The sequence below is a fragment of the Chiloscyllium plagiosum genome, unplaced genomic scaffold, assembly GCF_037043375.1.
Source record: "Chiloscyllium plagiosum isolate Xiang-an unplaced genomic scaffold, Cpla_swu_hap1 HiC_scaffold_6, whole genome shotgun sequence".
Classification (NCBI taxonomy): Eukaryota; Metazoa; Chordata; class Chondrichthyes; order Orectolobiformes; family Hemiscylliidae; genus Chiloscyllium; species Chiloscyllium plagiosum.
Window position 1 is genome coordinate 124,551,136 of NW_028270144.1, and position 144,179 is coordinate 124,695,314.

General features: G+C 43.2%; 1 protein-coding gene, 1 long non-coding RNA gene and 1 other non-coding gene across 11 annotated transcripts; 2 read left to right on the plus strand and 1 right to left on the minus strand.

The window, feature by feature from the left end:
* Nucleotides 1-4,321: 4,321 nt before the first annotated feature.
* On the plus strand, nt 4,322-49,555 carry LOC122550945 (52 kDa repressor of the inhibitor of the protein kinase-like). 9 transcript variants are annotated; one of them, XR_015757498.1, is made up of 7 exons: nt 4,322-4,668; nt 28,955-29,075; nt 31,368-31,481; nt 31,590-31,626; nt 37,932-41,233; nt 43,403-43,542; nt 45,305-49,555. XR_015757498.1 is itself a non-coding variant. In XM_087988428.1 (6 exons), exons 1-6 carry the CDS (start codon nt 4,337-4,339, stop codon nt 45,362-45,364), a joined length of 3,966 nt encoding a protein of 1,321 aa, XP_087844554.1. In that variant the 5' UTR covers nt 4,322-4,336; the 3' UTR covers nt 45,365-49,555. The 9 variants fall into 9 exon arrangements, 6 of the variants coding, with proteins under 6 accessions (XP_087844554.1, XP_087844556.1, XP_043548402.2 ...); XR_015757497.1 differs by having other exon boundaries at nt 45,336-49,555; XR_015757496.1 differs by lacking the exon at nt 43,403-43,542 and having other exon boundaries at nt 45,305-45,508; nt 48,656-49,555.
* Nucleotides 49,556-49,993: 438 nt separating this feature from the next.
* Nucleotides 49,994-64,023, plus strand: LOC148149851 (uncharacterized). Its single transcript, XR_015757375.1, has 3 exons — nt 49,994-50,149; nt 57,375-57,462; nt 62,874-64,023. It is a non-coding gene; the product is annotated as an uncharacterized LOC148149851 (long non-coding RNA).
* A 75,146-nt stretch (nt 64,024-139,169) lies between these two features.
* Nucleotides 139,170-139,241, minus strand: trnap-agg (transfer RNA proline (anticodon AGG)). Its single transcript has one exon. It is a non-coding gene; the product is annotated as a tRNA-Pro (tRNA).
* Nucleotides 139,242-144,179: the final 4,938 nt, after the last annotated feature.

The window sequence follows — 144,179 nt, forward strand, 5'->3', positions numbered from 1 at the left end:
CCAATCTCCATGTTCAGCGCATCATCCACCGTCATTTCTGCCACCTCCAAACGGACCCCACCACCAAGGATATATTTCCCTCCCCTCCCCTATCAGCATTCCGTAAAGACCACTCCCTCCGTGATTCCCTCGTCAGGTCCACACCCCCCATCAACCCAACCTCCACTCCCGGCACCTTCCCCTGCAACCGCAGGAGGTGCAAGACTTGCGCCCACACCTCCCCCCTCACCTCCCTCCAAGGCCCCAAAGGAAACTTCCATATCCACCACAGATTCACCTGCACCTCCACACACATCATCTATTGCATCCTCTGCACCCGATGTGGCCTCCTCTATAATGGGGAGACAGGCCGGCTACTTGCGGAGCGTTTTAGAGAACACCTCTGGGACACCCGGACCAACCAACCCAACCACCCTGCGGCTCAACATTTCAACTCCCCCTCCCACTCCACCAAGGATATGCAGGTCTTTGGACTCCTCCGTCGCCAGACCACAACAAAATGACGGTTGGAGGAAGAACGCCTCATCTTCCGCCTAGGAACCCTCCAACCACAAGGGATGAACTCGGATTTCACCAGTTTCCTCATTTCCCCTCCCCCCACCTTGTCTCAGTCTAATCCATCGAATTCAGCACCGCCTTCCTAACCTGCAATCTTCTTCCCGACCTCTCCGCCCCCACCCCAGTCTGACCTATCACCCTCACCTTGACCTCTTTCCACCTATCACATTTCCGACGCCCCTCCCCCAAGTCCCTCCTCCCTACCTTTTATCTTAGCCTGCTGGACAAACTTTCCTCATTCCTGGAGAAGGGCTTATGCCCGAAACGTCGATTCTCCTGTTCCCTGGATGCTGCCTGACCTGCTGCGCTTTTCCAGCAACATTTTCAGCTCACATATAGATAGGGTGATTAAGAAGGCATTTAGTATCCTTGCCGTCATTGCTCAGACCACTGAGTAAAGGAGTTGGAACATTATGTTGAGAATGTGCGGGATGGTCTTCTACAGTACTGTATCCAGTTCTGGTCTGCCTGTTATAGGAAGTTATTATTAAGCTGGAGAGGGTTCAGAAGAGATTTAGAGTCATTGAAATGTACTGCATGGAAACAGACCCTTCATTCCAACCTGTCCATGCCGACCAGATATCCCAACCCAATCTAGTCCCACCTGCCAGCACCCGGCCCATATCCCTCCAAACCCTTCCTATTCATATACCCATCTAAATGCCTTTTAAATGTTGCAATTATACCAGCCTCCACCACATCCTCTGGCAGCTAATTCCATACACGTACCACCCTCTGTGTGAAAACGTTGCCCCTTGGGTCTCTTTTATATCTTTCTCCTCTCACCCTAAACCTATGCCCTCTAGTTCTGGACTCCCCAACCCCAGGGAAAAGACTTAGAATATTTACCCTATCCATGCCCCTCATAATTTTGTAAACCTCTATAAGGTCACCCCTCAGACTCCGACACTCCAGGGAAAGCAGCCCCAGCCCGTTCAGCCTCCCCCTATAGCTCAAATCCTCCGACCCTGACAACATCCTTGTAAATCTTTTCTGAACCCTTTCAAGTTTCACAACAGCAGGAAGGAGACCAGAATTGCATGCAATATTTCAACAGTGGCCTAACCAATGTCCTGTACAGCTGCAACATGACCTCCCAAATCCTGTACTCAATACTCTGACCAATAAAGGAAAGCATACCAAACGCCTTCTTACTATCCTATCTACCTGCGACTCCACTTTCAAGGAGCTATGAATTTGCACTCCAAGGTCTCTTTGTTCAGCAACATTCCCTAGAACCTTACCATTCAGTGTATAAGTCCTGCGAGGATTTGCTTTCCCAAAATGCAGCACCTCGCATTTATCTGAATTAAACTCCATCTGCCACTTCTCAGCCCATTGGCCCATCTGGTCAAGATCCTGTTGTAATCTGGGGTAACCCTCTCCGCTGTCCACTACACCTCCAATTTTGGTATCATCTGCAAACTTACTAACTGTACCTCTTATGCTCGCATCCAAATCATTTATGTAAATAACAAAAAGTAGAGGACCCAGCACTGATCCTTGTCACAGGCCTCCAGTCTGAAAAACAACTCTCCGCCACCACCCTCTGTCTTCTCCCTTTGAGCCAGTTCTGTATCCAAATGGCTAGTTCTCCCTGTATTCCATGAGATCTAACCTTGCTAATCAGTCTCCCATGGGGAACCTTGTGAAACGCCTTACTGAAGTCCATATAGATCCCATCTACTGCTCTGCCCTCATCAATCTTCTTTGTTACTTCTTCAAAAAACTCAATCAAGTTTGTGAGACATGATTTCCCATGCACAAAGCCATGTTGACTATCCCTAATCAGTCCTTGCCTTTCCAAGTACATGTACATCCTGTCCCTCAGGATTCCCTCCAACAACTTGCCCACCACTGAGGCCAGGCTCACCGGTCTATAGTTCCCCGGCTTGTCTTTACCCCCCTTCTTAAACAGTGGCACCACATTTACGAACCTACAGTCTGCCGGCACCTCACCTGAGACTATCGATGATACAAATATCTCAGCAAAAGGCCCAACAATCACTTCTCTAGCTTCCCACAGAGTTCTCAGGTACACCTGATCAGGTCCTGGGGATTTATCCACCTTTAACCGTTTCAAGACATCCAGCACTTCCTCCTCTGTAAGCTGGACATTTTGCAAGATGTCACCATCTATTTCCCTATAGTCTATATCTTCCATATCCTTTTCCACAGTAAATTTACTGGGATATTGCCAGATTTGACTGACAAGGAGAGGCTGGCTAGGCTGGGAGTTTTTTCACTGGAGCAAAGGAGGTTGAGAGCTGACCTCATATTGGTTTATAAAATCATGAGGGGTACAGATAACGTGAATGGCAGGTGTCTTTTCCCGAAGGTGGGGCTTTCAAGACTCGGGGGCATATCCTTCAGGCGAGAGGAGAAAGATTTAAAGACACAAGTGACAATATTTTTGCACAGAGGGTGGTTTGTGTGTGGAATGAACTTCCAGAGGAAGTGGTGGATGTGGGTACAGGATATGTTAGGAAGATAAGTCTGGGTGGGTTTGCTTGGACTTGTTGGGCTGAATGGCCTGTTTCCACAATGTAAGGACTCTATGGAGGAAGTGATGGATGCAGGTATACAGATACAATGTTTAAAAGACATTTAGCTAAGTACACAAATGAGAAATTGTTCAGGAGAATATGGACCAAGTGTAGGCAGGTGGGACTGCTTTAGTTTGGCGTTATGGTCAGCATGGACTGGTTGGACTAAAGGGTTTGTTTCAATGCTGTATGATTCCATAAGTACCTTGTGTAGCTTTAGTTAAAAATCACACAGGAGAAAGTGAGGTCTGCAGATGCTGGAGATCAGAGATGGAAATGTGTTGCTGGAAAAGCGCAGCAGGTCAGGCAGCATCTAGGGAACAGGAGAATCGACGTTTCGGGCATTAGCCCTTCTTCAGGAAAGATTCCTGAAGGGCTAATGCCTGAAACGTCGATTCTCCTGTTCCCTAGATGCTGCCTGACCTGCTGCGCTTTTCCAGCAACACATTTCCATCTCTTAAAAATCACACACCATGTTATAGCCCAACAGGTTTATTTGGAAGTTGAAGCGTTCAGAGCGCTGCTCCTTTGTCAGGTAGCTCATGGGACAGGATCACAGAACACAGAATTTAAAGTTAAAGATCAAAGTGTCACTTTTTTATATAACCTTAAGTTATCTTGGGACTGTGACTTGAAAGAAGTTCTGGAACTTACATATTAATCAATCCCCATTCTAAGTGATTAATACTTAATAGCAATCTCGGTTTATTAAAATATCACATCAGTTGTATGACACTTTGATCTTTTATTATAAATTCTGTGTCCTATAATCCTGTCCCACTAGCTGCCTGATGAAGGAGCAGCGCTCCGAAAGCTTGTACTTTCAAATAAACCTGTTGGACTATGACCTAGTGTTGTATGATTTTTAACTTGGTCCAAACCTAGCACCTCCACATCCTATGTAGGTTTGATGAGGAGGTGCTAGTGTTAAACTGAGTTTGGACAAAGTCAAAAATCACACAACCCCAGGTTATAGTCCAACAGGTTTATTTGTAAGTACAAGCTTTCGGAGCTTTCCTTCGTCAGTTGGCTAAAGGAGTAGGATCATAGGATTTACAGCCTACTCCACTAGCTACCTCACAAAGGAGCAGCGCTTCAAAAGCTTATACTTACAAATAAACCCGTTGAACTATAACCTGGTGGTGTGATTTTTAACTTTGTCGATACCCAGTCCAACACCAAAATGTCCACATCCGGTCGATCCTTCGTTGCGGTTGCTGACACCGAGGAACATGCGCAGTACAGCCCCCGGAAGGGAGGAGGTGTACCGTGACGTCGCCGGGCATTGTGGGATACTGGAGGACCAGCGGCACTCTGCCAGGCTGCGTGCGTGCTGGCGTCACGGCAAGGCGCGTCAAAGCCCTCGGAGCTCTGGCGATTTTCAATCGTTCGGCGGCGGCCGAGCCTGTCGTCTTCCGCCGGAGGGAGAGAAACAAGCGTGCGAGAGGAGGAAAACAACTGATTTCGAGACGATGCCGAACTTCTGCGCGGCACCCAACTGCAGCAGGAAAAGCACCAACTGCCCAGACATCCCTTTCTTCAGGTTCCCCAAAGACCCCGAGAGGTGAGGCAGCCCCGTTACTGGAATGTTCTACCGATTGCACACAGTTAGGGAGCACAGGCATCATCTCCTTACTTCGGTTTGTACTCTTAATCACCCCCGTGTTGCTGTACTAATCGATGTGTCCCTTTGTTTGTTGTCTCCCTTCTGGGCCCACCCCCGCCAGCACCAACAGCAAACATGTCGGATGGTGACCAGTGCGCATGCTCCTGCTCCCCCCCCCCCCCCCCCCCCTTAAAGGGACGCCCTCACTTTCCAGTTCTCATCATAGAGAGTCTCCACAGTGTGGAAACAGGCCATTCGGCCCAACAAGTCCACACTAACCCTCAGTAGAGCATCCCACCCAGACCCATCCCTCCACCCTATCTCTTCTCTCCCCTACCCCACTCAAGATTTCTCTCAATTCCCTTACTGTACACAAGCGCTGCCAACTCACTTGCCAGAGTGAGTCTTCTTGCTTTGTGATGATCTGCGTAAACCCATGCTTTACCCCTCACTGAGTCAACATCATAAGATGATTTTAGGGGACTCTTGTGGCACAGCAGTAGTGTTCTTTTCCCTGGCCCAGAAGGGCACGGATTCAAGTACCATCTGACCTGGAGGTGTGTCGCAGCATATCAGAACAGGTTGATTAGATTGAATGGTTAACAAGAAACTGTCATTCTTTCTTAGTCCCTTGTGTACCTTCAAGGTAGAGCTTGGAGTCATCAGTGTGGCCCAAATGGGGTTTCACAGTGTGTGATCTGAATTCTGATCATTGTCGTGATGTTGGCAGTTGTGATCATCACCGACTTAGTGCATACTACAAAGTCCCAGAGGGATTTTGGCTGAAAAGATTGGAATTGTGGTTCCTGTTGTTTTGTATGAAATTACCAATTTTACACACACAACAAAGTACCACAAATGCCAAACAGTGGCCAGATCATCTGTTTCAGTGGATTTTTAAAAAAAAAATTACTTCATTGCTCTTTACATACAGTGCTCTTGCATCCTTCTGTTTGGAGCCTTTAGTTTAACAATTCCTCTGAAATATGACAAATCTGACAATGCCACAGTAAAATATGCCAGATTAAACTGGACTGATGCTGAAGTTGCTGAAGTGGAGCTAGATCTGAGCGCCTTCTGATTCAGAAATGAAAGTGTGACCAGTGGGCTAGTAAACAAAAGAATTTTAGCATTGAGGAGTTGTCAGATTGGGAACTGATATAAATTAGCCATCAACAGGGTGATGAGTCAATCAAACATGGCACTAATTAAATATAAGTTGCAAAGTTTTGGCTCAGGGCAAAATCTGCTGCAGGACTGTTCATAAAATGTTAGTTAAGCTTCTGCCTCCCTTTTGACCAGAGTTGGAAGAAAAAGGCAAATGATTATGACTCTATGAAGAAAATAAAGCACAAATTGGTAACAATAAATCTCCTCTGATAATGGTCTGAGGAGATTGCAAGTGAGATGTGTGAAATATGGCCAAAAATATGAGATCTTTTAAGAAATGTACCTGAGGCATCACCTGTCACTGCACAGTGCACTAGTACTTCAGAGGTGCAGGCCTTGGAGATTGAGCTCAAATCCCACCACAGCAGCTGGTCTGATTGAACTCAATAACTCTGGGATATAAAGCTAGTCTCCGAAATGGTGAACGTAATACTATTATCATAAAATGAGTTGTCATAAAAGCACATCTGGTTCACTACTGTGGGAAGGAAATTTGCAGTTTTTGTCTTATATAACTACATATGACTCTGTACACACAGCAATATGGTTGACTGTTAAATGCCCTGTGAAATGGGCAAGGCACTCTGATCAAAAACGATTAAGGTTGGGCAACAAATGCCAACCTTGTCAGTGACACGCATGTTTCATGGTAAAGAAAATATCTTGTAGAATGTTAACATAAAACTGTACACAAGCCATTTGCCATATTACAAGAAAGGCATAGTCATAAATTACTTAAGTGACTGAAAGATTTTTCCTCCTTGTTGTTCTTCACCCTTTGAGACTGCAGAAGAATGGTATCATCAACAATATCTATTCAGCTGGCTAGGTCTATTCTTGCGTAGCTCCATTCCTATCTAACTAAACCATAGCTAGAGAATTATTTGCAATGGTTTCACTTGCTACTGTGCCACCATTAACACTGTTTTCTTATGTATGCTAATGACACCAGCTGTACGTACAAAACACCTTCTTAAATCCTCCACTGTTACTAAATTATCAGATTGCTTATTTGAAATCCACTGATAGATGGCCAAAAATTTCTAAAATGCTCATTTTTGTTTTTAAATCTTTCCATGGTGCTATCCACCCCCTCACTGTATCTCACCCAATCCCATGACCTTCTGAGGAAGCTACATTCCTTTTAATCCTGACTTCCTGTGCATTCCAATTACAACCTCTCTTCCATTTTGGCTGTGCCTTCAAGTAACTCAATCCTGAACTATAGAATTCCCTCCCTACAGCTATGCCTCTCAATCTCATTTTCTTCCTATAAGATACACCTTGTCAGAATCTCCTTGTCAGGCATGTTTGTTATAGTGTGGCTTCCATTAAGCAAAAGCCTCTGAATTGGGTCTCTTTCATTTCTTGTTAAAAGAGAAAGCTGATGGGTGACCAAACATGATGAAGGATTTTAAGAGACTAACAGAAATAATATTCCCAGATGTAGGGAAAATAAAAACTAGAGGTCATTGACAGTCACCAAGAAATCCAGTTGGCAATTCAGAAGAAGCTTCTTTATCCAAAGTATGGTGAGAATGTAGCGCTCTCTATTAGATGGTGTGATGAAAGTGCATGGTATAAATGTAAGTAAGGGAGAAGGAAATGCAAGGTTATGTAATGACACGGCAATGAACCCTAATGCTAATTAAATCAAACATGTAGAAAAGCTTAGGTAAAAACAAGGTTTCCAGCATCTGCAGTCTTTGTTTTTACCACATAGAAAAGCTTACCTCGCCTTGTAATCTTTTAAAGTATGAGTGACAGAGAACTTCCCAAATTCCACTATTTAAAGAAAAATATCAAGTTTATTCTTTAACTCTAAAAGTGAACATTAAACAACAACTATTTACAACTCTAAGCCTCCTTTCTCTTAAAGATCTGTTACCTACCTCCAACTCTATAACACTATACTGATCCCATTAAAATTGCATCAACTTAATTTTCAAAACCACCCAGCGATTTGGTGTCAGTGTCTGTCGTCTTTCAGCTGGAGATCTCCCTGGGTCATCTTTGATCTTTTGCTGCAAGATGTTTCCTATGAAAAATGTACCATTTGATAGTCAATGTTTTGAATAGCAGTCTCTCTCTAGAGGCAGATTGTCGCACTGTCCGGCTAACTCTCCAAAATGCCAGCTCCTTTTATACCCCGAACATCGGATCGTCTCATTGGTTCAATGTTGTTAAAACAGTAAAATACAAATATGATTGGGTTTTAGTATCCTGGGGTATAATTTAAACTGATTGGTTAAATTCAAATTGTTGTGAACATAGCAGCCAAATGTTACATATTTTCAATTTTCCAGTACACTCTGAGCCTGCTAGTCAGTCACATAACGGGTGCCTGCAAACTGTCACTGCCAAAACTACCTTTCACTCTCTCTTAAAGGTACAATACAGGCCTTCAACTTCATAACAGTTATGATGATGGAATTGGATGAGGAAAGACAAGAGGATACTGTGATGGCAAATAAATGGTGACATAAATTGATTAAGCCAAATTATTCGTTATTATGCTGTATTGCTATGTCAGAAATGTATGGGGTAGAATCAGGCTATTCAGCCCAACTAGTTTATACTCTATGGGAAAAACCATTCAGCAGCCTTCATCAAACTTCATCAACAAGATAATTTTCTTGCTTCCCTTAAACACCTTTATGCTGTTTGCCTTGAATGCTCCTTCTGGCAGTCGAATGATTGTCAATACAAAAACTAGCTTTCGATATAAACTCAATGGCTGAAAGTAAGATATTAGAATTTTTTCAGTCATTTAGGATGAAGCTTATGATTGAGGATTAGGATTGTAAAAATTAAGCGCTGTCAGGAGCTGAAGAAGGGATCTAGCTAAGTGATGTTACAGAGGTGGCAATAGGAACTCTTTAATGATCTTGAGGGCATTTGGTCAGAACTGAAACCAAGTTTGCGAACAGTCTGGTTCAGGCTCAGACAGTTGCCAGCGAGAGGGCTGAAGGTGATATTTAGGAAATGGCATTTGCAACAGGATCAAAAATGATGCCTTCTTTCTTCCCAAATTATTTGTTTGAAGGACGTTTCTGCTCATCAGGACAGGTACAATAGTGCCAACTATTCCTCAGTGTGGAAAATTATCCATGTATGTCCTGTACACAAAAACACCAAATTCAAACCTGGAATGTGTCATCACCAAGTCGCACCTGCACAGTGATAACCTCTTCACTGACATCCAGTTTGAATTCCACCAGGATCACTAAACTCTTGACCTTATTACAGCCTTAGTTCAAGCATAGATAAAAGAACTGAATTCCAGAGGTGAGATTAGAGTGGCTAACCTTGACATCAAGGTCTCATTAGATTGTGTGTGGCAATAAAGAACCCTGGCAAAACTATTGTCAATAGGAATTGGAGGGGTCGGGGGATCTCTGCTGATTGGTGTCATATCAGGTAAATAGGAAAGTAGTTGTACTTAAAGTCATAGAGATGTATGGCGTGGAAACAGACCCTTTGGTTGAACTTGCCGACCAGTCTACTCCCATTTGCCAGCACTTGGCCCATATCCCTCTAAACTCTTCCTATTCATGTACCCATCCAGACGTCTTTTAAATGTTGTAATTGTACCAGTCTCCTCCATTGCCTCTGGCAGCTTGTTCCATATATACACCACTCTTTGAGTGCAAAAGTTGCCCCTTAGGTCCCTTTAAACTCTTTCCCCTCTCTCCATAAACCTTATGCACTCTAGTTCTGGACTCCCCCACCCAGGGAAAAGACCTTGTCTATTTACCCTGTCCATGCCCCTCAGGATCTTATAAACCTCTATAAGGCCATCCCTCAGCCTCCGATGCTCCAGGGAAAAACTGTTTGTTGGAAGTCAGTTATCTCCGATGCAGGACTTTTTTGCACAAATTCCTCAGTCCACCTACTTGGAGAAGTTACACACCTCCTGGACCAGAGGTAGAAACACTACCATTGTGCCACAAGAGCCCTTAGTTCCTCAGGGTAGAGTCCTAGGCCCAATCGTCTTCAGCTGCTTCATCAATGACCTTCCCTCCATCATAAGGCCAGAAGTAGGGATGTTCACTAATGATTGCATAATGTTCAGCACCATTCATAACTCCTCAGGAACTGAAGCTGCACTTGAAAATTGAATGCAAGACTTGGGCTCAAATGTGGTAAGTAACATTTGTGCCACAGAAACGCCAGGCAATGACCATCTCAAATAAGAGACAATCTAACCATCTCTACTTGACATTCAATGGCATTACCATCACTGAATTGCACACTACCAACATCCTGGAAGTTACCATTGACCAGAAACTCAAATAGATTAGCCATATAAATACAAGGGCAAATCAGAGGCTAGGAATACTGCAGGGAGTAACTCATCTCCTGACTCCAAAATCCTCCTCACTGTATACAAGGCACAAGTAAGTTGTGTGATAGGAGACTCCCCACTTATCTGGATGAGTGCAACTCTAACAACACTCAAGAAACTTGAAACTATCAGGAGAAACAGCCTGTTTGATTGACACTGCATTGACAAGCAGCCACTGTCTCTGCCATTGACACTTAGCTACAGTTTGTATGCTGCAGAAATTCACTGAAGATACTTCGGAAGCATCTTGGAAGCCCACAAACATTTCCATCTGGAAGGACAATGGCGGCAGATATATTCGAACACCATCTCCTGCAGGTTCCCCTCCAAAACATTCACAATCCTAAGTTAGAAATATATCACTGCTCCTTCAGTGTTGCCAGGTCAAAATCCTGGAATTCCCTCCCTAGCTGCTGTTTTTTTTTAATGTAACATCCTCCATGACTTCCAAATCCACCAAAAGCATTTTACAGTAATTTTGAAATTAGCCAATGCTGAAATGTCAGGAAATGAGTGGCTAATCTGTACACACTGACTTTTCACAAAAAATAATTAAATGTATAACCAGATAATCTTTAGTTCATGTTGGTAAAGGAATAATTATTACCGAGGAACCCAGGAAGAGTTCCTCTGTTCTCCTTCAAATGGTGGCTGTTCTTACACCCTGCTTCCGCGACATCCTAGTACACTGCCCAAAGACTCCTCACACTTCTTAACACCCTGTAATGACAGAGGATGTAACACTTGCCCTTTCACCTCCTGCATCTTCACTGTCTAAAGCCCCAAACATTCCTTGTATATTTTGTGCCTTTGTAACCAGTGTGGCCTTGTGAGTTCAAGGTTTGGGAAGCAATGGCTGCCCAGGGTTGCAATGTCCATGCACCACAAGTTGTTGATTAAAAAGCAAACCCCTCTACCCTTTGTTTTACCCGAGGACACTGTGTGGTCCATACAATGGATAGAAAAAGCATCAGCCTGAAGTGCGCAGTTGGGAATGGATGGGTTGACCAGGTTTCTGTGTGCAGCAATCCCGCAGTTCACCCTGGAAGCTGATCTGTGATCTGAGTTCGTTCATCTTGTTCTCCAGAGATTGTACATTTGCCAGGAGTAAGGTAGGAAGGGAGGTGTTGAAACAGCGTAGTCTCAGTCTTACTAGCAGGCCAGCCCACGTACCCAGCTTTCTTGCAGGTTTCTTACATTTGGGTGGTCTGGTGGAGTGGATTCTGACTCCTTCCAGTTAAGTGATCCACCCTAAGAGCCTGTGGACCAGGTAGGTTGCAGTTTGGTGTATTTTTGCAGAGGGTCTGCTTAGGACCCAGTGTAGCAAATAATTTCCTGTGTTTTTTTTTACTGGAGCGAATGTGCTTAGGACCCAGTGGAGAAGGTAAGTTTCTGCTTCTGTTCTGATTTATCCAGTTAGTTCCTGGTTTTAGTTGCTGCCAACTTGTTGCTTCAGCTCCAGCCACGTTTTTAGCAGAGGTGTTTGGGCTGCTCTCCAGGTAAGTTCTGATAGATTTCATGAGGAGAAAGTGAGGTCTGCAGATGCTGGAGATCAGAGCTGAAAATGTGTTGCTGGAAAAGCACAGCAGGTCAGGCAGCATCCAGGGAACAGGAGAATCGACGTTTCGGGCATAAGCCCTTCTTCAGGATTCTTGAAGAAGGGCTTATGCTCGAAACGTCGATTCTCCTGTTCCCTGGATGCTGCCTGACCTGCTGCGCTTTTCCAGCAACACATTTTCAGCTCTGATAGATTTCATGTTAAGTAGGTGTCTTATGGGGCCAGGAACATTTTGTGTTGGTTCTGCTGCCCGAGGCGGTCTCTCGGATCCCTCAGTTTTCCGGCAGGCTGCCCCAGGGTGGTCAAATGGGTCGTGGGTACCACATGGTCTGCTGCCTTCATCCAGTAAGCTGGTTTTGAGGATCGGAGGAGCTTCAACCTGTGAATATAGATAAAACAGAGGTATAAGTAATTTTTAAAAGGATGCTATTAAGTTTAGAGTGTAGAACAATTGTAGGAAATAGGAAACTTAGATCTGCATGCAGGAGCTCGCAAGGAGTCTACCATATCCAGCGCCGTCTTGCTTCAGTGCCTGTGTATCTTAGAGAGAACAGCAGTGCCTTTGTATTTTAGAGAGAACAGCAGTGCCTGGTACAAAGATTTATTTGGAAGTACTAGTTTCCAAATAAACCTGTTGGACTATAACTGGTGTTGTTTGGACCCAGTCCAATATTGGCACCTCCACATAATGTACACAAGACCTCATTGTGAGCAGTGAGTTCAAGGTACATTCCTTGTAGAAGGACGCACTGGTTACAAAGGCCCGACAACATCTCCTCTTCCTCAGGCAGCTGAGGAAATTTGACATAACAGCGAATACCCTTGTCAACTTTTATAGGTGTACCATTGAGAGCATTCTGTTTCACTACCTGTTATGGCAACTGTACCATTCAAGATCGGAGATGGTTACAGAGAGTGGTGAACTCGGCCTGGACAATCACAAAGGCCAACCTCTCATCTATAGTATCTATCTACCAGGCTCACTGTCAAGGAAAGGCTGCCAGCATTCTTAAAGATCCATCTCACCCTGGCAATGTTTTTCTACAACCTCCACCATCAGGGAGAAGGTATAGAAGCCTGAACACACACACACCAGCTGGTTTTGTAACAGTTTCTACCCTACTATTGTTAGAATACTGAATGGACTCACACTCTTAACATTCGCCTGTACCTGTGTTTTTGCTTTTGTCGTTGTTTACCTATTATTTACTATCTATCCTACTTAACTCTGTGATCTGCCTGTATTGCTTGCAAGACAAAGCTTTTCACTGCCTCAGTACGCATGACAATAAATTCAATGCAAATTCAAATTCAATTCAAATGACATCTTTCAATTTAGTCTTTTCCTTTCAGTGCTCACAATGAGGTCTTGTGTACATTATGTGGGGGTGCCGATATTGGGCTGGGGTGGGCAAAGTTAAAAATCGAGCCACACCAGGTTATAGTCCAATAGGTTTATTTGGAAGCTAGTACTTCCAAATAAATCTGTTTGATTATAACCTGGTATTGTGTGATTTTTAACTTTGTCCTGTATATTAGTGAGACCAAATGCAGACTGGATGACTACTTTGACGAAACAACTCAAATTTGACTATAAAAATTGCCCCAACCTTCCAGTTGTTTGCGATTTCAATAAATCATCTTATTCCCATATTGACACTTTTGTCTTGGGCTTGCTACAATGCTTCAGTTAAGCTCAATATAAGTTGGAGGAACATCATCTCATTTTCTATTTAGGAACTTTACAGTGTTCAGTAGTCAATTTCAAGTTCAGCATCTGTAGTTCATTACAATAACCATTTCCCCCCCCCCCCCCCCACCCTGTTGCTCCTCTATCACCATTAGCACTCCCTTTGTCTTTTGATCAGAGTACCCTCACTTTCTGATCCACCCATTCCTCTGCTTCCCCTCTGTCAACAGCATAAAAACCACCACTGTCCAGCCCCTTCCAGTTCTGAAGAAGAGTCATATTAGACTTCAAACATTAACGTTCTTTACAGATGTGCCAAACTTGCTGATTTTTCACATATCAGAATCTGCAGTATTTTCCTTTTCTCTATGCAAGTCTCTAATTAGAGTCATGCAGCATAGAGACTGACCCTTTGGTCAAACTCGTCCATGCTGACCAAGTTTCCCAAATTAAACTAGTCCCATTTGTCTGTGTTTGGCCCATATTCCTCTAAACCTTTTCTATTCTTGTATTATCCAAATATCTTTTAATTGTTGTAATTGTATCTGCAGGTAATTGTACCTTCAGGTGAATTGGCCATGCTAAATTGTCCATAGGATAGGTGCGTTAGTCAGAGGGAAATTACTCTGGGTGGGTTACTCTTTGGAGGGTTGGTGTGGACTTGTTGGGCCAAAGGGCCTGTTTCCACACTGTAGGGAATCTAATCTAATCTACCACTTCCTCTGGCAGATCATTCCATGTACGCAGCACACTCTGTATGGAAAAAGTTGTCCCTTGGATCCTTTTTAAATCTTGCCTTAAAAATATGTCCCCTCGTTTTGAGCTCCCCTACCCAAGGAGTTATTCACCTCATCTATACTCCTCATGATTTTATAAAGTCTTATAAGGTCACCCCTTAAGCTCCTAGATTCCAGCCTCTCCTTATAACTAAAACCCTCCAGTCCCAGTTACATTCTTATAAATCTTTTCTGAACCCTCTCCAATTTAATGATGCCCTTCCTATAGCAGGGTGACCAGAACTGTAAACAGTATTCCAAAAGCGGCTGACCAAAGTCTTTTACAATTGCAGTATGACGTCCAAACTCTTGCCTCATTGATCAGACCATTGAGTACAAACATGCCAAATGCCTTCTTCACTACCCTGTCTACCTAATTTCTGATGAAGGCTTTTGCTCGAAACATTGATTTTCCTGCTTCTCGGATACTGCCTGACCAGCTGTGCTGTTCCAGTAAAGTACTCACTTTAGTCTTCTCTGAAAGTTGTGTCACAGGTAGACAGGATAGTAAAGAATACGTACCTGAATTCTAGGTCTCTCTGTTTGACAATACTCATGGCCCTACTATACAAGATCTGCCCCTTGTTTTGTTGCTACCAAAATGCAAGACTGCATATTTATCCAAATATGCCATCTCGCATTCCTCAGCCCATTGGCCTTTGTTGTTCTTACCAATGTGTAAAACAATCTCTGTCAAAAGGGCGAGCGAGAGGACAATGTGCTGCAACCAATCTGAGCCATCCTTGATCTTGGCATCAGAGAGGCACACACATCCTGAATTCTTACTCACGGCCACATCTGTGCCCCTGACTGGAGAGTTCCCTATAACAATTATTCTTTTAAACCTTGACAAACCCTGCTTAACAGAAGATTCATTCTTGGTAACCAAGATCTGGCTGCCACTGCTATTTTTCTCTGAGAGGCTATCCCTGCCAACAGTACTCAAAACTGTATCTGTTCGAGAGGGATAGCCACAGGAGACTCCTGCACTACCTTCCTTACAGTCACCCAACCATCTGACTGAACCTGCAGTGTGATTATCTCTCTAAAGTTAATCATCATCATACTGTATGCTTTCTGCATGTTCCTCGGTGACTCCAACTGCCTCTCCAGCCGAGTCTGATATGAGACACATCCAGGAACAGTCAACTATTCCCTAATCACCCATATCTGAAGAGGAGCATATTACTCCACTAATTGCTATAATTGCCCCTTAAAATTTAGCTTATGTAGACTTTGCCTAATAAAATTCTCACTTTGCTCAATGTTGCAGACTTACTGCTGACTCTGTCTGCTGGGAGAACTTAAACCCATTTGACCTAAACAAAGTCATCGTAAATATAATTTTTGTTAAAAAGTCTCCCCTTCCCTTACCTGCAGGTTTTAAGTACGAAAATAGAAAAAAAATTAAGATTAAAATCCAACACTTAGCTTAACTCCCAAAACTGAAAATGGCCTCTTTCTCAGATCCTCTATAAGGTGGCGGCATGCCAATTCCTCTGAATCCTTGATTCAGCCTCAAAATATAACGGATCCAGAAACCCTCCTTCCCTTCGTGATTGCACCACTACTAACAAATCCTTGACAGACCAGTGAAAAAGGTCACTCTCCCGTTCTCTTCCGTCACTAGAAAGATCTCTCTCCAGAGCCCTTGAGTTTGAAAGGAATCAAAATCCATTGCAGTGTTTGAAGCAAAACAACCCAAAAAAGAACGTGTTAGAAATCAAAATTTAGAAAGAAAATTCAACGGTATAAGACATGGGAGTGGAAGCAAGGCCATTCGGCCCATCAAGTCCACTTCGCCATTCAATCATGGCTGATGGGAGTTTCAATTCCGCTTACCTGCACTCTTCCCGTAGCCCTTAATTCCTTGCGAGATCAAGAATTTATCAGTCGCTGCTTTGAAAACCCCCAACGTCCCGGCCTCCACTACGCTGCGTGGCAATGAATTCCACAGGCCCACCACTCTCTGGCTAAATTGACCCCTTTATGTAAAGAGTTGGTTTCAAGGTGACTGAAAAAGGCAGTCAGCTTGTACCAATTTTCGATCTTTAGATTGTTACACCAGTTACTGACGAAAGATCATCAGTCTGAAATATTAACTCTCTTTCTCTCACTCTCAGCTGCTGCCTAATGTGTTTTTCCCCAACATTTTCTTTTTAATTCCAGTCTGATTTAGTTATATCATGGGTCTTTACTTTTACATCATTCTGATACTATACTACAAATTCCCTTTCCTTTATTAGTTCAAGAAATATCTTGTAGATCTGACAAGCTCTGAATTCTCTTATTAATTTATTTGGTTCCATAGATTACTTGTTCAGATCATTAGCCATATGACTATGTTCTGCGATAGAGTGCATACAAATTAAAACTATACACCGGTCTAATGCTATATTTTAATATATTTTCTCACTCAGAGGACAGTGAATTTTTAGAATTCTCTGCCCCAAAGGCTTGTGGATGTTGAGTGATTTACTACATTCAAGACAAGACCAATAGGTTTCTAGGTTTTATCACTGGAGAGGTATGTGGGAGAATGGTGTTGAGCTTGATGATCAGATATGATGTTGTTGAAGAGTGGAGTAGGCCCGAATGGCCTCCTCCTCCCATTTCAAATGTTGTAAGTGTTGCTGGTGTTTCATTTTAATCAGAGTACTGTATTAAAAGAGATGTCTAGATTGTATTGTGAAAAACGTAGAAATTAGTCAAATTCTAGACTCTCTGGAATAATTAGAGTTTCAATCTGGATTGGTTGTTGATTTGATTTTTTTTTATATTTCTCAAAAAGCTGGCTTTCTCAAATAGGTGGACTTTCACTTTTTAATACAATGTTTCAAATTTGAACCATGGTATATATCAATCATACACAATTGATTTCATACACTAACTTATTAAATTCTTTCTCATACAGTGAAACTTGAGGTCTTCCTACATCTATGTCCAAATTTTAAAACTAAATTTACCTGCGACCTAATCACAATTTCTGAATTATCTCCTCATTCCATATCTGACTGCAATTTGATTGATCTGTTCTCAGTGTAAATTAGCTGACTAATCATAACAATCCCTATCTTAGTAATAGTCTGTCTCACCATCAATGTTCAGTAGCAGCATTGACTATCTAAACTGCTTTACCAGCTACAAGATATTTCATTTTTTGCTGCTGTTTCAAATTTCTTAAGTTCAGAACCCATAGCTTTGACTGTAGGCTTTGATCTTTAACCTTGATTTCTTATTATAAACAATTTCAATAATCTCATTATGAATTTTAATTGAAACAAGTTATTGGAGAAATTGTTCAGGGATGATTTCACATCACTTCTCAGTTGGACTTGTTAACAAGATACACCAAATGTCTTTACCCAACTTAAATAGTAAAATGTCAATTTTTGTTTTTCTCATATGGGTTCTGAACTACTTAAGAAATTTGAAACAGCAGCAAAAAATGAAATACTATACATAATAGGTACATCAAAAAGCACGTAAGGTTCCAGCATTGTTCTTAATGCAATGAGGAATGATGTGAAATGGATGAAAGGTTTAATAAAGGTTTAACAGCAGATTTAATAATAACTTTCAAAAGGAAATTGGATCCATTCTTGAAGGGGTGAAATTTAAATAGTTGTGGGGAGTGAGATGAATTGGATAGCTCTTTGATAGAGCTGGCAAAGGCACAATGGATCAAATGTGATCTGTAAGGTTTAAGAATTAACCCACCCTATCTCCCAGCATTTACCTTCCATGTAATCAAATAGTTGCACATGAAAAGCAGAAGTAAGCCTTTCAGCCACCTTAAGCCTACTCTGCCTTTCAATAAGGTTATGATTGTTCTGACAGTAAACTCAAATCCATTTTCTCACCTGCCCTGATAAACGTTTACCCACTTGCTTAACAAGAAGCTGTTTACATATGCCTTAAAAATATTTGTTTTCTGTTTCGCTTCAATCACCTTTTCAGGAAGCGTTACAAAGACATACAGTTTTGCCTTGCCCTTTTGACCCCTGATTTTTAAAAAGTAAACCCTAGTTTTTGATTCCCCCACAAGAGAGAATACTCGCGAAATCCAACCTGTCAAGATCAGTTTGGGTCAATTATGTTTCAGTCAAGTCTGGAGTAAGGTTTTGAAGCTTGAGGATCTTCAAGTCTGAGTTGAGATGGAATCTGAATTGCAGACATTGCACCACATTAGGGAATAGGAAAGGTTTCCTTTCTTTTTCACTTGTGATACATGGGAATCGCTGGTTGGACCGCATTTACTGCCTGGTTCTAGTTCCCCTTGAGTTCGTCATGGCGAGTGTGCTGCCTTGAACGTGCATTACGTGTGCTGTAAATAGACCCACAATGCTGTTAAGGAGGAAATTCCAGGATTTTGACCTAGCAACACTGAAAAAATGGTGATATATCTCCAAGTCAGGAGGGAAACTTATAGGTGGTGATCCCATATATCTGCTACTCTTGTCCTTCTAGATGTTAATGATTGTGGATGTGGAAGCTACTTTTTAAGGATCTTTGCATTTCTGCAGGCATCTTGTAGATGGTAAAGCAGTTTAGATAGGCTTTGCAGCTACTGAATATTGATGGTGAGACAGTGGATGTGATGCCAATCAAGTGGGTTGCATTGTCCTGGATGGAGTTAATCTTCTTCAATGTTTTTGGAGCTGCCCCCTTCCAGGCAAGTGGGGAATATGCCATCACTCTCCTCATTTGTGCACTTGCAGATGGTCATCAGGCTTTGAGGAGTCAGGAGATGAGTTACTCGCTGCAATATTCCTAACCGCTGTATAGTGTGCACGAACATGCACCACGGGCAGACACACACATACACACACACGGACAGGGACACCAGCATACCAGAAATTTAAGAGAGTTGGGGTACAGAGGTGAGTGTAATGGCCATCACTAAGCTGGAAGGTCTGAGGGTGGGTAAATCACCTCGACCAGACGGACTATACCTCTGAGTTCTGATGGAGATAGGAAAAGATTGTAGAGCCATTGGTGATCTTTCAGGAATCACTGGAATCAGAGAAGATGTCAAAGGTCTAGAAATGGCTAATGTAACACCCCTGTGTTACATTAGAAGGGAAGGAGACAGAAGACAGGAAAATATAAGTCAGTTAGCCTGACCTCAATCATTGGTATGCATTTAGAGTCTATTATTAAGGAAGAGATTGTGAAGTACTTGGAAGTCCATGGTAAAGTAGGGCTGAGTTAGCACGGCTTTGTCAAGGGGAGATCATTCCTGTCAGGACAAATTTGTTACAATTCTTTGAGGAGATAGTGAGCAAGTTAGACAAAGGGGAACCAGTGGACATGATGTGTTTGGATTTCCAGAGGCCTTTGACAAAGTGCAACACAGGAAGCTGCTAAATAAGATTAAAAGTCCATGGTCTTGGGTACTGGCAAGGATGGAGGATTGGCTGACTGGCAGAAAACAGAACAGGGTTAAAGCAGTGTTTTTCATGATGGCATCCCGTGATTAGTAGAGTTCTGCAGGAGTCCTTGCTGGACCACATCTATTTACGTAATACATTAACAATCTGGATGAAGGAACTGGGGGCCTTCTTGTGAAGTTTGCACATGACACAAAGTTGGTGGAGGGACAAGTAGTGCTGAGGAAGCAGGGAGGCTGCAGAAGGATTTAGACAGGCTAAAAGACTGGGCAAAGAAGTGGCAGGTGGAATACAATGTGGGAAAATATGAGGTTTTGCAATGTGGAAGGAAGAATAGAGGTGTCAGGCGTATTTTCTGAACAGGGAAAGAGTTCAAAAATTTGAAGCACAGAGGGATTTAGGAGTCTTAGTTCAGGATTCTCTGAAGTTTAACATGCAAGTTCAGTTGGCAATTACAAATGCGTACGCAATATTAGCTTCATTTCAGGAGGGCTAGAATATATGAGCAGAGATGTACTTCTGAGGCTGTTTAAGGTTCTGGTCAGCCTGCATTTGGAATATTATGAGCAGTTTTGGGCCCCATACCTAAAGAAGGATGTTCTGGCCTATGAGGGTGTTCAGAGGAGGTTTACAGGAATGATCCCAAGATGAGGAGCTTGTTGTATGAGTAGCAGTTGAAGACTTTGTGTCTGTACTTAGAGTCATAGAGATGTACAGCATGGAAACAGACCCTTCGGTCCAACCCGGCCATGCCGACCAGATAACCCATCCCACTTAATGGAGTTTTAGAAGGATCAGAGGGTATATCATTGAAATATGCAGAATATTGAGAGGCCTGGATAGAGAGAACATGAAGAAAATGTCTCCACTAGTCGGAGAGACTAGGACTTATGTTAGGTTATTTTTCTTGAGTTTCTTATAAACCTGATGCAACTGCAATATGCCAATGTCTGTGAACAGCCAAACTTTTATTAAGCAAGTACAAGCTTTGGAGGATCACTTAATATCTTTGCAATGCTTGCAAAGTGTGTCAAGAGAAGCTCTCTCTCTGAACAAAGGAACAGTCCTCCCTTTATACAAAATCTTTACATCAAAGTCAGTAATACCACAAACAACCCCAGCCATTCTCCCACAGTCACATGCCACTCAAGGCACAATGTAGTGATCACAACATCTCCACAAACAATATAATGTAACTCCTCCTTTAATGACCAGATCTGTTGTTAATCGTTTTTTTAACTGTAGGGAGTAGTCAGAATTTTAATTGCAATGTTCTTATTGATTCTGAATAGGGGATGATAATGTAAATTCTTTTACTCTGAGTAATTAGGAAATGGCCATGCAAATGGCTCTGAATGACAAGAGATGAGAATGTAAATTCCTTACATTCTACCTGTAAGACATAGACAGGTCACCTTAAGACAGAGGCATATTACCCTATCCCCGGGACATCCAATGTCCTACAGTTCAGCAGAGCAAATTAACCCATTGATATCTCAACCTGAGGGCACAGCCTCAGCGTGAAGGGATAACCCTTTAGTACTGAGATGAGGTGGAATCTCTTCAGCCAGAGGGGGGTTAATCTGTGGAACTCATTGCTGCAGAGGGCTGTGGAGGCCAAGTCACTGAGTGCATTTAAGACAGAGGTAGATAGTTTTCTCAACCCCATTCTCCTCATAATGCTTGATCCCCTTACTAAGCAAGAGCCTATCAGCTATGATTGAATGGCGGAGCAGACAAATGGCCTAATGATGGGCCAAATGGCCTACTTCTGCTCCTATATTGTATGGTTGTGTAAGGGAGGCAGATTCACTTGTACCATTCTTTGAAACATTGGAAATAAGAGCAGGAATAGGCTTTGGGCTCCTAGACACCGCTCATCATTCATCAAGATTGTGGCTGATTATCTCAATGCCCTATTTCTGCACATTACTCATGTCAAAGTTTGTGAGAAGATTTGTAGCCCGTGTGTGTTGTTGTGGTTCTGTTTGAACACCAAGTAGCCATGAAACGACACTACCAGCTATCCTTAGTAGCCACACGTAGATGACAAGCAACATGAATTCGACTGGGACAACACTACTATTATAGGACAAGCCAAACAGAGAACAGCCAGGGAATTCCTAGAGGCATGGCACTCATCCACAGATTCAGTCAATAAGCACATCGACCTGGACCCAATATACCGGCCACTGCAACGGACAGCTGGAACTGACAACCAGAAGCGACAGATTCAAACCACTACAAACGCCGGAGGAAAGATCACAGAAGCGCTTCACAGGAGGCTCCCAAGCACTGAGGATGTCACCTAGACAGGGGATGAAACGTCTGCAATACAAATTCCCAGCTCGGCGAACAGAACAACAACAGTACTCATATTCTTTGCCTTCCAGAAATCTGTCTATTTTGTTTGCAAATATATAATCAGCAACTGAGCCTTAACCCATTGTTATAGAACCCTGGTTGGGAGTAAGATCGTCCCTTCATACAGTCTGTTTAGCCCTGTCAGAATTTCAGAAGTGTTTAGAAGGGTATAAACCAAACACATGCAAATGGGATGAGGTCAGTTTGGGAAACCTGATCAGTATGGATGGGTTGGGTTGAAGGGCCTGTGTCCTTACTGTATGATTGAGTATAAAAGGCCTACATTTGTCGCCACCAACCATCTTTTTACATGCTTATAGAAGTTCTTGCAATCTGCTTTTATATTCCTTGCAAGGTTGCTCATATTCATTTCTTTCCCCTCTTAAACAGCTGCTTTATTGAATTCTGAATTGCTCCCAGACCTGGGCTCGCTACATTTTTGAGCAGTTTTATGATTTCTCATTGGTCTAATACTATCCTTAATTTATTTTTTTTAACCATCATTGGACCTCTTTTCCTGCTCTGTTCTTTTCACCTGAAAGAAATTGTAACTACTGTGGTTTGTGCTTTCATGGGTGCCCTCTTGAGGTGCAGTAGTAATATCCTTACCCCAGACCAAGAGGCCCAGGTTCAAGTCCCACGTATTCTACGGATGTGTAATAACATCTCTCAACAGATTGATTTAGAAGCATAGGTTTGTGCACTTATTGCTTAAATATTCACCATTGCCTATCAGTTGTACTGAGGTTGTAATAAGGTTGTCTGGTGCATTGCAGCCAACTTAACTCTGAAACTTTTGTACTCTGCTTAGATTTAGGACCTTAGTTTTAGATTGGATTTCTTTATATTCCATCCCAATGAAGAATTCTATCCTGTTTTGGTCACTCTTGCCTAATGGAACTCTCCCAATAAGATTTAATTATCTCCTCCTTGTTGCACAAAACCAAATCTAGGATAGCCTGTTCCTGAATTGGTTTCTCAATGTATTGGTTTGTGAAAAACATTTGCAAACACTCCAAGAATTTCTGTACTACTTTTTTTTCATTTCTATCTGTTTCCCTTGCTCTTGTCTTCCCATTCAGGCTCCTCTCCCTGCCACTCTAGTTTAAATCATCCCCAGTTGTGGGCGGCACGGTGGCACAGTGGTTAGCACTGCTACCTCACAGCGCCAGAGACCCGGATTCAATTCCCACCTCAGGCGACTGACTGTGTGGAGTTTGCACGTTCTCCCCGTGCCTGCGTGGGTTTCCTCCGGGTGCTCCGGTTTCCTCCCACAGTCCAAAGATGTGCAGGTCAGGTGAATTGGCCATGCTAAATTGCCCATAGTGTTAGGTAAGGGGTAAATGTAGGGGTATGGGTGGGTTGCGCTTCGGCGGGGCGCTGTGGACTTGTTGGGCCAAAGGGCCTGTTTCCACACTGTAAGTAATCTAATCTAATCAGTTGTACAAGTGAACTGCAAGGATATTGGTCACAGCCCTGCAGGGGTACAACCTGTCCACCTTCTACAGGCCCCATCTCGCCTGGAATTGGGAATGTACTGTTACTAAAAAGAAAAAATGAGTAGGGTTATGAGAAGAAGGCCAGAGAGTGGCACCAGATGGGATTCTCATTTGAAGAGCTGGCACAGACACAATGGACCGAATAACCACCTTATACACCATAACAGTTCTGTTATTTTGCGTATTTTCCTGCTTCTCGGATGCTGCCTGACCTGATGTGTTTTGATCAGTGATATCAGATCAACAGCAAATTTTAAATCTGAAAATGATATAATGCTATCCAAAGTTATAAAGGAAATACATCTGTGGTGGTGGGATCCGTTTGTAGGTGGCGGAGGGTGATGTGATGTATCTGGAGGTTGGGGGGTTGGAAGGTGTTCTGTCCTCCTTGCGTTGGGAGAGGTGGGGAAGGGTGGTGGAGGAGCTATTTGTAGGAGCTTGTTGTGTGCAAACTGGCTGACTCTTTCCTGTATTGCAACAATAACTATAGTTCAAAGTTTCTTACTTGGTTGTAAAGCATTTTGAGATGTTCTGTTGTGAAAACACTATATAACTAAGTTTTTTTTAATGCTGATAACCTTTTCATAGATCAAAACTTCTTAGTCTTTCCATCCTCTTCTGTCCAGATCTCTTTAGAAGCCAGTTACATTGCTTGTTTCATATTCCTCCTCGCTGATTCCACAATCCACTTGCACTTTGGAAGAAGCTCTTCCTGATATCCTTTGATTTTACTTCAAATTTTTTAACCGGATTGAACAATTTGTTTTCATTGAGTTTTGTATCTACTGGTTGGATGTGAAAACTTGAACTGCACTATTCTGAAAATTTCTCCTTTTCCAGATAAAAGCCCAGCTTCCTAAACTTTCCCTTATGATGTCTTAATCACTTTTCTCACTAAACCTTTAAAATGCCAACACATACACCACTTATTGACGAGGTTGCCCTTCAGGAAACAGGTTTGACACTTATTGTGATGAAGACCTTATGCTCGGAACTTCGACTGTCCTGCTCCTTGGATGCTGCCTGACCGGCTGTGCTTTTCTAGCACCACACTCTGATCTCCAGCATCTGCAGTCCTCACTTTCTCCCATGTAATAGCATGTATGCTATTTTTCAAAGGGCCTTTAGTATAGGAGTAAAGGCATTGTTAGCGTGCCCTTTGAAGATTATTAATGCACTAGTTGGCAAGTGGGTAGGCTTGATTTATGGAAATCCAAAACATAGGGACACAGTTGGGGCCAGATATTTATTTAAACCTTCTGAGTGAAGTGATTTATTATGAATATCTGGAATTCTTTACTGCAGAGGGTTGTGAATACGGCATCATTGAATATATTTGATACTGATATTAACAGATTTTTGGTGCCTTAAAGAATTGACATATTGAGGAGAGTTGAGTTGACATTATGATTGATCACGATTGTATTAAATAGCAGAAGAGGTTAGCTAATCTTAATAGATTATGCCTTTTCAGATAATTTAACTTATTTAATAATTGTTTATTTTGAGTCCAATTGAAAATCTTTCGTTCACTACAAAAATATGAGTGCTTTTAAAATCAGACATATTGATGTGAGGTAGTACCACTATTTTCTTGTTCCCTATTCTACAGTTTCTTTTGTGTCTCTGGAGACGAGTGAATATATGTTTCGTGTTCTGATTCCTTCATGTCCTCCCGGAACAGAAGTAGATATTTTTTAATTTACCTGTTCAGGAATGTTGTTACATGCTTCTGGTGGAACTTAACCCAGGCCTCTTGGTTCAGAGGTTGGGACACTACCACATCACCACAAAAGCGTCTCTACCATCATAAAAGTAGCAGTGTTTCCCACGTTTTTAAATTGGAGTAATTTGGAAGATTTTTGAAGATGGTCCGAATTTCCTGATGGCCTCGGAGCTGACACTTGCCTGCAGCATTCTGCCTGTGCAATTTATATTTTCTAAATCAATCGATTCAGAGATATTATTGCACACCTCTGGATCAGGTGGGACTTATCCCCCTGGTCTCACGACCAATACGCCACCAACAGCCTCTCCAGATGGGCAGTATCCTGAGAGCTCTGGTAGCTAGAAACTTTGAGTTACTATTATTGTATCTGAATGTGTGGTTTTGTTTGGCGCGTTGGCGCGGCGCATTGTGGTCTAGCGGAGGTCCTTACTTGACCTCCCAAGCCGCGTCTGTAACAGAGCAACCCTGTGCCAGTGGAAGAGGCGTTGTTGCTTCAGAGGAAGGGGGTGGGGCAGGAGGGCTAGTCCCTGCTTTTTCCAAACAAAAGGGAAGATAAATAAATAAATCAAATCTATACGAAATGCCGAATTTCTGCGCGGCTCCGAACTGTAGCCGCGGGAGCACCAATTACCCGGACTTACCTTTTTTCAGGTTTCCTAGAGACCGCGAGAGGTGAGCACTCGATATTTTACCAATCTGTTCTGCCTTCCATTAAAAACGACTTCTCTTCGTGAAACGCTTTGCTGCCACCCCCACCTCCCCCGAGGTCGCGCAGATGTTGGCCCGGAGCTTTCGAGGGAGGCCGATGTTGACCCAAAATTTAACCTCAGGCTTGTGCTTCCACTTCCCGTCGCTAGGCCTCGCCGACCAGGGTGCGCGCATGCGCAAAACCTGCTTCTCTCTCCGGAGCCTCTTAACAATGTGCATCATTGATATGATTGATTGAATAGAATAGAATCCCTCCACCGCGGAAACAGGCCCAGCAGGTCCACACTGACCCTCCGAAGAATAACCCATAGGAAGAGTTTAGATGGATATGGACCAAATGCTGGCAAATGGTACTAGACTTTTCAGGATATTGTGTCAGCATGGATGAGTTCGGCTGAAGGGTCTATTTTGGTGCTCTACATCTCTATGACTCTGACAGTATTCGGGTCTCTGTGTTAATAGTCTAACGATAACTCCACGAGGCCATTGTCTGCCTTGCTTCTACTCCTTTCACTCCAGCAATGATTCCTGTGTCTCACTCATTCTTTGAAGTCCACTAACTAAATGAGTGACACAACTAATGTACCTATCTTACACATCCCTGAGCCCTATTGGTAATTTAGCATGGCCAATTCACTTAACCTGCACATGTTTGGACTGTGGGAGGAAATCCACGCAGGGTCGTGGAGAAATTGCAAACTCCACACAGACAGTTGTCCAAAGATGCGGGTCCCTGATGCTGTGAAGCAGCAGTGCTAAATTGCTCTATCCATGCGCTCGCTCGGCTCTCTCTCTCCCCCTCGCACGCTCATCCCTGCCCACTCGTTTATCGAACATGTCGCCATCTCCACCCACCAGATGCTGCCTGGCTTGCTATGCTCTTTCAGCCTCCTTGTCAACCCATCCTAATTTTCCTCTCTCATACCATGCTTCCACTGCCTTCCCTATTCTCTTCTGATAGAGTCATAGAGATGTATAGCATGGAAACAGACCCTTCTGTCCAACCCAACCATGCTGACCAGATATCCCAATCCAATCTAGTCCCACCTGCCAGCACCCAGTCCATATCCTTCTAAACCCTTCCTATTCATATACTCATCCAAATGTTGCAGTTGTACCAGCCACCACCACTTCTTCTGGCATCCTCATTCCATACACGTACTACCCTCTGCATGAAAAAGTTGCCCCTTAGTTCCCTTTTATATCTTTCCCCTCTCACCCTAAACCTCTGCCCTCTAGTTCTGGACTCCCCCACCCCAGGGAAAAGACTTTGTCTATTTATCCTATCCATGTCCCTCATGATTTTGTAAACCTATATAAAGTATGAATGCTAGCTTTTTGTGATTTCTGAAGGAGGATCCTGAAATCCTTCTGTACATCTTGCATTTGATAAGGAGTCTATCAAAGGAATTTACCACTAAAATTATGATCCTCTGCAGTGCAGCATGTTTTGTCTCATTTGTTGTCATTGCCTCACTTTAGATGAGTTGTTTTTTCTTGCTTGTTTCCACTCTAGTACTCCATTTTTAACTACCTAATAGGTCTTTTTATACTACAGGATGGGGCTGAATAAGGAATAAGTATTAAGTTTCTTCAAGGAGATGGTCATAAATTTGTTCGGGAAGATGCCAATATCAATTTAACCTTTTTGTTACAACAGTGTTTAAAAACTATTTTTGAGAAGATTTATAGCTGAGGTTGGTGCTAAGTATGTTAGTTAGCTCGCTGAGCTTGTTTGTTTTCAGACGTTTCGTCACCATACTGGGTAACATCAGTGAGAATCACCCATGAAGTGCTGGTGGGTATGTCCTGCCTCTCTCTCTTAGTACTTCAACGAGCTACATCACACTGCAGCACCCAAGAACTACAAAAAGAAACTACAGAAGAAAAGTATCTATACAAGGTTTTCATGAAAAACAGATACCCAGTAAACGCAATCCGCCAAATCTTCAGAAATAAGCCCAAACAAGCAGACACGATGCAACCAAAAACTATAGCACATTATGTAACATCAAAGAACAATTTGTTGTTCACTCAATTTCCTGTCCACTCATACCTTGTGGCATCATGGTAGCCCACAAATGTTCCAAACACACTTAAACAGCGACTAATGAAACTAAAGGATCCATTAGATATTACCAACGAATCCAATGTCATTTACAAGATACCATGCAAGAACTGTAAAAAACACTACATTGCCAAACAAGCAGGAAATTTTCCACCAGGATACACACACACCAACTAGCCACCAAAGACATGACCCACTATCACTAATTTCCATACATATAGACAAACAAGGGCATCACCTTGATTGGGAAAACACACATGTTCTAGGACAGGCAAAACAAATACGCACAAGAATTCTTAGAGGCATGACATTCTAACCAGAGCTCCATCAATAAACACATTGATTTAGATCCTGTTGACCTTCCCTTGGGGGGGGGGGGGGGGGAAATAAACCAGAAATGACATCACCCACCTTAAGAAACCAAGACTATAAATAGAGAGGCAGAACATACCAACAGCACTTTACTGGAGACTCTGATGATGTTACTTAGTCATGGTGACGAAACATCTGAAAACAAATCTTCCAGCTCAGTGAGCTAGCTAACTTATTGTGTAAAAGCCCCAAGACTGTAGACAGACATATTGATGCTTACCTTCAGTAAGTTGCTGATTTCTGCAATAGGGAGTGAAAGAGAAGGACAAAACTTTACAGTAGAACCAGTAAGAAATTTTTCAGTCTTAGCTAAACCAAATTAGCTTCATGCAACGCTGAAGTCTTCCACTTCAAAGTACCGAGGCACTGTTTTGAAAAGATTTTATTTTGCTGGAAAAGTAATTGGCAATAAACCTATAACATCATACTCATTATGACAGAGAGACACCATTTGGCCCATTGAGTTTATGCATTTCTTTCTCGCAACGTAAACATAATCTGTCTGAAATGCAATCTGTTGTATCAAATGTTGGGTCATAACAGTCATTATTTTTCTTCTATTGATGTAGGTGTCAGAAATGGGTAGAGAACTGTCGGCGAGCAGACTTGGAAAATAGGTCCGCTGAGCAGCTTCACAAACAGTACAGACTCTGTGCAAGACACTTTGAACAATCCTTGATATGCACAAATGTAAGTTGGAATTCTCTGTTTATTCCACATCAAGCTGTTAGAGATAATAAGAAATGGCCATTTGGATTTATTCTAGGCATCCCACCAACCAAGTCCCAGCCCACTTCTTGTTATAACTAAGATGTGTATTGCTCAACCTTTTGATCTTCCAGCAAAATAAACTCCTCTGTAACGTCACAAATTTGAACAAAAATCAGACAGTACTGCAGTCTTCCTCAACAGTCATATACTTAATTGACATTTGTCTCTACCTCTGGGCTGTACAGTTTTTGTAGGGTAGGCCATTCAACTTGTCAAGCCTACTCTTCATTCCATTGAATCATATCTGCTACAATATGTACCTTGACTCTATTTATTCACTTAGTTCAATGTTCTTTGATATGTTGACCCAATAAAACAAGCATCCCATCCTAATACATTTCTGACATTCTAACCATGAATGCTGTATTTTGTAACTTGGGCACTCATTTCATTGCAGATGTTACTCCTACCCTTGCTCACAATTGCAAAAGAAACAAGTAAACAAAACAAAGAATAAAGTAGAAGAGGAAAATAGAAGGGGTGAGGGGTGCACATAGAGAAAGAGAACTGAGGCAGAAAGACACTGTGTGGGTACAAGAGAGCAAAGGTTGTCAGGGCGGGATGGTGTGAAAAATGACTAAAAACAAAAGTGTGCTTTTTAAATTTTAAGGATTTTCCTCCATTGTAAATTGACATTTTTGAAACCTGTTTTTAGGCTAATTCTATTTCCTCATTTCAGTAACCAGTTTTTCAAAAACAAAAAATTATCCCCAGCCCCTGCGTGTAGAGAGTTGGTTGGTTTCAGTCTATGAAAACTGAGATAGTTCCCCAGTGGCTTTTTGAGCAAACGGAGTGTGAAACTAAATCATACAGTACCAGGTTAACTTCAGTCCTTGCCTTGTGATAGGAATGCTGCTGTTGGCTTTATCATTTCAAGGGCAAGGAGGGAGAACGTTCTAGTCAACAATCTTGCCTGTGGTTAAAATACTATGACCCTGCTGGAAGGTTTTGTACTTTTTCTCATCAGACATTTTCAATTAGGAACCGAGGGATTGCTGCATGAGAAAAGACAGAGGTCAGTCTTATTTGCCTTCCATCATCCTGTGATGTTAATAGCAGTAATGGTTAATCAACCTCTATAAACTGGTTTGCAACAGGCCCAGCAATGAGACAACAAAATTCTCAACCCTTGAAGAGCTTTCAGAAGTGCAGGAGCAAAGTCATCTTTCCATCCAAGCCTGAGACATTTGTGTTCAAGTTAACCGTGTACAGTATTATGATTATTATTCTGAACAATGTCAATCTAAGTTGCATTTAAATGAATCAATGTTTACTGCTTCTCTACCTCCCAAGCTAGCAAGTATATGTTCTGACAAAGAGTCATTGGACTTGGATCATTAACGCTGTTTTTTCTCTACCAGTGGTGCCAAACCAGTTGAGTTTCTGCTTGCTGTCTTTGTTTCACAAACCCAACATTTACAGTTCTTAGTTTTTATTAAGTGTAATAGATTCGTTGCTTACACACTGAAGCATTCTTGTCTCTGGCTTTGTTTATAATTTGAGTGCCATACCGTCTGTTTGTACTATCCTGGACAAAATAAAGAAGCATTGGGCTATATTCTCTATTTGCTGTTAAATCTTAAAAACAGCAATCTTAACATCTCTTGGGCTTCCTTTCTCAAGTGGCAACATAAACAAATTGTATAGTCTTCACAAGCTGATTAGTATACCCTCTAAGTCAGTGTAGTTATTCTCCTCTGTGTTGTCTCCAGAGGTGCAGTATTATTACTAAACTAGCAAGAACTGCACACTGAATTTGAAGTGAGATTAAATTGCAAGCTTAGTTTGCAATTTCAGTTGAATATTAGCTTTTTTTTAATGTATCCAGCATCCTAATTGCATTTATATAAAAGGTAAAATACAGTAGAAGCGGGAAATCTGGAAAAAAAAACACATCTGGGAAAACTCAACGGGTCAGGTGAAAGGTTACCAACATGAAATGTTAAGTCTTTTCTCTCCACAGGTGCTGCTGACTTCCTGAATTATACAGGTTTTATTTTAATTTGCTGTACACATTCATGAGGTGGCCTGTGACTGTCAAATATTACGTACGACTTAGTGTCTGGCTGTAACATTATGAACTGGCTGAATAAGCTAGAGGCTATGAGACAGCAACAGAGAAACTGTAAATGGGGAAATTTGAGTTAGAAAGCAATTTGATATCAACAGTAAAGCGTGTAACATTATTTGAAATTATAAACTTGTTTCCAGAGCCCTTACAGAACCGTCCTTAAGGATAATGCCGTGCCAACTTTGTTTGACTTAACGAGCCATCTCAATAAACCTGAAGGCAAACACAGAAAGCACAAGAGAATAAAAGACCTGGTAAATTGACTTCATTACAATAATTGTCGCTTTTTTCCTCCTTTTGTGAACCTCAGGATATGTTAAGATAGTATAAAACCTTTTCCTTTTCTTTTCTTCTTGTTATAGACTGAGGAAGATTTATTGAGGGTGAAGGCACCAAGAAGTAAGTAGCTCCATCACGCGTAAAGTATGTAACCCCGAAAATAGTATGAACTGATCATATGTTTTCTAACATATATTCCTGGAGCTTTAATTTTTAGTAGGCTGACTAACCAGACATATGTTTGATCTGGAAGGTGTTATTTCAGCATTAAAAATGATTTCACAAATGTTTCTAGAAATAATCTTTCAGAAATAGCTCAATTGCTTATATGATGGCGAGTGACTATAATGTAAAAATGGCACCTTAGAAAATGCCTTGTGTGTACATCCTCTATTGGAATACAGATAATGCATGTAAAATGATTAGGAAATTTATGACTGAAAGAGAAGTGTGCAAGAAAATAAATTTTTAAAAACCTATAACTTGCATCAGAAAATGTCAAAGCAATTAAAGGTTATGACATGGGAGCAAATGAAAGAACCAAGTGCCCAGAGATTGGTAACTGCTGATTCTGAAAGGAAAAAGACATGCCTGAAGGAAAATGATGAGACCTTCTAGCTTAGGGTAAAAAGAGAACCGGTTGATTTGGAGAAAGAGGATCAAAAGATCAGGAGGTGGATTTCTTGCATAAGCTGAGTTTGTGGCGAAGAAAGGCTAAATGCTAGAGTAAATGTTTGTTTTACATGGAGTTGAACATGAGTGAACAACGTGGAGTTGCTAAAGGAAAAGATTTAAGTCTTGGGCCAAGAGAAACTATAGTCTAACTATGGTCTCCGTTTTGGTGAGGAGAACATTTAAAGTCTAAGTTTGTTCTGAAAAGTAACTAGGATAGTTTGACAAACCCACAAAGTTGGAATCCAACCAACAGAATTAAGGTGAAGTCTATGCTGGTAGAGAGACAGAAAGGAGATTGGCTAATAATATGAGGAAGAATGATAAATTATGCAAGTTGTCAAATGCAGATGTCATGATAATATCCAGGCCAAAACTGAAGGAGTTGTATCCGGTTGGAATTAACCTAGAGAGAGAGAGAATTTTGTGCAAGTGATGGAAATAATGAGATTGAAGGAAGGTGAGGGTAGTGATAAAATGGTCAGCCAAAGTCTTTTGTCAACAAGCCCATTTGCAGAAAGATTACAAGATTGAATGTGCATCTGAGGGTCTTTAGTTTAATTTGTTCTTGAGATCTGAGTGTTATGGGCTAGTGTAGTACTTACTGCTGTTGCCCACGAGGTCTGATGCTTAGCTTCCTGGAACTGTTGCAATTGCAAAAGCATATCCACAGAGCTGTTAGGAAGGGCAGTTCATGACTCTATGACAAGTAAAGGAACAACGATTACAGCTTTAAGTCAGAATGGTGTGTAACTTGCAGAAAAACCTGGTGGTGTTCCTATTGCATCTGCTGCCTTGACCGCTGGAATGAATTTTGAGGTGTAGAGCAAAACTTGTTTAAATTCAGATTGAAATTAGTTCATTATTGATGCTGAGGGAAGATAAGTACTTGGAAAATTTACATTATTTTATATTTGTTGGTTATTTAATAACTGGGAAATTATGGGCATTTTTTAAACAAATGACCTAAAGCATTTCTCTTGGGAGCACAACCACCTGCAAGTTTCTTGCTGAGCCAGTCACCATCCTGACTTGGAAAATTATCCGCATTCCTTTTGTATCACTAGGTCAAAATCCTGGAGCTCCTTACCTAACAGCTTTGTGGATGTACCTACCCTAAGTGAGCTTCAGTTTAAGAAAGCAGCTTGTCACTACCTGTTCAAGGGCAGCTACGGATGAGTGATTAATGATGGCTCAATCAGCAAAGCCCATGATCCAGGCATAAAACAAATCTTTGGCCCAACCACAATCCCATTTTAAGGAATTTCTAATTATTTTGGGATCTATTTGCTTTTGATGTTTGAAAGCTACAATCCGCACTAGATCTGAAACAACCTTAAACTCTTACCTGTTGTGGTGACCATTTGGTACTTCAGTGACACCAGAGTTCTAATTTATATAAATCCTCTGAGTAGCCAATTTCTTATCGTATAAATTTCTTCATATGTATACCAAATTTACCTTCCTTCTTGTATGATCGCAGCTGGTGTTACCACAGGTCAAGCTAGATCCCAGAATGAAATCTGGCATAGTTGATCACAACGCAAACATTGAAGGCTACTCTCTTTAACAGTCAAAGAGAAGTTTAATATATCAACGAAATACAAATAAAGTAAACCAAGCCATGGTATCTATATATAGCAGATTAAAAGATTTCAAAACACAGAGCAAAACTAAGTCTCGTTCACTTTTCATCTGTACCAGTACTATGAGCTATGAAGCCTTTTCAGAGCTTAGATTTCCTCAGTCTTTTAATAATCTGTTGAGTTTTAATCAAATACTCCTGTCATGGAAATTAATCAAACAGCTTTTAATTGTGGTAGTTTATTTCTTTAACTGGTCTGAATGATATCCTTTTTGTAGGAGAGACTATGCTTCTGATCCTGGTCAGGCCACCTTTGAATTGCACCCAAAACACTTCTGAACTCATCCTAGATTCTGCAGCTTAATATTTTCTCTCTCCTGTTGTAAAGCTGTACAATATAAACAAACTTCCGTGAACACTTCAGGATGCCTTGCAATCTGAAGCATATTGGTTTAAAAATGTTATTCTAGAAAGAGTGACCTAGTTAATTTTAAATCACTTCACAAAATTAGATTAACACCCATGTTCCACCAGTGTGAATAGTTGCTAAAATATTATCATGTGCATTACCAAGCAGCAAAAAAATTACTGGAGTCAGGAACTGCAGAAATATCATTGATGTTTTCCAGAAATCTGAAGCTAATACAATAATTTTTAGCATCCTAGTCTAACTCTTCTTTCACAATGTATGGGTACCATTCTCTTAGGTACTTGCTGTACTCTGATACAGTAAGCAATCCGTTTTAGCCTGTTTATCCCAGATATATTTTGGTCTTCACTGGCACAAAAATAAAATGGGAAAGGTGGCCTAACCACGGCTAACAAGGTAAATTAAGGATAGTATTTCATCCAAGAAAATGACATATAAATTGGACAAAAGAAAACAGTAGATGTGTGGATAGAGAGCACTTTAGATTCAGCAAAGGAGGATAAAGGGATTGAATAAGAGGGTGGAAATTAGTGGAGGGGGAATTGGGTTCAAGAGCCTCAAGGTTATGTTGCAGCTCTGTAGAACCCAGGTTATACCACACTTGGACTATTGTGTTCAGTTCTGGTTGCCTCATTATATGAAGCATGTGGAAGCTTCAGAGAGGGGACAGAGAAGATTTACCAGGATGCTTTCTGGACTAGAGGCCATGGTCTTATGAAGAAAGGTTGAGGAGGCTAGGGCTTTTCTCATTGGAGCGAAGAAGGATGAGAGGTGACTTGATAGGGGGGTACAAAATGATGAGAAGCATAGTTAGAATGGATAGCCAGAGATCTTTTCCCAGGATGGAAATGGCTATCACAAGGGGGCATAATTTTAAGGTGATTGGAGGAAGGTTTAAGGGAAATGTCAGAGGTAGGTTCTGTACTCAGTGATGGATACATGGAATGCACTACCAGCAGTAGTAGCAGACTCAGATACATTAAGGACATTTAAGCGACTATTGGATCGGCACACGGGAGATAGTAAATGAAAGGTATGTAGGTTAGTCTGATCTTATAGTAGCAATGTCAAGGGCTGAAGGGCCTCTACTGTTCTATGTTCTATGAAATAGAGTACTAGAATAAGATTGTGGAAAAGATACAGAATCTTTTACAAGCAAGTTGAATGTAAGTGAAGGGCAGAAAATTAATGAAGACAAACGTAGGTCTCATCACAGACATGGAAGTTATAATAGGGAACAAAGAATATCAGACCAACTAAATACATTAGACAATAGACAATAGGTGCAGGAGAAGGCCATTCTACCCTTTGAGCCTGCACCACCATTCAATATGATCATGGCTGATCATTCTTAATCAGTATCCTGTTCCTGCCTTATCTCCATAACCCTTGATTCCACGATCCTTGAGAGCTCTATCCAACTCTTTCTTAAATGAATCCAGAGACGAGGCCTCCACTGCCCTCTGGGGCAGAGCATTCCACTCTCTCGGTGAAGAAATTTCTCCTCCTCTCTGTCCTAAATGGTCTACCCCGTATTTTTAAGCTGTGTCCTCTGGTTCGGCACTCACCCATCAGCGGAAACATGTTTCCTGCCTCCGAGTGTCCAATCCTTTAATAATCTTGTATGTCTCAATCAGATCCCCTCTCAGTCTTCTAAACTCAAGGGTACACAAGCCCAGTCGCTCCAGTCTTTCAGTGTAAGGTAATCCCGCCATTCCAGGAATTGACCTCGTGAACCTAAAACTGCACTCCCTCAATAGCCAGAATGTCTTTCCTCAAATTTGGAGACCAGAACTGCACACAGTACTCCAGGTGTGGTCTCACCAGGGCCAATACATGGTTAGTTTTGCCTTCACAAAGGATACAAAAAATGCTCTAAAAATGTTGGGGATCCCCGGGTTTCGAGAGAGGGAGGAACTGAAGGAAATCAGTATTGATAGGGAAGCGATGTAGGGAAAATTGAAATGATTGTAGCCTGATTTAAAAACTTAGGCCCAATAATCTACACTCTAAAGTACTTAAGAAAGTGACTGTTGAAATAGTGGTGGTCATCTATCAAGCTTCTATAAACTCTGGAGTAGTTCATATGGATTGCAGAGTAGCTAATGTAGCCCTCCTGTCTAAAAAGGAAGTAGAGAGAAAATGGAGTTAAAGACCAGGTAGTCTGACATCAGGAGTGTGAAAAAAATCCATCCAACAAGATTTAATAGTACAGCACTTGGGAAAAAGTGACAGGATTGGATAAATGGATTTACAAAAGGGAAATCATTCTCAATGCATCTCCTGGAAAGTTTCAAAGATGTAATTAGTTGATTTGATAAAGTGGAGCTAGTGGATGTGATTTATTTGGACTTTCAGAAGGTGTTCGATAAAGTCTGAAATAAGAGATTAACGTGTAAAACTGAAGTATATCAGATTGTACTGATATCGATACAGAAGTGGTTAGCAGATGCGAAGCCATAGAAGTAAATAGGTCGTTTTCCAAATTGCAGACAGAGACCAGTGAGGTACTGCCAGAGTTAGTGTTTGGATCCCAGCTATTCACAATGTGATAATTTGGGTTAAGAAACTAAATGTAATGTGTCCTAAGTTTGCAAAACATGCAAAGCTGGGTGGGAAGATGAGCTGTGAGAATAGAGAGATACTTCAGTGTGATTTAGACAAATTGAGTGAGTGGACAAATGCGTGGCAGATGAAGTATAATGTGAGGTTATCCATTTTGGTCGTAGGAAAGCAGATAGTCTGAATAGCAATCGATTAGAAGAGGAGGAGGTGAGTCCTGGGTATCCTTGTACACTAGTTACTGAAAGTAAGCAAGTCCAGCATAGGGTGAAGAAGGCAAATGGTATTTGACCTTGCTGAGATCACACCTAAAATATTGTGTGCACTTTTGGCCTCCTTATCTGAGAAAAATGGTTTGGCTATAGAGAGAGTGTAATAAAGTTTTACCAAGGTGACTCCTGTAACAGCAGGACTGACGTATGTTTCCAGTGACTGGGAAGACTAGAACCAGTGGTCACAGTGTACAATATGGGATGGGCCGACCAAAATGAGGAGATATTTCTTCATCCAGAGAGTGGTAAGCCAATGAAATTCTTTGCCACAGAATGAAGTTGAGGAGAAGGAGTTAGATATAGTTCTTGGAACTAAAGGGGTCAAAGGATATGTGGGGAAAAGGTACAAGGTACTGAGTTGGATGATTAGCAGTGATCATGCTGAATGATGTATGCTCAATGTGCCAAATGCCTGCTCCTTCTAGTTTCTATGTAATGCTGCATTTCAAATCTATAAATTCCCTTGTACATTTATTCCATTAGGATCGTCGATGCTTTTTGCGTTGTGATGCAATAATATATACTGGTGCACTAATAATACCATTTGACTTTCAATCTACATCTTAGCATTTTTGGCCTGTTAATATTATTTGCAGTCTTGGGTTTAGAAATTAAAAGTAGACAATGTGAATATATGGGAGTAATTTAATTGAGTTAGTATTCATTCTTCAGATTTTTGTGTCACAGTTTGTGCTTATAAACAGCTATAATTCTGTGTAAATTTTATCCTTAATTTAATTGTCTTTAGTCAGGAAATAACTTGTGTAAATATGTTGAATATGTGACTCTTGTGTTAGCAGAACTTACAGGGAGAGTTTGTCAAATCAACACTTAAGTTGGGCCTATGATTAAGTATAATAAAAATTTTGGCAATAGTCTAAAACATTTTTTTAATGTTTTTAAGCTGACTGTGATGTCCTGAGAGGTCTGCAGTGTAAACAGGAGGCAATCAATGAACTTGACAAAACAGAACTGGAAGGTGCTACAGAGAGCCTTGAAGAGTCTACTCTCCTGGAAGAATCTTTGAATTTGACACCTGAAGAGAAAGGGAACAAAGAATTTCTCAAAGTTTTATTTGAAACTGTATTGCTGTTGGGGAGGCAAAATGTCCCTTTGGGAGGATCAGCCACTGAAAACCTGAGTAACTTGTGCAATACTCCTGACAACATTCAAGCACTACTGGAATTCCGAATGAATGCAGGCGATGAAATTCTTAGAAAGAGGTTTGAAACAACTGCTGTGAATGCAGTGTACTGCCCTAAGAACTTGCAAAAAGACCTTTTGGACATCTGTGAGATGTGCATACGGGAGGAGGTACTCCGAGAAGTTCGTGACAGCAACTTCTTCTCAATTGTGACAGATGAAGTGATCAATGTAGCAGGGCTTGACCATGTGTCCCTGTTAATTCGGTTTGTAGATGAGTCTGACTGTCTGAGGCAAGAATTTGTTGGCTTCATACCCTGTGATCTTGACGGGGAGTTCTTGGCCAGTCGGATCCATGAGACTCTTACAGAAAAATGGGGTCTGAACATGTATTACTGCCGTGGACAAGCATACAATGGTTCTGGCACAATGTGTTACAAAAAGCGAGTTGTTGTGGCTAGTATTTTACAGCAGTGTCCAAAGGCATTGAGCACTCCTTGTTCTTCCTATCCCCTAAACATATGGATTGCGAAGTCCAGTCTGATTTTTGGTATTAACATGGTATTAAGTTTGATGGAAAACATTGTATCATTTTTCAGTTTGTCACCTCAACTCCAGAAGGTTTTTGATGTTGGTGTTGACGGTGTCTATCAAACAAATGAGGAGAAGGCAAAGGAGCTGAAAAAACTCTTTCAAATTAATTGGTATGAAAGACATGACACTTTTGAGATCTTGGCAGATCTTTATGAAGTGCTGGTGACGTGCTTGGATGAGATCAGTTACGATACATGTGGTAGGTGGAATGCTGAGATAGCGACCCAGGCCAGCATGTTGTCCTCAACCATGAGAGATTTTGAAATAGTTGTCTCTGTTATGGTGTTGAAAAATGTTCTCTCATACACAAGAGCCTTTGGCAAAAATCTCCAAGGTCAAGCATCAGACACTTATTTTGCCTCAAGCACTTTGACTGCGGTCCTGCACTCATTAAACGAAATGAGGGACAATATTGATGTGTATCATGAGTTCTGGTTAGAAGAAGCCACCAATTTGTCAATCAAAATGGGAATTGAACTAAAGCTGCCTTGGAGATGTCGCAGGCAGCCTCAAAGTGAAGAGGTTTCTGAGGAGACTCCTGAAAACTACTATAAGGAAGCAATTACTGCACCCTTTTTGGACCACATTATTTTAGAAATTGAGGACATGTTTTCCGAGCAGCAGCTAAAGGCTCTCAAGTGCCTGTCGTTGGTGCCTTCTGTTATGGCTCAGCTGAAATATAATACTGCAGAGGAAAACATGGCTGATTTATATAAAGATGATCTTCCAAATCCCGATACCCTTTCAGCAGAACTGCACTGTTGGAAGATAAAATGGAAGCATCGAAGCAGAGATGTTGAACTTCCTAGTACTATTTTTGACACGCTACGCCATCCTGATATCAAGTTCTTTCCAAATGTGTACACTTTACTTAAAATTGTCTCAAACCTACCTATTATCAAGCTCGAAACTGACAAGTATGAAATTGGACGGAAACGGCTGAAAGCATACTTAAAAATCACTCCGGTTGAGGAACGGACAACCAGTCTGGCACTAATCCACATCAGTTATGATGCTAAACATGATTATGACATGATGGTCGATACCTATGCAAAACTGTACCCAGAGAAAATGCAGCTCGCCCACGTGACTGATTCAGATAGTGTGGACATTAGCAATCATGATGGAAACAGTGTTGAAATTAATAATTTGGATACAAGCACTCGGACAGTGTATGAAGTTGATGGCGAGTGCATGGAGGTGGCGAGCCATACAGTGGCAAGTGGGGTTGTACTGCACCATCAGTCTGCAGGAAGCCTCATGGAGGTCTGCCAGAATTCAGATAAGACTATCATAGAAGTGACCCAGCATCCAGAGGGGACCACAGTAGAACTGCAGCAGTTTCCTGTAAGCGGTACAATGATTGTTACTCAGCATACAGCCGAATCCAGTGTGGAATTGCAACACCATCCGGAAGGGGCTCAGATCAGCCAGCAGCCAATAGAAAGCAGTGTGGGACTGCAGCACCACATAGAGGGAAGAGTGGTGGAGGTGATCCACCATCCAGAGGTGAATGGTGTAGAATTGCAACATCACTCAGAGGTGAATGGCTTGGAATTGCAGCACCATCCAACAAGCCAAGTTATTGAGGTGAGCACTGTGGAGCTCCAGCCACAAATGGAGTCCAGCAGTGTGGAGTTACAGCACCAGGTACAGGAGGGTGCAGTATCTCTGCAGCACCATCTGGAGGAAAATACTATTGAACTACAGCACCACCCAGAGACCAACACTGTGGAATTGCACAATCCACAGACTAGCACTATTGAGCTGAGCAGTGGAATAGAAGAGACCACCATGGAGGTGGGTCATTGTTTAGAGACTAGTGCCACAACAATAATACAACAACAACAGCCACAGCATGGTGCTGTGGAAATACAGAGCCAGTGCGACTTGCAGCCTAGTGAGATGGAGATACGGCCGCATAAGGTGTCTGTTGCTACAGAGACAGACCATCCAGAGATCGATGAAGTAGATATCATGCCCCATGTGGAACCAGTTGCTACTGAGGTGCAACATCCTTCAGAAGTTACTAGCATAGAAATCCAACATAACCCAGAGCCTGGTGCTACAGAGGTGCAGCAACATTTGGAATCTATCTCTGCAGAGGTACAGCAACCACCGCAGACTAATGCCCCGGATTTGTCTCATCGTGATGAATCTAGTACTGTGATGGAGGGCAATCCAGAGAGAGGCGTGGAAGCAATAGAACACCAATCTGGTGTAAGTGCTGTGGAATTCGATCCACACCCCGAGTCGCGTGCCATTGAGCTGGAACAATGCCCTGAGGCAAATGTGGTGGAACTGGAGAACCGTCCAGAAGCAACAGATCTGCAGAACCCTCCTACAGAAGCAGCCACAGTGGAAGTAGACAAAGTGAGCTTGTGTAATCGGGATTTGAGTGGTGATGGAATAAAGGTTTTGGAAATTAAAAATTCAGAAGACAGAAATTCAGAGACAGACATTTCTAGTGTAAGTAATGTAAATAGTTCTGAAGTAGCAGTACAATAAAATGGTACACTGTTGCTACTTCCGTTATACTCCTAACAGTCAACGACTTTAATCTGTGACCAATGCAGGTTGGGCATGTTGAAATGTGAAGACTCCTGCATGAGGATGCTCTTCAAGATAAGATGTTCGTTTAAGGGTGAAATAAACAACAATTTTTGAATTATTTTCATTCATTGTTTTATTACCCTTCCCTTTGAGTACCATGACATCTTTTACCCATCTCCAATTACCTCTGATTTAAAAATTCTTTGGGCCCAGGAAGGTACCCTTGCCAAAGACACGTCCATGTGTGCAACCTGCTTGCCCATGATGTTTGTTCAAAGGAGTGATGTGCTTTTCCTTTAAATGTAGTCTTTGTCAAAACTGCTAAAGTTAAGTATAGAAAAAATGTGAAGGTAAATAACGTTTATATACAAACAACAATGTTTAAATTGACATTCTTACCTAGGTACCTTTTCTGGGAGTTGAATTTCCTGAACCATAAATCTGTGATTTGGAATTTGTTTGTGTGATATTACTCTGGTACTTCGTATGAATTTGTAGTGGTTTATCCAGTGTTCATATAAATGTATTGGGTGCTGAACAGGAGTGCAAATTCAGCCTGTACATTTTAATGCTTTCTTATTTTCCCCTTTGCCCTCAACTGAGATGGAGATACTGATGATATGGTTTGAGCATTTTAATTTCCTGGTCTGTGACGTTTTTTTACAACAATCATTGATGGCCCGTCAAGCTTATTTTAGTAATAGGTTTTAACTGAAATGTTTTCTCATATTGTTTGTCCACCTGCGGTGTCTTTAAAAGATAATTTGTTTAATAGTTTTTTCTGGGGCAGCTTTGACCCAGTTAGCTCCCCTCACCCCCCAGCATTCTCTCTCTCTTTCAGATACCATGCCTGTCCTTTCTGTCTCCACTGCTAGGAAAACAAGAATCTGGTGCCACCGCATACTATTTGATAACAATTGAGAATGCCAAAGCTGTTGTGAATTAATGAGCAGTTTCAGAAATTATGTTCTAATTCTTTACTTTGCCCCCCCCACACCATTCTGGAATGTATTAATTCCTAGTTGACACCTTTTTCTGATATCTGATCAATGGCAATCTTCCACTCTTTACCTAGGTAAGAGGCATAAGATCCACTAAACTGGTTATCATCCTCACCATTAGCCTGGAGTCCAGTGATAGGGTTTAGAAGCATTTGCTAACTGTCCTGGAAACCAATTTAGTAAAGGAACTATTTAAAGTAAAAATTAACAACTTTATTTCTTAAAGTATAACAGAGAATAATTAACGAACCACAATTTACAATTTCTTTCTCTAACCTATTTTTTGGCTTCCTTCTATAATACTAGTCTGATAAAACTCCCAATTAAAATTTACAAAACAATTCTTATCTCAAAACCAGGCAACTGTAGGTTCTTGCCTCCAGATCTTGGTGCGTCATCTTTTCTCCTTGTTAGGAATTTCTGCGTTACAGGTTACTGATTGAAAAGGTATTTTTAAGAGAAAGCTATTTTCAAGCAGTGTGTTTACATGCTGGGCTGTGGCACTTCTCCTCTCAACTGTTCAATTTTCCCCAGTCTTACGCTCCAGAACATCGGAATGTGTCGTTGGCTTTTAAGATTGTTAATATACTTAATTCAAACTTGATTGGAGTTTGTTATGTTTGGGGTATAATTTAAATTGATTGGCCAAATTTGAATTTGTTTTTGTCTCCAAGCAATGAACTAATAGAGTTTTTCGACCCAGTGTTATATTGTTACCTTTTTGGGAACACTTAGTGCTGTGTCCGGTAGTTCTGCTGTTTTTAACTCTCTTAAAGGTATGCCCACATCTACATGACAACTGGATGTAATAGTAATCAAAGCAATGTGTTCTTTCTGTCTCCAAGACACTACTTTTAATATTCTTCACTTCACCTTAGTCCATGTGTACTGAGGCTAATTGTAACCATCAGCCTGTGTAAAAGGTGAGGAATGTTTCAGAAATATACTTGACCTCTTCTATCTTAGACTTAGAGATGAGTAAGGAGTGCTGAGTCGCAAAATAATTTCCTCCTTTAAAATCCTGTCTTGAACTAATCTCGACGCCAGACTTCTGCTCTCACCCCATACTTCTTGTTACCTTTAGCTTAAAGACACTCCTCTTCACTGACAAGTCCACAGGTTTCACCATCCACTGTGAGGACATTTCTTCTCATCTCAGTCTGAAATGGCCTACCATGTATCCTGAAACCATGACCCCTTGTTCTGGTCTACTCCCTGGTTAAGGTAAGTATCATTCCTTCATCCAATCTGTCCAAACCTGTCAGAAATGTAAACATTTCAGTAAGATCTCCACTCATTCCTCTGAGATCTAGTGAATACAGGCCCAGTCAAACAATCTCGCTGCATGCCTGGCAAACCTGCCAGCCCAGGAATCAGTCTGGTGAGCTTTCACAGCATTCCCTCTCCTCCGGTAAAGTACACGATGTGTAAGGAGAACAAAACTGTACATAGTTCTCTGGGTGTGTTCTCACTAAGGCCCTGAACAGCTGGAGTAAGATTTAATAGCTCCTGTACTCCTAACCTTCACAATGAGTCAACATGCAGTTTTCCTTTGTAACTATTTGTCGTCAATGATGAATGTTCAAGGACACTTTTGTTCCTTTGCGTATCATTTTCCAATCTCTCACCATTTAAATATTGTTTTACCAATTTTTTTTTCCCACCGAAGTGGATAATTTTACATTATCTATATTACACTACATCTGCTATGCATTTTCTCACTCAACTTATCTAAATAGTCTTTTTGCCTCTGTCTTTCTCATGGCTCAAAGTCCCATCTAGTCCTGTCTCATCAGCTAATTTGGAAGTATTATGCTCGAATATCTCATCTGAATTGTTGATTTACATTGTGGAACTCGAACGTTGATCCCTGAAGTCCTCCACTCATCACTGCCCTCCACTCCAAAAATAACCCATTCTGCTCCCCACTCCGTTTTTCAAATAGATAACTCAATCTATACCAGTATATTACCATCAACCTCATGTGTGTTGCATTTGCTCAGTTACCTCCTAATATGGGATTTTATCAAATGGTTTTGAAAATCAAATTCATTGGTCTCCTTCATCCATTTTGTCATGTACTCAAAAATAAAACTTCCAGAAGGTTTGTCAATTTCCTTTCATAACTCCATGTTAACTTAGTGTAATCTCATTGGTAATTTCTAAGTGCTATATTATGACATCCTTAATTATTGACCTGCACTACTGAAAACCCAATCAGCTGTAATTCCTGATTTTTTTCCTTTTTTCTTAAACAGTGCAGTTACTTTTTCCGCCCTGTAATTTGTTGGGGGTTGTTCCAGAATCTTTACAAATAATGTATTCATGATTTCTTTGGCCACCTCCTTTAGCTACATGGCATGCAGGTAATCAAGCCCTGGGAATTTACCAACTTTTTGTTCTACTTTTTTAAACTAATACAATATTTCATCAGTTCCCCTTCCCAAAAGACCCTAGCACCTCTGGGAAATTATTTGTGTCATCTTATGTGATGACAGAACTGAAATAGTTTAGTTGTCCTGCCGTTTCCTTATTCTCCATGATCAATTTCTTGTTTCAGGGTGTAAGGGGCCTACATTTGTCTTTCCTATTTTACATATTTAAAAGCTTTTCCAGACTGCTTTTTTATGTTCTTTGCAAGCTTGCTCTCATTTTATTTTCCCCTGTTCAGTAATAGTTTGATTCTCTTTTGCTGAATTCTAAACTGTTCCCAATCCTTATGCTCTGCATTTTTGAGTACTTTATATGACTACTCTTGAGACCCAAAACACCATCCTTAATTTCTTTAAGTAACCACGGTTGGAGAACTTTTCCTATTGTGTTCTTTCACCTGAAAAATGTGACTGTAGCAATGCATGCATTTGTTCCTTAAATATTAACCATTGTCTGTTGTCACCTGTCACTGTCCACTATTGCATCTTTTGAATTGAGTCACTAGTCCATTGCAGTTAATTTGTGTCACATCTTCATTGCTTTCTTTGTTTAGATTTTTGAATTTGACTTCTTTTCTACTCCAGTAAAGAATTCTAAAAGGAAGAAAAAGTGATCATAAAGGACTCCTCAGAAGAATATTAATTAACCCCTTGCTGCAGAAAGCCAAATCTAGGATAGTCTTATTCCTTCGTTGGTTCCTCAATGTGCTGGTCAAAAAGAAAATCAAACACACCACTCCAGGAATTCATCCACCATGGTATTATTGCTAGTGTTATTTGTACAGTCTATATTGGAATTAAAACCACCAAAGGTTACAGTGGGTTACAGTAGCACTTTTGTACATTTCTAATTTCCCATTTAAAGCTATGCTAGGTCACCACTACTGTGTGGAGGCCTAAAGATGAACTCTTCCTAATGTTTTTCACTCCTTGTTGCTTCTTTGCTTCACCTCGACGGATTCCACATCTCGTTGACCAGTTTGTACCACGTTGTGGTAATGTTAGTGCGGTAACCCTCTATTTCCTAAATAATTGAAACTATGGATAGGGTAAGCTGCTTACACCTGCCAAATAAAGACCCAGTGGGTAAGTGGTATTGATACAGATAGATGGAGAAAAGTGTATGATCTGAAATGTGCTGAATGTCTTAATCTCACCCATGGTGGCAGATAGAAGATTAGAGGCCAGTGAGGTGAGAACACCTTGGTCTGCTGATGTCTGTGAAGCAGTAATTCTTCATTAGTCAGTATTACAAAAGAGGAGGGAAGGCAGAAAAATATATAGTCATTTCTGTATTTTGAAACAAATTTAAATCGATATCTTGGAGTTAAGAGAATATATATATATATATATATATATATTATATCTAACACACCAGTTTTTTTATTCAGTTAGTGTTTTGTACTTCCAAGGTGAAAATTCCAGCAATACAACATCTGACATGACACCAAAATGTCAAGCATGAGAAAAGGCCACCTATTAATTCAGTCAGGAGTCATATGATGTCAGGTTATAGTCCAATAGGTGTATTTGAATCACAAGCTTTTTAAGCGCTGCTCCTTCAGATGAAGTGACTTGGACTATAAACTGATGTGTGACTTCTGACTTTGTCCACCCCAGCCCAACACTAGCACCTCCACGTCAATTTAGACAGCTACTTCTGTTCCACATAGAATCTAACTGTATTACATGTTAATTTAGTTGATGCTGTTTAGCATCAGCTTTATACTAAGCATCTTATTAACAGAATTTACCACTAATTTGCAGGAGGATAAGCCAAGGCAATCTGAGCAAGTCAGTATTTGATCTTACTAAATTAATTCTTGCATTTAAACTGTGCCAATTCTTATCTCCGGATCTGTGGGAGTGTGCAGTAATCTTGCCAACAGCCAGGATGCTAAGAAAATATCATATTACTTTTGAGTTTAGGTTTTATTCCCCTTTTAATGTGTTGATCAATGATTTATGGCGGCTGACTCAAGAAAGGGAGGAATCCACCAGCTCATGCTGAAGCTTTTGCAGTTTTCTTGAACCTGCTCAGAAAAGGAGACTAGAAAATTACACTTGTCTGCAGAAAAATTGATTAATTACTCATTGAAAGAAGTGATTGCTATCACCATTCTTAAATGCATCTCCACAAAGTTAGTATTGAGATATGTATTTGGGACAATTATAGGGCCAACTTCAAGATGCCTGTGGGTAAACCAATAGCATGATTTGTGTCCAAATATACCCGTGTTGCTGATGTGAAAGTTGGAGTTGAATTAACTTGTTTTCTAGGAAATGATCATCCTGCAGATTTTTTAAGTATTGTTTTCTATTGGGACAAATTTCTCATGTTGTGATTCTGTTTTATATGGATAGTGCATTTAAATTAATTGTTCACTTTTCTTCCCAGTGTCTTGGATGTGCAACTGATCCACATTGTGGTCAATGTTCCATCCTAATCTGTGCCAAATTGAGACTACATTTGGCTTCAATGCCTGTGGATAATGAAGGCAGAAAAATAATTTGTGATTCCAATCCATTCTATGTATATATCAGTGTAGCCTGAGGACTGGACTGTAGTCTCCTTTGTAGTCTTGTTGCTTGCCAGAACTCGCACACTGATTACACTCAAATCAAAAATTACTGCTTGGGTGAGGGCTAGTGTTGCAACCTGTGGAACTACATCCTGTGTTGGTACCTTTGGAGAGGAAAGAAAATGTTTGTTACTATAAGGTGTACAATATATTGGTAGATAGGGCTGTTCTGTGATATGTGTGTACAATGTAGCTGCAATTATCCAGAACTCAAGTATTTTCCTATTATACAATTAAGCAATTCCTCAAGGTGTTGGATGGGGAAGGGGAACGTTAACACTAGCTTCAAATAAATTCTGCAGTTGTTGCAAAGATTGATATAACGGGTTGTGGCTTCTTTGGATCTTGGTTACAGGCAATTTGGCCAAAGAATCAGTTTGACCTGAGGACACGCATAGATGTACAAATTCCACGTGCAGATACATTTCTAGACTCCCTTTGTAGCTATTTCACACACCTGAGGATAAGAATCAACAGCCCATTTGTTTGTCATGATTGAATCTAAACATCCCCACCAGCAAGTGATCATCCTGAATGAAAATCATTAACTAGGCTGATTCATTGCTGCATCCAAGTTTCAGTTATCACCTGGTGAAAGTTAACTGGCTCGGCTTAGAAAGGATCTCAAACTTGGGACCATATACTACAATGGATGATGCAGTTCTATACTAGGCCATTGGAGGTGGCTATTTCCATCTTTAATGTAGGTTGTATAGAAAATGCAATGATGATACGGCGCATGACCCTCTATCTAGTTTTTAAGGGGTTGAGTGGATTCCAACAGCTCTTATCAGATTTACTAGGTTGAATAATTGATCTGTTTTTATTTGTGTAAAAATCCTATCATTGCTTTTGTGCAGTTGTGTAACACCTCATGCAGCAGGAGCACTATTTCAGTGTGTAAAAGCATGTCTGTATAGATTAATTAACTATTAACCTGTTACAATTAATTGGTAACTGTTTTATATTTGTTTTAATTTTCACAGCTACTTGCGTTCCAATAGCTGATTGCTTTGGAAATTCATTTCTGTGAATTTTGAATTAATATTGTTTCTTTCAAATTACACTTAGAAGGCTTGCTATTTGTGTTCTCCTTTAATTTATATATTTTTAATAAAAATACACCCACTTGTGAGTTTCTTAAGCCAATTATTAATGTGGAAAGTTATTTTTGTAATGCCCTGTATTATGTACTTGTTAAACATGTTTCCAATTTTTAAAATAAATGCTCCAGTATTATGACTGCCATGTTGCCCAATCCCACAACCATGGCTTAGAATTTCAGGCATCTGATAAGATCTCTTGTTTGATTTTCAATCTCAGCATCATTTGCTGGGCACAGATAAGGCAAAGGAGCATCTCAGTCATGGCACCACCCCTCAGCTTAAGTGAAAGAAAAGGTTTGGCCTAGGCATCTGCTTCCAGTAGCTACCCAGCTCGCTGGGCACTGGGTGAGACCAGGATCGAAGACTGGCTTATTGTTCACTCCATACACTGTTGAAGTTTATACTGAAATAAAGGTTATTTGGTGAATTTCTGGAATAAATGGTGCAATAATGTATATTTTGTCCGTTTCTGGACAAGATGTTTATTTCTAACTATTGTATGTAAATATTGGTTTGGGGCAGGGCCTTGTCTCACCCCACACATACAATACTACTTCCGAAAGCCATGATGGTACCTCATTTCCACTTCCATCTTCGCTACTTCTTCCCCACCTGTGCACCCAACTAGAAATAAAATGAAAAGCCTCAACATTCAACTTTAAAGTGTCTTATGTTTTATTTTTTGTTTTAAGACTTCCACTACAATAAATAATCAAGCACTGCTTAGAAACAGCTCCTGGTATGAGTGAATGTGGTTGGTGCTGTTGCTAATGTTTCCCTTTTCAAATAGCCAGCACGTTTCATCGTTTAGGCCATCTCTCGTTTGTTCTGAGCCTAAGAGTCCTGTACTTCAGTGCACTGCCAGGCCTTGATCTATAAAACATTGGGAGAAAAATCTCCTCCACTTGTTTATTCTTGTAGCCTTTTAATTAATTATGAAAGAATCCTGTCAGAATTGTTACCTTTTGTAGAAAGTGAATACAGTGGAATAAGTCGCATTTATGTGTTTTTGTTTTATGTTTACTGCTGCAAGAACTTCTAATTTGGCTTATTTCTGCAGTCTAGACGTTGCATAAATTTTGTGTATCTGTATTTTACAATAAATTGAAAACGTAGATGAACGACTCCTGTTATCTTTTCAGAAATCCTTTTTGTCTCTATCTCCCCATCCCCATCTTTTCCTCCTTTTTTGACTTTGTAGAAAAGCACTGTATGCCGCACCTTTTTTATGAAAGATGTTTAATTTGACCTAGGATACTGGCAACAGGCTTTGTACCTTAGGGGTTAGATGTCCCGAATTCTCTCCTTTCTGTCTGTGTCTGTTTTCTCTCTCTCTCTCTCTCACACTTTTGTTTTTAAATCTAAGTTGTGTTGCAACATTCTGCGGTTTTTCCCAATTTAATTAATACTGTTCTCCCTTCCAAAATGTGATTCACGTTTTACCACAGTATACATCATTTGTTAGTCCAGGGATAATGGACTTTCATTATCCATTAACCTGCAGCCTCGCAACCCTCAGATCTTCCGTTATCGCCTTGTAACCTTGCCTGTAGAGTTTCCTCCCTAGATTTCTCTCGCTTTTACATTTCTTCTTAAGATTAATCCTTAAGCTTCTGTTTCATTGAAATCATCAATTTCAAAGGAGGGTGCCTGTAAACAGGAAAGTGGCTTGAAGTGTGTATACTTCAATGCAAGAAGTATACGAAATAAGGTAGGTGAACTTGCAGCGTGGGTTGGTACCTGGGACTTCGATGTTGTGGCTATTACGGAGACATGGCTAGAACAGGGACAGGATTGGCTGTTGCAGGTTCCAGGATTTAAATGTTTTAGTAGGGTCAGAGGTGGGGGTAAAAGAGGGGGAGGTGTGGCATTGCTTGTCAAAGATAGTATTACAGTGGTGGAAAGGACGATGGATGAGGACTTGCCATCTGAGGTAGTTTGGGCTGAGGTTAGGAATAGGAAAGGTGAGGTCACCCTGTTAGGAGTTTTTTACAGGCCTCCTAATAGTCCTAGAATCATTGAAGAAAGGATAGGGAAGGTGATTCAGGAGATGAGTGACAGTAATAGGGTGGTTGTTATGGGGGACTTTAACTTTCCTGATATTGATTGGGAAAGCTATAGCTCAAGTTTGTTAGATGGGTCAGTGTTTGTTCAATGTGTGCAGGAGAGTTTCCTGACACAATATGTAGACAGGCCAACAAGAGGTGAGGCCATACTGGATTTGGTTCTGGGTAACGAACCAGGCCAGGTGTTAGAATTAGAGGTAGGTGAGCACTTTGGGGATAGTGACCATAATTCGGTGATTTTTACTCTCGTGATGGAGAGGGATAAGTGTGTACTACAGGGCAAGAGTTATAGCTGGGGTCAGGGAAATTATGATGCGGTGAGGCATGACTTAGGATGTGTGGCTTGGAAAAGTAGACTCCAAGGCAAGAGTGTAAATGATATGTGGAGCTTGTTCAAGGAGCAACTATTGAGTGTCCTTGATAATTATGTACCTGTCAGGCAGGGAGGAAAGGGTCGTGCGAGGGAGCCGTGGTTTAATAAGGAATTGGAATCCCTTGTTAAATGGAAGAGGGCGGCCTATCTCAAGATGAGACGTGAAGGTTCAATTGGGGCGATTGAGAGTTATAGGGTAGCCAGGAAGGACCTGAAGAGAGAGCTAAGAGCAGCAAGGAGGGGACATGAAAGGTCCTTAGTCGGTAGGATTAGGGAAAACCCTAAGGCTTTCTATAGGTATGTTAGGAATAAAAGAATGACTAGGGTAGGAATAGGTCCAGTCAAGGATAGTAGTGGGAAGTTGCGTGTGGAGGCGGAAGAGATTGGGGAGACACTGAATGAATGCTTTTCTTCAGTATTTACTCAGGAACAGGGCATTGTCGTCGATGTGAATACTGAGTCACAAATAAGTAGAATGGATGGCTTTGAGGTATGTAGAGAAGAGGTATTGGAAATCCTGGAAAAGGTGAAAATAGATAAGTCCCCTGGGCCTGATGGCATTTATCCTAGGATTCTCTGGGAAGCAAGGGAGGAGATTGCAGAGCCATTGGCCTTGATTTTTATGTCCTCTTTGTCTACAGGAGTAGTGTCAGAAAACTGGAGGATAGCAAATGTGGTTCCCTTGTTCAAAAAGGGGAGTAGGGATAACCCTAGTAACTATAGGCCGATGAGTCTCACTTCTGTTGTGGGCAAAGTCTTAGAGAGAATTGTAAGGGATAGGATTTATGCACATCTGGATAGGAATAATGTGATCAAGGATAGTCAGCATGGTTTTGTGAAGGGCAGGTCGTGCCTCACAAACCTTATTGAATTCTTTGAAAAGGTGACGAAGGAGGTTGATGAGGGGAAAGCGGTAGATGTGGTATATATGGATTTTAGTAAGGCGTTTGATAAGGTTCCCCATGGTAGGCTACTGCAGAAAATACGGAGATATGGCATTGAGGGTGAGTTGGAGGTTTGGATTAGGAATTGGCTGGATGGAAGAAGACAGAGGGTAGTAGTTGATGGCAAAGTTTCTTCATGGAGTGCCGTCACTAGCGGTGTTCCGCAAGGATCTGTTTTGGGACCATTGCTGTTTGTCATTTTTATAAATGACCTGGAAGAGGGGTTAGAAGGTTGGGTGAGCAAGTTTGCGGATGATACGAAAGTCGGAGTTGTTGACAGTGAGGAAGGATGTGGCAGGTTACAGCAGGATATAGAGAAGCTGCAGAGCTGGGCAGAAAGGTGGCAAATGGAATTCAATGTAGCTAAGTGTGAGGTAATTCACTTTGGGAAGAATAACAAAAAGATGGGGGTACTGGGCTAATGGTCGGATACTTGGTAGTGTGGATGAGCAGAGGGATCTTGGTGTCCATGTACACAGATCTCTGAAAGTTGCCACCCAGGTAAATAGTGCGGTGAGGAAGGCATATGGCGTACTGGCTTTTATTGGTAGAGGAATTGAGTTCCGGAGTCCTGAGGTCATGATGCAGTTGTATAAGACTCTGGTGCGGCCGCATCTGGAATATTGTGTGCAGTTTTGGTCGCCATACTATAGGAAGGATGTGGAGGCACTGGAACGGGTGCAGAGGAGGTTTACCAGGATGTTGCCTGGTATGGAAGGAAGATCGTATGAGGAAAGACTGAGACACTTGGGGCTGTTTTCATTAGAGAAAAGAAGGTTTAGGAGTGACTTGATTGAGGTGTACAAGATGATTAGGGGGTTAGATAGGGTTGACAGTGTGAACCTTTTCCCGCGTATGGAGTCGGGTATTACAAGGGGGCATAGCTTTAAATTAAGGGGGGGTAGATATAGGACTGAAGTTAGGGGTAGGTTCTTCACTCAGCGAGTCGTAAGTTCATGGAATGCCCTGCCAGTAGCAGTGGTGGACTCTCCCTCTTTATGGGCATTTAAGCGGGCATTGGATAGGTATATGGAGGATAGTGGGTTAGTATAGGTTAGGTGGGCTTGGATCGGCGCAACATCGAGGGCCAAAGGGCCTGTACTGCGCTGTATTCTTCTATGTTCTATGTTCTATGTTATCTGTATTTCTCTATTAACTGTTACAGGTAGCAAAGTTTTAACTTTACATTACCGCGCGTCAACTTTTATTAGAGTGTCAAAAATAACTATTGATGGAAAGTAGTTTTAATCTTGCGTCCTTCTCCCATTTTAACTTCAGAAGATTGTGCCTGAACAGTTTTTGTTCTTTCATGAGTTGTGGGTGCTGCTGATAAGGCAAGCATTTGTTGTCCATCCCTAATTGCCCTTGAGCTGAGAAGAATTGAAAGTCAACCACATTTCTGTGGGTATGGACCAGTCTGAGGAAGGATGGTAGATTTCCTTCCCTAGAGGGCATAACAAATTCGATGAGGTTTTTAAAACTCAATCAAACAATGTTAGTTGCTGTGGTCAGTTACTGAAGCTAATGTTTGATTCAGAATTTAATTGCTTGATTTTGAAATTCTACCACTTGCCATGGTCGGATTTGAGCCCATGCCTCCAGACCATTACCTGAGTTTCTCGAGTATTACTGTCATTGTCACTATGCTACCACATTTCCTGACTGCTACATGGATGAGAATTTTACAATTTCAGGAAAGGTGCAGGTCATTCAGCCTATCTTGTCAGGGGTAGCTTTTCGAAAGTACTATTCTGGGGAGGAGATGACCTAATGGTATTACCATTGGACCGTTAATCCCGAGACTTGGGTAATGTTCTGAGGGTAGAGCAGTGGATGTAGTGAACATGGATTTTAGTAAGGAATTTGATAAGGTTTCCCATGGTAGGCTTATGTGGAAATCAGGAGACATGGGATAGTGGGAAATTTGGCCAGTTGGATAGAGAACTGGCTAACCGGTCAAAGTCAGAGAGTGGTGGTAGATGGTAAATATTCAGCCTGGAGCCCAGTTACAAGTGGAGTTCCGCAGGGATCAGTTCTGGGTCCTCTGCTGTTTGTAATTTTTATTAATGACTTGGAAGAGGGAGTCGAAGGGTGGGTCAGTAAATTTGCAGACGATACGAAGATTGGTGGAGTTGTGGATAGTGAGGAGGGCTGTTGTCGGCTGCAAAGGGACTTAGATATGATGCAGAGCTGAGCTGAGGAGTGACAGATAGAGTTCAACCCTGTCAAGTGTGAGATTGTCCATTTTGGAAGGACAGATAAGAATGCGGAATACAGGGTTAATGGTAGGGTTCTTAGTAAGGTGGAGGAGCAGAGGGATCTTGGGGTCTATGTTCATAGAAAGTTGCCACTCAGGTGGATAGAGCTTGTAAGAAGGCCTATGGTGTATTAGCGTTCATTAGCAGAGATGATGTTGCAGCTGTACAGGACTTTGGTTAGGCCACATTTGGAGTACTGTGTGCAGTTCTGGTCGTCTCATTTTAGGAAAGATGTGGAAGCTTTGGAGAGGGTGCAGAGGAGATTTACCAGGATGTTGCCTGGAATGGAGAATAGGTCGTACGAGGATAGGTTGAGAGTGCTAGGCCTTTTCTCATTGGAACGGCGAAAGATGAGGGGTGACTTGATAGAGGTTTATAAGATGATCAGGGGAATAGAGGGCGGCACGGTGGCACGGTGGTTAGCACTGCTGCCTCACAGCGCCAGAGACCCGGGTTCAATTCCCGACTCAGGCGACTGACTGTGTGGAGTTTGCACATTCTCCCCGTGTCTGCGTGGGTTTCCTCCGGGTGCTCCGGTTTCCTCCCACAGTCCAAAGATGTGCAGGTCAGGTGAATTGGCCATGCTAAATTGCCCGTAGTATTAGGTAAAAAGGGGTACATGTAGGGGTATGGGTGGGTTGCGCTTCGGCGGGTCGGTGTGGACTTGTTGGGCTGAAGGGCCTGTTTCCACACTGTAAGTAATCTAATCTAATCTAAAAAAAAAAAAAAAGTAGACAGACTTTTTCCCCGGGTACAACAGAGTGTTCAAGAGGACATAAATTTAAGGTGAAGGATGGAAGGTATAGGGGGGATGTCAGGGGTAGGTTCTTTACCCAGAGAGTAGTGGGGGCATGGAATGCGCTGCCTGTGGGAGCGGCAGAGTCAGAATCATTGGTGACCTTTAAGTGGCAATTGGATAGGTACATTGATAGGTGCTTAAGCTAGGTCAAATGTTTGGCACAAAATCGTGGGCCGAAGGGCCTGTTCTGTGCTGTATTGTTCCATGTTCTATGATCCAGGTTCGAATCTTGCCACAGCAAATGATGAAATTTAAATTCAGTAAGAGTCTAATGATGATTGTGAATCCATTCTCGATTGTTGGTGAACCTCATCTGGTTCATTAATGCCCTTTTAGGGAAGAAAACTGCTGTCCTTGTCTGATCTAAATGTGACTCCAGACCCACAGCAATGTGGTTGCCTCATAACTGCCCTGTGGAATGGGTAATAAATGCTGGCATAGCCAGCGAAACCTTCCTCCCATGAATGAATTTTAAAAAATCTTTTTAATTCCATTGTTTTGCTCATTTATTCTGCAAAATCTGATTAGTTAGATTCAGCTCATTTGACTGGCAAGGCAATACGGCAGTACTTCTGTTAAAGTATTGCCCCATTGTGGCTGCCTCATCTCTTTATTGATTAATGCAATTTTTTAACATTAGTCCTAAAATAAGCATCAAGAAAGCAGCTAATTAACAGCAGCATTTGGGTTAGTAGATGAGAACCACTACCATAATGGAGCCTGGGTTGACAAATGATTGTTATATTCTCCAAAATAGAAGAAAAAGAATGCCATTTTTAGTAGTACAGAACTTGAATGTTGCTGAGAAGCGACACCTTACTAGAACTTTTGTTTTGCATTCATAACAAATGCAAAAATACAGAATTTCAAATTATCACAATTTATACTGCAGGAGTGACTGTAGACTATAGGGAATAAGGACAGGATAAGACTTCAGCCCCTTGAGCCTGCTCTGCCATTCAGTAGGTTCATGGCGGATCCAACATTTCTCACATCCATTTTCCTACCTTTTCCCATTACCCTTGGTTCCCCTACTGATCAAGAATCTATCTCAGCCTTAACAATACGCAAGGGTTCTTCCCTCTCAGCTCTGTGGCAAAGGGTTCCAAAGACAACACTCGAGTGAAGAAATTCCTCATCTCAGTCTTAAGTCGATGCCTTTTTATTCTGAGACTGTGCCTTCTGGTATCAGATTTCTCCATTAAGGCAAACATCCTCTTTGCATTTACCCTCTCAAGCCCCTTAAGAATCCAAAATCTCTCAATGCGATCACCTTCTTGTTTGAAATTCCAATGAGTCTCAAGCTGAGCCTTTGCTCATAAGACAATCCCTTCACAACAAGGATCATCCTAGTGAACTTTTTTCTGAATTTCCCCAATGAAATAATATCTTAAATGAGGGAAGCAAAGCTATTTACAGTACTCCAGCTGTAGTCTCACCAGCACCTTGTACACTTGCATTGAGCCTTACTGATTACCAGCTCCATCCCTAAGCTAGTTCTGTGCACAGAAGTCCCTTCGTATTGCAACTTTCTGCACATTTTTCCCCATTAAAATAACATTGTTCTTTTGTTCTCCCAAAATAAACAACTTCACATTTTACCACAGTATACTTAATTTGCTAGCTTTTTGATCCGTTAACCAATCTTATCAAGGCTAACTTATCAATATATCTCTGTAAACTGTTTTTCTTTCTTGCAAATTGCCTTTCTACCTATTTTTGTGTCATATGCAAGTTTGGCTGCAGTATATTTGCTTCCTTCCTTCCAAGTCATTAAGATATGAACACCTACTGTACCAGAATTGATCCCTGTGAAACCCCATTGGCTACCCATTGCCAACCTGCAAAAGAACATTTTATCCCACTTGCTGTTTCCTGACCATTAGCCAATTGTCTATCCGTTGCCAATATGCAACCTCCAACTAATGGGTTCTTATGGCTTGACTTTTCGTGAGGTACCTTGTTAAATTCCTTTGGAAGTTCAATACAACCCACCTGGTTCTGCTGTATCCATTCTGGGGAGCTTTGTGCACGGCAGTACTTCAGCCTGAGTCAACATCCCAACCATTCAGTACCCTTTTCTCCTTCTGTAAAAATTGTGATTATTTGAAATTTGGCCTGATGAGAGCTGGATGGAAAGCTTTGACAATGTATCTCTTTTTTTCAGAGACATTGAAGTTATGCTCAATATCCTGGGTCTAGTTGTTCATTGTTGGCAGGCATTTCTATCCTGTTGAAAGCTAGATATGAGTGAGGGTTGAAGAGAAGGAAATGCTGAAGGATTAGATTGATGGTTCTCAAAATCTTTTGATTCAAGAACCTTTGATTAGTGATTGTGGATAATCTGTCTAAATTACAACAAATGACATGGAAGTGCTACTTTTAAAGGGTGGGTCAATGCTTTCAAGGCAGTTGGTACTTGCTTACAGCTTACTTAAAATATGCTGACGCATACTGACCTTGGTGCCTTTGTCAGTGTATTTGTTTTGTTTACAGGCTCCCCCATAGGTGAGATAGCTAGCTAACTCACTGTAGTGCAAATGTGGCTGTGCTGCTCTGCTCTTGTCTCTGAGTGTCCACGTAAGTAAGTACTTGCATGATATGTGACCCCTTGGAAAGTCTCTCCACCCAATTTGAGAACTACTGGATTAAATGAAAAGGTGGGAACATGGAGACGAATCTCTTTTCCATGTTGTAGGCCCTATGTAATTCCTTAGTGATCAGCACTGTAGAAATTGTAGTTTGAAAAACAGATACGTGTTAATTATGTAATACCTATTTTGCATACCCATGCAGGAGTTTTTGGGATGCTTTGTGATTTCTAGTTTCTTGGCCACTGTGTCATCTGGAGTCAGCAACTTTTACGAAAGAGTATCTGCTCTCTACAGTGGGCCATGTCTTCAAAAGATCAACCTTCTAGAATGTTTTTGTGTGTACGTCTGCCTCCACATTCTGAGTAAGCATGAGAAAGCAGCTGGATGTAAGAGGCACATAACTATATATGGATTATCACCCTACATCTCCAATCTATCACTGGGTCTAAAGTTCATTGTAAATGACACACAGCTATTTACAATCTGCTCAGCAGGGCCAACTCTCTGTCACAAAGGTTTGTAGATAGCAGATCAAAGGGGAACGTGACAGCAAAGCTGACAGGTAAATGGAAAAAATTCATTCATGAGAAAACCTAAGCTTACTCAGTCAGGTTTGGAAAGAGAATTTTCAGTAAACAAATTGTTGGAATAAAATCTGAGTGACCTTCAAATGGAAAAAGGGCTGATATGTTTGGCATTCTACCTATGCTATGAAGACTGATTCCTTTGTCATGAATGCTCCAAGTGTAATTCTTTTCATTTATTCTTTGCTGTTAAAAGTATTAAATTGCAGATGGTTAGGAAAGAGCTTGCATTTCACAATCTCGACACATCCAAAGTGCTGGGACCATTAGATAACTTTTGAAGTTTAATTGCTGTCTTAATGCAGAAAAAAACTATGTGTGCACCAGAGGATCCAACAACAGCATTGTGACAAGTGACCAATTACAGTAAACTGTTTCTCTGAAGTTTGCTTGTTGAGAGGTTGAATAGGGTAAGAGTTCTGCTGTTCTTCCTCCAATGCTGTGCAATTGCTCCTGTTCAACATCTAATCTGAAAGAAAACATCTGTCATTGTTGTACCTCTTCAGAACCACTTCCTGATCCATACCAAATGCCCTTTCTCATGGCATATCTTAAAGCCCAGTCTCATGGCATATCTTAAAATCTGTATAAAGTTAAAAATCACACAACACCAGGTTATAGTCCGACAGTTTTAATTGGAAGCACTAGCTTTCGGAGCGTCGCTCCTTCATCACAACCACCTGTTCTTCAATCTGTGATGCCTTTCATTGAATCCATCATCCAAATTTGTTAATAACAATTGGTTAACAATAATTCAGCTAATACTGTAAGGACTTCTTTGAAGTACAATTTGACATAGACTTCTGGATGATACTGTAGCTTGTTGGAAAACCGTGCAAGAGAATGTTTAAATTAAAGTAGAACTGTGAATGCTGGAAATCTTAAAAGCACCCAGACATTTTTTTGGAGAAACTCAACAGGTTTGGCAGCATCTGTCCTGAGAAAACAGAGTTAATATTCCGAAACCAATGACCCTTCCTTGGAATATTTAGGTGTCAGCCATGGTTCAGTAGATAGCGTCAAATTTAATCTTGACACTCCGAAACCATTCTGGGAAGTGCCCTTTCAGATTAGATTAAATTTAGGTCCTTCCCTCTCAGAAGGATTTAGGTGAACCTATGACCCAGTTTCAAACAGTAATAAAGCTCTTTGTTAACCAGCAAATCTGGTCATCATTCCATTGCATGTTGTGGAATGTTACTCTGCATTCTGACCGCTGTGTTCTCTACATTAACGTAATGTGCTATAATGGGGTGCCTATCAGCAACTTGAGACATCTCAGAGCACTTCAAAAATATTGAATTGATTATATTGTCAATATGTCATGTAGGCAGTACAGCAATCACTTTGTACACCACAAAATCCAGCAAACAGCAATGTGATCATGGCCAGTTTTGTTTTTATAGTGGTATGAGTATTGAGCAGGACACTAGGAAGAACTCTGCATCTCTTTAAAATAGTGTTGAGAGATATTTTATGGCCATGTGAGAGGAAAAACAGGGCTTCAGTATAACACCTCATCCAAAAGAGGATGAGATGACACTTCAAAAGTACTTTGTTGGCCATAAACCAATTTTTTTAACCACACAGCTATCTATACTGAACTTTAGACCCAGTGGTAAACTGTAGTCTACGGCTATTAATCCATTTGTGGCTTTGTTGTGAGAAAGCATGAGAGAGCAGCTGGATGCTCAAAGCAGAATTAAGCATGAAAAATTCCTCAAGGTTAATCTTGTAAAGATATTGTTTACTGTGGTATGAGTCCCAAAGAGCAGATAGTCTCTGATCAAAGCTATTACTTCAGCTGGTGCAGCAGCTAAATGTTACTATTTGCCTCTGTGGATCGAGTACCCTGGGAACCACGAGGTGTTTTGAATTGTCCTGAGGTGGTGAAAGACACACTATAAATGCAAGTCTTTAAGTAGTGCACTGTATCGTTTCATCTATGCTACTGGAGCTGGTGAAAATGGCAAACTTACTATGACCTGTTATAATCATTGTCACCAGATGGGTGTGGAGGGGTTGGGGAATGGGGGAGGGAATTGGAAAGAAAAACAACAGAGAAATAGCTTGCATTTAGACATGGAGTTTTTTTTTTGTTTGAATTGTTTACAAAATACACTTTCCTCCCCAGTATCACTCAACCACTGATTCTTGACCTTGTAGTTTCATATGGTTGCCAAACCATACCAGAGATCAATGAGCTCATTTCAGAGAATTGGAATTGGACCTCTTATTGATGTAAGATTGTGTGGTATTGCACAGTACCATTACCCACTGGACTTTGAGAAGGCAGAAGACATCCTTGCATTATTTTGGTTTTTATAAAATAATGTTTTTGTCACCTTGGAAGGGCTGTTATTTTACATAAGACCAGTTGAAGAGCCCCTCAATCTGCATTTACGGAGTGCGTTTTAACATGGTGACCATATCACAACTTCAGAAGGGCATAAATGACACAGCCAGATATGGGCAGGTGATTGAAACCTTGGTCAGGGAGGTAAGCTTTAAGATCGATCATGAACAAGTACAGAGGAATGGAGAAGTTAAGAGAGAGCAGTTTCCAAGTCCAGGTGGCTGAAGTAAGTGTTGCCAGTGGAACAGCTGAGGAAATGAAAGAAACTAGAACCAGAGGAGCGTAATGATCTGGGGGCTGAAGGACATTACAGAGGTAGAGGCTTGGAAACTAGATCGAATGTTTAAATTGAAATGTTGCCAGTTTGCAAACCAATGGGCTCAATGAGCGCAAGGTGATGAATGGAATTCGGTGAAACTCACGATAGGAGCAGCAGTGTGTTTTTAGGGAGTCAATTTTATGGAGGGTAGGGTATAGCAGGCTGACCAGGAGAATATTACAGACAGTGGATGAAGTTTCAACAGCAGATAATCTTTACAGAATTGAGGCTTTGTTGTGAGAGTGCGAGAAGACGTTTTTGGTATGGACTAGATATGCGGTCACAGTTCATCTGGGTTCAAATGGTCAGGTTCAGCCATTCTGAGGCAGTTCAGTATTTTAGCAGTGGATCAAAACCCGAGAACGTTCTAATATTGCAGGAGCGCCTTCACCTTGCAGATGGCAATCATTGAAAAGCGCTGAAAATGTGTTGCTGGAAAAGCGCAGCAGGTCAGGCAGCATCCAAGGAGCAGGAGAATCAACGTTTTGGGCATAAGCCCTCCTTCCTGAAGAAGGGCTTATGCCCGAAACGTCGATTCTCCTGTTCCTTGGATGCTGCCTGACCTGCTGCGCTTTTCCAGCAACACATTTTCAGCTCTGATCTCCAGCATCTGCAGACCTCACTTTCTCCTTGGTAATCATTGAAAACTCAACACCACCTCGAGGGCAACTAGGGATCATCAATGAATGCCATCCACAGCCAATTAATTAATATTTTATAGAGATTCAGGCTTATTGGAGCGGCACGGTGGCTCCATGGTTAGCACTGCTGCCTCACAGCACCAGGGTTCGATTCCAGCCTCAGGCGACTGCCTGTGTGGAGTTTGCACATTCTCCCTGTGTCTGCGTGGGTTTCCTGCAGGTCCTCTGGTTTCCTCCCACAGTCCAAAGATGTGCAAGTTGGGTGAATTGACCATGTTAGATTGCTCACAGTGTTCAGGGATGTGTAGGTTAGGTGCATTGGTCAGGAGTAAATGTAGAGTAATATGGGGAAAGGATCTAGGTGGGTTACTCTTTGGATGGTCAGTGTGGACTTGTTGGGCCAAAGGGCCTGTTTCCACACTGTAGGGATTCTTTGATTATATTATTCCACACAGCAAATTACAAAGCGATCAGTGAGTTCCAGTGGAGAGGATCATAGGACCAGCCTTGGACATCAACTGCCTGGTTACAGACTGTTACTTGCAAAGGACTAGGAGAAGGTCTATTAACTTGTCAACTGCATTAGTGACTCGGTCAGCTTAATGGTTCTGATTAACTTGCTTCCTTTCAATGTAGTTACATTAATGAACTACTTCATTGACTTAAAAATATTCTGTGACACCCCAAGATCATAAAAGATAACAAAAACTTACATATTAATATAACAAAGAATCTCAAGGGACTTCATGGGACCAACAGAAAACAAAGTATGGCAACAAAGGACTATCAGGACAGGCGAGAATAGATGAGAAAAGGCCTTGTTCACAGAAGGGAGACAATGGCATAGTGAAACTCTTCACTGGAATCCGAATCACCTTCTCAGCTATTACCACCTCCTTTATTCTTTTCTCTGTGATTTTCCTTGGCCAGCTTACGTTTCCTAGCTCTATGGAGTTCAATGATCTTTTTCCTTAAATTCCATCTGTTCCTTCATTATCCTTTATTTCCTCCCCTTTTCATTTCAAGTTTTCTTAGCTCTGTCCTTTTTAATTGCCCTCTGCTTGTATTTCTGTCCTCTTATTCATCTTCCTTTTTCTCTTCCCTCAGTTTCCATTATCCTTTCTTTCTTTGACTTCAAGCCTCCATATTCAAAGTAGGAGAAAGTAAGGACTGCAGATGCTGGAGATCAGAGTTGAAGAGTGTGGTGCTGGAAAGGCATAGCAGGTCAGGCAGCATCCATGGAGCAGGAGTATCGACATTTTGGGTATAAGCCCTTCATCAGGAAAGGGTTAATGCCCGAAACAATGATTCTCCTGCTCCTCGGATGCTTCCTGAACGGCTGTGCTTTTCACATTCTAACTGCTTCTTAGCTAATTCCAGCTGTGACATCCCATGTTCAGGTTTCCTTTCTTCCAGTTCCAATGTTAAATAAACATTTGAAGCATCATCTCCTTACAAGATCCTACTTTTATTTCTACCTTCAATTTATCTGCTCTCTCAGTTTAATTTTGGTCAAAGGGTTCAAAGGGCGCAACTTCATCAACAGATGCCTAAGAGAAAGACCACGGAACGAGGACATACCACAACCAAAAGGACTAGCCACACTACCATACATCAGGAGCATTTCGGAACTGACTGCCAGACTACTGAGACCCCTAGGACTCATAACGGCACACAAACCAACAGCCACGCTCCGACAACAACTCACCAGAACGAAGGACCCGATACCCAACATGAGCAAGACGAATGTAGTGTACAAAATACCATGCAAGGACTGTACTAAACACTATATAGGACAAACAGGAAGACAGCTAGCAATCCGCATACATGAACATCAACTAGCCACGAAACAACACGACCAGCTATCCTTAGTAGCCACACACGCAGACAACAAGCAACATGAATTCGACTGGGACAACACTACTATCTTAGGGCAAGCCAGACAGAGAACAGCCAGGGAATTCCTAGAGGCATGGCATTCATCCACAAACTCCATCAACAAACACATCGACCTGGACCCAATATACCAACCACTACAGCGGACAGCTGAAACTGACAACCGGAAGCGGCAGGGACAGACCACTATAAACACTGGAGGAAGCATCAAAGAAGCGCTTCGCAGGAGGCTCCCAAGCACTGATGATGTCGCCTAGCCAGGGGACGAAACGATTGCAACAAAAACTTCCAGCTCGGCGAACAGAACCACAACAACGGGTTCAAATAATCTCCTGTTTTATCTTCCAATTCCAGAGAAATCTTAGCAACACTCAAAGCTACTTTCAAAATCTGCAATAAACTGTGCATCACAGCTATTTTATGTCTGCAACCACCCAACGTCAGCAGTCCATCAGTGAGATTGGCCCCAGTGACAAAGAGATGTTGCCTGAAGACTCCGATGTTGGTGAGTTCAGTGCAGGCATTGGTGGGGCAGTGCCACAGATATCATTGGTCAGCTGGCTCTGGACTCATGGTAGAGGCGGTGAAAAGAAGATGGACTTTCTTTTAGCTTTATCTTTTTCATTCGTTTTTCTTAAAATATTCAAAATGGTGCAAGATTGTGGCAACAGTTAAAGCTTCTCACTGTATTTTATTGTGTTGTTCATTGTATAGAGAACAAGTGGCAATAAATCATCATCATTATCATTCCTTCATTCATTCCATATGCTCATTACTTTCAAAATGAAATATACAGATCCCTCTTAAATCCAATAAATTCAAATCCCACAAGGACCCTGAATTACTGTGATCTCGGCTGATGATGTTACTGGAGATAGAAATTAAGATAATGAAGAAACAATGTGCTTATGACAAGTGTCAGGCAGAAAACAACACTGAGAACCAGGAGGAAGGTTCAAGGTTCAGAGGGGAGGTGAAAAAACAAATAACAAAGCAAAGAGAAATTATGAGAAAAGGTTGGTAGCCAACATAATAGAGGTGTCCCAAAGTCTTCTCTGGCCATCTGACCAGCAAAAGGGTGGTGAAAGGAGGGAAAGCACAAAAAACTGTGAATACTGGAAACTTGAAAAAAAAATAATCTGAAGAAATACATCAGGTCTGGCAGCATCTGTATATAGAAACTCAGTTTACTTTTCAACTCCAGTGTCATTCGTCAAACTGTTGGATTAGTAAGAGCATGGATTTTGAAAGTGGAAATTGTGTTTCACTAACTCACCAGGATTTTTGAAGAGATAACATGGACTTCCAGCTCCACACAACAGAGCTCAGGAAAGTTATGAGTCATGTTATAAAAGGGACATTAATAATGTGGTTGCTGGGAGATAGGAGACGGAGTAATGGCTGGGATATGTTTGTAGTAGAGTTATCCAGAGCTCAGGAAAGTTATGGGTCATGTTATAAAAGGGACATTAATAATGCGGTTGCTGGGAGATAGGAGATGGAGTAATGGCTGGGATATGTTTGTAGTAGAGTTATCCAGAGCTCAGGAAAGTTATGGGTCATGTTATAAAAGGGACATTAATAATGCGGTTGCTGGGAGATAGGAGATGGAGTAATGGCTGGGATATGTTTGTAGTAGAGTTATCCAGAGCTCAGGAAAGTTATGGGTCATGTTATAAAAGGGACATTAATAATGCGGTTGCTGGGAGATAGGAGATGGAGTAATGGCTGGGATATGTTTGTAGTAGAGGTATCCAAAAGACGGTCTGGGTCCCTTGCTTTTCCTGATATACATCAATAATTTAGAACTTGGTGTGCAGGGGGCAACTTCAAAATTTGCAGATGACACAAAACTTGGAAGAATTATAAATCATGGATACTCAAGAGTTTTCACCCCAGGGTGGAAATGTCAAATAGTAGAGGGCATAGGTTTAAGGTGAGAAAGGGAAAGTATAAAGGAGATCTGTGAGGCAAGGCTTTTTTATATAGAGAGTGGTAGGTGCCTAGAACACGCAGTCAGGGGAGGTGGTAGACACAGATACGATAGCAGTGTTTAAGAGGCATTTAGATCGACACATAGACAGGGAATAGAGGGATACAGACCATATCCAGGCAGATGGGATTAATTTAGAATGGTATGGTCAGCACAGACATAATGGGCTGAAGGGCCTGTTCCTGTGGTGTGTTGATCTATGTTATCAGTATAGAATTCCAGAAAAGACACAGATGGGTTGGTGGAGTGGGCTGATAGGCGGCAGAGAAATGTGAGGTGATGCACTTTGATCGGAACAATATTTAAAGATGTAGACTATAGGGGCTATAATTCTCAAGGGGATGCAGGAGCAGAGGGACCTGGGTGTATATGCATGTAATGCATTTAATGTGGCAGGACAGGTAGCGAGCAGTTAATAAAGCATGCAGTGTTCTTGGCTTTTTTAAAAAGAGGCATAGAGTACAAGAGAGCAAGGAGGTGATGTTGCAGCTGCACAAGACACATTAGTCTTCAGCTGAAGTATTGGGTACAGCTCTGGGAACTACATTATAGGAAGGATGTGAACCCATTGCAGTAAGTAGAGAAGCAATTTAAAAGACTCATTCCGGAGTTGAGGGACTTCAGTTATGAGGATAGATTGAAGACGTTCAGACTGTTCTCCCTGGAGAGAAAAAGCAATCTGATTGAGGCTTTCAAAATCATGGGCAGGCTGGATAAGGCGAAACTATTCCTGTTTGTCAAAGGAACAAGGACAAGAGGATATAGATCGTATCGTGATCTGCAATAGTAGTTAGGGTGAAGTGAAGAGAAATGCTGTCAGATTAGATTTAGATTACTTACACTGTTGAAACTGGCCCTTTTGCCCAACAAGTCCACACCAACCCTCCGAAGAGCAACCCACCCAGACCCATTCCCCTCACAGTACGGGCAATTTAACATGGCCAATTCACCTAACCTGCACATTTTTGGACCGTGGGAGGAAACCCACGCAGACATGGGGAAAATGTGCAAACTCCAACAGACAGTTGCCTGAGGTGGGAATTGAACCCAGATCTCTGGCGCTGTGAGGCAGCAGTGCTAACCACTGTGCCACCGTGTCGTCCCTACACCTCAGTGTAGCAGTGAGGGAATGGAATGCACTGCATTCAAGTGGGTATTGCGTGGTTATTTGGATAAAAATATTATGCAATGATGTGGGAATGGCAGGGGATTGGTACCCTGATCCAAGCTAGCACAAGCACAATGTGCCAAACGGCATTCCTCTGTAGTGTAATTCTTCTGTGGTTTTTCTGTGATTCTGAATAAGTCACATTGTAGACTGAAATCTGCCTTGATCAATCCTTTTTTGTTGTTTACTAGAGTCTTGCACTGAAACAGAAGCACTCAATGCTCCAGATCTGGTCTTAGATATAAATAATATTATTATACAAAATGAAAGATGTTTTTTTAAAAATCAGGCTACTTAAATATAGCACAGTTGAAAGATTTCAACACACATGGTAGAAATACCATGATCCTCCCTTTACAGTGCTTAAATGCCAGAGAGGATACCCTTTTGTATGGTATCTCTAATTTTTTCATCAACTGTTGCTTTCAATTCCCTGTCTTGAGGGTTTGATAGTCTTTTGCTTGAACATGGTGGGGGGTGGTATGGTGGCTCAGTGGTTAGCACTGCTGCCTCCTAATGCCAAGGATGTAGGTTCGATTCTAGCCTCGGGCGCCTGTCTGTATGGAGTTTACACATTCTCCCCATGTCTGCATGGGTTTCCTCCCACAGTCCAAAGATGTGTAGATTAGGATGGATTGGCCATGCTAAATTGTCCATAGTGTTAGGTGCATTAGTCAGGGGTAAATATAGGGTAGGGGAATGGGTCTGAGTGGGTTACTGTTCAGAGGGTTGGGCAAAATGGTCTGTTTCTGTACTGTAGGGAATCTAATTTTTTAAAAAACTGCAGCCCAATAATATTTTGCTAAATTTGATTAGTCCATTATTAATTATGATAGTCTTGTCATGGAGGTAATGACAGCTGTGTTACTGTCTGTGTGCAGTTTGCACATTCTCCCCGTGTCTGTGTGGGTTTCCTCCTGCAAGCCAAAGATGTGCAGGTTAGGTGAATTGGCCGTGCGAAATTGCCCATGATGTTCAGGGAGGTGTCGGTTAGATGCATTAGTCAAGAGGAAATGTCGAGTAATAGGGGAATGGGACTGGTTGGGTTACTCTTTGGAGGTTTGGTGTGGACTTTCTGGGCTGAAGGGTCTGTTTCCACACTGTCAGGATTCTGATTCTAATTCTAATTCGAATATTCACACAACTAAACTTAAATGTTCCCAGCTTTAAATAACCACTTCAAGGTTCTAAACTAGAAAGAGTGTAGAAAAGATTTACTAGGATACTACCTGGACTGGAAGGTTTGAGTTATAAGGAAAGGTCAGATAGGTTGGGACTTTTATCTGTGGAGCATAGAATACTGAGGGGTGACCTTATAGAGGGCTATAAAATCATGAGAGGCATAGTTAATCTGGAGTGCCAATGGTTTTTTCCCCATAGTAGGGGAATCTAAAACTAGAGGCCATAGGTTTAAGGTGAGAGGAGAGAGATACAAAAGTGTCTAGAGGGGCATTTTCTTTCTCACAGAGGGTAGTGAGTGTCTGGAGCAGGTTGCCAGAGATAGTGGTGAAAGTGAGTACAATTGCTCCATTTAAGAAATATTTAGACAGGTACATGGCTGGGATAGGTATTGGAGGGATTTGGACCAATCCTCTTGAGATAAATGACAACATTACATTTTCTTTCTTAACCACGGACTCAACCTTACAAGTTTAAACTTGTAAGAGAGGGGAAAAGGAGCCGGAGAATATGCTATTGGGGTAGCCTGAAACAGCAGTGAGAGGATGCACGTGTGGACCACAAACACGTGGCCTGTTATATTCGTTGAAGTCAATTCACTTTTTTTTGAGAAAGTGACATTGAAGGAAGGAGTAGAAAAATCTGAATTCCTCGCAGACAGCAGTACTAACAACTGACACCAGAGGGTGCAATTCCTTTAATTTTTGTCCAAAAGACAATTCAGAAGTTGGCTGAGAATTTTCACATGCTGGTGCTCACTAAGGGAAATCCCTTTTACCATCTCCTCAAATCAGAAACGATTGTATTGTATTTATTTTCTTTATTATGTTCACCTATTTAATTATGTTGAGTGCAGGTCTTACAATCCAGATTTTATATTTTGTATGAAACACCAGCAAATCATTTATTAATCTAAAGTAAAAGACAAAAATTGGCATGGCTTTATACAAAATCTTATCCTTGGAATGTTCCAAAATGGCTTACTATCAATGGATAGCATTGAGGGTTAGACTTTACTTAAGGAACAATGTAAATGCCTTAAAAGCACGTGCAGGCCAGGTGAATTGGCCATGCTCAATTGCCCATAGCATTAGGTGGTAAAAACAATGACTGCAGATGCTGGAAACCAGATTCTGGATTAGAGTGGTGCTGGAAGAGCACAGCAGTTCAGGCAGCATCCGAGGACAGGCAAAATCGACGTTTCGGGCAAAAGCCCTTCATCAGGAATAAAGGCAGAGAGCCTGAAGCGTGGAGAGATAAGCTAGAGGAGAGTGGGAATGGGGAGAAAGTAGCAAAGAGTACAATAGGTGAGTGGGGGAGGGGATGAAGGTGATAGGTCATGGAGGAGAGGGTGGAGTGGATAGGTGGAAAAGAAGATAGGCAGGTAGGACAAGTCATGGGGACAGTGCTGAGCTGGAAGTTTGGAACTAGGGTGTGGTGGGGGAAGGGGAAATGAGGAAACTGTTGAAGTCCACATTGATGCCCTGGGGTTGAAGTGTTCCGAGGAGGAAGATGAGGCGTTCTTCCTCCAGGCGTCTGGTGGTGAGGGAGCGGCAGTGAAGGAGGCCCAGGACCTCCATGTCCTCGGCAGAGTGGGAGGGGGAGTTGAAATGTTGGGCCACAGGGCGGTGTGGTTGATTGGTGCAGGTGTCTCGGAGATGTTCCCTAAAGCGCTCTGCTAGGAGGCGCCCAGTCTCCCCAATGTAGAGGAGACCGCATCGGGAGCAACGGATACAATAAATGATATGAGTGGATGTGCAGGTAAAACTTTGATGGATGTGGAAGGCTCCTTTAGGGCCTTGGATGGAGGTGAGGGAGGAGGTGTGGGTGCAGGTTTTGCAGTTCCTGCGGTGGCAGAGAAAGGTGCCAGGATGGGAGGGTGGATCGTAGGGGGGCGTGGACCTGACCAGGTAGTCACGGAGGGAACGGTCTTTGCGGAAGGTGGAAAGGGGTGGGGAGGGAAATATATCCCTGGTGGTGGGGTCTTTTTGGAGGTGGCGGAAATGTCGGCGGATGATTTGGTTTATGCGAAGGTCATAGGGTGGAAGGTGAGCACCAGGGACATTCTGTCCTTGTTACGGTTGGAGAGGTGGGGTCTGAGGGCGGAGATGCGGGATGTGGACGAGATGCACTGGAGGGCATCTTTAACCACATGGGAAGGGAAACTGCGGTCTCTAAGGAAGGAGGCCATCAGGTGTGTTCTGTGGTGGAACTGGTCCTCTTGGGAGCAGATACAGCGGAGGCGGAGGAATTGAGAATATGGGATGGCATTTTTGCAAGAGGTAGGTTGGGAAGAGGTGTAATCCAGGTAGCTGTGGGAGTCGGTGGGTTTGTAAAAAATGTCAGTGTCAAGTCGGTCGTCACTAATGGAGATGGAGAGGTCCAGGAAGGGGAGGGAGGTGTCAGAGATGGTCCAGGTAAATTTAAGGTCAGGATGGAATGTGTTGGTGAAGTTGATGATTGCTCAACCTCCTTGCGGGAGCACGAGGTGGCGCCAATGCAGTCATCAATGTAGCGGAGGAAGAGGTGGGGAGTGGTGCTGGTGTAATTACGGAAGATCGACTGTTCTATGTAGTCAACAAAGAGACAGGCATAGCTGGGGCCCATACGTGTGCCCATGGCTACCCCTTTGGTCTGGAGGAAGTGGGAGGATTCGAAGGAGAAATTGTTAAGGGTCAGGACCAGTTCGGCCAAATGAATGAGAGTGTCGGTGGAAGGGTACTGTTGGGGACGTCAGGAAACGGTAGGTGCATTAGTAAGAGGAAAATGGGTCTGGGTGGGATTTCTCTTCAGAGTTGGTGTGGACTTGTTGGGCCAAATGGCCTGTTTCCACACTGTAAGGGATCTAATCTAATCTAAACACCATAGACTCTTACTTAGCAGCCTCTTATCCATCAGCTAAACAAAGACCTTCTGGAAATCCAAATATGTCATGTCAACAGGATCTCCATTGTCTAACTTGCTCATTACCTCCTCAAACAATTTAACAGATTTGTCAGGCATGATTTTTCCTTGATGAAGCTGTGCTGACTCATCCCTATTTTACCATAGACTTCCAAGTACTCCACAAACTCACCCTTAATAATTGATTCTAAAATCTTACCAACGACCGAGGTCAAGCTAACTGGTCTATAGGTCCCTGTCTTCTGCCTCCATCCCTCCTTTATCATGGATGTTACATTAACCATTTTCCAGTCCTCTGTGACCCTCCCTAACTCCAGTGATTTCTGAAAGATCAGCACCAATGCCCCCACAATCTCCTCAACTATCTCCTTCATGACTCCAGAGTGTAGCCCATCAGGTCTGGGTGAGTTATGCACCTTCCTCAAACAGTGGTAGAAGCATGATCTTGGAATATTTTAAGGCAGAGGGAGATAGATTCTTGATAAAGGAAGGTTATCAGTGGTAGACAGCAATCCAATCAGCCAAGATATTATTGGATGGCATTTGTTTGGTTGGTTGTAAGTTAAGTCACTCTCAATGATTATACAGCAAGCTCCCAATCAGCGATGTGTTAATGACCAAATTATCTGGTGTGGAGGTGCCACTGAGGTGGACAAAGTCAGAAGTCACATGACACCAGGTTAGAGTCCAACAGGTTTGTTTCTAATAAGGAGAAAGTGAGGACTGAGGATGCTGGAGAGTCAGAGTCGAAAAACGTGGTGCTGGAAAAGAACAGCAGGTCAGGCAGCGTCCGAGGAGCAGGAGAGTCGACATTTCGGGCATAAGCCCTTCATCAGGAATGTGGGTGTGGTGGGGAAAAGGGGCCTGAGAGATAAATAGGAAGGTGGGGGTGGAGGTAGGGGGAAGGTAGCTGGAAAGGCGATAGGTAGATGCAGGTGGAGGATGATAGTGAGGGGAGAGTGAAGAGGATAGGTGGGAAGAAAGATGGTTAGGTGGGATGGTTCAAGAGGACGGTGCTGAGTTGGAGGGTTGGATCTGGGATAGGGTGGAGGGAGGGGAGTTTTGGAAACTCATGAAGTTGATATTAATGCCATGTGGTTGTAGGGTCCCAAGGAAGATGAGGCAAAGTTCCTCCCGGTGTTGGGTGGCTCGGATTTGGTGATGGAGGAGGCCCAGGACCTGCATGTCCTTGGTGGAGTGGGAGAGGGTGTTGAAGTGTTCAGCCACAGAGACTATAACCTGGTGTCATGTGACCTCTGACAAATTGTCTGGGGCTGAATTTTATTGTGTTTTGGAAGGTTCAGGGATGAGGATCAGGGGTCAGCGAATGATGGCAGCGGCTGCCTGGCAAGAATTCAAGGCGACCAATCAGAGTTGTGGAAGGAGTCACCTGCACCTAATGGGGAATCACATAGAGACGTTTCATGGGAGTGGGGTTATGTGGTGAACAGGATATCAGTCATGATCACTAAGTGAAAGGCCTCCCAAGCTTCCATTCTCTCCTTAATGTTTATGTCAGGAACAGAATCAAGTTCGAAAAATATACCGATCCTGCCACCTTCCCCAACAGACTCTGCTGCTACCTACAACCATGGTCCTGTTTGCAGGCTTTCTCTTTCACTTTATGCCAACATCTTCAACCTGGCATAAAGCATTCCAAACATATTCCCTTCCAAGGCCTGAAAACCCTTTGTTTATAGCCTTGTGGGTTACAGACATTGCTGGCTAGGCCAGCATTTACTGATTATCTTTAAGAAGGTCATGGGGAGTGGCCATCTTGAACCATTATGGTTTGTTGGGACTAGGTACCCTCGCCATGCTATTAAGGAGGGAGTTCCAGGCTTTCGGTCAAAGATCAATGAAGGAACAGTGATAAGTTTCCAAGTCAGGATGAGAGGGGAAAGATATAAAAGGGACCTAAGGGGCTACTTTTTCATGCAGAGGGTGGTGCGTGTATGGAATGAGCTGCCAGAGGAAATGATGAAGGCTGGTACAATTGCAACATTTAAAAGACATCTGGATGGGGATATAAATTGGAAGGGTTGAGGTGGATGTGGGCCAAGTGCTGGCAAATGGGTCTAGATTAGGTTCAGATATCAGTGTTGACATCAGTTGACAGCTGATGTCAACTGTCACAGGGCTGGAGCCCTTCATCAGGAAGGAAGGCCTCCAGCCCAAAACATCGATTTTCCTGCTCCTCAGATGCTGCCGGACCTGCTGTACTTTTCCAGCAACACACTCTCAACTCTGATCTCCAGCATCTGCAGACCTCACTGTCTCCTAGGTTAGGATATCAGTTCGGCATGGCTGAGTTGGACCGAAGGGTTTGTTTCCTTGCTATACCTCTCTATGACTCTATGTGTGGCTCAGAGGGGAACTGAAGGTGGTGGTATTCCCGTGCACCTGTGGCCTTCACCCTTCTGAGAATATTGGTCTGTATCTCTGGATTCCTGGTCTAGTGACATGACAATATGCAACTTTCACCCTTGAGAATGTCCTGTGGGGCTCCATAATTGCTGTTTTTTCTTGCATTTGATGAGCTGACTATCTTGACGTTCATCCTGCTCAACTTGGGAATGTTACAAATGATGTGTGACTGTCTGGCATGCCCCCTTTAACATTGCAACTGTCTATCTTGTTACAGTAATAAAAAACTTAAATCATTCAGTGACCGTTCCATGCTGAGCAGAGCGGCTCTGCAGCCTTGAGTCTGATGAAACGTATCTTGTAAAAGACATTAATCAGGCGTTATATTCTGAAACGTCTGCCCATTGCTCCCTCCTGTTGCTGCAAAGACGTTTGCAGTGTCTAGTGTCTGGATTCTGGCTTGAGGGTGAATGTTGACCTCTGACCTCCCAGCTGATGTCAATTGTCACAGGGCAATGGGAGGGTGGTGTTTATCACTCTGTAAGAGTGTGAACAGCGGGCTGGGGAGAAAGATAATATCAGGAAGAATTTGGACTTCGACAGCAGTTGAGCTGTATTTCAGACCACACAACACCCGGACTAGAAAGCAACCACTGCCCACCCTCGCATTTCCTCAGCTTCAGTGTGACTAAGATGATAGGGATAGGGAGGTTCCCACTGAGACTGAAAACACAAACTGAACTCTTAGAACTTAAACACGGCCAAAAGGTCAAGGTGATAGAACACAAGGCTTCGTGTCTTACACGATGCATCGCCAAGCCACAATATCATTTCCATTTGCTGCAATGAATCAGCTTCATTCTTAGCAACATGGAAATTTATCAGACAAAAAAAGATCCAGAGTAGACAGGCAGGAGACTGGAAGAACACAGCAAGCCAGGTAGCAGTAGGAGGTGGAGAAGTCAACATTTTGGGTGTAACCCTTATTTAAGGGGTGGGTGTAGGGGGAGCTGCAAATAAAGGGGATGGCGGGGACAGGGTGGGTGGGGATAGGTGAAGACAGGTAGAGGGTACGACCTGGTTGGTCAATGGGAGGAATGAATCCGGTTGGTGGCAGGGAGGTGTGGGAGGGAGGGGAAAGGGATGGGGAGGGAAGTTAGTTGAAATTGGAGAACTCAATGTTGAGTCCTCTGGGCTGCAGACTGCCCAGGCAGAAGATGAGGTGTTGTTCCTCCAAGGCCTTATCTAATTGTCCTTCTCCTATCCTGTCAATGTAGGCAGAAGGGAGTTGCTCATTAACTGCAGCAATCTCTCTCTATCCATGAGACTACAAAGTCAGGAGTCACATGACACCAGGTTATAGGTAAAAACAATGACTGCAGATGCTGGAAACCAGATTCTGGATTAGTGGTGCTGGAAGAGCACAGCAGTTCAGGCAGCATCCTGATGAAGGGCTTTTGCCCGAAACGTCGATTTCGAAGCTCCTTGGATGCTGCCTGAACTGCTGTGCTCTTCCAGCACCACTAATCCTGACACCAGGTTACAGTCTAATGGGCTTACTTAAAATCACAAACTGTTGGATCACAGCTCCTTTTACATTTCAGAAAATGGACTGCAACTGTTCAACAAAGCAACTCAACTGCTCCAGTGTAATGAGTGGCGGGTAATAAATACTGGCCCAGCCAGTGAAGCCAGCTGAATGAAATGCTGTATATTCTCTATTGCATTTTCCATGATCAGTCATGGTTAACTTGCCAACCAGTCAGCACCCTTTTCACCTGTGGTATAAATTGTTGTGATTGTTTGAAATTTGGCATTCTTGCATGTAGCCTGATGAGGGTAAGATAAAAAACTATGACAATGTTCATCTTTTCTCAGCAAGTTCTGTGCTACCAAACAACTATTTGATTCTTAATGTTTTTAGGGTAGAAGCTCAGTAGTCAGCACTGCTGCCTCGCAGCACCAGGGACCCGGGTTCAGTTCCAGCCTCGGGTGACTGTCTGTGTGGCGTTTACACATTCTTCCCGTGTCTGCGTGGGTTTCCTCCCACAGTCCAAAGATGTGCAGGGGGTGGATTGGCCATTCTAAATCGCCCATAGTGTTAGGTGCAGTAGTCAGAGGTAAATATAGAGTAGGGGAATGGGTCTGGGTGGGTTACTCTTCAAAGGGTCAGTATGGACTTGTTGGGCCGAATGCCTGTTTCTATGCTTTGGGATCTAATCTAAGAAAACTGCAGCCCAATAATATTTTGCTAAATTTGATTAATCCATTGTTAATTATGATAGTCTTGTCATGGAAGTAATGACAGCTGTGTTACTGTAGAATATTGTCAGGGTAGTGAGGGTTAAGTTTGAGGAGAAATTGCATAAATTGGATTTGTATTTCTCTGAAATATCAAAGGTTACGGTGTGATTTAACTGAAAATTGTAGCATTTTGAAAGGAATTGACAGTATAGATAGAAAGACACATTATCTGCTGGGGGTAGGTGGTGGGATTGGGGAGCACAGGCCAAGGGAACAAAACCTTATCATTCATGTCGGGACTATTAAGGAGCAAAGACAGTCTTCACACAAAGGAGAGGAGCAATGTGGAACTTTCTCTGCCACAAAAACAAAGCAGCAAGTGCAAGCTGAATTAATCATTATAAATCTGAGATCAATGGAAGTTCACTAGCTGTGAATGCACACCAAGTCAGGCAGGTGGGTAGAGTTTGGACCCCACTGAATGGCAGAACGTGGTGAAGAACTCCATCTGTTTGTATGAAGCCAGGGAAAACTCAGCTTAAACAAAGTTGTGGGAGGAATGTCAGGGAGGAGAGTTGGGCTGACGATCCCCAGGGAAGGCAAGTCTGCAGGGAGTCAATAGACCCAGAAGAAACCTGCCCCACATCCAAAGCATACAATGTGCTGTGGGTGGGTTAGACTGATGCACAGTGCAAGGAGGTCCCACTGTCCGGAGGTCCTACTCTCTATGGCTGACTGACAACTTCAGCTGCACTGACAGCACCAACTCCCAGGTGCCCCCCAAAAAGGGAGCTAATGGAAAACGCTGGACACAGGGACATAGGAGAGTTTGGGTAAGGGGAAGGTTTGTTCCACCTCACGGGGGTGAGGCAATGTGGTTGGACAGTTAGCTTTTAAAGTCCATGTGTGGAAGGATTGGGATGGTCACGATCATTAGGAGAGGATGTGTCCTCCATGATTAAAGGCACCTTTGGAAGAAAACATCTCCCTTTCTTCCCACACTTTTAAAATCTTGAAAGAAAAAGATATGTTGCCTAGTCCACACATGTCACAGTGTGAGCGGGGTAATACTGAGTTTAGTCAAATTGACCCTGAATTATTCATCGGCTAATTCATTAGTTATTCATATGGCGGGTGTACTGCCATTGATGGGAACCCCCAGCCTCTGTGTTAATGGGCGAATGATGGGGGAATGGCACGTTTCCTATTTCACAAGCACCACCCCACACCCCAACAAGGACAGTGATTAAGTCCACGATCCATTCTGGAATGCAGGTGGTACCCATGTTGCTCTGACATGGAGGTGAGATTACTGTCTGGATATAATTACAAACACTGACTCCAGAAATGAGAGAAACTTATGCACCAACCTTTCTGGTAAGCTGACACTTTACTCTGCTAAGACACGGCCTGTCACCATCTAGGTGTCAGAGACTGTTTAAACAAGACAAGCAAGAATCGCAGCCACTTTCCCATGTCTCAGCACAGGTGGCCAGGTCCTGTTACAACATTGAGAGCTATCACTGTGGTCAAGCTGCAGTCTATGAGGCAACATGTGTGCTGTCTATTGTCAGCTGTGGTTCAGTGAGTAGCAGTCTCATCTCCAAGACAGCAGGTAAAGTGCATCAAATCCCACTGCACAGACAGCGATGATACTGATACCTGAGTGCTCACTGATTGAAGGTACCTCCTTACAAACAATGATTTGGAGATGCCGCTGTTGGACTGGGGTGTACAAAGTTAAAAATCACACAACACCAGGTTATAGTCCAACAGGTTTAATTAGAAGCACACTAGCTTTCGGAGCGACGCTCCTTCATCAGGTGATTGTGGAGGGCTCGATCGTAACACAGAATTTACATCACACTGCAAATTTTTGCTATAAATTCTGTGTTACGATCGAGCCCTCCACAATCACCTGATGAAGGAGCGTCGCTCTGAAAGCTAGTGTGCTTCCAATTAAACCTGTTGGACTATAACCTGGTGTTGTGTGATTTTTAACTCCTTACAAACAAGACACTGAAACGCAGCCATAGCTGCCCTCTTGGATAGTTGCAAGAGATCCCTCTGGGCTACTTTGAAGAAAAGCCAGGCAATTCTCTCTGCTATCATGGCTAATATTTATCTCAAAAACAAATGATGCAGCGATTACCACCCCACTGTTTTTGGGATCTTGCTCTGCACCTAAGCAATGTGGTAAGAACTGGATAATCTGTTTTTGTAATGGCAGGGCTTATACACTTAATGGTAGGGTCCTGGGGAATGTTGCTGAACAAAGAGACCTTAGAATGCAGATTCGTGGTTCCTTGAAAGTGGAGTCACAGGTAGATAGGATCGTGAAGAAGGCGTTTGGTACACTGGCCTTTATTTGTCCATACATTGAATACGGGAGTTGGGAGGTCATGTTGCGGCTGTACAAGACATTGGTTAGGCCACTGTTGTAATACTGAGCCCGATTCTGGGGTCTCTCTGCTCTAGATGTTGTAAAACAAGACACTGAAACGCAGCCATAGGGTTCAGAAAAGATTTATTAGGATGTTGCCAGGGTTGGAGGGTTTGAGCAATTGGGAGAGGTCTGGGGCTATTTTCCCTGGAGCATTGGAGGCTGAGGGGTGACCACATAAAGGTTTGTAAAATCATGAGGGGCATGGATAGGGTGGATAGATAAAGTCTTTTCCCTGGGGTAGGGGAGTCCAAAACTAGAGGGCATAGGTTTAGGGTGAGAGGGGAAAGATTTAAAAGGGACCTAAAGGGCAACTTTTCCACACAGAGGGTGGTGCAGGTATGGAACAAGCTGCCAGAGGGAGTGGTGGAGGCTGGTACAATTACAACATTTAAAAGGCATCTGGATGGTATATGAAGAGGAATGGTTTAGAGGGATATGGGCCAAACACTTGCAAATGGGACTAGATTAATTTAGGAGTTCTGGTCAGCATGGACTAGTTGAACCGAAGGGTCTGTTTCCATGGTCTATGATTCTATATTGATCGATGCACTTATTGGCCGTTCCTTATGTGTTTTCTTTAATCATGAGAGGCATGGATAAGGGCAGGTGTCCTTTCCCTAGGGTGGAGGCTTTCAAAATGGGGGCGGGGGGGGGGTCATATTTTTAAGATGAGAGGAGAAAGATTTGAATAGGACACAAATGGCAAATCTTTTACAGTGGTTCGTGTGTGCGATGAACTGTCAGAGGAAGTGATGGGTGTGGGTACCGTCTCAATGTTTAAAAGACACTTGGATAAATGCATGAATAAGAAATGTTTGGAGGGGTATGGGCCAACTGCAGGCAGCTGGAACTAGTTTAGTTTGGGATTATGGGTGGCATGGACTGGTTGGACCGAAGGGTCCATGCTGTATGACTATATGCCTCTACAACAGCAGCATCACTTCAAAAATATTTAATTGGCTCCAAAATACCACAGGACATTCTGAGGTCATGATACGTGCTTCAGAAAAACAATTCATTTCTTCCTTTGTTAAATGTATCATCCACCAAATTAATTCTTGATGATCAAGGCTTTATCTAGCCCCAAATGCTGGGAAGAGGATCGACTTACAATGGAATCTTATAAGCAAATGGGAGCCATTAATCACTGATTAAAAAATGAAGTACAGAGAGCAGGATGTGACTCAAATCCAGAATAAAGTGGATGCATCAGAAGGCTACATGAGACTGAATACTCCCCATGAAGAAGAGGACACCGTTCCATGTAGAGTTTTTAAAGTGCTTAGGCCATGCCAAAGTATAATATAGCAATGGCTTACATGTTGTTTGAAGCACAGACTCTGCACTGTAACAAAAACCAGAAACACGTTCATGAGGAAGAGTTTACATTTTCATATTGCCTTAATGACATCAGGCTAGACCAGCAGGAGGCTGGAGGAACACAGCAAGCCAGGCAGCATCAGGAGGTGGAGAAGCCAACGTTTCGGGTATAAATCTTCTTCAGGACTCGAGGTGGGTGTAAGGGGAGCTGCAGACATCAGAACACTCCAAAATGCTTCACGGTCGATGAAATATTTAGGAAGTCAGCTATTGTTGCAATATATGTTGTTCAGCAGGCTGCCACAAACAGCAGCTGCATTAAAAGAAAAGCAACTTATAAGATGTCTTCAAAACTAATCTCAAGGCAATTCACAGAAATGTTACAAAACAACATTTCAACATTAAGGCATGTCAAAAGATATTAGGGCAGATAGAGTCATAGAGATGTACAGCATGGAAACAGACCCTTCGGTCCAACCCGTCCATGCCGACCATATATCCCAACCCAATCTAGTCCCACCTGCCAGCACCCGGCCCATATCCCTCCCAACCCTTCCTATTCATATACCCATCCAAATGCCTCTTAAATGTTGCAATTGTACCAGCCTCCACCACTTCCTCTGGCAGCTCATTCCATATACGTACCACCCTCTGCGTGAAAAAGTTGCCCCTTAGGTCTCTTTTATATCTTTCCCCTCTCACCCTAAACCTATGCCCTCTAGTTCTGGACTCTCCGACCCCAGGGAAAAGACTTTGCCTATTTATCCTATCCATGCCGCTCATAATTTTGTAAACCTCTATAAGGTCACCCCTCAGCCTGCGACGCTCCAAGGAAAACAGCCCCAGCCTGTTCAGCCTCTCCCTATAGCTCAATTCCTCCAACTTGATAAAGACTTTGATTAAAGAGGTAGGTAGTAAAGGGAGAAAGAGCTGTAGAGAGCAGGAAGAGGTTTCGGGACTCACCACTAGCAACAGTGTGCCACCCTGAAAATGACCCCTTAATCTGATTCTGTATTTCGTATTAATTAGCTAATTCTCCATCCATGTCAATATTTTGAAATGTCTTGCCACTACTTCTTTAATAATGGATTCTCACATTTTTTTAATGATGAATGTTAGTCTAACTGCCCTACATTTTTCTGCTTTCTGTCTCCTTTATCCTTAATTAGGAAGTTTTGGGATTTTATAACCAGTATATCCATTAAATCTGCACTCTTCAGACTTAGCAAGCAGGTGTTATGACTATAAGATTATAAGAAATAGGAACACGGGCAGACCATTCGGTCTTTGAGCCTGCTCTGTCATTCTTTTAGATCACGGCTGATCCGACATTCCTCACATCCACTTTCCTGCCCTTTCCCTGTAACCCTTAATTCCCCTAATGACCAAGACTCTATCCATCTCAGCCTTAATTATGCACAAGGGCTCCTGTCCCCACAGCTCTCTGTAACAATGAGTTCAAAAGACTCTCAACCCTCTGAGAAAAGCAATCCCTCCCCATCTCAGTCTGAAATTGATGCCCCTTTATTCTGAGACTATGCTGTCTGCTCCTACCGGACAAGACAGATCCCAAACTGGAATCTGGCTTGGTAGACCATGTTTTTTTTTTATTTAAACAGATTGTCCTTCACTGAAATGCAGGCATGTAATGCTGCAGATATAATTTAAACAGGAAAACAGAAGAAATAAATAAATCGAAGAAGGAAATAAACCGAATGAAACAAGCTATTTACATGTAACACAATTTGAAAAAAATCTCAAAACATGCAGTCAAAGCATAATCCTGTCGATCCCAACACCATCGCTTCATGGTCCTTAAACAACAGAGAGAATTAAAGGGGATGATGTAAAGTGGCAGTTTCCCGTTAGGAGACAATCTAGAATGAGAGGTCATTGTTTTAGAATAAGGGGTAGCAGATTTAAAGCAGACATAAGAGGGATTTACCTCTCTCAAAAGGTTGTAAATCTGCAGAATTCACTATCCCAGAGTGCAGTAGAGGCCGGGACACTGAATATATTTAAGGAGGAGATAGACAGATTTTTAATGAGTTAAAAGGTTATGGGGAAAGGGTGGGAAAGTGGATTTGAGGCTGAGATGAGATCAGCCCATAATTAAATGGCAGAGCACCTGAAGGTATTTGTGTTGAGTTCTTATCTTCTGATTTGCTTCTCTATCACATCCTTAGGTTTAACTTAATGGTTTCTTTCAATTCCCAATCTTGCAAATCTGGTAGCCTTTTCCTTGATCAGTTACACAACTGTGCTTAGAATTTCTCAGCTTCAAACAATCCCTTCATGGTTCTAACCCAAGCACATCTGATCTGGCGGTTACACCGAGGCAACCTATTTCCTAACAATTATAAACTACCCTGTTTTGTCAGGAGAAAGTGTTTCACGCATCAATCCATCACCAGCACTTCTATGAACTGCAGAGAAAAGCTTTGCAAACCATGGGCTCCCGACCCCAAATAAAAAAATAACCCTGATATTTCTAAACTGAAAGCATACTCTCCCAATGCAATTCCTGTGATCACCTCCCTCTCTCATACAAAAAGTCACGGATCAGAAATATTGACCCAGTTATCTGATCCACCAGGACGTTAGTTCATGTGAAGACTGTCCCAAGCGCTCTGTTCCCACTCAAACAAGTGCCCCACAAATTAAAATCAATTTATCCCATGCCAATCTTTGAGCCATCACATTTCTAAACTTATTTATCTTACAGTATTCCAATTTGAGTGTGATTCAAGCAATAATCTAGAGGTTTGATCCCTTTGTTTCTGCTTTTCAGTTTGAATCTTTGCTGCTCATACTCCTTCAGTACAACCTTTTTGTTTTAAATGGGATGTGGGCATCACTAGACAGGCCAGCATTTATCGCCCATCCTGAACTGCCCAGAGGCAAGTTAAAGTCATAGAGTCACAAAGATGTACAGCACGGAAATAGACCCTTCGGTCCAATTTGTTCATGCCAAATCAGATATCCTAAATTAATCCAATCCCATTTGCCTGTACTTGGCCCTTATCCCTCAAAACCCTTCCTATTCATATATCTATCCAGATGCCTTTTAAATGCTGCAATTGTACCAGCCTCCACCACTTCCTCTGGCAGCCCATTACATACACGCACCACCCTCTGCATGAAAAGGTTGCCCCTTAGGTCCCTTTTATATCTTTCCCCTCTTACCCTAAACCTGTGCCCTCTAGTTCTGGACTCCCCAACCCCAGGGAAGAGACTGTCTATTTATCCTATCCATGCCCGTGATTTTATAAACTTCTATAAGGTCACCCCTCAGCTCCAGGGAGAAGAGCCCCAGCCTGTTCAGCCTCTCCCTATAGCTCAAATCCTCCAACCCTGGCAACATCCTTGTAAATCTTTTCTGAACCCTTTCAAGTTTCACAACATCCTTCCGATAGGAAGGGGACCATCACAAAGGCCAACCTCCCCTCTATAGAATCCATCTACCAGGCCCGCTGTTAAGGAAAGGCCGCCAGCATTCTCACCCCACCCTGGCAATGCTTTTCCACAACCTCTACCATCGGGGAGAAGGTACAGAAGCCTGAACACACGCACCAGCCAGTTTTGAAACAATTTCTACCCTACTGTTATTAGAATACTGAATGGACTCACAAACTCTTAACATTCGCCTATACCTGTGATTTGTTTTTTGCCGCCGTTTACCTATTAATTACTTATCTATGCTACTTAATTCTGTGCTCTGCCTGTATTGCTCACAAGACAAAGCTTTTACACATGACAATAAATTCAATTCAATTCAATATTCAAAAATTGCTGTGAGTCTGGAGTCACATGAAGGCCAGGCGAGGTAAAGATGGCACATAATGTATATTGTTTTATTCCAACTCAGACCTTTTTGTTTTATTAATCATCCCCATTACACTGGTTTCAAGTTCCCACTTTATTAAAAGCAATCCTTCACTGTTGACTGAGAATAAAATGTTCTACAAATGGATTTCCCATGAATGAGGTTCCTTAAATGAATCAATAGGAAGCTGTGGAGCACGCAGTGCTGAATAATGATTCACCCCCTCTTTCTCGGCTAATTTCAAAGAGCTGTTGATAGCTTTATTGTTCCTGATAGTGTGGATGTGGAGCCTTTAGTGAAAAAGTAATACTTTAATGACAGGCTAAATGCTTTCCAACCCTGCCAGTTCACACACACAGACACATGAGGGGTTCGACAGGATTGGTCTTTAGGAAGAAACTAGTCCATGTTTAAATGTGTTTAATGAGCGCCAAGGGTTTTAAAGACCTCCACTTGAGTATGAAATTGGCTCAGCGAGCTGCATTCTTGATTCTTGAGTCAGATAGCTGCAGTTTTGGAACTCACTTCGGGACTTGAGCCGTTATGAAGGATCAGAGAGATTTAGGGGTCCTTGAACGTAAATCAGGAAATGAGAAAGGGCAGCAACTAAAATATCATTAAAAAGAATAATTGTGTTTGTAAAGTGATGGTGAGATTACAGCTGGAGTATTGGTGTTGAGTCTTGGACACGGCTATAATTAGGCTATGATGGCCCTGGAGGAGGTTGCTTAGCATAGATTCACCGGAATTGTACTGGGCCTAAAAGGGTTAAACTTTGGGCACAGTTTAGAATTTCGAATTCATTGTCATATGCACATTCACAAGAAAAATGCAATGAAAAGTTTTTCAAGTCGCTCTACCATGGCGCCGATATTAATGACAGAAGTCATGAGAAAAATCATAAGCTACAAAAAAGTAAATTTAAAACAAAAGTTCATCAAAGTCCATTTAAAAGCTCCTGGTCTCAAAGAAAATTGATCAAGAGATGATACACACAGCTGGGAAGAGAATGTCACCCACGTCAGGAACAAAACGCTGGGACGTCATACAAACTAGGCCGAAAGCCTCCAATGTAAACCGTCACCAAGAACGCCACTTAAAACTCAGGGTCGTCGGATGACTGTGCCAGGGCGAAACCACCACCCATGGAAGAGAATGACACACAGACATCGGAACACCGAGCTGGAAGTGATTGCCGAAGATTAAGATGGAGCACTGACGAGATCTCATACCGGGACAAACCATCCGTCAGGGACTGCTCCGCAGGGCTGAGATCACCACTCTGGACCACCAGAAACAATCCATCGCACAGGAGAATTTCTCAGCTGAAGCTGTTAAATGATGATAGGATGAATTTTGACATTAACCATATTATACTAATTGGAAACATTAAAAAAATAGAGAAACAGTAGTAAAGGTGAACGGAGTAGATGAGCAAGGGGCTCCTGGACCTTAGGAGCGCACACACTGCACTGCTGCTCTGCCGCCGCCATCTTGGATTTTTTCACATAGATGATGCTTCTAGTCTCTTCAGAGTAAGGAATGTTCCACTTTGAAGTATTTGCAGCATTTCAAGAGTGAGGAATTGATCTGGGAAATAGGGAGAAATTAGTTCCTATGGTGGCGAATCCAGGGATAGAACCCGAGCAAGACTATTCAGGGCTAGTATCAGGAGGATTTCTCATAATAGAGGTGGTGGAACTCTCCCCTCCCACCTCCCCCACGAACAGCTTTCGAGCCTCAAACACAATTGAAAAATTCAAAACCCAGCAATAATTTTTTTCTGCTCGGTGATCACATTTATCTTCCAGAGATGCCGGTGTTGGACTGGGATGTACAAAGTTACAAATCACACAACACCAGGTTATAGTCCAACAGGTTTAATTGGAAGCACTAGCTTTCGGAGCGTCGCTCCTTCATCAGGTGGTTGTGGAGGACACAATTGTAAGACACAGAATTTATATTTATTCTGTGTCTTACAATTGTGTCCTCTACAACCACCAAATGAAGGAGCGTCGCTCCGAAAGCTAGTGCTTCCAATTAAACCTGTTGGACTATAACCTGGTGTTGTGTGATTTGTAACTTTGTACATTTATCTTCCTTTGTTCATGGCCCGTATTTGATGCCCATCCTTCGTTGCCCTTGAGAAGTTGCTGATCGAATCAGCTTTTTGAAACTCCTGCAATACACTGGTCCAGTACACCCACTGGGGAGGGAGTTCCAGGATTGTGACCCACTGACACTGAAGGGAATGGCGATATATTTCCAAGTCAGGATGATGTCTAACCAGGAGAGGAACTTGCAGGTGTTCCCATGTAACTGCTACTCCCCCTTTTAGATGGTAGAATTTGTCAGTTTGGAAGTTTCTTTTAAATGCTATCCAGTCAGAGATGCCCACAACCTCAGAATGAATATAATAAGAAACCAAAGCAGTCAAATGAAGTTCAGATACAGATTAGCCCCAAGGGGGTGAGTGACCTTCTCTTGTTTTTGCACAATTTGCCCCTTACCTTTTTCCTTTCCTAACTATCTAAAGGGAGTCATTGAATCCCTTCAGTGTAAAAGCAGGCCATTCCGCCCATCCCTCCAAAGAGCATCCCACCCAGACCCACTTCCCTACAATACTGCATTTCTCTTGGCCAATCCACCCTAACCTGCACATCTTTGGACTGTGGGAGGAAACCAGGGCACCCAAAGGAAACACAGGGAGAATGTGCAAACTCCACACAGTTAGTCACCTGAGCATGGAATTGAACCCATGTCCCTGATGCTATGAGGCAGCAGTGCTAACCACTGAGCCACCCAGTGAAGCACTGACTTCCTTTCAATTTAATGTATTAGAATCACTACTCTGTTCAGATTTGGTCTCCTGTCCATGGGGAAAGAGAGAAAGTGAGGGCTGTAGATGCTGGAGAGTCAGAGATGAAAAGTGTGGTGCTCGAAAAGCACAGCAGATCAGGCAGCATCCGAGAAGCAGGAGAGTCGACGTTTCGAGCATAAGCCCTTCATCAGGAATGTGGGGAGATGAGGGGGGGAAGAGAAGTAGGCTGAGAGATAAATAGGAGGGGGGAAGGTGGTCGGGTGGGGCTGAAGCAAGGTAGCTGGGAAGGGAGATGTAGATGGGGTTTGATAGTGTTAAGGAGAAAGTGAGGTTTGCAGATGCTGGAGATCAGAGCTGAAAATGTGTTGCTGGAAAAGCGCAGCAGGTCAGGCAGCAGCAAAGGGAACAGGAGAATCGACATTTCGGGCATAAGCCTGATTCCTGAAGAAGGGCTTATGCCCGAAACGTCGATTCTCCTGTTCCCTGGATGCTGCCTGACCTGCTGCGCTTTTCCAGCAACACATTTTCAGCTTTGATAGTGTTAAGTCGGATGGGAGGGTGGAAGAGGGCGTCCATGTTGAGTGGGGGAAGCCAAATGCAAATGGAGAGATCACTGAAACATGTTCAGTCCTGCTTTCCTTTACACCTCCTCCAGATTCATCCTTATACTTTCCAACACCACCTCGTGTTGCACCGTCCCAGTGTCCCTTTCGTGGCTACGTTGTATACCTGTACTTCCCTCACCTCCTTTCATTCCTGCTTCTCCTGGTGAACCCAACTCCCCACCCCAACTTTCCCTGCTTTTACACCTGCTCAAAAACTCTTCCATCTCTAATGATTTCCATTTCTGATGAAAGGTCACCATTGAATTGAAACATTAACTCTCTTTTCCTTTCCAGAGATGCTGCCTGAGCAGCTGAGTATTCCCAGCATTTTCTCTTTCTATTCCTGTTCTGAAGCTCCTGTGAGCCATCAATGCTATCTCTCAATTGGGATGTTAAACTGAGATCTAGAACATAGAACATAGAACATTACAGTGCAGTACAGTCCTTTTGGCCCTCAATGTTGCGCCAACCTGCGGAACCAACCTGAAGCCCATTTAAGCTACACTATTCCATTCTACGATTCAGATGGAAGTTAAAGACTATATTTGAAGAAAGACAAAGATATTCTCCCCTTATTCAATGCCACCCATACCAGGCAACGGGTTACTATTCCTCACATTGATGTGGGATCTTATTGTAATGTGATAACCCTGAAGTGTTTCTTCCTGATCTTCCAGAGATTATCAATTGCATTATTCAGAGATGAACACTTAATGTTATCCACTGGCATTCCATTGTCTGCTTTTTAAATGTAGCCCCAAAAGTCTTAATCCTTGGCCGCTTTAGCAGAGGAATGCTAAATGGGAACATCGGCTGAAATTGCAATCTCCATGGTGGCTCAGTGGTTAGCACTGCTACCTTATAGTACCAGGGACCTGCGTCCAATTCCACCCTGTGGGTGACTGTCTGTGTTGAGTTTGCGCATTCTCCATGTATCTATGTGGGTTTGCTCTGGCTGCTGTAGTTTTCTTCCCACAATCCAGGCTAGATAGATTGGATATGTTAAATTGCCCCGTAGTCTCCAGGGGTTTGCAGGCTAGGTGTACTAGTTGTGGGAAATGTGGGGTTACGGGGGTGTGGTGGAGTCTGGGTGGGATGCTTTTTGGAACATTGGTGCAGGTTCAATAAGCTGAATGGCCTGCTCCCACATTGTAGGGATTCTATCATCTAAGTCCACCTTTTAAATAACAAAGTAGTCTTGCCATGTATTGGAGTGCTATTGATTATTCTGTCACTGAACCTCTCTCACGTGATGAGTTCAGTTAGCAATGGGCAATAAATGCTGGTCTAGCCAGTAATGCCCACATCCTGTGAGAGAATAAATCAAAATTACATGTCCACTTCCTAACCCACCCGAACCTCTGACCTGCCCTCGTAGCCAGGTCAGGTACGAGGCTGGTTCGATTCAGTTTCTGGCCAGTTGTAACTTCCAGGGTGTTGATTGCAGAGAATCCTGACGGTAATGCTATTGAACGTCCAGTGAAGCTGGTTGCGATTCTCTGTTTTTGGATGTTGACATTACGTGGCACCTGCACAGTATACATTGACAAGAGGCCACACAGACAGGAACCTGAACGGAGGGAAATCTGTTGTGCAAACAGAAAGGCATCCGTCTGATTACTTTGTGAAATGAGATTCAAAGTTCCAGTTTCTCACCTAGACTCAATGTTTATTCAGTCCTCAGTAAAAAGTGGAGGGGGTGTAGAGAGAAAAATGCCAAATAAAGACTCAATAATCGTTAAGGTTTGATGGCGTGTGAATGACTGAGGTTTCATTTCCTTGTTGTTGTGTGTCAGAGATGTCAATACATAGCAGGAAACCAAATTACTTATGGATGGAATTACGAATGTTTGTGTATTGAGCAGTCTGCATTGTCGCCCTGCAGTGGGCATGTTGTAGGCATCACAAAGTGGGCTCATAGTAAAGAAAGCTTCTCTAATGTACTTCTTGCTCAATGTTTTTCCTTGTTTCACCACCCACTTCATCCAACTAAGGTGCAAGCAAGCAAGGTGCCTCCTTCTGACCGTTCGGAGTGAGAAACAGCTCTGGCCAGTTGATGACACTATGCCAACCTCTGCTCCTTGGTTGGACAGTCCTGAATTGACTCAGTTCGGGAAATTGGTACTGTATATTCTGGGGTTTCAAATGATGGAAGGCTAACCTGACTCTGATGGGGTTTGACAGACTAGGCAGGGACACCAGCTGGGGAGTTTAAAACATGGGGGCATGCTCTCAGGGTCATTAAGGACTAAGATGAGGAGGGAATGTCTTCATTCAGCGGGTTATGAATCCTTGGAATTCTCCTTCACTGTCGCTGTGTCAGAATCCTAGAATTCCATCCCAAAGAGCACTGGGGGTCTACCCACAGCACATGGACTGCAGCGGTTCAAGAAGGCAGCTCACCCCCACCTTCTCAAGGGGCAGTGAGGGATGAGCAATAAATGTTGGCCCAGTCAGCGATATCTATGTCCCAGCAATACTAAACAAAGACAGAGTTTTGGTCTCCCAGGGTTATGGGGAGTGAGTGGGGTAATGGAGTCGAAGCCCTAGATCAGCCAATGATTGTATTGCACAGACTCGATAGGCTGAATGGCCTACTCCGGCTCCTATTACTCATGTTCTTATTTCTTTGGTCTTGTACTCATTGGGCCTGTCTCAAGCACACTCCCACCACTCCCATGTTCGTTCACTTCTTCCTTTTCCATCTCAGGACTAGTTTAATTCTGAAAACTGGGCAGCATGTACAAGTAGGGCCGAACGATAGGGCCATACGATAAACTTCTATGACTATAATTCAGAGAGATAATAATCCATTTGTGGTGTTGGCAGGAGATATAAGCAGGAAGGTAAAGCCATGAAGTGGTAGGGAATAAGTTAGCAGTTGCATTTATGTGGAAGTGTTTAACATGGTAAAGTGACCCTCAGTAGTTTACAGGAACATTATCAAGCAAGTTTTGACACGGACCTAAATAAGGTAATATTTAAAGAATGTGTTAAGAGGTGAAGGAGGTTGTGAGGGTGAGAGGTGTAGGGATGAAATTCCAGAGTTTAGGGCCCAGCAGCTGTAGGTATGGCCAACAATACTGGAGCAATTGAAATCAGGGATTGTCAAGAGACCAGATTCAAAAGAACCACAGATTTCTTGGGGGATTGTGGGTCTGGAGGAGAATAGAAAGAGAGTTCGAAAGATGGAAAGGCCATAGGTAATTGGAAAGCAAACAGTAGAAGTTTAAAAATTAAACATTGTTTTAACCATGAGCTTACAATAGCAAAATGGGTGGTGGGTGAAGGGGTTTCATAGAGGCATAGACTCATAGAGTCATACAACATGGAAACACATCTTTCAGTCCATCTTGTCTGTGGTGACCAGACATCCCAGTCTGACCTCATCCCATTTGCTAACATTTGACTCATATCCCTCCACACCCTTTTTCACGTGAATAGGAAGGGTTTAGAGGTATATGGGCCAAATGCTGGCAGATGGAACTAGATTAGTTTAGGATATCTAGTCAGCATGGACGAGTTGGACCGAAGGGTCTGTTTCCATGCTGTACGTCTCCATGACTGTAAGAAATCATGAATCTATTTATATACCCATCCAAATGCCTCTTAAATGTTGCAATTGTACCAGCCTCCACCACTTCCTCTGGCAGCTCATTCCATACATGCACCACCCTCTGCATGAAAAAGTTGCCCCTTAGGTCCCTTTTAAATCTTTCCCTTCTCACCTTAAGCTTATGCCCTCTAGTTTTGGACTCCCTTCTCCTGGGAAAATGACTTTACCCTGTTTACCCAATCCATTTCCCTCATGATTTTATAAACCTCTACAAAGTCACCCCTCAGCCTCTGGCGCTCCAGGGAAAACAGCCCCAGCCTATTCAGCCTCTCTCTGTAAAGATGTGAGTTAGAAAAGGGGCAGCAGAGTTTGGGATGAGCTAAAGTTTCCGGAAGGTAGAATTTGTGGGAAACCAGGCAGTGGAGCAGTGAAATGTAGCGATAACAAAGGTTTGATGATGATTGATGATGATTACTACAACAAAGTCACTGGGAACAGGGACAGCATTGAAGGACATTACAAAGGTGGGCATGGGTAGTCTTAGCAACGGAATGGATATGGTTACAGCACTGGTGGCCGTACATTCTGCTGGCTGGGTCTTAGGCCATGGAAACTTTTAAAAATTCATTCATGGGATGAGGGCATCGCTGGCTGGGTCAACATTTATTGCCCACCCCAATTGCCCAGAGGGTAGTTAAGAGTCCATCACTTTGCTGTGTGTCTGGAGTCCCATGAAGTTTCCTTCCCTGAAGGACATTAGTGAACCAGATGGGTTTTTCCTACAATTGGCAATGGATTCATCGTTAGAACCTTAATTCTGAATTTTTAAAAACAATTGAATTGAAATTCCACCATCTGCTGCGGTGAGATGCAAACCTGGGTCCCCAGAACATTACCTGGGTCTCAGGATTAATGATCCCGCAATACTCCCACTTGGCCATCTCCTCCCCCACCCCCTAACTGTCTCCAACTGTTTTTCCTCCTTTAAGGAGTTTCTTAAAAACTCTCTCTCCAACAAAACCTCACCTAATATCCCTTTATTTGGCTCAGTGCCAAATTTTGTTCAATAACTCCTATGAAGCACCTTGGGTCACATTACTGAGTTGGAGGGGCTATATAAATGTAATCATTGTTTTCTTCCACATCCCTTCAGCTTGGTGTCATACGGACAGCCTGGTTCAACCTCCAATACTCACCTGCAGAGATGGATAGGGCTGGTAGCTAGGAAACAGAGTCTGTAGTGGGGATCAAAGTAGGAAGACATAAATTGTGTCCCTTTCCTAATGTCCCAAAGCATTTCATAACCAATACTCAATATGTTTATTGTCGTTACAGGGATGACCTCAGATTAAATTGGTCTGCACAGCCAGCATGAGGAAGAATTATGCCAGCGATACCATGGGTCGTGCCACTACAGAGCAGCAGCAGTGTTCACAGCCAAACAGAATAAAGACACCAATAAAAATGGAGAGTCGTAGGTTCATGCTCCTTCCCTGGTGGAGAAAGGATCTGCACAGAAACTATCAATGGCTGCAGAATGTGGCCACATCCCCCAAATCATCACCTGTATCAGGTGTTGGTTTTATTGAAGCGAAGGCAGATGGCTCAGTGGCTCAGTGGTGAGCACTGCTACCTCACAGCACCAGGGACCCGGGTTTGATTCCAACCTTGGGGATCTGTCTGTGTGGAGTTTGCATGTTCTCTCTGTGTCTGTGTGGGTTTCCTCTGGGTGCTCTGACTTCCTCCCACAGTCCAAAGATATGCAGGTCAGGTGGATTGGCCATGCTAAATTGCCACAGTGTCTGGGGGTGTGCACGTTAGCCATGGGAAATGTGGGATGATGATGGTGGTGAGTCTGGGTAGGGTGCTCTTCAGAGGTCAGTGTGCACTTGATAGGCTTAATGGCCTGCTCCCACACTGCAGGCATTCAGTGAGCACTGGGGAGACGCAATCTTCAATAAAGTCAATAATTTTGCAGTAATGTAGGAAAAACATGCAGCCAATTTGCGCATAGCAAGTTCCCACAAACAGCAATGCAGCAATGTGCAGATAATTTGATTTTAGCAATAGTTGAGTTGATGAATAAATATTAGAGAAGACAGTACTGCTTTTTACTCAATATACTATGAAGGGATTTCATGTCGAAACAAGGCAAATGGGCATTCTCGGCGAGACTTTATCCTTTTCCCATTCCCAGAAACTTGAGAGCTTTCGGAGTCAGCCATGTAACAAGGAATGGGGAACATAACTGGTTCCGTTCTGAGGAACAGTCACGCTAGACTTGAAACATCAACACTGTTTCTCTCTCCGCAGATGCTGCCAGCCCTGCTGAGTTTCTCCAGCGTTCTCTGTGAAGGTGTAAGAGGCTCCCTCGTCGAAAGATTATTTATGAAATTACTTGGGCTTTTAATAATAAAAAAGAAATTTATTTTATTGTCATGCTAAAAGATAATAAATTCATTGTCACCAAAATGTTTTCTTTTTCTTTCCAGGCAATTGCTGAGGACTCAGGATGAATCCCTCTAGTTCCTGATGTGACCAAGCAGCTCAGTCCTGGATCCACCGGTAGAGAAGGTGGTGTTTGCAGAGAGGTTCAGAGGTGTGCGCACTCCCAAAAAGCTAGCTTCCAAGATCAGTGGATTATAGGGAAAGTAAGTATTGACTAATATTGCAAAGGTGAGAGTGTGGTGCTGGAAAAGCGCAGCGGGTCAGACAGCATCCGAGGAGCAGGAGAATCAACATTGCCTGAAAAGTTGATTCTCCTGCTCTTCAGATGCTCCCTGACCTGCTGTGCTTTTCCAGCATCACACCCTCGACTCTGATCTGCAGTATCTGCAGTCCTCACTTTCTACTGCTTTTATTGCAAAGGGAATGGAATATGGAATAAGGAGGTCTTGCTAAAACTACACACAGCAAGAGTCAGATAAAAACGAGAAACTGAACAGTTTTGATTCTCTTACATAAGGAGAAACAAACTGGCAATGGGGGAGCTGGGTGATTTCCTGGTGAGGTCACTGCATTCCACCTTAACATTCTGGGGACATCGAGTGGCAAATGGCAAAATTTGAATTCCTTAAATATCTGTAATAAAAAGTTAGCCTGATGGTAGCTACTGTTGATTGTTTTTAAAAACCCATCTGGTTCCCAAATGTCCTTTAGGAAAGGAAATCTGCCGTCCTTACATGGTCTGGACTCCACATGACTCCAGACCCACAGCGAGGTGGGTGACTAACCCTCTAACCAATGAGGGATGGATGATATATGATGACCTAACCAATGATGCCCACATCGCACCAATAGGTTTTTAAAGAAGTCCAGAGAAGGTTCACTCGGTTGATTTTGGGTATGCAGGGACTTTCTGTGAGGAGCATTGAGTAGGTTGGGCCTGTACTCGTTGAAGTTTAAGAGAATGGGAGGACACCTTACTGAAGTACATAAGATTATTAGGGAGCTGACAGAGTAGAAGCAGAAAGGGATGTGGATGTCACTGGCTGAGCCAGCATTTATTGCTTATCCCTAATTGCCCTTGGATTGTAGCTCACTTTGCTAATTTGGGGCAAGGGCAGTTAAGAGTCAGCCACATTGCTGTGGGTCTGGAGTCACATGTAGGCCAAACTGGCTAAGGGTAGCAGTTTTCTTCCCTAAAAGACATTAGTGAGCCAGATGGATTTTTTTACAATACTTTCTGTCATCATTAGACTTTGAATTCTAGATTTTCTTTTAATTGAAATCAAATTCCACCATCTGCAATGACGGGATTTGGACCTAAGGGTTCAAGTATTGATACCCAATATCAGCCAAATATACATCGCTGGCTGTTAAAGGCTTTGGAGCTCTTGAAAGGCTCTATAAAAATGCAATTCTGAAAAAGAGTCATACTGGACTTAAAATGTAAACTCTGTTTCTGTTTCCACAGACCTGCTGTTGAGGTTCTTCAGCACTTTCAGATTTCCAGCATCCACAGTATTTTGCTTTAATTAATATAACACTATAAATCTTTCTTGCTGTCAAGGGACTTCTATTGGGAAGTGTGACAGTGGTTGAGTGAAGACAATGGTGTTAACCCGAGGAGCTCAACACCAGAGGCAAGCTAGGGACTGGGTGAGGAAACGAGTCAACTTCTGTGGAATATATTGTTCATGGGAGGAAGTTACTTGGGATGAGAAAGCCACTTCGTGTGGATTGTAAAGTGTTAGCAGGAGTGTGATACAGCATTTAAATATTTGGTGAGCACACTTGCAACCCGGACAACATAACAGGCCATTGGCTGCTACTTCTTTGACTGTCTGCTAAATGGGGATGATTCAGTAAAAATTTCCATCACAAAACCTGTCACAACAAGGTGATTAATCAGCAAGAAGCAGCTGTCCACAGTTTGAAATGCCTCCTTACTGTTACACTCTCACTAAATCCTTTTATCTTTCTCCCTGCCCAAGCTCCATCACCCCCCCACCCCTCCACATCTAATTCTCGGTCTGCATTGCTGTGTGTGCGCTGTGCTGCTATGTTCTCTGTCATTTCCCTTGTCACTGTGTGCACCGTGCACAGCGATAACTTCCAGAGGCAGGTATCTTTGAATCTGCACACCATTGGTGTGTGTCCTCTTTAAATCTGTGTCCTTTTTCCCTGGTGAATTTTTCATGAGTGGGAACAGTTTCTACGCTATACAAGTCCCTCATGACTTTAGGCCTTTTGAGGATCCTGAATTTTAGAGACTCCAATTTTTGCGAGCATAACTTCCATTGCCTAGGCCCCAAACTCAGGAATTCCCTTTCCATCTTGCTTTTCTCTTTAAGACACTTCATAAAGCCTATCTTGTTGTCCATGCTCTGGTTTCGAAATGTTCCTGTAAAGTCCCTCTGGGCTGATTATTGCAGTAAAGCCCTTTGTAACATAAGTCATTGGGTTCTTTGAGAGTCAGTGTAAGATGTAGTAGCAGAAGTAGACCATTCAGCCCTTCAAGTCTGCTCTGCCATCTCTGCCATTCTCCTCATTACACAGGTGCTTGGGAAGAATCATAGAGTCATACAGCACATAATCAACTTGTCCCATGCTGACCCCCAAGTTTCCCAAACCAACCTAGACAAACTTGCTTGTATTTCGCCCATATCCTTCTAAACCTGTCCTATTCACCTATTTATTCAAATGTCGTTTAAGCATTGTAACCGTACCTGCGTCTACCACTTCCTCATTCTACTTATGAGCCACCCTCTGTGTGAAGAAGTTGCCCCTCACCTTCAAAATATGTCCCCTAGTTTTGAACTCCCTGACACTAGGGAAAAAAAGCTTTACTATTCACCGTATCCATTCCCCTCATGATTTTATAAACCTCTGTAAGGTCACCCCTCAACCTCTTACACTCCAGTGAAGAAGTCCCAGCCTATCCTTATATAGAGAGAGATGATGGTGTTCTGATTTACCTGCTGCACTGTTCCAATCAGGCTCAGTGTACACTTGAGCAACAGAATCTTATCTTTTCTCTCCATTCTCTACAACTTTCTGGACTCATGTTTGTAACTGCAGAGGTGTTCAAGTTCAAGAGGGGTCAAGACAAAAGAGACCGAGATAAATGTTCCCATTGGTGCAAGGGTGGAGAATGAGAGAACATGGATTTACTATGTCTAAGAGAACCAGTGATGATATGAGGAAGTAACTTTTCACTCAGGGAGTGGTTAGGTTTTGGAATGGGCTGCCTGAGAATGTGGAAGAGGGAATGCTTTGAAAAGGGAATTAGATTACCAGCTAAAACAGGTAAAGATGGTATCAAACTTAGAGCAACAGCATATAATTGTACGATGATGGGTGTTGGATCAGAAGATTACACTGAATGTAAAAAGCAGCAAAGATTGTTGACAAAATTAACAAGGAGGGAAAAGTTAGAGTACAAGTGGAAACTAGCTAAATATGTAAGTATAGAGTAAGGGTTACTATACCAGTCTTAAAATGAATAGAGTTAACAAAGTGAGTGTTAGTTCTATACAATATGAGTCGGGGACTTAATGAGAAGATGGCTGATGAACTGGGCAGGTATTTTCATTGAATCCTGACAGAGTGGAAGCAGGCCATTCACCCACTGAATCCACACCGACGCTCCAAAGAGCACCCCACACCAACCCTCTGTAGAGCATCCCATGCCTGTAACCCTGCTTTACCCAGAGATGCTAAGGGCAATTGAGCAATGACCTATCCACCTGATCTGCACATCTTTGAACTGCGGGAGGAAACCGGAGCACCCGGAGGAAACCCACGCAGACACGGGGAGAATGTGCAAACTACACACAGTCAGTCGCCAAAGGGTGGAATGGAACCCAGGCTCCTGGCGCTGTGAGGCAGCAGTGCTAACCACTGAGCCACCGTGCCGCCCCAAGGTTGCATTGAGAAGTGAACTCAGATTGCTGGATTCCAGATAGCTCACCATTACACCATGGTCTTAACTATAGAGGATATGAGTAACATCCCCGAGGTAACTGTAAATCAGAAAATGGAAACAAGGAAGAAACTCAAGAAAGATTGCAATCACCAGAAAGGTGACATTAAACAAGAGCTGACAAGTCCCTGGATCCTGATGGACTTCAGCCTAGGCTCGTACACAAAATGGCTAGTGCATTGGTTTTAATTTTCTGACATTCTCTAGATTTTAGACCGATCCATGTGATTGAAAAATAGCAAGTATAACTCCTTTATTCAAAATAGGAGAGAGTTTTATCGAGGGAATTCCAGAGTTTGGGTGTGAGGAGCTGAAAGCACAATTGCCAATGATGGTGTGATTGAAATTGGGGATTGAGCCAAAGTCAAGAACTAGACAGAGATCTTGGAGGATTGTAAAGGTGCAGGATGTTACAAGCGGTAGTTTCTTGCGAAGACCGTACAGAAGAATCTCTTTAAAAAACACATCTAAAGGGGCCAGTGTTGTTCCTCGGAATGTGTTCTGTGATTGGTGTACACCAACAAGACAAGTCTACCATGTTAACATTTCACCTCTTTGCAGGAGAGGTTCCACACTGGGGAGTCGGTTTGTGGTTTTAAATTCTCACAGGGCAAAAACAAAAGATTTGATTTGAAAACTCAAAAAACTTTGATGCCAGAATTATGTTTGAGTGCTGTCAAGTATATGACAGTTAGTTGGCTGATCAATCACACAGAAAAAATAGAAACGTAATAATTGGCATGTGTGAAATATTATTTAATAGTTATCAGCTGGCAGTTGCATTCCAGTTGGAACGCAATCCCTTTCTCGACTTGTTCTGATCCCAAATAATCCCTCGAGCAATTTCTGCTTGTCTATTCACATTGGTCTTTCTTTTGCTTAGCAATCCATGACAAGGTTGATTATCTGTCTGAATTTCAACCATGGATATGCAATAGCTCTGAGGCTGGAATGTGTTCAACTCAACTCTAGACAAACCAGACCAGACCAGCAGCAGTTCTGAGAGAGTACCATTCTGCTGGAAGTGCTGTCTTTCAGCTGAAATGTTAACCTGAGGCCCTGACTTCCCCTTTCAAATAGACGCGAGAGTCCATGGCCAATAATCCATGGCACCACCACAGAAATGATGGGCCAAGTGCTTTAAGCTTACTGTGATTCTAAGAGAAAGGAACTTCCATCCAGTGTTCCGGTCAATCTCAAAAACTGCTCTATCTGAGTGTGTATCACATTGCAATTTGTAGGTGATTGCCGTGAGAATGTTTACTGCCATGGTCAGGCTGTGAATGTACAATTAGTAAGTTTGCGGATGATACAAAATTAGCAAGTATTGTTGATAGCGGGGAAGGTTATTAAAAATTATAGAGGGATCTTGATCAGATGTGGAAGTGAGCTGAGGATTGGCAAATACAATTCAAAACAGATAACTGTGAGGTGTTTCACTTTGGAAAGTCAAACCAAGGTAGGACTTCTACAGTAAATGGTAAGGTCCTGAAGATTGTTGTGGAACAGAGGGTTCTAGGATTACAAGTACATAGTTCATTGAAAGCTGCATCACAGGGTGGTGAAGAAGGCATTTGCATACTGGCCTTCATCGGTCAAGGCATTGAGTGTAGGAGTTGGGATGTTATGTTATTGTTGTATAAGTTGTTGGTAAGGCTGCACTTGGGAGTATTGTGTACAGTTTGGTCACCCTGTTATAGAAAAGACATAGTTAAACTGGAAAGAGTGCAATGAAGATTTGCAACGATGTTGCCAGGACTAGTAGGCCTGATTTACCGGGAGAGGTTGGCCAGGATGGGACTTCATTTCTTGCAATGTAGGAGAATGAAGAGTGAAGATGTATAAAATCACGAGGGGCATAGGTAGGATGAATGCAGCTAGACCTTTTGTTTCCCAGGGATGGGGAATTGAAAACTAAAGGGCATAGGTTTAAGGTGAGAGGGAAAAGATTTAGGAAGGATCTAAGGGGCAACTTCTTCACGCAGGTGGTGGTGTGTGTATATGGAATGGGCTGCCAGAGAAGGTGGTTGAGGCAGGTGCAATAGCAACATTTAGAAAACATTTGGATAGGTCTGTGGATGGGAAGGGTTTAGAGGGATAAGGACCAAATGCGGGTAATTGGAAGTAGGTGAGTGGGCAGTATGGACCAGTGTGGGCCGAAGGGCTTGTTTCCATGCTGTATTACTCTATGACTCTCTGAATGTATGTTTTCTACATTGCAACAGTAACCAATTTAGTATGTAGAGGAGATGATGGCTTAGAGATGTTATTGCGAGACTACTAATCCAGAGAGCCAGGTAGTGCTCTGGGGCCCTGGGTTTGAATCTCATCATGGCAGAGAATGGAATTAGAATTCAATAAAAATCTGGAAATGAGAGTCTCGTGTTGATTACAGGGAAGTAGTCAGGTTCAATAATGTCCTTTAGGGAAAGTAACTCCTGGCCTTATCTAGTTAGGCCTACATGTGACTCCAGACCAACAACAACGTGTTTCATTAACTGTCCCCTGGCCAATAAATAGAAATTGCTGGAAAAACTCAGCCCTTATGGAGAGAAGTCAGACTTAATGTTTCGGGTCCAATGACCTGCGTCTGACCTCCACTGTTCTTTTATTTATTTTTTTCCCTCTGGGCAATAAATGCTGGCCCCACCAGTGACACTCCCATCTGGTGAATAAATATTTAAAACTGTTCTGGGATGACCTGAAGTTAGAAAATGTAACACGTGATATAGAGACATACAAACTGAGTGATAGGGGATCGAGCTCATTGTGAAGCTTTCCAACTAAGCCAGCAGTCATTGCCAAACCCGAAACCCCCTTGCAAAGATGGTGGCAAGGTGCTTTCTTGAACTGCTGTGTCTCTGTGCTGCAGGTTGATCTACAATGCTGTTCAGGAGGGAAACAGTGATATGTTGCATGGGAGAACCGTGTGTGTCCGGATGGAAATGTACAATTGGTATTTGTTGTATTCTGGCATAGATTCAAGAAAAGCAGTGTATCAGGACATGTGGCATTCCAGTATCGAGGTGATATGTGTCTTGTCTTCCCTCACGCCCAGTGCAATGGAGTCAGCACAGTGTGTAGTCAATCAGTTAGCTATGTGTCTTGTGTCGCTTTAACATTAGTCAGGATAAAATCCAATCCGTGTAAGTCTGAGATCAAATAGCAGTGTAAACAGTTACCGTTGTTAATAAACTTAATAAACTTCCAGACCCTTGACTCAACAATAACCCAGTCTTTTTTGGTATATGTTACATGGTCTAATATACAGGGACTACTCAGATCACATCTGGCATGGTAGCTCAGTGGTTAGCACTGCTGCCTCACAGCACCAGGGAACAGAGTTCAATCCCACTCTCAGGCATCTGTCTGTGTGGAGTTGCACAATCTCCCCACATCTGCATTTCTCCGGGTGCTCCGGTTTCCACCCATAGTCCAAAGATGTGCTGGTTAGGTGGATTGGCCATGTGAAATTGCCTGTAGTGTCCAGGGATGTGTAGGCTAGATGGATTGGCCATTGTCATAGGGGGTTGGGTCTGGAGGGCTGGTGTGGCCTCAATGGGCCGATTGGCCAGTTTCCACACTGTAGGGGGTCCTATATCATACTTCAGTGTTGTTCCTTTGTAGGTGCTACCCATTTTCTTCCAGGTGGTTGAGGACAGGATTTGGAAGGTGCTGTGTAAGGAGCCTTGGTGAGTTGGTACAGTGCATCATGTAGATAGTGCATTAGTGGTGGATGGTGTGAATGTTGAAGGTTTTTAATTTGGGGGAGGGGGACAATCACATGGGCTACTTGACTGAGATACATTTCTTGTAATGCCTCAGCCAGATTACTGTGACTTCTTCCCAAAAAGGGAAGCCGTCAGCTTAGCTGCATCTTTACAGAATACACCCTACCATCATACCTCCTTCATCATAACCAACCCAGTCACTGATTGACACCTAGCTCCCCAGCTGCTGTGAGCACCTTTTAGATTAGATTAGATTAGATTACTTACAGTGTGGAAACAGGCCCTTCGGCCCAACAAGTCCACACCGCCCCGCCGAAGCGCAACCCACCCATACCCCTACATTTACCCCTTACCTAACACTACGGGCAATTTAGCATGGCCAATTCACCTGACCCTGCACATCATTGGACTGTGGGAGGAAACCAGAGCACCCGGAGGAAACCCACGCAGACACGGGGAGATGTGGATGAGAGCTTCAGGACTGAAACAGACCCTGCCTTCTTCCCATTCCGGACCTCTGGGGCAGCAGGGTTGTGGGTATGAGGAGGGACAAGGGCTTAAAACTTCAAAAGAAATTAAAAGGCGATGAGTACAGGTTCAAGTTTCTGACTGCAGCAGAGATTTAGCCTATTAGTGAGGGAACTGTACGCTGTGGGAATTGTGAAAGTATGGATAGGCCTGTGATAGACTTAAAAGGCATTTCATTTGAGTAATCTGCAACGTTGAATCACTCATTTAGATAAATCACTAACAGATCGTGTTATGCAAACACCACAAAATTGGGCCATTAACGACAATGCATTGTGTGTATGTATTGCCCAGGACACGTTTCCATAGAAACTAATGGAAAAAAATTTCAGCTTTGAACAAAATGAACATTTGAGGCGGATTATACACAGACAAGAAAAGGGAACACCTCAAGAGAGTTTCTCACCATCAAACTTGTTTTCAAGTGGAACTAGAGAATGTGTGGTTTAAAAAGGTTTGCATTTATATAGCACTTGTCACGACCTCAGCACACTCTAATCAACCAATTGAGTACTATTGAAGTGTAGTCAATGCTGTCATGTACGAAATGCAGCCAATTTGTGCACAGCAAGCTCCCACTATCGACAATGAGCAAATAACCTGTGATGTGAACTGAGGGAGAAATATTGAAACACGTTCCACTTCAAAATGGTGTCTTTGGGATCTTTCACGTCCAGCTGAGAGTGCTGTCAGGACCTCAATTTAATGTTTCACCTGAAAGTTGGCACCTCTGACAGTGCAGCACTCCTTCAGTAATGTAACGAAATTACAGTGACTTGGTGACAGTAAGGACTGCAGATGCTGGAACCCAGAGTCAATAGACATGAAGCTGGAAAAGCACAGCAGATCAGGCAGCATCGGAGGGGCAGGAAAGTCAATGTTAAACCCTTTGTCAGGATTGGGAGGGGTGTGGTGGAGGTTGAGTCGTGTAAGGGGAGCCCAGAAGTATATAGAGAGAGAGGTGTGGGGATGGGGTAAGGGTAGGTGGGATGGTGATAGGTGGATGCAGGTGGGGTGTTATTGTGATTGGTCAGTGGGAAGGGTGGAGTGGGAAGGCGGGTAGCAAGATGGATAGGTTAGGTCAGGTTGAGGAGGTGTGAAGGAGGGGTAGGGCTGGACGTGGGATAAGACTGGGGATGGAGCGAGTTTGAAGCTAGTGAAGTCAATATTGAGGCCATCGTGCTGTAAGCTCCTCAGACGAAATATAAGGTAGCCTGATTCTGTGATGTCAACGCATGCAAGGCTACGGTCCAAATCTGGAAAATGGCATAAGAATATTTAGGTGGTTAGTTTTGACTGGCATGGGTGTGATAGACTTAAGGGGCTTTTATTGTGCTGTAGATCTCGATGACTCTATTTGTGAGTGGTGTCCCTCGAGTAGAATTGAGATTGTTGGGCGTGGGTTACAGGACTACGAAGTGTCACTGGACCCGAAATGCTTCTCTCTCCACAGATGCTGCTAGACCATTTACTGTTTTTGTTTCAAAATTCTGCAATATTTTGCTTTTATTCGGTAGTAATGAGATGTTAATGCACTCTAATAGCTCCCTTGACACTCACTGGTGAGTTTCTCATCTACCTGTGAAACTTTTTACGCAAAATTGCATTTTATTTCTTCAACATCAATTATCTCATTTTTCATTAACAAACCAGATGAGGTTTTATAACAATTGACAATGGTTACAGGGCTGTCATTAGCCTAGCTTTCCATTGCAGATTTCATTGAACAAAGAACAAAGGACAGTACAGCATAGGAAGAGGCCCTTCGGCCCATCAAGCCCATGCCAACACATGATTTCTTTCTAAACCAAAACCCTTTTGCCTCTACGTGGTCCGTATCCCTCTATTCCCTGCCTATTCATGTATCTGTCAAGATGCCTCTTAAACATTGCTGTTGTATCCCACTCCACCTGGCAATTTATTCCAGGCACTTACCATCTTGTGTGTAAAAGACTTTAAACTTTCTTTTACCTGAAACCTATATCCCCCAGTAATTGACATTTCTATCCTGTGAAAAAAATCTCCTAATACCCATTCTATCCATTTCCCTCAAAATTTTGTAAACTTCTATAGGTCGATCCTCATACTTTAATGTTCAAGAGAAAACAAACCAAGTTTGTTCAATTTTCCTTATAGCTAATACCCTCCAACCAGGCATATTCCTAGTAAACCATTTCTGCACCCTCTCCAAAGCATCCCCAACCTTCTAGCAATGTGGTGAACAGAACTCTGCACAGCATTCCAAATGTGGCCTAACTGAAGTTCCATACAGCTGCAACATTCTTATGTTCGATGTCCAAACTAATCATAGCAAATGCCTTCTTGACCACTTTATTTATCTGCTTGTGTTGCCATTTACAGGAAGCTATGGACCTGTATGCTTAGATCCCACTGTATGTTGACACTACTGAGGGTTCTGCCATTTGCTGTATATTTCTTTCCTACATCAGATCTTCCAAAGTGCATCACCTCGCATTTGTCCAGATAAAACTCCACCTGCAATTTTGTTGCCCAAGTCTCCAGCCTATTTATATCCTGTTGTATCCCCCTCACTATCTGCAGCTATCTCAATCTTTGTATCGTTTGCAAACTTACTCATCAGGTCACCTACATTCCCCTTCAAATCATTTATTACAAACAACAGGGGTCCCAGCAGTGATCCTTGTGGAACCCCATTGGTCACAGATCTCCAGTCAGAAAAATACCCTTCCACCGCTGCCCTTCTGTGATTAAGCCATGATTTGGAGGTGCCAGTGTTGGACTGGGGTGTAGAAAGTTAAAAATGATTGAGCCAGTTCTGTATCCATGTTACCAGTTCACTGCAGATCCCATGTGACTTCACCTTTTGTATCAACTTGCCATGAAGGACTTGTCTGAGGCCTAGCTAAAGTCCCTACCCTCAAGAGTCACCTTTGTCACTTCCTCAAAAAACTTAATCAGGTTTGTGAGGCGCGACCTGCCCCACACAAAGCGACACTGCCAATCACTAATAAGTCCATAATTTTCCAAATGTGAGTAAATTCTATCCCTAAGAATCTTCTCCAATAATTTCCCTGCCACTGTGTAAGACTGTACTTTTCAAGATTACCCCTGTTGACCTTCTTAAACAAAGCAACAGCGATAGTCATTCTCCAGCCATAGAGTCATAGAGATGTACAGTGCGGAAACAGACACTTTGGTCCAATTTGTCCATGCCGACCAGATATCCTAAATTAATCTAGTCCCATTTGCCAGCACTTGGCCCATATCCCTCTAAACCCTTCCTATTCATATACCCATCCAGATGTCTTTTAAATGTTGTCATTGTACCAGCCTCCACCACTTCCTCTGGCAGCTCATTTCGTACATGCACCACCCCTCTGTGTGAAAAAGTTGTCCCTTAAGTCTCTTTTAAATCCTTCGCCTTGCATCCTAAACCTACGCCCTCTAGTTTTGGACACCCCCACCCCAGGGAAGAGGCCCCTCTTGAATTCAGATTTTACCATCTGCCAGGCCTGGGATTTGAGCATGTGTCCCCAAAGCATGAACTAGAAACTCTGACTTAATGGCACAACCACTGTTCTGTCATGTCTCCCAGCCCCAGATGGTGACCATCAGTTGTTGTTGAAACCTATTTGGTTCACTTATAGGGAAGGAAATCTTACCTGCTCTGGCCTACATGTGACACCTGTTTGGTTGACCTTTGACATGGCCTGAGCGAGCCACTCAGTTCAAGGGCAATTAGGGATGGACAACAAATCTTGACCTTGCTTCAGTGACTCTACATCTCAATGCATAGCACATAGCTGCACAAAGACCAGCAATTAGCCAGGATTTTTCATACCAGTCTCTGGAGTAGGGTTTAAACCCACAGACCACTATCTCTGAAGTGAGGGGGCTACCCACTGAGGTATGCATCTCACTGAGACAATGGCAGAGACAACCAGAAAGACAGATTAACCAAAAACAATAAAAAGTTGAGATTCAGGAAGAGTTTTGTGAGACCAGACGGAAAGCCAGAATGGAGGATGACCAAGAGATAGAGGGACAAAGACTGAGAGAGGGACAGATAGAGAGAGAGAGAGAGAAAGAGGCAGACAATCAGAAATACAAGAAGCTGGAGAGAGGTTGATTGAAAAGAGGAAAACCCAAAGAAAGTCTTGCATTTAAATAGCACCTTTCACATCCACTGGACATTCAGAACATTCAGAGCCAGTGAAGTACTTTTGAAGTGAAGTTATTTCTCTAATTTAGGAATTGAGGCAGCTAATTTGCAAAAAGCAAGGTCCCAGAAGTACAACGTGATACCAACCAGATATTGTTTATTCACGAAGTTAATTGAAGCATAACTAGGGATTGGGACACTCAGTAATTCTCTTTTTCATCGGATCTAGGGTCACAGGTTCATGGGTCTGGATCATGCAGGAAATATCCAGGTTTCAAAAGAAAGAATGAACCAAAGAGGGACTAAAGAAAAGAGAAAGGAAGAAAAGAAAGATATATAGATAAACCCATAAGATAAGATGCTTGAGTTATGATGAAAGACTAGATAAACTGGGACTTTTTCACTGGACCATAGGAGGTCGAGAGGTGACTATATAGATGTGTATAAAATCATGAGGGGTATAGATAGAGTTAATGCTAGGTGTCTTTTTCCAAGGTTAGAGCACTTCAAGACGAGGAGGCACATTTTTTAAGGTGAGAGGAGTGAGAGATTTAAAACAGGCATGATGGACAATTTTTTTACTCAGAGGGTGCAATGAACATTCTGAGGAAGTGGCGGATGTGGAGACAGTTACAACATTTATAAGACATTTGGATGGATACATGAATGGGAAAGGTTTGGAGGGATATGGGCCAGGAGCAGGCAGGTGGGGCTAGTTCAGTTTGGGATAATGGTTGCATGGACTGGTTGGACCAAAGGGTCTGTTTCTGTGCTGTACGACTCTATGACTCTATGAAGGAGCAAAAACAGGCCATTCAGCCCGTCAAGACCACTCTGCCATTTAATGAGATCATGACAATTCTCAACTCCACGTTCCTGCATTTTACCCATTACCATAGATTCCATTACTGATTAAAAATCTGGGAGAAAGTGAGGACTGCAGATGCTGGAGATCAATGTCGAAAAGTTTGGTACTGAAAAAGCACAGCAGGACAGGCAGCATCTGAAGGACAGGAGAGTCGACATTTTGGGCATAAGCCAATCTATCTATCTTATATATCAATACATAGATGGATAGATGGATAGATAGATAAACAGACAGATAGACAGAGAGACAGAGAGATGGACAGATAGATAGATGGATAGATACACAGACAGAGAGTCAGGCAGATAGAGAAATAGATAGATTGTTAGATAGATAGATAGATAGATAGATAGATAGATAGATAGATAGATAGATAGATAGATAGATAGATAGATAGATAGATAGATAGATAGATAGATAGATAGATAGATAGATAGATAGATAGATGGATAGATGGATAGATGGATAGATGGATAGATAGATGGATAGATAGATGGATAGATAGATAGATAGATAGATAGATAGATAGATAGATAGATAGATAGATAGATAGATAGATAGATAGATAGATAGATAGATAGATAGATAGATAGATAGATAGATAGGTAGAAAGAAATAATGCAGTACTTGTACTTACAAACAATGAAATACTTCTGTTGTGTGGACATAAAATCACAGGCAACAGTTTTCTAATAAAGTGAGGAGTGTAAAAGTCTTTGTAAAAATCAGCACTCTGTTCAGATGAAACTTTATAAGAGTTAGATCTCAGTCAGTGAGAGTGGTGAGAGTGGGGAGGTATAGAAAGCTGAGGGGAGAGGTTGGTCTCTCTCTCCCCCAGCTTAGAAAGACCAGTGAGCTCCTCTGTTCTCCCCGGTGAAATGTGAAGAGGCTGGTGGGCCAGCTGCCAGCCCACTCCCAGGTTGTCTTTGATCTTTGCGACTCAGCTTTGGCTCCGAGCACCGGTTCTAAAAGTGGCTGGGTTTTGATATATGAGACTTGGCCGTGACAGAGAGAGAGAGTACACCACCCAGCTGCCACCACTCCCATCTCCCAGCTACTCATTCCATCTTAGGCTTCGAGGCTAATGCTACAAACCGTCATGGTCTTGCCATGCAGACTGGATACTTTCTACCCACATGTAATACTGGCAGGTGGGAAGAGATCATCCCAAGGCCTTGTTTAAGATTGGGAGTAGGCCTCACTGCTGAGGCTGTCCTCCCAATCCAGACCCAGTCCTCACCCTTTACATGAAAACTCAAGGAATTCCAAGAGAGTGACAGACAGTGAGGTAATGCTATTTAATCTCTGGGATCTCAATTCCAAATCTGAGAGATTGATGGGAATGAAAATGCCTCTGTTTTTGATGTCTGTAAAGGGACAAGTGTGTAGGAGTCTCAAATCAAACCTGACCCTTCCCAACTCAGCCTCCACACCGGCATCAAGTTGGAAGTCTCTGTCACTGCCTGACGGAGGTCAACAGGATACCTTGGGACATGAATCTCTCCGAATTAGGTCTGAATATAAGCTTGCTGCACCTTCTCCTGGGGGGATTGTGGCTGGTCACCACATTGCTGAGGGTCTGGAGTCACATGTAGGCCAGACCAGGTAAGGATGGCAGTTTCCTTCCCTAAAGGACATTAGTGAACCAGATGGGTTTTTCCAACAATGGATTCATGATCATCATTAGACTCTTAATTCCAGATTTTTATTGAATTCAAATTCCACCACCTGTAGTGGTGGGAATCAAACCTGGTCCCTCGAACACTACCTGGGTCCCTGGATTAATAGTGCACTGATAATACCAATAGGCTATCACTTCCCCTCTAAAGTTCCTTCCTCTCTAAATTTCTCCTCTTTAAATTTATTCATTGTCTCGGCATCTATTTCACCTTGGGGTAATGAATTCCACAGATTGACGACTGTTTGAGGGACTAATAATTCCTTACCTCACCTCTTCCTAAAAAAAAGGTGATGGGGGCAGAGTCTTTTAGTGTTTTTAAGGCAGAGGTGGATAAATTCTTGATAAGCAAAAGGAGATGATGGTTGCCAGGGGTTGGTAGATCGAAGGGGCTGAAACATAGGCAGGAATGGGAGTTTAAGATGACCATCAAATCTGCCATCAGTGATGGGTTAGCTCAGTTGCCTGGATGGTCAGTTTGCAATGCCGTGATTGTCAATAATGTCGGTTCCCATCCCTGCTGAGGTTAACAAGGAGGACTCTCCTTCTCAACCTCTCTCCTCTCCTCTCCTGCAGCATGGTGACCCTTAGGTCACCACCAGTCATCTCCTGGATGTAGGTTTGCTCGCTGAGCTGCAAGGTTCATTTCCAGATGTTTCATTTACCCTACTAGGTAACATCTTCAGTGGGCCTCAGGCGAAGCAATGCTGAAAATTCCTGCTTTCTATTTATAAGTTTGGTTTCTTCGGGTTGGTGATGTCATTTCCTGTGGTGATGTTATTTCCTGTGGTGAAGTCACTTCCTGTTCCTTTTCTCAGGGGATGGTAGATGGGTCAAACTCGATGTGTTTGTTGATAGAGTTCCAGTTGGAATGCCATACTTCTAGAAATTCTCATGCATGTCCTTCATCACAGGAAATAACATCACCACAGGAAATGACATCCACCAACCCAAACATATAAATAGAAAGCAGGAATTTTCAGCATTGCTTCGTCTGAGGCCCACTGAAGATGTTACCTAGTAGGGTAATGAAATGTCTGGAAATGAACCTTCCAGCTCAGCGAGCAAACCTACATCCAAAACCTCAACCTGAGCTACAAATCTTCTCAAAACTCACCAGTCATCTCCCTCTCTGGAGAAGCGCAGCAGGTCAGGCAGCATCCAAGGAACAGCAGAATCGACGTTTCGGGCGTAAGCCCTTCTTCATTCCTGGGCTTATGCCCGAAATGCCAATTCTCCTGTTCCTTGGATGCTGCCTGACCTGCTGCGTTTTTCCAGCAAAACATATTCAGCTCTGATCTCCAGCATCTGCAGCCCTCACTCTCTCTCTCTCTGGAGAGACTGGGACTGTGGTGACTTTGGGATAAGCAGTGACCTTATTGAATGGTGGAGAAGGCTTGAGGGGCTGAATGATCTAATTCATGATTAGATTAGGTTAGATTACTTACAGTGTGGAAACAGGCCCTTCGGCCCAACAAGTCCACATCGACCCACTGAAGCGCAACCCACCCAGACCCATTCCCCTACATTTACCCCTTCTACTAACACTACGAGCAATTTAGCATGGCCAATTCACCTAACCTGCACATTTTTGTGTGTGTGGGAGGAAACCCACGCAGACACGGGGAGAATGTGCAAACTCCACACAGTCAGTCGCCTGAGGCGGGAATTGAACCCGGGTCTCTGGCACTGTGAGGCAGCAGTGCTAACCACCATGCCACCGTGCCGCCCACTGGTCATTATCGTCTTGGAGGAGTGTTTTTTATAATTCATTCACGGGATGAGAGTGTCATTGGCAAAGCCAGCATTAATCGCATTCTCAATTGCCCAGAGGGCAATCAACCACATTGCTGTGGATCTGGAGTCACAGGTAGGCCTGACCAGGTAAGGATGCAGTTTCCTTCCCTGAAGCAGACAAGTATTTTTTCCTGACAATCAACAAGTTAAACTCTTAATTCCAGATATGTTTTGAATTCAAATGCCACCATATGTCATGGCAGGATTTGAACCCAGGTCCTTGAAACATTACCTGGGCCTCTGGATTAAGATTCCAGCGATAATACCACCAGGTCACCAGCTCCCTTTATATTGGTGTGAGTTAGAGTGAGCTTCATTCTATTCCTAAATACATTAATCCCAGAGCATGGACTGGGCTAGGCAACATCTATCAGGAGAACTGGCAAATTGTGAGCAGACCACAGAGCATTTTGGTCAGCCCCATCATATTGTAGCAATAGTCAGCACCTGACTGAGAACATGTCCCTGGGAAGCAGAGCTCGATAGAGCTGTCATAGCCATTCCTCACTCACAGCCAATCCATTCTCCAACACACATACTTTGCCACATGCATTTCAGAGGGTGTATGACAGGTCCTCGTCATGGCAATGATCCAGCGAGCTGTGTTAAACAGCTTTCAGCTGTAATGTAAATGACTCCTGACACCAGGCACCACAATCCCTTTTGTGCAGTTTGATTGATATCCTTACAGTGTCAAGGCAATCCGGTTCCTTGACACAGGCATGGACCCCGTGTTTCAATACCCACCCTGGTGTTTACACCTCATTAACCTCCCTCCTCTCCGCTCCACCCCCCATTTTCTCACTTCCTCTCCCTGAAGATGCTGACTCAGATTGGTGGTATTTCAACAGTTTAGAGATGGAACACATGATGCCTTTCACAAAAGGTATTTCCCCCTCTCATTCATCCACATTGCTCTATTCTTTTACGCTCCCTGCACTTTTCATTCGAATATTGAATGAGTCTCCAAGGTCCAATATCTTGAATTCCCTAAGGCATGTAATTCTCAGTCAACTCCTAAATAACCCTAGTTCATGGAGAATGTTCAACTAATCTCTGCCAAATTCTGCTCTACAGCAAAAGAAACACTCCCACACCATCTTTAGCTAAGGGATACTGGGTCCCCAGAATGTAGAGTAAATTTTTATGCCTCTCGTTACCATTACTAGCGTTAAGCAAAAAGAAATACAGGAGTAAGGGTAGGCCATTCAGATTAGAACATAGAACATAGAATATTACAGCACAGTACAGGCCCTTCGGCCCTCGATGTTGCACTGACCTGTGAAACCAATCTAAAGCCCATCTAACCTACACTATTCCATTATCATCCATGTTTACCCATTGACCATTTAAATGCCCTTAATGTTGGCGAGTCTACTACTGTTGCAGGCAGGGCATTCCACATGCTTACTACTCTCTGAGTAAAGAACCTACCTCTGACATCTGTCCTATATCATCCCCAATTTAAAGCTATGTTCCCTCGTGTTATCCATTACCATCCAAGGAGAAAAGGTCTCACTGTCCACCCTATCTAATCCTCTGATAAAGTTAAAAATCACACAACACCAGGTTATAGTCCAACAGGTTTAATTGGAAGCACTAGCTTTTGGAGCGCTGCTCCTTCCTCAACCACCTGATGAAGGAGAGTCGCTCCGAAAGCTAGTGTTTCCAATTAAACCTGTTGGACTATAACCTGGTGTTGTGTGATTTTTAACTTTGTACACCCCAGTCTAAGGCTGGCATCTCCAAATCATAATCCTCTGATCCTCATGTATGCTTCTATTAAATCACGAAACAGCTTCAAACCCCTCAGCCTTTCCTCATAAGACCTTCCCTCCATACCAGGCAACATCCTGGTAAATCTTCTCTGAACCCTTTCCAATGCTTCCACATCCTTCCTATAACGCGGCGAACAAAACAGCACACAATACTCCAAGTGCAGCTGCACCAGAGTTTTATACAGCTGCAACATGACTTCATGGCTCCGAAACTCAATCTTTCTACCAATAAAAGCTAACACACCGTGTGCCTTCTTAACAACTTCTTATCAACTTGGGTTATTATTATGGCTGATGTCCCACTTTATCACTCACTGTCCCCATCTCCTTTCCCCCACTTGTATTTAGAAATAATTTTCAACTTTAAACCTACACAAAGACTGAGCATCTATGGGCTTCTGGGGTACAGAGTTCCAAAAACTTAAAAAAACTTCAAACTAAAATCTGAAAGAACCGCGGATACTGTGAATCAAAGACAACAGAAATAGCTGGAAGAGCTCAGCAGGTCAGCCAGCATCTGTGGAGAGAAATCAGAGTTAACGTTTCAGATCCTTCTGAGATTTAACAGAATGGTTCTAGAGCTCAGAGCCTTCAGGTTTATACAACGACTGGAGATCCTTTGATTGTCCCATTTGAGCAGAGAAGGTTAACGGGGGATTTGATAGATATGCTCATAACTCGGCCGAGGTTTTGGGACAGGGAGAACTTGTCTACAGTAGTGAGAGTCAGTAAACACAGGACAGGAATCCGAGGTAAATAATTAAAAGGACCAAAAGGGGAGATGTGGAGGTATCCACCAAAAAAGAAGATATTGGAAGCGAATTCGAAAGTAATTTCATGCAGAAATTGCATAAGCACTTGAAAAGTAAAACTATAATAAAATAAGGGTCTCCCATTTGCATGGAAACATACTACAAGTGCTGGCCATTCTGCCCATTGAGCCTATTCTATCATTTATTACAAGCGTGACTGGTTGAGCACTTACTGCCTTTTACCCACACTATCCCCTTAACCCTTTATGCCATTGATAATTTTTAGAAAAAGTCAACCTCTACTTGAAACATATTCAAAGACTGAGCTTCCACAACCCTCTGGGTAGAGAATTTCAGAGATTCCCAATTGTCTGAATAAAATAAATTCTCCTTATCTCAGTCTTAAATGACATCCTGCCTTACTTTTAACTGATACCTCTGGTTCTAGATTGTCCAGCCAGGGGAACCCTCTTACCCATATCCATCCTGTAAGTTTTAGGGCTCTAATACCCACATTAAATCCCACATTAATTTGTTCATCTGAGACTTTAACCAATAAGACAACAGAAGACAATGTTATTGTCTTTATTAAGTTATTACTTATTAAAGCAGGTCAGCTACCTTACAGGTGGACTATGGCTTTTGCTTTTCAGTTCAGTTTAGGTCAACACCCAGTCTCTCTTTCTTTCTCTTTCCCTTTCTCTCTCTTTCTCCCTTTCTGTCTGTCTTTTTTTTCTCTCTTTCTCCTTGCCTTTGTGTAGCTCTCTCTCTCTCTCTTTCTCTATACACACACATATGCATACATATATACCTATGCGTGCTCGCACACACACACATACCTATACACACACACACACAAGATAACTTCAAACTTTCTCATCTGCACACTTTGACAGTTAAAAGCCGCTGCTTATTAACTCTTTCCAGGCCACAGCCTGCAGTATGGTCAGTTACACCAGTATTTTCTCAATAGATGTGAAGCTGGAAGAGCACAGCAGTTCAGGACGAAGAGTTTCAGCTCTAAACATTGACTCTCCTGCTCTTCTAATGCTGCCTGACCTGCTGTGCTTTTCCAGCTTCACATCTATTGACTCTGACTTCCAGCATCTGTGGTCCTTACCATCTCCACATCAGTACTTTCTGATTGGCCTAAACTAAGCAAAACATATTGCTAATTGGTTTAAGGAATGCAGGATCAATCTGTCATTGGGATGATGAACATTGATTGATGTCGCTACCCACTATCCCCTACTAGTACTGTAAATTGTCAATAATCCACGGGCGCATCCTCATCATTAAGTTTGTTATTGTCATTTTCCATGAGGTGGAGGAGCCAGTGTTTGACTGTGGTGAACAAAGTTAAAAATCACACAATACCAGGTTGTAGCACAGGTTTGGAAGCACTAGCTTTCTAAGTGCTGCTCCTTCACCAACTACCCGCAGGAGGAGCAGCACACCAAAAGCTAGTGTTTCCAAATAAACCTGTTGGACTATAACCTGGTGTTGTGTGATTTTTAACTAAGTTACAGTTATTCTTTGCTTCTATGTTAAATGGAAAAGGGAGGCATTTGCAGTAATAGGCTCAAAGATTGATATCTATGAGCTCATGTCTCAATCCTCACTTAATTGGGTGAAGTCCCTATTAAATCAGACACTGACTGATCACTGTTTTTTTCCCTGGTCTGATTCTGCTATGTGAAATGTTTGGGAACAATTGGTGTTCCTTTTTTAACTTTAATACAGAAAATCAGAAAGTATGCAGATTTCTACAAATCGTCATTCAGGATATGTTAAATCTAAGGATTATACAATTACAATTTTGTATATCGTTACAAAGTTAACTCTAATTTAGAAGTTACTTCTAATCAGTTGCTACACTTTTTCTTAATACATCAATACAGGGGCATTGCTGGGGTCGTGATTCCTTGATAAGAGCTAACAAGTTTGGGAGTGTTCCTATTCAACCTTGGAAATCTGTGTCTGAAGTTAAACAGATGTCTCTCTGCCTTGCAGCTGAAAGTCTGAAATATTCGGTCTTCGCCTTGTTCACAATCCCATTTCTTTCTCAAATGAAGGGAGTGGTGGATGCAAGTACAGTTACAATATTTAAAAAACATTTGGCAAAGTCTGGAAATGAATAAGAAAGGTTTGGAGGGATATGGGCCAAGCGCAGGCAGGTGGGACTAGTTTAGTTTGGGATCATGGTCGGCATGGATTAGTTGGACCAAAGGTCTGTTCCCATGCTTTATGACTCTATGAAACTAAACAAAGTCACATGATGTTAGAGTGTCAGGTTGTACATTGAATACTTAAACAGACTCTCTAATATCAGATTAATCAATGAGTATATTAATCAATGATATAAATAAACTGTCATAAAATGTTAGTTTCAGGTGTTAATTTCACAACTTTAAGTATTTCATAAGTTTCAACAAGACTACCCCTTATTCTTCAAATGTCTAGTGAATACTGACCCAGATTGTCAAGTCTCTCTTCATAGGACAGTCCCAGGAACAAGTCTGGTGAACGAACCTCTGTTGTATTTCTTTCATCATGATGATCTATTTTTATTGAAGACAGAGACGAGGAGAGTTTTCTTTCTCTGTCAGAGTCTGGGGAACTGCTTTGTTAATCTTCCCCAGTTTGTGGACCACATTGGCAAGGTCAGCATGTTTTGCCTATCCCAAATGACCCTTGAACGCAACGATTTGCCAGGTCATCTCATAGAGCTGTTAGGCATCAAAAATACCGCAGTGGGTCTGGAGTCACATCTAGGTCAGACCAGGTAAGGACGGCAGATTTCCCTCACAAAAGGACACCAGTGAACCAGTTTTTAAGCAACAATTTACATCATGGTCATTTTGTTTATATATTGAATTCAAATTGTGTCACAGTGAGATTTGAATTGATACCGCCTAAACATTAGACTGGGGTTGTTCTGGATTATTAAGGCCAGAGACATTATCACCATAGGAACTCCCCCAGAGAACAATGGATAGTGGGATCAAAGAACAAATTAAGGCAAAGGTAAATAGATTATTGATTAATAAAAGAATTGAAGGGTGTTGGAAATATTATAATTAGATTTTATTGTCATGTGTACTCAAGGAATACATGAGTACAGTGAAGAGTGTACAAAGTGGCCATTGTATGGCACCACCTTGGTTATAAAAGCAGAATTTTAAGAAAAACAACAGAAAAAAAAAATAAAACAGAGCCAAAAGGTAAGAAAATGTCCAGATCTTAAAGTATTATTGAATCCCGACAGTAGGGATTCAACAGTGGAAATAGGCCATTTGGCCCATTGAGTCTACATTGACCTTCTGAAGACCTTCCCACCTAAACCCATCCCCCTACCTCATCCCTGTAACCCTGCATTTCCCTGGATAACCCACCCAGCCTCCACATCCCTGGACATATGGGAAATTTAACATGGCCAATCCACCCCAACCTGCGCATTGTTATCTTTACGTAGGTAAGTCTAAAGTCTTAACTCCATCACGGTATTTGGAACGCTGAGCCAGTCAGATCAACCGTGATTTATTTAATTGGTGGAGCAGGGTTGAGGGGCTGAATGGCCTACTCCTGTTCAGAATTCATTTGCTTGCATAACTATTGGGGCGTTGCAGTGGGGCAAATGGGACTTAATTAGTTGGTTCCTTCAAAGGATATCAAAGGCATGATGGGCCGAGAACAGTTAAGAGTCAACAACATTGTTGTGGGTCTGGAGTCACATATAGGTGAAAGTGGGGACTGCAGATGCTGGGCCGAATGGCTTCCGTGTTCTAAGGTTGTAGATTCAGTGAGTGGATGAGAAGACCTGAAGCATTTTCTATCTGCTCAGACCAAAGGCTATAGCCTGTTCCTCCACACCTTCTCATGAGCAACTAGGCACAGGTAATAAATGCTGACCAGTCAGTGATGACCACATCGCACAAATGATTTAAAAAACCCTTGCCCACTCCTGCTTCCCCCCCACCTTCACCCCCACCAGCACCAACAGCTGTGTCTACCCTTTTCAGCTCATTCAATCCTGCCCCTTTCATTCCATAGTTGAGGAATACAAAGGGTAAGTTGAAGAGGGGGCTAGCTAAAAGCACTAAGAAAAGGAAAAAGTGCAGGCAAGAAAGTCACGCCATTGACATCTACAAAGTAGGCTCACCCAGACACAGAGAGCTTCTAAGGTCATCAGGAAATTGGTCTCCAGTGATATTTTCCAGTGCATCGTGGGGGAGAATTCCTGCCTGGTCCATTACAGCCAGTGCAGCGCCATCAGATCCCAGGACATCCAGATCACCATGTACCTGCTGCTGGTCCAGGAGCTCGCCAATCACGTTGTGTCCCTCTTTTAGTTCGTACCTTCATTCCTGAATGCCGGGCCAGCATTTAATCCCAATCCCTAATTGCCTGGCGAACAGTTAAGAGTCAACAACACTGATGTGGGTCTGAAGTCACATGTAGCTGAAAGTGAGGGCTGTAGATGCTGCAGATCAGAGTTGAGAGGATGGTGCTGGAAAAGCACAGCAGGTCAGGCAGCATCCGAGGAGCCGGAGAATCGACGTTTCGGGCAAAAGCCTGATGAAGGGCTTAAGCCTGAAATGTCGATTCTCCTGCCCCTCGGATGCTGCCTGACCTGCTGTGCTTTTCCAGCACCACACTCTCGAATCACATGCAGGCCAGACCAGGTAAGGATAGCAGATTCCTTCCCTGATGGACAATAATGAACCAGATGAGTTTTCCCAACAATCAGCGATGGTCATCATTAGACACTAAGAGTCATAGAGTCATAGAGATGTACAGCAGGGAAACAGACCCTTCAGTCCAACTCATCCATGCTGACTAGATATCCTAGACTAATCTAGTCCCATTTACCAGCACTTGGCCCATATCTCTCTAAACCCTTCCTATTCATCTACCCATCCAAATGCCTTCTCAATGTTGTCATTGTACCAGCCTCTACTGCTTCCTCTGGCAACTCATTCCATACCCGTACCACCCTCTGCGTTAAAAAGTTGCCCCTTAAGTCTCTTTTATATCTTTCCCCTCCCACCCTAAACCTATGCCCTTTAGTTCTGGACTCCCCCACCATGGGAAAAAGACTCTGTCTATTAACCCTACCCGTGCCCCTCATGACTTTATAAACCTGTATAAGGTCACCCCTCAGCCTCTGACGCTCCAGGGAATACAGCCCCAGCCTATTTAGCCTCTCCCAAAAGCTCAAATCCTCCAACCCTAACAACATCCTTGTAAATCTTTTCTGAACCCTTTCAAGTTTCACAACAACCTTCCGATAGGGAGGAGACCAGAATTGCACACAGTATTCCAAAAGTGGCCGAACCAATCCCCTGTACAGTCACAACATGACCTCCTAACTCCCATACTCAATGCAGTGGCCAATTAAGGAAAGCATACCAAACACCTCCTTCACTATCCTATCTACCTGCGACTCTACTTTCAAGGAGCTATGAACCTGCACTCCAAGGTCTCTTTGTTCAGTAACACTCAACTAGGACCTTACCATTAAGTCTACAAATCCTGCACAGATTTGCCTTTCTAAAATGCAGCTCTTCATTTAAAGCTAAATTAAACACCATCCTGCCACTCCTCAGCCTATTTGCCCATCTGATCAAGATCCCGTTGTACTCTGAGGTAACGTTCTTCACTGTCCACTACACCTCCAATTTTGGTGTCATCTGCAAACTTACTAACTACACCTACACATCCAAATCATTTATATAAATGATTATATGATTGGATAATATAATTGTGTGTGCTTGTTTGAATATAATTGGACACTATAGTCAGTGTACTAGTCTGGAATGCTAGATATGTGAACGTGGTTGAATAGAGATAAGGGTGAGTAAATGTGTAACCTTCTGATTGTTGGAATAGTTAATTGGAAGCTTATTATCTGTAAAAATAGCATAAAACGATTAGTTTTATAGCGGAGGCTTTTGATTTGATTTGATTTATTATAGTCACATGTACCTTGGTACAGTAAGAAATTTTGTTTTGCGTGCAGTACAGACAAATCATACCATACAAAGTGCATAGGGTAATAGAACAGAGCGAGGAATACGATGTTACAGCTGCAGAGAAGGTGCACAAAGAGTGAGATCAACATTAAATTTAAAATTGGAGAGGTCTGTTCAGAAGTCTAATGACAGCGGGGAAGGAGCTGTTCTTGAATCCGTTGGTCTGTGTATTTAAGCTTTTGCACCTTCTACCTGATGGAAGAGATTGGAAGAGGGCAGAACCGGAGTGGAAGGGGTCTTTGATGATGTTGGCTGCCTTCTCGAGGCAGTGGGAAGTGTAGATGGGAGTTATACACTATCTTTGATGTGTGCATCTCCCATGTATGCATGAATAAATGTTTAAACAAAGACCCCTGAGTCTTGTCTGGTGTAAGAGGAAATAATGGGTTAAAATCACCTTTTTAACTGCATGCTGTTGTACTTAGGAACCCTGTAGACATCTCCTCTTAACGCACTCACATCTTCACTCTCTCTGCCAACCTAAGCACTGGGTGAGTCCCAGCTGAGGTAGGGTCCACCTGCCTCTTGGTGGGACACACTCAAGATATCTGGGCCCTCTAGACAAAAATGTCCTGGGGTTACCCCAATAAACCTCCAAACCAATGGGTTCCAGTATAAGGTGGCTCCTTCCCACCCAGCTGGGGAAGCTGGCACTGCAGTGAGAGAGAAAGGGAGAGGAATACCCTTCAAGGATACATCAGTGGCAGTGGGAACATTTCAATGCTAATGTTTGTAAATCCATGAGCGCTTCAACATTATCTCTTTGTTTGAGCATATAGGAGGAAGTGAGGACTGCAGATGGTGGAGAGTCTGTAAGTTTCCTCACTGAGCTTGAAGGATTGTTTTCAGACATTTTGTCACCATACTAGGTAACATCATCAGTGAGAGTCTCTGGTGATGGTGGAGAGTCTCTGAGTCTCTGTATAGCCACAGCTGTAACTGTCCCAGAGAGTGAAACTGCCTGTCCTCACCCCTGGATAGTTTCCCTGGATTCACTCGAGTTTCAAAGGATTTTGGGGTGGAGGTGGGGGTGGGTGGGATCTGATTGAAACACATGAAATTCTAACAGGGCTGGACAGACTAGGTGCAGGACGGAGGTTTCCCCTGGGTGGGGGAGAGTCTAGACCCAGGGGTCACAATCTCAGAGTTGGCCATTTAGGACTGAGATGAGGAACTATTCCTTTGCTCAAAAGATAATGAACTCATGCAATGCTCTCCCACAGAAAGCTGTGGAGGATGAATCGCTGAATATATTCAAGAAAGAAAGATACATCTTCAGATTCTAAAAGCATCCAGGACAAAATAGGAATAAGGCATTGAGATAATGGATCAGCCATGATCGCATTGAAGGGCTGAATGGCCTACTACTCCTCCGAGCTTCTATGTTTCTATGTTCCATGGACCAAGGTGTGAAGTGAGCTGTTGCTGCGTGTGTGTGGGCAATTGCTTCATCGCTTCGTGACTATAACTGCAACCCCCAGCCCCCAAAGCACACACATTGCTATCCCATCTCAGTGGGGCTCAGTCTGCATCTTGTCTCAGTTGGTTTTGAAATAAGTCCACAGAGGCTGGTATCCCATCACTCTTTATTTACACGTGGAGAATCCTTGACACTGATCCAGTTCCCTCAGATCCAGCTTTCAGAATGAAAGAATTGCGGGCAGCATGGTGGCTCAGTGGTTAGCACTGCTGCCTCACAGCGCCAGGGAGCCAGGTTTGATTCTAGCCTCGGGCGACTGTCTGTGTGGCGTTTGCACATTTTTCCCGTGTCTGCGTAAGTTTCCTCCGGGTGCTCCGGTTTCCTCCCACTGTCCAAAGATGTGCAGGTCAAGTGAATCGGCCATTCTAAATTGTCCATAGAGTTAGGTACATTAGTCAGAAGGAAATGGGTCTGGGGGGTTACTCTTCGGAGGGTCGGTATGGACATGTTGGGCCGAAGGGCGTGTTTCCACACAATGGGGAATCTATTCTAATCTAATCTCTGACTTGCCTCTTGTCACACAACAACACTCAAGAAGATTGACACCATCCACGACAAAGCAGCCCTCTTCATTGGGACCCCATCCTCAAACACCCACTCCTTCCACCATCGACGCTCAGTGTGTCTATCTACAAGATGGTCTACAGAAATTCAGCAAAGATCCTCAGACAGCACCTTCCAAACCCACAACTACTTCCATCTGGAAGAACAGGAACAGCAGATACATGGGAACACCATCTCCTGCAAGTTCCTCTCCAAGCCACTCACCACCCTGACTTGGAAATATACCGCCGTTCCTACACAGTTGTGGGGTCAAACTCTTGGAATTCCCTCCCAACTGTCATTGTGGGTCAACCCACATCAAGTGGACTGCAGTGATTCAAGAAGGCAGCTCACCAACACCTTCTCAAAGGCAAATAGGAGTGGGCTATTAATGCTGGCCAGCCAGCGATGGCCAGGTCACGTAAATGAATTTAAAAAAAATCTGTCAGCCAGGGCTCCCTATCGAATCAAGTTAAAGCCCCAATCAAAGAACTCATATTCTATGATATCAAGTTGGCTGACCTCATTACAATCACTACAGGTTTGCAATGACTGGGGCAGAGAGAGGTAGTGAGCTCAGCAGGACAAGGCCTGAGGCATGTCGGAGATTGTGTGGCTGTGTTTCCTGGGGGTCTGGGTGTAAAAGTGTGGCCCATTGAAGGGCGACACCTTGCTGGGAGCTCAGAGCCCTTCCTTCCCACTCTGGGGATGTAAATGTAGCCAGGTTTATTTCTGTTAGACTTTACAGGAGGATGGACAGCAACAGCAGTCACTCCTCAGACAGTTACTTCCACTTTCTGCCTCTAAATGGGGTGAAACCTCTCAGCCCCCCCAGACATCCAGGTCCCCTTCCTGGTAGCCCACCCTATCAGCCCTTTTGATGTTCCACCTCCCCAAGTCCCCTGCCCACTCCTTTATTTGAGTCTGTATCTGGACACTCATAGCCCCAGGCACCACAGCTAGCCCCAGACGTGGGGTAAATGTACCAGATGTGGTAATACACAACTCTCTAGGTTGCTGCTCAACATCAACAAACCCTCTCCCACACCCTGCATGACCCTTTTCTCACCATTTTCCCCCCTCCCCCCACCTAACATATTGAGTTGACTTCACAATTTTCATCCTTTCCAACTCCCACGATCCAAGACTAACTCCTCCAGCTTCGTTCCCACAGCACTAGGTTCCCAGCACCCAACCCAACGCACAACTGCATGCCCTCAATTCTCAGTAAACAGGCATCCCGATCTGAGCATGGCCCACCCCCTTGAGGTGAAAATGTGTTGCTGGAAAAGCACAGCAGGTCAGGCAGCATCCAAGGAGCAGGAGAATCGACGTTTCGGGCATGAGCCCTTCTTCAGGAAGGGCTCATGCCCGAAACATCGATTCTCCTGCTCCTTGGATGCTGCCTGACCTGCTGCGCTTTTCCAGCAACACATTTTCAGCTCTGCTCTCTAGCATCTGCAGTCCCCACTTTCTCCATCCCCTTGAGTGACCTACACTCAAACAGAAAGTGCCTAGACCACTGACCAATATCTGTAAACCTCCCTGACTGACATCCAGTGACTGGGACTGGAAATGTATCATTTCATTGGAGGTAGTTCAGAGAAGGTTCACTGGGATGATCCCTGGGATGGGAGGGATTATCTTATGAGCAAATGCTAAACAGCTTGGGACTCTACTCAGTGAAGTTTAGAAAAATGAGAGGTGATCTTTTTGAAACATCCAGGATTCTTAAGGGGCTTGACAGATCAATGCTGAGAGGATGTTTCACCTCATGAGAGAGTCTAGGACCAGAGGGCACACTCTCAGAATAAAGGGGCACCAATTTCAGACTGAGATGGGGAGGAATTTCATCTCTGAGAGGGTTGTGAGTCTATGGAACTCCTTGCCTCAGAGAGCAGACTCCTTGTGTACATTCCTAATAAAGGCTTATGCCCGAAACGCTGACTCTCTGCTCCTCAGATACTGCCTGACCTGCTGTGCTTTTCCAACACCACACTTTTCAACTCTGATTCTCCAGCACCTGGAGTCCTCACTTTCCCCTTGTGTATATTTAAGGCTGAGGCAGATTCTCGATCAGTCGGGGAATCCAGGGTTACGGGGAAAGGGCAGGAAATGGACATGAGGAATGTTAGGTCAGCCATGCTCCGATGGAATGGAACAGCAGACTCGAGGGGATGAATGGCCTACTCCTGTTCCTATTTCTTATGGTCTTATGATTGTCAACTTTAAGATGTGCCTGTTTCTTCGCAGACCATGTGGGGATTTACTGTGTACGTTGCTGGCATATAGTGCAAGAGAGAGATTAGCGAGAACCTGGGCCATACAGCGAAGTGTTCAATTCTTTGACTGAGGACTGATGACCAGGACAGCCTTTAGAAGCTAAAACATAATTTAAGATGGAAGTAGTGTGAAGCTTTGAGCTCTGCCTGAGGTAAAGCAAGACTATGGTACTGTGAGTGTCCAGGTAAACACTCAAAGCATGAGCAATGAGAGAGCAAGTGGGGACAATCGTTTGAATACAATCTCACTGCCATCTCTGGTGGTAGGAAAGGGTTAATTAACAAACATTTCCTTTCAAAGGGAAAACCTGTGCCAGCCTTGGCCTCCAGGTTTTGATGATTTAATACTTTGATTGCCAACATCAAATCTAAACAAATCTGTAAACAAGATTGATTATCAGTTTAATGGGCAGTTCTAGGTAGAAAACTCACTCTTTGTAATATAATAACCACTTCAAAGAGTAGATAATCAGGGGAACATTGCACTGAGGAAACCACATGCCAAGAGATTAAATATGCAAAACCAAGAGACCTCTGACTTCATATTCATATCAGCCTGGTACCAGCAGTGGCTTTGGGAGTGTTGATGGTGAGGACTTCTAAACTTTGTACTTTCCTTGTCAGAGCCCCTAACTAAATTCTTTTACTATTTGTAATGTGTCTTTCTGTTATAGAGTCAAAGGGATGTACAGCACAGAAACACACTGTTCAGTGCAGCTCATCAGCACTAACCAGATATCCTGAACTAATCTAGTCCCATTTGCCTACACTTGGCCCATATCACCCTAAACTCTTCCTATTCACATACCCATCCAGATGACTTTTAAATGTTGTCATTGTACCAGCCTCCACCACTTCCTCTGGCAGTTCATTCCATACACGCACCACCCTCTGCATGAACATGTTGCCCCTTAGGTCCAGTTTAAATCTTTCCCCCTCACCCTAAACCTATGCCCTCTAGTTTTAGACTTGTCGATTTACCCTATTCATGCCCCTCATGATTTTATAAACCCCTATAAGGTCACCCCTCAACTTTCCTTGCTCCAGGGAAAACAGCCCGAGCCTTTTCAGCCTCTTCTGAAAGCTCCAACTCTGCAAGCATCCTGCAAATCTTTTCTGAACCCTTTCAAGTTTCACAACATCCTCCCAATAGGAGGAAGACCAGAATTGCACACAGTATTCCAAAGGTGGCCTAACCAATGTCCTATACAGCCACAACGTGACATCCCAACTCCTGTACTCAATACTCTGACCAATAAAGGAAAGCATACCAAACGCCTTCTTCACTATCCTATCTATCTGCGACTCCACTTTCAAGGAGCTATGAACCCACACTCCAAGGTCTCTTTGTTCAGCAACACTCCCTAGGACCTTACCATTAAGTGTATAAGTCCTGCTAAGATTTGCTTTCCCAAAATGCAGCACCTCACATTTATCTAAATTAAACTCCATCTGCTACTCCTCGGACCATTGGCCCATCTGGTCAAGATCCATTTGTACTCTGAGTTAACCTTCTTTGCTGTCTTCTGTAAACTTACTAATCATACCTCTTATGATCACATCCAAATCATTTATATAAATGATGAAAAGCAGTGGATCCAGCACCGATCCTTGTTGCACTCCACTGGTCACAGGCCTCCAGTCTGAAAAACAACCCTCCACCACCACCTTCTGTCTTCTACCTTTGAGCCAGTTCTGTATCCAAATGGCTAGTTCTCCCTGTATTCCATGAGATCTAACCTTGCTAACCAGTCTCCCATGGGAAACCTTGTCGAACGCCTTACTGAAGTCCATATAGATCACATCTACCATTCTGCCCTCATCAATCTTCTTTGCTACTTCTTCAAAAACCTCAATTAAGTTTGTGAGACATGATTTCCCACGCACAAAGCCATGTTGACTATCCCTAATCAGTCCTTGCCTTTCCAAATACATGTAAATCCTGTCCCTCAGCATCCCTTCCAACAACTTGCCCACCAGCAAGGTCAGGCTCACCAGTCTATAGTTCCCTGGCTTGACCTTACCACCTTTCCTAAATAGTCGCATCACGTTAGTCAACCTCCAGTCTTCCAGCACCTCACCTGTGACTATCAATGATCCAAATATCTCAGCAAGGGGCCCAGCAATCACTTCTCCAGCTTCCCACAGTTCTTGGGTACATCTGATCAGGTCCTGGGGTCTTTTAAATGTTGTGACTGTACCCACATCCACCACTTTCTCTGGAAGTTCATTCCACACACAAACCACTCTCTGTGTAAAGAAAAGTTGTCGCATATGTCCTTTTTAAATCTTTCTTCTCCCACCTTAAAAATACGCCCCCTAGTTTTGAACTCCTCTCTTGAACTCATGTCTCAGGATCACTAACCTTGGCATGGAGCTGTGTCAGTAACATAACCACCCTGCTACTGTACCCTTGTTCAAGCTTAAAGTCCAGATACACTTTCTCCAAAGCAGGAAAAAACACTGGGGAGTTTCTCTGAAAGAGGCAGCTGCATGGATGTACATCACTTTATCACCTGTCACATATCCCATATCACATTTCACCAATGTGTCAGTTTATGAGTGTAGCCACTATTAGTGAGGCAGCCATTTTACATGAAGCCTCAGATAAGTTCCATAAAACAGCAGCTGAGATAATAACTAACACATACTATGTAAGTTTGCTGGCAATTTCATGGAGGGAATGATACCAAGGTGCATCAAAGAATCACACCACACAGAAGGAGCTCTCTCAGCCCATTGTGCTTGTTCAATAAATAGATGGTGGGTATTGGGCCCAAATTCCATGGAAAAGAGAGTAGAGGAGATTGGAAGGGCTGTTGTTGGTATGGTAGTAATATCCCTACCTCTGAGAAAGGAGGCCTGAGTTCAGGTCCTGCCTGCTCCAACAATGTATAAAAACTCCTCTGATGAAGAAAATATCTGCACGAACTTGGATAGAGGTATTCAAAATGATGAGGCGCCTGGATAGAGTAGGTAGGAAGAAACTGCTCCTATGTTTTGAAGGAAGGGAGTATAGTTTTAAAGAGATTGGCAAAAGAAACAAAAGCTTTTATGAGAAAAACCTTCATCACATGGTGAGAGTCTAGAACATAACATCTAGAGTGTTGGGGAGGCAGGTTCACCTGAGGTTTTCAAAAGGTAATGAAATTGTTATCTGAAAGGGAGTAATGTGCAGGGCTGTGGAGTGAAGTGGGGAACTGCACCTACTTTCAATGTCCTTTGACCACGCCTTCATTCCCCTCCTCAAAGTTATTGCTGTAAATTGTAAAAAGCTGTAGCTCTAACATAGGCCCCTGTGGGACTCCACTCACCACATCCTACCATTCAAACAAAGATCCATTTATGCCTATTCTCTGTTTTCGGCTAGCCAGCCAATCTTCTATCCACGCCAACCTCTTACCTTCTACACAGTGCTATGTTAGCCATCATTGCAAGGGGATTTGAGAGCAACTGTCGGGTACAGATGGAATGGTAAACAGATGTAGGGTAAATATAGAACGAGCTGCCTGAGGAAGTGGTGGAGGCTGGTACAGCATTTAAAAGGCATCAGGATGGGTAAATGAATAGAAAGGGTTTAATAATAGAATCCCTGGGTGTGGAAACAGGCCATTTGGTCCAACAAGTCGACACCAACCCTCCAAAGAGTATCCCAGCTAGACCCATTCCTCTACATTTCCCCTGACTAATGCACCTAGCCTACACACCCCTGAACACAATGGGCAATTTTCTACGGCCAATTCACCTAACTTGCATATCTTTGGACTGTGGGAGGAAACCAGAGCACCCGGAGGAAACCCACGCAGACACTGGGAGAATGTGCAAACTCCACACAGCCTGAGAGTGGAATCGAACCTGGGTCCGTGGCGCTGTGAGGCAGCAGTGCTGACCACTGAGCCACCGTGCCACCCCAATATGGGCCAAGTGCTGGCAAATGGGACGAGATTAATTTCAAATATCTGGTCAGCACAGACGAGTTACACCGAAGAATTTGTTTCCGTGCTGTACATCTACGAGAGTCTGTGTCTCAGTGCAGTTGTATAGTCCATCAGTGAGACCCCACTTGGAGTACTCAGTACAGTTTTGGTCTTCTTATCTAAGAAGGGACACCCACTTTAATTACTCTCTTCCTTTTTAAATGCTTGTTACTCATCTTTATATTCATAGGGTCATAGAGATGTACAGCATGGAAACAGACCCTTTGGTCCAACCCGTCCATGCCAACCAGATATCCCAACCCAATCTAGTCCCACCTGCCAGCACCCGGCCCATATCCCTCCAAACCCTTCCTATTCATATACCCATCAAAATGCCTCTTAAATGTTGCAATTGTACCAGCCTCCACCACATCCTCCGGCAGCTCATTCCATACACGTACCACCCTCTGTGTGAAAACGTTGTCCCTTAGGTCTCTTTTATATCTGTCCCCCTCTTGCGAACCTTGCTCTTAGACTCTACTTTCTTCCTCCTGAGCAACCTTTGATTATTCTCTGCTGTTTTTATATTCGACCATTCATTTGTCCTGCCACTCAGCTTTGCCCAGTTACACTTGTCACCCTTCAGTTTGTTGTTTTCCCTAACTTTATTATCTAACCACAGATGGTGAGGAAAAGGGAAAGAGAATACCTCTGCTGAAAGCAAACCCATACAGACAAGACATGGGGCTGTGGGTATGGGGGATGGAGGTGTGATCACATTGGAGAACAGTGTTCAGAGTCTAAACTTGTTGAATTCAAATGTTCATAATTTTAAACATCTCCCATATATCAACCTGCAAATGTCATAGAATCCCTCAGGATGGCAATGGGCCATTTGGCCCATCAAGTTCACACTGACCCTCTGAAGAGTAGTCCACACAAATCCAACGCTGTAGCATATGCCTGCATTTCCCATGATTAATCTACCAAGCCTGTACACTATGGACAATTTAGCATAGCCAATTCACTGCATATCTTTGCTCAGTGGGAGGAGACTGGAGCACCCAGGGGAAACCCACGCAGACACAGGGAGAATGTGCAAACTCCATACAGACAGTTGACTGAGGCTGGAATTGAGCCTGGGTCCCTGGTGCTGTGAGGCAGCAGTGCTAACCACTGAACCACCGTGCCCACATTGGCTCCATTGGTAGCATCCTCATCTCTGAATCTCAAGGTCCGTTATTCAAGTTCCATGTCTTTGGACATCCATCGTGAACAGAAGGCAGTTACGGCCAGGAAATTGGGAAATTGTCAATATGGTGGAGGGCATCAGAGGAACTGTGGATGTAAGTGGGCAGGGTCTGGACACGTGGAGAGAGGATGCAGTCAAGGTCAGAGGAAATGAGCTCAGTGGGGCAGGAACAGTCTGATACTGTGGGCCTACTGGAACTGTGTGGTTGTGGATTTTGGGAAGGAGGTAAAAGTGGGCTGTTTGGAGTTGGGAGACTATAAGGTTGGAGCCTGTGCAAGGGGAGATCTCCCAAGGTGATGAAATTGGTGACTGTCCTGGCAACAATGACTTAATGTTCGGATGTGGGGGTCATTGTCCAGGGGGGCGGTAGGAAGTAGTGTCTGAGAGCTGGCCTTGAGCCTCTGCAAGGTAAAGGTCAGTGTGCCACACTACAACAGCAGCACCTTTGTCAGCCGGTTTGATAACAAAGTTAGGGTTGGACCTGAGAGAGTGAAGTGTAGCAATTTCTGAAGGGAAAGTGAGGACTGCTAGACATCAGAGTCGAGAATGTGGTGCTGGAAAAGCACAGCAGGATGAAGGGCTTCTGCCCGAAATGTTGATTCTCCTGCTCCTCAGGTGCTGCCTGACCTGTTGTACTTTTCCAGCAACACACTCTTGACCCCAGTTTCAGAAGGAGACAAGTTAGAGTGGGGTGAGAGGAGCAGAGATATTGAGATGGCCGATGTCACATTGGCAGTTTTCAATGAAGAGATTGAGGCAAGTAAGACACCAGGGGAATGGGTCCAAGTGGAGGGTGAATACTGGAGGCAGGTGGATGGATCAGCGAACAGAGGGGGGTCCGGGGAGGGGATGGTGGAATTCCTACCCAAAGAAATGAGTGCGGAGGTGGAGGTGGCAGAGAAACAGTTCAACGTCACGGGGAACCCGAAATTCATTAAAGCGGGGGCATAAGGGTATGAAGCTGAGTGATTTGCTAAGGGCAAAGGGGGGAAGGTCAAGAGGTACGGTGAACACATAGCAAGGGCTGGGGTTGGGGGAGTGGCCTCATTGGGACAGAAAGTGAAGACATCTAAGGGCTGGAAAGGTGGGTGCTGAGGGACGGTTGGAGGATGGATGTGGGAGTCCATAAGTTGCTGGAGCTTGTGCACCTTGATGTCTCCTCCAATCCTGTGTGCTGTATTCACTGGACCCAATGTGGCGTACCTACGTTGGAGAAACAAAACACAGACTGGGTGAACAACTCCCGTCTGTGAGCAAGCAGGACCCTGACCTTCCCGTAGCCGGTCATTTTAACCCAGCATCCTGCTCGCATGTCCATGTTATCTGTCCTCTGCATGCTGCAGTGTTCCAGTGAATCACAGCGCACACTGGGGGAAGAACACCTCACCTTCAGACTTGGCACTTCCCAGCCCTTCAGGACTTGATATTGAGCTCAACACCTTCAAATTGTGAACCACTTCTTCCCTTTCTTTTAGCTTGTTACATTCTGTTAACACGTCCTCTCTCCCGTCCTCCCACCCCAGTGAGAGTGTCTATCCTTCCCAGTCTGCAGATAGACACACCATTGTTCTGCTATTCTCACATTCCAATCACTTAATCGGAACCATCAACACCTTTTCTCCACCAGCACCCTACATCCACTACCCCCACACCTCTTACCCCCAAAGCTGTCCCCTCCACATTTCACCAGCTCTGATGAAGAGTCCTCTCAACTTGAAACGTTAGCTTGCTCTGTCTCCATGGAGACAAAAAAACTGCAGATGCTGGAATCCAAAGTAGACAGGCAAGAGGCTGGAAGAACACAGCAAGCCAGGCAGCAACAAGAGGTGGAGAAGTCAATGTTTGAAGAAGGGTTACACCCGAAATGTTGACTTCTCCATCTCTTGATGCTGCCTGGCTTGCTGTATTCTTTTAGCCTCCTGCTTATCTACCTCTCTCCATGGATGCTGTCCGACCAGAAGGACTGGGATTTCAGCGTCATGCTGATGGAGGAGGATGCAGACACTGCTGGCAAAGCAGTGCCAGCTGGTCAGATATTGGACAAGTAGAGACATGGAAAGGTACAAAATGTGAGCGGGAGGAGGACATTTGATCTTTCGAGCTGGTTTGCCATTCAATATGACCGTGGCTGACCTCACAACGCTGTTCCCACTTTCTCCCCTTTACCCTTTGATCCCTTTTGTTCCAAAAACTACATTCAACTCCTTCTTGGAAACATCCAATGTTTTGGCCTCAGCTGTTTTCTGTGGTACAGAGTTCCACAGGCTCCCCACTCTCTGGGTGAAGACATTCCTCCTCGTCACAATGATTTCTCGCACTAGGCTTTGAGAAACGTGATCTGATCCACCTCAATGGAACTGCAATGTAAACGTAGACACTACGACTCGGATGAGAGTGACAATACAATTAACATATAATATAGATTTCCCACTGATATCATATTTTTCACTTTGAATAACCAGGAAATGTTAAAGGAGGTCCCACCTTGTAATGAGTACACTTTCCTTTGGTCAACAGTGACAATAAACATAAAGAAATTTTGATAATAAAGACTATCTTTTTCTATGTCCAAACTTTTCAATTTTTTAAAAGGGGAATCATTTTACCATCCAGGGTCTTATTGCCATCGGTGCTTCACCTGTAAGCAGAGCTGTGATTCTCACTACATCCAGAGTAGTTCAGATTATCCCAAAGGGGAGTTGCAATTTTGTTTTGGGTATTTTTACTCTTTATATTTAAACCCTGTTGCTCCGCAGTAAAAGTGCACTTTTTGTGGGAGCTTTCTGTGCCCAAGTTAGAACATAAAACATAGAAAATTACTGCGCAGTACAGGCCCTTCGGCCCTCGATGTTGTGCCGACCTGGTGGAACCAATCTGAAGCCCATCTAACCTACACGATTCCATTCTCATCCATATGTCTATCCAATGACCATTTAAATGCCCTTAAAGTTGGCGAGAGTCTAGATTAGAGTGGTGCTGGAAAAGCATAGTTCAGGCAGCATCCGAGGAGCAGGAAAATCAACGTTTCGGACAAAAGCCCTTCACCAGGAATAGAGGCAGGGTGTCTGCAGGGTGGAGAGATAAATGAGAGGGGGGTGGGGGAGGGGAGAAAGTAGCAAAGAGTACAATAGGTGAATGGGAGTGGGGATGGAGGTGATAGATCAGAGAGGAGGGTGGAGTGGATAGGTGGAAAAGAAGGTAGGCAGGTAGGGCAAGTCATGGGGACAGTGCTGAGCTGGAAGGTTGGAACTAGGGTGAGGTGGGGGAAGGGGAAATGAGGAAACTGGTGAAGTCCACATTGATGCCCTGGGGTTGAAGTGTTCCGAGGCGGAAGATGAGGCGTTCTTCCTCCAGGCGTCTGGTGGTGAGGGAGCGGCGGTGGAGGAGGCTCAGGACCTCCATGTCCTCGGCAGAGTGGGAGGGGGAGTTGAAATGTTGTGCCACGGGGCGGTGGGGTTGATTGGTGCGGGTGTCCTGGAGATGTTCCCTAAAGTGCTCTGCTAGGAGGCGTCCAGTCTCCCCAATGTAGAGGAGACCGCATCGGGAGCAACGGATACAATAAATGATATTGGTGGATGTGCAGGTAAAACTTTGATGGATGTGGAAGGCTCCTTTAGGGCCTTGGATGGAGGTGAGGGAGGAGGTGTGGGCCCAGGTTTTGCAATTCCTGCAGTGGCGGGGGAAGGTGCCAGGATGGGAGGGTGGGTTGTAGGGGGGCGTGGACCTGACCAGGTAGTCACGGAAGGAACGGTCTTTGCGGAAGGCGGAAAGGGGTGGGGAGGGAAATATATCCCTGGTGGTGGGGTCCATTTGGAGGTGGCGGAAATGTCGGCGGATGATGTGGTTAATGCGAAGGTTGGTAGTGTGGAAGGTGAGCACAGGGGCGTTCTGTCCTTGTTACGGTTGGAGGGGTGGGGTCTGAGGGCGGAGGTGTGGGGTGTGGACGAGATGCGTTGGAGGGCATCTTTAACCACGTGGGAAGGGAAACTGCGGTCTCTAAAGAAGGAGGCCATCTGGTGTGTTCTGTGGTGGAACTGGTCCTCCTGGGAGCAGATACAGTAGATGTGGAGGAATCGGGAATACGGGATGGCATTTTTGCAGGAGGTAGGGTGGGAAGAGGAGTAATCCAGGTAGCTGTGGGAGTCAGTGGGTTTGTAAAAAATGTCGGTGTCAAGTCGGTCGTCATTAATGGAGATGGAGAGATCCAGGAAGGGGAGGGAGGTGTCAGAGATGGTCCAGGTGAATTTAAGGTCGGGGTGGAATGTGTTAGTGAAGTTGACGAATTGCTCAACCTCCTCGGGAGAGCACGAGGTGGTGCCAATGCAGTCATCAATGTAGCGGAGGAAGAGGTGGGGAGTGGTGCTGGTGTAACTATGGAAGATGGACTGTTCTACGTAGCCAACAAAGTGACAGGCATAGCTGGGGCTCATACAGGTGCCCATGGCTACCCCTTCTGGAGGAAGTGAGAGGATTCAAAGGAGAAATTGTTGTGGGTGAGGACCAGTTCGGCCAAACGAATGAGAGTGTCGGTGGAAGGAATCTACTACTGTTGCAGGCTGGCCGTTCCATGCCCCTACTACTCTCTGAGTAAAGAAACTACCTCTGACTCTGTCCTATATCTATCAACCCTCAATTTAAAGCTACGTCCTCTCATGCTGGCAATCACCATCTGAAGGAAAAGACTGTCACTATCCAGCCCATCTAATCCTCTGATCTTCTTGCATGTCTTTATGAGGTCACCTCTTAACCTTCTTCTTTCTAACGAAAACAGCCGCAAGTCCCTCAGGAACTCTTTGTAAATGCAGCTTGTGTTTTTTCAGTCCTTTTCACTCCTAGTGCCCAGGAGCCAAGTCCCCACTTCATAACCAGACACCAGCAATCTCAGGAATTGGCAACAGTAAAAAGTCAAGGGTTGCCCCAGGAGAAGGCACAGTAACAGCTTGTTCGTAACGATAATTACACTAATCAGGCCAATGCACTTGAATTCACGGGTTACAGAAACAGACACTGATTTTGATAATGGAGCTGCATTTGTTTTACAGCCCAGGTCTTGGGGTGAGTGAGCTAACTGCACAATACATGCAAACATAGTAAACAGGAGAAGGTGCAGGCCACTTCACCATCTACGGGATCATTGTTGATCCAAAATAATCTTATTGAATGGCTGAGCAGGCTTAAGGGGCCAATTATCCTGCTCCTTTTCTGATTTAGTATGCCCTTACAATCTAGAGGGCTCATGTGGTGCAGTGGTAATGTCGCTTCTTCTACACCAGGAGGCCTAGGTTCGGGTCCCACCTCCTCCAGAGAGGTGTATTATTAATGTTGAGCCAAGACGATGGCTGATCTGATGCACTACTTACCCACCTAAACCTGATGACCTTTGACTCTCTTAATAGTCAGGGAACTATCCATCTCTGCCTTTAAAATATTCAATGACCCTCAGGTTGTAAGTTTGCTCGCTGAGCTGGTAAGTTTGTTTGCAGATGTTTGTCACCATGCTAGGTAACATGGTGACGAAATATCTGAGAACAAACCTACCAGCTTAGCGAGCAAACTTACAGTCTGAATATCAACCTGAGCTACAAATCTTTCAAAAGTCACATTCAATGACCCTGCATCTATCGTAGAACATAGATCATTACAGCACAGTACAGGCCCTTTGGCTCTCGATGTTGTGCCGACCTGTGAAACCAATCTGAAGTCCATCGATCCTACACTATTCCATTTTCATCCAAATGTTTATCCAATGACCATTTAAATGCCCTTAAAGTTGGTGAGTCTATTACTGTTGCAGGCTGGCCATTCCATGCCACCCTGAGTAAAGAAACTACCTATGACCTCTGTCCTATAACTATCACCCTTCAATTTAAAGCTATGTCCCCTCATGCTAGCCATCACCATCAGAGGAAAAAGGCTGTCACTGTCCATCCTATCTAAGCCTCTGATTATCTTATATGTCTCAATTAAGTCACCTCTCAAGCTTCTTCTCTATAACGAAAACAGCCTCATGTCCCTCAGCCTTTCCTCGTAAGACCTTCCCTCCATACCAGACAACATCCAAGTAAATCTCCTCTGAACCCTTTCCAAAGCTTCCACATCCTTGCCATAATGCTGTGACCTGAACTGTACACAATACTCCAAATATGGCCGCACCAGAGTTTTGTACAGCTGCAGCATGATCTCATGGCTCTGAAACTCAATCCCACTACTAATAAAAGCTAACACACTGTATGCCTTCTTAACAACTCTAGCAACCTAGTAGCAACTCTCAGGGATCTATATACATGGACAACGAGATCTCTGTTCACCTACACGACCAAGAATCTTCCCATTAACCCAGTACTCTGAATTCCTGTTACTCCTTCTAAAGTGAATCACCTCACACTTTTCCACATTAAACTCCATATGCCACCTCTCAGCCCAGCTCTGTAGCTTTTCTATGACCCTCTGTAGCCCCTCTATAACATCCTTTGGCACTATCCACAACTCTACCGACCTTAGTCATCTGCAAATTTACTAACCCATCCTTCTACGCTCCCATCCACGTAATTTATAAAAATGACAAACAGCAGTGGACACCAAACAGATCCTTGTGGTACTCCACTAGTAACTGAACTCCAGGATGAGCATTTCCCATCAAACACCACCCTCTGTGTTCTTTCAACTAGCCAATTTCTGATCCAAACTGCTAAATCAGCCTCAATCCCATGCCTCCGTATTTTGTACAGTAGCCTACCATGGGGAACCTTATCAAATGCCTTACTGAAATCCATATACACCACAATCAACCACTTTACCCTCATCCACCTGTTTGGTCATCTTCTCAAAGAACTCAATAAGGTTTATGAGGTATGCCCTACCCTTCACAAAACCACGTTGACGATCCCTAATCAACTTATTCCTTTCTAGCTGATTATAAATCCTATCTCTTGTAACCTTTTCAACACTTTACCCACAACCGAAGTAAGGCTCACTGGTCTATAATTATCAGGGTAGTTTCTACTCCCCTTCTTGAACAAGGGAACAACATTTGCTGTCCTCCAGTCTTCCGGCACTATTCTTGTAGATAATGACGACATAAAGGTCAAAGCCAAAGGCTCTGCAATCTCCTCCCTAGCTTCCCAGAGAATCCTCTGATAAATCCCATCCGGCCCAGGGGACTACAGTATTTTTACACTTTCCGGAATTGCTAAGACCTCCTCCTTGTGAACCTCAATCCCACCTAGTCTCGTAGCCTGTATCTCAGTATTCTTCTCAACAACATTAAATTGATCGCTAAAGTAAACATAACCTAGCACTTGCTGAGAAAGGTATTTCAAAAGAATTATGACTCTGACATCTTTACCTCTCTCTGAAATAGAGAATCTCTTGTTTTCAAACAGAGCCTATTGGGATGTACTCCATCGAATGTACTAGTCCCCACCAGTTGAAATGTACATGGACAACGAGATCTCTGTTCACCTACACGACCAAGAATCTTCCCATTAACCCAGTACTCTGAATTCCTGTTACTCCTTCTAAAGTGAATTACTTCACACTTTTCCACATTAAACTCCATATGCCACCTGAAACAAGAGATTCTCTATTTCAGAGAAGTTGAAATATTTGATTTGGCAAGAGTAATTTGTGTATTTTTTTTGTCATTCATGGGATGCGGGCACCACTAGTCAGGCAAGTGGGGATGAGGAGAAATTCCTTTTCTCAAAGAGTTGTGATCCTTGGGAATTCACTCTCCCAGACTACGGTGGATGCTGGAATGTTGAGTAAAGTTAAGGAGGAAATACACAGATTTTTACGTGGTAGCACATTATGCAGTTATGGGGACCAGGAAGAAAATGGAGTTGAGGCTGAGATGAGATCAGCTGTGATTGTGTTGAATAGTGAAGCAGATTTTGGATGTAGGTTTGCTCGCTGAGCTGAAAGGTTCCTTTCCGGATGTTTCGTTACCTTACTAGGTAACATCTTCAGTGGGCCTCAGGCGAAGCAATGCTGAAAATTCCTGCTTTCTATTTATATGTTTGGGTTTCTTTGGGTTGGTGATGTCATTTCCTGTGGTGATGTTATTTCCTGTGGTGAAGTCACTTCCTGTTCCTTTTCTCAGGGGGTGGTCGATGGGGTCTAACTCGATGTGCATGTTGATAAAGTTCTGGTTGGAATTCTCATGCGTGTCTTTGTTTGGCTTGTCCTAGGATGGATGTATTGTACCATTCCCAGCGAGTAAACCTACATCCAAAAACCCAACTTGAGCTACAAATCTTCTCAAAACTCGCTAAATGAAGCATGTTCAAGAGGCTGCATGGCCTAATCCTCCTGCTAGTTCTTACATTCTTGTGTTCTAACTCTTTGAGATCTCTGTACTCTAATAATTCAAGCCTCTTGTACATCCCTGACTTTAATTAATCCCCATTAGCAATTACATCTCCAGGTACATGGGAACACCACGACCTGCAGGTTCCCCTCCAAGACACTCCCCATCCTGACTTGGAAATATATCACCGTTCCTCCACTGTCACTGGGACAAAATCTGGGAACTCCCTCTCTAAAGGCATTATCGACCTACAGAATATGGACTGCAGTGGTTCAGGAAAGCAGCTCACCACCACCTTCTCAAGGGCAGCTACGGACGGGCATTAACTGTTGGCCCAGCCAGTGACACCCACATCCCGCGATTGAATTTTTTAGAAGAAACCTGGGTCCCAAACTCTGGAACTCCTGCCCTACTGTCTCCGCCTCAAAATCTCCTTTTTGAGGATACTCATGAAAACCTATCTTACAGTCATAGATTCATAGAGATGTACAGAACGGAAACAGACCCTTCAGTCCAACTTGTCCATGCTGACCAGATGTCCTAACCTAATCTAGTCCCATTTGCCAGCACTTGACCCATACCTCTAAACTCTTCCTATTCATATATCCACCCAGATGCCTTTTAAATATTGTTATTGTACCAGCCTCCATCATTTCCTCTGGCAGCTCATTCCACACAGGCACCACTTTGCGTGAAAAAGTTGCCCCTTAGGTCCCTTTTAAATCTTTCCCTTCTCACCGTAAACCTATGCCCTCTAGTTCCGACTCCCCCACCCCAGGGAAAAGACCTAGTCTTTACCCTATCTGTGCCCTCATGATTTTATAAACTTCTATAAGGTCAGCCCTCAGTCTTAGGCACCCCAGGGAAAACAGCCCCAGCCGATTCAGCCTCTCCCTATAGCTCAAACCGTCCAACCCTGGCAACATCCTTGTAAATCTTTTCTGAACCCTTTCACATTTCTCCACATCTTCCTAAAGCAGGGAGAACAGAATTGCACACAATATTCTAAAAGTGGCTCAACCAATATCCTATTTTGTTATGGTCAACTGGCTGAAATGTCCTTCAGTGACACAGTGTCATATTTGTTTTACAATGGTCCTGTGAAGCACATAAGTTATATTAATTATATTTAAAAGTATTATACAAATAGAAAGTATTGTTGTAACTTCTCTTTCTTTCCACCACATTTCTCAAGGGTAATTCAGGATGAGTGACAAGTGCTGGTCTGCTATCAAACTCACATCCTATGACAGAATTGAAAAATAATTCTTTAATTCTTCTCTCCTTTGATTGCTCTGTCATCAAACCCTACACTCCCAAGCGTTCCCTTTAGTTGCTTCCCACAAAACTACACTGTTTGGTGTTAAAAATCACCATTATAGTTCAACAGGTTTATTTGGCAGCATTAAGCTTTGGAGCGCCGTTCCTTCATCAGCTGGTTGTTCTGATGAACCCCCCTGATGAAGGATCAGTGCTCCAAAAGCTAGTACTTCCAAATAAACCTGTTGGACTATAACCTGGTGTTGTGTGATTTTTAACTTTGTCCATCTCAGTCCAACACCGGCACCTCCAAATCATGACTGTTCCATGTGGTTTGGTAACTGCTCTTCCCAAGACTGAAAGAAACTACAGAGAATCATGAACACAGTTCCGTCCATCATGTAAACCAGCCTTCCATCTACTGACTCCGTCTACACTTCTCATTGCCGCAGGAAAGCAACCAACATCTCTTCCACCTGCTTCCATTGGCAGAATATATAAAAGTTTGCATACACATAGATTCAAGAACAGTTTTTTTTTCCCTGCTGTTATCAGACTTTTGAATGGACCTCTTTAATGTTAATGCTGATCTCTCTCTGCACCTTTTCAGCAGTTTTAACATTGTTTTAACATCCTGCACTCTGCTCTATTACCCTGATGCGCTTGTTTAGTACGATCTGCATGCTAGGAATGTAAGACAACACTTTTCACTGTACCTCAGTACATGTAACAATAATAAGAAATCAAATCAAATCAAATAACAATTATGAGGGTTCTGGGTAGAATGAAAGGGCCTACAGACTTTCACAGAGAGGTCAGTGATTAGACAGCTTGATTTTAAAGTGATTGATTAAGGGGGAAATGAGGTGAAAAACACTTTCATCCAGAGAGTGGTAGGGGTCCAGAACTCATTGCCTATAAGGGTAGTAGAAATGGAAACCCTAAACTCATTTACACAGTACTGGGATGAGCATCTCAAGTGTCATAACCATATAATCATCCGGTAAAAACAAGTGCTGGAAACCTGTGAATATTGAAACAGAAGGGTAGGCTATTCAGTCCATCAAGCCTGCACCAACATTCTGGAGGCTGGAAGAACACAGCAAGCCAGGCAGCATCAGGTGGTGAAAACAATGACTGCAGATTCTGGAAACCAGATTCTGGATCAGTGGTGCTGGAAGAGCACAGCAATTCAGGCAGCATCCGACGAGCAGCAAAATCGACGTTTCAGGCAAAAGCCCTTCACCTCCGAATGCCGCCTGGATTGCTGTGTTCTTCCAGCCTCCTGCTTGGATTCCAGCAAATGCAGTTCTTTTGGTCTCCAACATTCTGAAGCACAGCCAATTACCTCTTCAATACTATTTCCTCAATAATGTTTCTAAATCAGAGGTAAATGGATTCTTGAGAAAAAAAACAAGATGGTGAAAGATTATTGGGATGGTAGGCATGTCCTGATGAAGGGCTCCTGCCCAAAACATCGACTTTCCTGCTTCTCAGATGCTGCCTGACCTGCTGTGCTTTTCCAGCACCACTCTGATCTCCAGCAGTCCTTACTTTCACCTATGTTGAGTAATTGATCATGCATGATCCCACTGAATGACAGAATTGGCTCTGAGGGGATAGAGAGAATCGTAAGAGTATTTAAAGTAAGGAAAGAGGCCGTTTGGTCCATTATGTCTATGCTGGTCCTCAAAATCCATCTATTCTAACCTTAAACCAAGAGCTGCAGATTCTAGAATATTCAGAAATGGAAATTGCTGGAGAAACTCTTAAAGTCTGGTAGCTTTTGCGGAGATGAAACAGTGTCAATGTTTTGAATTTCAGAATTGCTATCGAGGCTGAAATGTTAATGCTATTTTCTCTGCACAGATGCTGCAAGACCAGCTGAATTTCTCCAGCAATTTCCGGTTTTTGTTTGTTTCCATCTATTCTAATCCCATTTTTAGCCTTCCGTGGTGTTAGGTGTTTCTTGTGTTCCTCTAAACAGTTCTCACTTCAGTCCTCCAGCTCCTAACTGGTGTTTTCTCCGCTGCCGCGCACCTAGGATGACTTTTATTTTTGCCAAACTGCCTCTTGAGGCCTCACTGCCAGGAGTACAAAAGGCCGGGCTATAATTCAAAGCATATCACTTGAAACGAGAATGGGTGAAGGGGATGAGTCTGTGGGGGAGAAACAGAAGTTTGGGAAGTGCCGGCGTTGCCCTGGATACAATGTAACAACATCAGTGTAACAATGACGATGTAACAATGTCAACAATGCACAGCAACAATGTATTGATTATTCCTGATGAAGGGCTTTTGCCCGAAACATCGATTTTCCTGCTCCTCGGATGCTGCCTGAACTGCTGTGCTTTTCCAGCACCATTAATCCAGAATCTAGTTTCCAGCATCTGCAGTCATTGTTTTTACCAACAATGTATTGAAGTCCCAGTTCCGGGTCTACACCCAGTCCCTCGGGCCCAGCTCACGCCCCATTTTCCTCTCTTCCCCCCTCCCCCCCGTTCTTTCAGATGTACGATTCTAGCACTGCATCCAATGTCATTACACATCCCAGATTAGCTTTTATTATTTAGGTAAAATAATATAAAAATGGTATTTTTTTTAAAAAAAGTTTACTCCTTAACAAATAAAACTATAGTCTTTCGTTTTGAATAAATTGAAATTAAACATTAATGCTCACAGCCAAAATAAAACGAGGGCTCGTCCGGGATTTGAACCCGGGACCTCTCGCACCCTAAGCGAGAATCATACCCCTAGACCAACGAGCCAGCTGATGCAAGTCTTCAGGCCGCGGCTGAAAAGAACAAATGAACAGCGAGCGAGTGAGTACATTGCTGAAGGAGGGTGTTAAAAGGGGGGGGGGGGGGGGAATAGAAAGAGATCTGGGGGGAAAGCAGCAGGGGGAGAAGGAGGCTCTCTGGAGGAAATTAATTGAGCGGAAGAGGAGGAAATCATGTTACTCCAGAGGAAGTATGCTTTAACCCTTCTGCGGAGCGGGGAGTAGTCAAATGAAACCAAAAGAAAAATCAAAACTTACTTTACAAATGTAACACTATCTAATCCCACCGCCCTCAATAGCATGACAGCACAAAATATTTAAGTTGAAATGTCACCCCCAGCCCGCAGAGTATACATTATCCCGTCATCCGGACCACAGCAGCCCGTAAGGCTACCCCGTGCCAATACCCAGACTAGCCAGGCTTCCAGACTGCCCCAGCCCACTGACCGTTCTCACAGATAGACCACCCCAAAATATATAAACCTTCCCGGAATAGAGTCCACTCCAAAATATAAACATCCCCAGCATGCAGACCATCACACCCCAGTATGTCGATCAGCCCAGCACCTACACCACTCCGAAGTATCGACATATACATAGGCTACACTAGCACCCAGCCCAACCCTGCATTCTGACCACCACAACATACAGACCACCACACCACAGTATATAGATCATCAGGTCTTCGGTCCTCTCAATGTTTAATTAGGATAAATCTGGTTCCATACTCTCGACTCTAGTCTCCAGCATCTGTAATCCTCACTTTCCCCCCAGACTATTGCCTGACAAGCAGACTGACTAAACAGAGTTAAAAATCACACAACACCAGGTTATAGTCCAACAGGTTTAATTGGAAGCACACTAGCTTTCGGAGTGACGCTCCTTCATCAGGTGTCGCTCTGAAAGCTAGTGTACTTCCAATTAAACCTGTTGGACTATAACCTGGTGTTGTGTGATTTTTAACTTTGTACACCCCAGTCCAACACCGGCATCGCCGAATCATGACTAAACAGAAACAGTGTTGAGAGTATGGTGCTCCTTGGATGCTGCCTGACTTGCTGTGCTTTTCCAGCACCACACTCTGGACTCTGATCTCCAGCATCTCATTTGCGCCTAAACAGAAACAGTGCAGGGTTGAAAGGGGTAATGATGAGGTAGGAACAGTAATTAATGCAGCTATCACAAAGTTGCAGTGGCTCAGCGGTGGTCTTGCATCTGAATGACGGAAGGTCAGTGGGATCATGTCCCATCCAGAATAATTGAACACCAAGCTGAGTCTGCCATTCCAGTGCAGCACTGAAGGAGTGCGTCAAAATCAGAGGTCCACCTTTTGGATGAGATGTTAACTAGCACCTGGACTGGCCTCTTGGCGAGATGCAAAAGATCCTATGTTGACTATTTTGAAGAAGGACAGGCATCTTCTCCCTAACGTCCTGACTAACATTACTAAACCAGTTATCTAACCATTAATAACCATTGCATTTTGTGAGGCTTCACCTGTGCAGTAATTTTTAATCTTTATTCTTTGATGGGAGGAAGGCATCACCAGTAAGTCCAATATTTATTGCCCATCTTGAATCATTTGAACTGAGTGGCTTACCCAGCCAGTTCGGAGGGTAGTTAACAGTCAACTACATTGCGGTGGGTCAGGAGTCACATGTAGGCCAGATTGGGTAAGGATGGCAGATTTCCTTCTCTGCAGGACATTAGTGAACCAAATGAATTTTTCTGGCAATCAGTGACAGTTATCATAGTCACAATTACTGAGACCAGCTTTATAAAGCAGATTGCTCAATTGAATTTAAAGTCCTGCCTGACAACAGCGGCTACATTTCAAAGGAATTTCATTTGCTGTACAACTCTTTGGGACATCTTGGCACTATGATGTTGGTTAATAAATCTTTGGTTTAAAAAGGGAGGTGTGTCACAGGCAGCACTTTAACATGGGGATTTCCTGATCAGCAATAATGGAGGCTGAGGATCATTAATGGTGATTGAGGATCAATGCTGGTGACTCAGGGATCAGTGATCATAGAGGCTTAGTCAATAGACAATAGACAATAGACAATAGATGCAGGAGTAGGCCATTCAGCCCTTCGAACCTGCACCGCCATTCAATATGATCATGGCTGATCATTCCTAATCAGTATCCACTTCCTGCCTTATCTCCATAACCCTTGATTCCACTATCTTTGAGAGCTCTATCCAACTCTTTCTTAAATGAATCCAGAGACTGGGCCTCCACTGCCCTCTGGGGCAGAGTATTCCACACAGCCACCACTCTCTGGGTGAAGACTTTTCTCCTCATCTCTGTCCGAAATGGTCTACCCCGTATTTTTAAGCTGTGTCCTCTGGTTCGGCACTCACCCATCAGCGGAAAAATGTTTCCTGCTGCCAGAGTGTCCAATCCTTTCATAATCTTATATGTCTCAATCAGATCCCCTCTCAGTCTGCTAAACTCAAGGGTATACAAGCTCAGTCGCTTCAGTCTTTCAGTGTAAGGTAATCCCGCCATTCCAGGAATTGACCTTGTGAACCTACGCTGCACTCCCTCAATAGCCAGAATGTCTTTCCTCAAATTTGGAGACCAGAACTGCACTCAGTACTCCAGGTGTGGTCTCACCAGGGCCCTGTACAGCTGCAGAAGCACCTCTTTGCTTCTATACTCAATTCCTCTTGTTATGAAGGCCAGCATGCTATTAGCCTTCTTCACTACCTGCTGTACCTGCATGCTTACCTTCATTGACTGGTGTACAAGAACACCCAGATCTCTCTGTACTGCCCCTTTACCTAAATTGTTTCCATTGAGGTAGTAATCTGCCTTCCTGTTCTTGCCACCAAAGTGGATAACCATACATTTATCCACATTAACTGCATCTGCCATGCATCTGCCCACTCACCTAACTTGTCCAGGTCACCCTGTAATCTCCTAACATCCTCATCACATTTCACCCGCCACCCAGCTTTGTATCATCAGCAAATTTGCTAATGTTATTGCTGATACCATCTTCTATATCATTAACATATATTGTAAAAAGCTGCGGTCCCAGCACTGATCCCTGCGGTACCCCACTGGTCACTGTCTGCCATTCCGAAATGGAGCCGTTTATCACTACTCTTTGTTTCCTATCGTAGAGTCATAGAGTCATACACCACGGAAACAGATCCTTTGGTCCAACCAGTCCATGCTGAACATTATCCCAAACTAAACTAGTCCCACCTGCCTGCTCCTGGCCCATATCACTCCAAACTATTTCTACTCATGTCCTTATCGAAATATCTTTTAGTTGTAATTGTACCCACATTCACCACTTCCTTATTGGTGACTGAGTGATCAATGTTGACAGCTCAGGTATCGATGTCAGCCAATGCCTCTCTTGTGAGAACATACGAATCAGGAGCAGGGGTAGGCTATGACCCCTAAAGCTTACACCATCATTGGATTGGATGATGGCTGATCTGGTTACTCCACTTTCCTGTCTACCTCCGATAAACTTTCCCCCACTCGCTTATCAAGAATTTATCTACCTCTACCTTAAAAATGCTGAAAGGAGTCTTGCTGAACAAAGAGACCTTGGAGTGCAGGTTCATAGCTCCTTGAAAGTGGAGTTGCAGGTAGATAGGATAGTGAAGAAGGCGTTTGGTATGCTTCCCTTCTTTGGTCAGAGTATTCAGTACAGGAGTCGGGAGGTCATGTTGCAGGTGTACAGGGCATTGGTTAGGCCACTGTTGGCATATTGCATGCAATTCTGGTCTCCTTCCTATAGGAAAGATGTTGTGAAACTTGAAAGGGTTCAGAAAAGATTTACAAGGGTGTTGCCAGGGTTGGAGCGTTTGAGCTACAGGGAGAGGTTGAAGAGGCTGGGGTTGTTTTCCCTGGAGCGTCGGAGGCTGAGGGGTGACATTATAGAGGTTTATAAAATCATAAGGGGCATGGTTAGGATAAATAAACAATATCTCTTCCCTGGGGTGGGGGAGTCTAGAACTAGAGGGCATAGGTTTAGGGTGAGAGGGGAAAGATATAAAAGAGACCTATGGGGAAACGTTTTCACGCAGAGGGTGGTACGTGTATGAAATGAGCTGCCAGAGGAAGTGGTGGAAGCTGGTACAATTAAAACATTTAAAAGGCATCTGGATGGGTATACGAATAGGAAGGTTTAGAGGGATATGGGTCGGGTGCTGGCAGGTGGGATTGACTTGGGATATCTGGTCGGCGTGGACAAGTTGGACTGAAGGGTCTGTTTTCGTGCTGTACATCTCTATGATTCTGCTTCCATTACCTTTTGAGGAAGAGAGTTTTAAACACTCACAATCCTCAGAAAAGATTTCTGTCCTCATCTCTGTCTTAAATGTGCATCTCCTTCTCTTGAAACATTGACCCCTGGCCCTGGTGGTCTCACAAAAGGAAGCATCCTTCCCACAGCTAATCAGACTCCTCTTACTTTTCTGAACTCCAGGGACAAGCCTTGCCTGTCCAGCTTTTCCTAATTCCAAGCATTAGTCCAGTAAGTCCCCATTTCCCAACTGCCTCAATCTTTATAATTGATGTGGATGAAAGGACAGGAGTTACGGTCAGAGATTGAATTGTGAAGAGGATATAAGGAATCTACAATGGGACCTGGATCAATTAAGTGAGTGGGAAAAAAATTGGGCAAATGGAGTATAATGTGAAAAAATGAAACTGGCAATTTGGCAGAAAGAATTAAAAAAAAAGCATATTACTCCTTCACACTGTATGATCAGACTCTATTCCATCTGAAACTCTTTCCACAACTTTGAATTGCTGCTAGAACAATGTTTTATTAATTATCATTCCTTTATTACACTGTAATTTGTTCACCACTGTGCCTATTGTCTCGACATGTCAGGAATTACTGGGCTGTCTTGTGTGTTTTGCATTTCTTATGCACTTTATGCTGCCCTCTGT

What these genes read in the sequence shown, in the direction of transcription:
- LOC122550945 (XM_043692467.2), top strand. Translation starts at nt 4,337, where the DNA reads ATGCGCAGTACAGCCCCCGGAAGGGAGGAGGTGTACCGTGACGTCGCC. An exon ending in ACAAGAGAATAAAAGACCTG is followed by an intron (nt 31,482 to 31,589) that starts GTAAATTGACTT and finishes TTCTTGTTATAG; the next exon opens with ACTGAGGAAGATTTATTGAG. An exon ending in CAGAGACAGACATTTCTAGT is followed by an intron (nt 41,234 to 48,655) that starts GTAAGTAATGTA and finishes TTTCAATCTCAG; the next exon opens with CATCATTTGCTGGGCACAGA.